This window comes from Oncorhynchus tshawytscha, linkage group LG04, assembly GCF_018296145.1.
Source record: "Oncorhynchus tshawytscha isolate Ot180627B linkage group LG04, Otsh_v2.0, whole genome shotgun sequence".
Taxonomy (NCBI): Eukaryota; Metazoa; Chordata; class Actinopteri; order Salmoniformes; family Salmonidae; genus Oncorhynchus; species Oncorhynchus tshawytscha.
This window is the reverse complement of record NC_056432.1, coordinates 1,081,158-1,216,157: the sequence shown is the minus strand read 5'-3', so window position 1 is coordinate 1,216,157 and position 135,000 is coordinate 1,081,158. Positions and strand designations below refer to the sequence as shown.

Sequence of the window (135,000 nt, the reverse complement as noted above, 5' to 3'; positions counted from 1 at the left end):
GGAGGTGACAGTATTCCCTCCCACATATGCCCCCTAGGCACAACTATGACAACATAACCAACAAAAACGGGTCACAACTCCTGCAGCTCTGTCGCACGCTGGGTATGTACATAGTCAATGGTAGGCTTCGAGGGGACTCCTATGGTAGGTACACCTATAGCTCATCTCTTGGCAGTAGTACTGTAGACTACTTTATCACTGACCTCAACCCAGAGTCTCTCAGAGCGTTCACAGTCAGCCCACTGACACCCCTATCAGACCACAGCAAAATCACAGTCTACTTAAACAGAGCAATACTCAATCATGAGGCATCAAAGCCAAAGGAACTGAGTAACATTAAGAAATGCTATAGATGGAAGGAATGCAGTTTGGAAACCTACCAAAAACAATTAGGCAACAACAAATTCAATCCCTTTTAGACAATTTCCTGGGTAAAACGTTCCACTGTAATAGTGAAGGTGTAAACTTGGCAGTAGAAAATCTTAACAGTATATTTGACCTCTCAGCGTCCCTCCATCAAATCTAAAAATCTCAAATAGAAAACTGAAGAAAATTAACAATAATGACAAATGGTTTGATGAAGAATGCAAAAATCTAAGAAAGAAATTGAGAATCCTGTCAAACCAAAAACCTAGCGACCCAGAAAACCTGAGTCTACGCCTTCACTATGGTGAATCACTAAAACAATACAGAAATACACTACGGAAAAAGAAGGAACAGCATGTCAGAAATCAGCTCAATGCAATTGAAGAATCCATAGACTCTAACCACTTCTGGGAAAATTGGAAAACACTAAACAAACAACAACACGAAGAATTATCTATCCAAAATGGAGATGTATGGGTAAACCACTTCTCCAATCTTTTTGGCTCTATAACAAAGAATAAAGAGCAAAAACATATACATGATCAAATACAGTGCAGCTATTCCCTCCGCAAGGCTATCAAACAAGCTAAGCGCCAGTACAGAGACAAAGTAGAATCTCAATTCAACGGCTCAGACACAAGAGGTATGTGGCAGGGTCTACAGTCAATCACGGACTACAGGAAGAAACCCAGCCCAGTCACGGACCAGGATGTCTTGCTCCCAGGCAGACTAAATAACTTTTTGCCCGCTTTGAGGACAATACAGTGCCACTGACACGGCCTGCAACGGAAACATGCGGTCTCTCCTTCACTGCAGCCGAAGTGAGACATTTAAACGTGTTAACCCTCGCAAGGCTGCAGGCCCAGACGGCATCCCCAGCCGCGCCCTCAGAGCATGCGCAGACCAGCTGGCCGGTGTGTTTACGGACATATTCAATCAATCCCTATACCAGTCTGCTGTTCCCACATGCTTCAAGAGGGCCACCATTGTTCCTGTTCCCAAGAAAGCTAAGGTAACTGAGCTAAACGACTACCGCCCGTAGCACTCACATCCGTCATCATGAAGTGCTTTGAGAGACTAGTCAAGGACCATATCACCTCCACCCTACCTGACACCCTTGACCCACTCCAATTTGCTTACCGCCCAAATAGGTCCACAGACGATGCAATCTCAACCACACTGCACACTGCCCTAACCCATCTGGACAAGAGGAATACCTATGTGAGAATGCTGTTCATCGACTACAGCTCGGCATTCAACACCATAGTACCCTCCAAGCTCGTCATCAAGCTCGAGACCCTGGGTCTCGACCCCGCCCTGTGCAACTGGGTACTGGACTTCCTGACGGGCCGCCCCAGGTGGTGAGGGTAGGCAACAACATCTCCTCCCCGCTGATCCTCAACACTGGGGCCCCACAAGGGTGCGTTCTGAGCCCTCTCCTGTACTCCCTGTTCACCCACGACTGCGTGGCCATGCACGCCTCAACTCAATCATCAAGTTTGCGGACGACACAACAGTGGTAGGCTTGATCACCAACAACGGAGACGGCCTACAGGGAGGAGGTGAGGGCCCTCGGAGTGTGGTGTCAGGAAAATAACCTCACACTCAACGTCAACAAAACTAAGGAGATGATTGTGGACTTCAGGAAACAGCAGAGGGAACACCCCCATCCACATCGATGGAACAGTAGTGGAGAGGGTAGCAAGTTTTAAGTTCCTCGGCATACACATCACAGACAAACTGAATTGGTCCACTCACACAGACCGCATCGTGAGGAAGGCGCAGCAGCGCCTCTTCAACCTCAGGAGGCTGAAGAGTTCTGGGGTCGGCTTGTCACCAAAAGCACTCACAAACTTCTACAGATGCACAATCGAGAGCATCCTGGCGGGCTGTATCACCGCCTGGTATGGCAACTGCACCGCCCTCAACCGTAAGGCTCTCCAGAGGGTAGTGAGGTCTGCACAACGCATCACCGGGGGCAAACTACCTGCCCTCCAGGACACCTACACCACCCGATGCTAAGGAAGGCCATAAAGATCATCAAGGACATCAACCACCCGAGCCACTGCCTGTTCACCCCGCTGCCATCCAGAAAGAGGTCAGTACAGGTGCATCAAAGCTGGGACCGAGAGACTGAAAAACAGCTTCTATCTCAAGGCCATCAGACTGTTAAACAGCCACCACTAACATTGAGTGGCTACTGCCAACACACTGTCAATGACACTGACTCTACTCCAGCCACTTTAATCATGGGAATTGATGGGAAATGATGTAAATATATCACTAGCCACTTTAAACAATGCTACCTTATATAATGTTCCCAACCAAATCATGACCCTACATTGTTCATCTCATATGCATACGTTGATACTGTACTCTATATCATCGACTGCATCCTTATGTAATACATGTATCACTAGCCACTTTAACTATGCCACTTGGTTTACATACTTATCTCATATGTATATACTGTACTCGATATCATCTACTGTATCTTGCCTATGCTGCTCTGTACCATCACTCATTCATATATCCTTATGTACATATTCTTTATCCCCTTACACTGTGTATGACAGTAGTTTTTTTGGAATTGTTAGTTAGATTACTTGCTCGTTATTACTGCATTGTCGGAACTAGAAGCACAAGCATTTCGCTACACTCGCATTAACATCTGCTAACCATGTGTATGTGACAAATAAAATTTGATTTGATTTGATTTGATTTGATACAGATCTTAGAATCAACTATTAAAGACTACCAGAACCCACTGGATTCTCCAATTACATTGAATGAGTTACAGGACAAAATAAAAACCCTCCAACCCAAAAAGGCCTGTGGTGTTGATGGTATCCTCAATGAAATGATCAAATATACAGACAACAAATTCCAACTGGCTATACTAAAACTCTTTAACATCATACTTAGCTCTGGCATCTTCCCCAATATTTGGAACCAAGGACTGATCACCCCAATCCACAAAAGTGGAGACAAATTTGACCCCAATAACTACCGTGGAATATGTGTCAACAGTAACCTTGGGAAAATCCTCTGCATTATTATTAACAGCAGACTCGTACATTTCCTCAATGAAAACAATGTACTGAGCAAATGTCAAATTGGCTTTTTACCAAATTACCGTACAACAGACCATGTATTCACCCTGCACACCCTAATTGACAACCAAACAAACCAAAACAAAGGCAAAGTCTTCTCATGCTTTGTTGATTTCAAAAAAACGCCTTCGACTCAATCTGGCATGAGGGTCTGCTATACAAACTGATGGAAAGTGGTGTTGGGGGTAAAACATACGACATTATAAAATCCACGTACACAAACAACAAGTGTGCGGTTAAAATTGGCAAAAACACACACATTTCTTCACACAGGGTCGTGGTGTTAGACAGGGATGCAGCTTAAGCCCCACCCTCTTCAACATATATATCAACAAATTGGTGAGGGCACTAGAAAAGTCTGCAGCACCCGGCCTCCCCCTGCTAGAATCCGAAGTCAAATGTCTGCTGTTTGCTGATGATCTGGTACTTCTGTCACCAACCAAGGAGGGCCTACAGCAGCACCTAGATCTTATGCATAGATTCTGTCAGACCTGGGCCCTGACAGTAAATCTCAGTAAGACCAAAATAATGGTGTTCCAAAAAGGTCCAGTCACCAGGACCACAAATACAAATTCCATCTAGACACTGTTGCCCTAGAGCACACAAAAACTATACATACCTTGGCCTAAACATCAGCGCCACAGGTAACTTCCACAAAGCTGTGAACGATCTGAGAGACAAGGCAAGAAGGGCATTCTATGCCATCAAAAGAAACATACATTTCAATATACCAATTAGGATTTGGCTAAAAATACTTGAATCAGTCATAGAGCCCATTGCCCTTTATGGTTGTGAGGTCTGGGGTCCGCTCACCAACCAAGACTTCACAAAATGGGACAAACACCAAATTGAGACTCTGCATGCAGAATTCTGCAAAAATATCCTCCATGTACAACGTAGAACACCAAATAATGCATGCAGAGCAGAATTAGGCCGATACCCACTAATTATCAAAATCCAGAAAAGAGCTGTTAAATTCTACAACCACCTAAAAGGAAGCGATTCACAAACCTTCCATAACAAAGCCATCACCTACAGAGAGACGAACCTGGAGAAGAGTCCCCTAAGCAAGCTGGTCCTGGGGCTCTGTTCACAAATACAAACACACCATACAGAGCCCCAGGACAGCAGCACAATTAGACCCAACCAAATTATGAGAAAACAAAAAGATAACTACTTAACACATTGGAAAGAATTAACAAAAAAACAGAGCAAACTAGAATGCTATTTGGCCCTACACAGAGAGTACACAGCGGCAGAATACCTGACCACTGTGACTGACCCAAAATTAAGGAAAGCCTTGACTATGTACAGACTCAGTGAGCATAGCCTTGCTATTGAGAAAGGCCGCCGTAGGCAGAGATGGCTCTCAAGAGAAGACAGGCTATGTGCTCACTGCCCACAAAATGAGGTGGAAACTGAGCTGCACTTCCTAACCTCCTGCCCAATGTATGACCATATTAGAGAGACATATTTCCCTCAGATTACACAGATCCACAAAGAATTCGAAAACAAATCCAATTTTGAAAAACTCCCATATCTACTGGGTGAAATTCCACAGTGTGCCATCACAGCAGCAAGATTTGTGACCTGTTGCCACGAGAAAAGGGCAACCAGTGAAGAACACGCACCATTGTAAATACAACCCATATTTATGCTTATTTATTTTATCTTGTGTCCTTTAACCATTTGTACATTGTTAAAAAAAACTGTATATATATATATAATATGACATTTGTAATGTCTTTATTGTTTTGAAACTTCTGCATGTGTAATGTTTACTGTTAATTTCACTTTATATATTCACTTTGTATGTTGTCTACCTCACTTGCTTTGGCAATGTTAACACATGTTTCCCATGCCAATAAAGCCCTTGAATTGAAATTGAATTGAATTGAGAGACAGAGAGAGACAGAGACAGAGAGAGAGAGAGAGAGAGTGAAGTAACAATCAGATGAGCTCCTGCATTTTTCAGCATTTTCTTTAAAAAAGATAGATTAGGAGTTAGATAAACTTAGATTTTTTGTCAGGAACACATACTGGATTCTACCCTCTACAACATAACCCCTACTTCAAATCAAAACTTAAAACCTACAACCTGATTTTGGACGGAATTACGGAATCACCTGGAAGGTTCACAACTACCAAGATTTGTTTCTCTATACAGTAAATTCTCTGGAAAACAACAGAAACCTGAAAACACCATCCAACCTGGAACTGAGTGAGTAATGCTTAGTCTGAAACTGTATATATTTTTTCCAGAAGCCAAGAAGAAAAATACACAACATTACTTTATAAGGATTTCTAACTCTAATTCTAACATAATTCTGCCAAGCTTGATACAGCTTCAAATAGCACTGACGTGTCAAGTGAGAGGTGTCAAAGCTCATTAGCCCAACAATGGCAGGAGAGTCACACAGTCTACCCCAACCAAATGGAGAGGCCTTAGAAGCTCCCTCCCGCTGTTCAGAGGTAATTAAAATACAGTACCCTGTGTATGTAAAGAATGATAAGGCAAGAAAAGGTTACAAAATGAAGCTCCTTATGGAAAATCAAGAGACACTTTTTGCTGACTATTACAAAAATGGGAACATCAGCAACCTTATCTTCCACACAAACCATCCCCTGGCATGGCACAGTGCTATATTAGCACACTACCCCTCTGTTACGAGAGGGGGGATTAACGAGGGGTGGAAACTCAGAATACTTGACAACGAGGACTCTGAGTTAAGTAATATAAATATCTATAAGTCCGGAACAGTAATGTTACAAGGTAACCACAAACAGTTTCAGCTGGACTTTCACCTAATCAAAGAATTAGCTCAGCAGGAGAAACTCTCCCTTGATAAAGATACCCCCACCCCGAGAGGATCAGACCAGACCTCTTCATTATGTAACCCCACAGATGAGCAACCCCCAGCGGAGGGTCAACCTCCCAGCACAGATTACCACTCCCTCATTGAAATGAAGGACAAATTCACCCAGCTGGAGATAAGGCAGGTGGAGCTGGAACAGCAGGTGATTACACTTCAGTCAGCACAGACCCAGACAACAGTCCAGCACAACAACAGCCCCTTAACCAGACCCGGAGAGCTGGAGGTGGACAGAGACATATCTGCACTTTGGACAGTGGTGAGACAAATACAACAGGAGAAAGAGGAGCAGAACAGAGCACTAGAGGAGAGTATCAGACTGCTGGTGGAGGAGAGGTTGAGGGGGATGGAGGAGAGGGTGAGGGGGATGGAGGAGAAGTTGAGGGGGACGGAGTGTGACAGAGAACAACCCACTAGAGAGGTGGCCACCCCCACAGAGAAGCCAGCAGAACAGCCCACCTCAGCACCCAACAAAAGTCTCGACACCACAGCAGAACAGTCCACACCAGACCCTGACCATAGAGTCGACATCACAGCACAACAGACAAATGAAGAACCCCAAGCCCAGAGGCTCTCACCCCCTCTGAGCACCCCCCCTGTCAGCCACCCTGATAGCCCTTCTGACAACCCCCCACACCCACTGAGGACAAACACAAGACACAGATTGTACTACTTATGGACTCAAATGGGAAATATATCGAAGAAAAAAACTTTTCCCAAACACAGTGTGTCTAAACTCTGGTGTCCAAACACCCAGCGCGCCCTAGACCTTCTGTCTGAGGCCAAACTAGGCTCACCCAGCCACATAATAATACACACAGGCACAAACGACCTGAGAGCACAGCAGGAAAGAGTGGCCACAGCACTGAAGGGAGTGATTGAAAAGGCTTCTTCTACTTTCCCCAACGCACAAGTGGTTATCTCCACCCTGCTACCACGAAAAGACTTCCACCCCGCCACAATACAGCGGGTAAATGCAAGTATTTCCCGTGACTGTGCCTCAAAACCAAACGTTTTCCTGGCCCACCACTCCACCCTGGACTTGAACAGCCTCTATGACCAGGTCCACCTCTACAAGGCAGCAGTGCCCACCTTTGCCCGGACTCTAAAGGACATCGCTCTCAAACGTATCCCCAACACTCTACACAGGAGCAACAGATCAATAGACACCCCACCCAGACCAGCGAGACACCCTCCCAGATCTGCAGGACCTCCCCTGGACCTACACATAGAGGACCCACGCCAAGAGGAATTACATCCAGACCACAGTACACCCAGACACATCCACACCCCCACCCCAACCAATCAACACCCCCCACGTCAACCATGCCCACACTCCATTTAGGCCCCCTCAGATCAGACCTATGCCACTCCTGCCCACCCCATGCACCCCACCCCCGCAAAGAGGGCCTCAACATGGAAGCCACACATACGCCCAGGTAGTGAGCGGGCAAACAGTCCCAACCCCCACTCTCACACTCGCCCAAGCCAATGGCATGTACCAGATGCTCAGCAGGCTCTGCTCACACTTACTGGCCTGAGGCTAAACCACGACCAACAACATTGGACACTCTATGGAACAAAAAGCCTTCACTATATTATCCTGGAATATCCAAGGCCTGAGGTCATCTGCCTTTGGCCTAAAGAGCAGAAACCCGGACTTCACCAAAGAAATCGGTAATACAGACATTGTCATCCTGCAAGAAACCTGGTATAGAGGAGATGGACCCACTGGTTGCCCTCTAGGTTACAGAGAGCTGGTAGTCCCATCCACCAAACTACCAGGTGTGAAACAGGGAAGGGACTCAGGGGGTATGCTAATTTGGTATAGAGCAGACCTAACTCACTCCATTAAATTAATCAAAACAGGAACATTCTACATTTGGCTAGAAATTCAAAAAGAAATTATCCTAACAGAGAAAAATGTCCTCCTGTGTGCTACCTATATCCCCCCACTAGAATCCCCATATTTTAATGAAGACAGCTTCTCCATCCTGGAGGGGGAAATCAATAATTTCCAGGCCCAGGGACATGTACTAGTCTGTGGTGACCTAAATGCCAGAACCGGACAAGAACCTGACACCCTCAGCACACAGGGGGACAAACACCTGCCTGGAGGTGACAGCATTCCCTCCCCCATATGCCCCCCTAGGCACAACTATGACAACATAACCAACAAAAACGGGTCACAACTCCTGCAGCTCTGTCGCACGCTGGGTATGTACATAGTCAACGGTAGGCTTCGAGGGGACTCCTATGGTAGGTACACCTATAGCTCATCTCTTGGCAGTAGTACTGTAGACTACTTTATCACTGACCTCAACCCAGAGTCTCTCAGAGCGTTCACAGTCAGCCCACTGACACCCCTATCAGACCACAGCAAAATCACAGTCTACTTAAACAGAGCAATACTCAATCATGAGGCATCAAAGCCAAAGGAACTGAGTAACATTAAGAAATGCTATAGATGGAAGGAATGCAGTTTGGAAACCTACCAAAAAACAATTAGGCAACAACAAATTCAATCCCTCTTAGACAATTTCCTGGGTAAAACGTTCCACTGTAATAGTGAAGGTGTAAACTTGGCAGTAGAAAATCTTAACAGTATATTTGACCTCTCAGCTTCCCTATCAAATCTAAAAATCTCAAATAGAAAACCGAAGAAAATTAACAATAATGACAAATGGTTTGATGAAGAATGCAAAAATCTAAGAAAGAAATTGAGAAACCTGTCCAACCAAAAACATAGAGACCCGGAAAACCTGAGTCTACGCCTTCACTATGGTGAATCACTAAAACAATACAGAAATACACTACGGAAAAAGAAGGAACAGCATGTCAGAAATCAGCTCAATGCAATTGAAGAATCCATAGACTCTAACCACTTCTGGGAAAATTGGAAAACACTAAACAAACAACAACACGAAGAATTATCTATCCAAAATGGAGATGTATGGGTAAACCACTTCTCCAATCTCTTTGGCTCTATAACAAAGAATAAAGAGCAAAAACATATACATGATCAAATACAGATCTTAGAATCAACTATTAAAGACTACCAGAACCCACTGGATTCTCCAATTACCTTGAACGAGTTACAGGACAAAATAAAAACCCTCCAACCCAAAAAGGCCTGTGGTGTTGATGGTATCCTCAATGAAATGATCAAATATACAGACAACAAATTCCAATTGGCTATACTAAAACTCTTTAACATCATACTTAGCTCTGGCATCTTCCCCAATATTTGGAACCAAGGACTGATCACCCCAATCCACAAAAGTGGAGACAAATTTGACCCCAATAACTACCGTGGAATATGTGTCAACAGTAACCTTGGGAAAATCCTCTGCATTATTATTAACAGCAGACTCGTACATTTCCTCAATGAAAACAATGTACTGAGCAAATGTCAAATTGGCTTTTTACCAAATTACCGTACAACAGACCATGTATTCACCCTGCACACCCTAATTGACAATCAAACAAACCAAAACAAAGGCAAAGTCTTCTCATGCTTTGTTGATTTCAAAAAAGCCTTCGACTCAATCTGGCATGAGGGTCTGCTATACAAACTGATGGAAAGTGGTGTTGGGGGTAAAACATACGACATTATAAAATCCATGTACACAAACAACAAGTGTGCGGTTAAAATTGGCAAAAAACACACACATTTCTTCACACAGGGTCGTGGGGTTAGACAGGGATGCAGCTTAAGCCCCACCCTCTTCAACATATATATCAACGAATTGGCGAGGGCACTAGAAAAGTCTGCAGCACCCGGCCTCCCCTGCTAGAATCCGAAGTCAAATGTCTGCTGTTTGCTGATGATCTGGTGCTTCTGTCACCAACCAAGGAGGGCCTACAGCAGCACCTAGATCTTATGCACAGATTCTGTCAGACCTGGGCCCTGACAGTAAATCTCAGTAAGACCAAAATAATGGTGTTCCAAAAAGGTCCAGTCACCAGGACCACAAATACAAATTCCATCTAGACACTGTTGCCCTAGAGCACACAAAAACTATACATACCTTGGCCTAAACATCAGCACCACAGGTAACTTCCACAAAGCTGTGAACGATCTGAGAGACAAGGCAAGAAGGGCATTCTATGCCATCAAAAGAAACATAAATTTCAACATACCAATTAGGATCTGGCTAAAAATACTTGAATCAGTCATAGAGCCCATTGCCCTTTATGGTTGTGAGGTCTGGGGTCCGCTCACCAACCAAGACTTCACAAAATGGGACAAACACCAAATTGAGACTCTGCACGCAGAATTCTGCAAAAATATCCTCCGTGTACAACGTAGAACACCAAATAATGCATGCAGAGCAGAATTAGGCCGATACCCACTAATTATCAAAATCCAGAAAAGAGCTGTTAAATTCTACAACCACCTAAAAGGAAGCGATTCACAAACCTTCCATAACAAAGCCATCACCTACAGAGAGATGAACCTGGAGAAGAGTCCCTAAGCAAGCTGGTCCTGGGGCTCTGTTCACAAACACAAACACACACTACAGAGCCCCAGGACAGCAGCACAATTAGACCCAACCAAATTATGAGAAAACAAAAAGATAACTACTTAACACATTGGAAAGAATTAACAAAAAAACAGAGCAAACTAGAATGCTATTTGGCCCTACACAGAGAGTACACAGCGGCAGAATACCTGACCACTGTGACTGACCCAAAATTAAGGAAAGCCTTGACTATGTACAGACTCAGTGAGCATAGCCTTGCTATTGAGAAAGGCCGCCGTAGGCAGACATGGCTCTCAAGAGAAGACAGGCTATGTGCTCACTGCCCACAAAATGAGGTGGAAACTGAGCTGCACTTCCTAACCTCCTGCCCAATGTATGACCATATTAGAGAGACATATTTCCCTCAGATTACACAGATCCACAAAGAATTTGAAAACAAATCCAATTTTGAAAAACTCCCATATCTACTGGGTGAAATTCCACAGTGTGCCATCACAGCAGCAAGATTTGTGACCTGTTGCCACGAGAAAAGGGCAACCAGTGAAGAACAAACACCATTGTAAATACAACCCATATTTATGCTTATTTATTTTATCTTGTGTCCTTTAGCCATTTGTACATTGTTAGAACACTGTATATATATATAATATGACATTTGTAATGTCTTTACTGTTTTGAAACTTCTGTATGTGTAATGTTTACTGTTAATTTTTGTTGTTTTTCACTTTATATATTCACTTTGTATGTTGTCTACCTCACTTGCTTTGGCAATGTTAACACATGTTTCCCATTAAAGCCCTTGAATTGAATTGAATTGAATTGAGACAGAGAGAGAGACAGAGAGAGAGACAGAGAGACAGAGAGAGACAGAGAGAGACAGAGAGAGAGACAGAGAGACAGAGAGAGAGAGAGAGAGAGAGAGAGACAGAGAGAGACAGAGAGACAGAGAGAGACAGAGAGAGACAGAGAGAGACAGAGAGAGAGAGAGAGAGAGAGACAGAGAGACAGAGAGACAGAGAGAGAGACCATTATCAATCCCTGCAATACCAAGAGCTGAACAAAGAAAAGAGTCTCCTCATCCAGCTGGTCCTGAGTTCACTAACCTGTTCTACTAACACACTGAAGCCTCAGTCCCCTCATCCAGCTGGTCCTGAGTTCACTAACCTGTTCTACTAACACACTGAAGCCTCAGTCTCCTCATCCAGCTGGTCCTGAGTTCACTAACCTGTTCTACTAACACACTGAAGCCTCAGTCCCCTCATCCAGCTGGTCCTGAGTTCACAAACCTGTTCTACTAACACACTGAAGCCTCAGTCCCCTCATCCAGCTGGTCCTGAGTTCACTAACCTGTTCTACTAACACACTGAAGCCTCAGTCCCCTCATCCAGCTGGTCCTGAGTTCACTAACCTGTTCTACTAACACACTGAAGCCTCAGTCCCCTCATCCAGCTGGTCCTAAGTTCAGTCACCTGTTCTACTAACACACTGAAGCCTCAGTCCCCTCATCCAGCTGGTCCTGAGTTCACAAACCTGTTCTACTAACACACTGAAGCCACAGGACCAGAACATCCAATCAATCAGAATAAAACAAATTACAACACAGTCAAAACCTTTTGGAAACACAAGCACAAAGCAAAATGATGTATTACTTTATTACAATGTATATTATATATAGTGTTGCTTTGGCAATATTGTCACAGTGGTTTTCATGCCAATAAAGCAGCTTGAATTTGAATTTGAGACAGGGAGAGACAGTAACATGGCACTACCATACAATGGTTCCTCCTTTAAAAGTTGTTCGCTTACACCGCGGGACTTAGAGGTACCTAGCGTCACGGCTTCATTGCTTCAGACCACCACAAGGGGAGTTAGAGCACTCATTATGCATTTGGGTCCCAAGGTTTTTAGTTTACCAATCATATTGAGTGATTCCAATGATGAATTTTGACGCGAGCCACCCGTGCCTGGTGGCGTTCTTCAACAAATATGGCTGACAAAGCATTACGGGGAAGCAGATGTAAGTAGTTATAACGTCATGTACAATTGAGAGGAATATGTTAGTTAATGTAGAGACAAACAACCGTGCATTTTTTTTTTTTTTGTCATAAAGTAAATTTACGAAAACCGCTATTTAGCTAGTTATCTGACTAGCTAACCAGCTAGCTAGCTAATGTTATGAGAATGAATTTGTAATTCATGTTGTTTAATGTTTTAGGGACTCCTGAGAAAACCAGCAAACCAGGCTGTCGTCTTGGGAAACAGTGGATGTAAAGGGTCTAGGTAGCAATCAGGGACAGCCTTAACCTATGATCAGGATCCAAAGCATTTACTGCAAACTGAATGTACAATTGTGTAAGCTTGCCTTATAATGCAGCTGAAGTAGCATAGCTAGCTAACTATTACTTGGTTATTGTGTAGTGGAGGATAAAAATAACTGTGTGCCTATGGATGTGTAGCTAGCTACAGTATGTAGCCGATCTGTGTATGGACCCTAAAACGTTTGGTATGAATATTAGTTCAGAACCTATCTATGAACCTCAGCCATCATAGTTGTTGTATCAACTTCAAGTCTGAATGGCATTAATGATGCCTATGGATATAGTATAATATAATAACGTTATTGTGCCAAGGATGTAAGTCCTATATACATGTACTGTAGTTATTACCAGGCATGAGATCCCCACATTGTAGCCTGTACATTGAATATATTCACTGATCATGTACTCTTCCTTGGAAAATAAAAGTGCGGTTCAGGTATAAATCTCTGAGACATTCATTTTCAGTCAAATCCAATACCAGGTGTATCAAACTCCAGTATTTGAATGATGCTGTGTCTGCATGTATGTATTACAATTATCCACTTAAACAGTGTTTACCACTCCTGCTCCTGGGACATCAATGATTACACATTGTAACTATACAATAGACTAGAAACATGATTTAAGTAAAGGCAGATTTGTAGTTCATATATACAGAAATACACCTATGCATATCTAACTCCCTTCATCTGCATTAATGTGAGGACACAGGATAGTATTTCAATGAGATGCTTCATTTCAACCAGTGGAGAATGTGAAACACTTTATTGAAAGAAGTTCATTATCAAGGTGTTAGAAATGCATAAAACATGCATTATAATTCTGATAATTGTAATATTATATTATAAATACATGTTCAATCTGTACTTCAATGCACATAAGGTGTGGATTATAAAACGAGGAAGAAAGACGAGGTGGGGAGAGAGGTGAAGAAGACAGAAAGGGAAAGAGGTAAGAACAGAGGCAGATAGCATATGATTCATGAATTACAGTGCTACCCTAATATTCTCTCAGTTCATCACAATTACAGTGTCTCTAGCCGTGTCTCCTAACCAGCCTTGGGCTCCCAGTCAGCCCGAAGGTTACCTTAAGAGTGGGTGAGATGGCGATGACAGGACTGGCTTCCTCTCTCACATCAAAACATACCTGCAGACGAGAGACAGAGGGTTAGAGAGAGAACATGATTAAGCCTTGTGTTTTTTTATTCTAACATTGTTAGTCATCATAATCATCAGGAGGTGAAATGCCAAACTGATCTTTGATCATTGACTCTGGGACTACTACATCTCTGTCTGTATTTCAATGTAAAGTATCTCTTTAATAACACTTCCTGTTGACCCAACCAAGTGACCTCTCACCTATGATCATACTGTGCCCTCTGTGTCAGCCAGTTCAGATGCGGGAGGGGTTCACCAACACAGCTGATATAACCTAGAGGATTTAGGGAGAAAGGGGAGAGGGATGAAGTGAAGGAGAGAGACTGTTATTGTGTGTGTGTGTGGTCTCACCTGGTGTCCACACTAAGTGGCTACAGAGTACTTTATGCTGAAAAACAGACACATGAGGACAAACAATAGAAGATCATGTCAATAGAAGATACTGTATGTGACACAGACACCTATCGGAGTGTACCTGAAACATGTAAATATAGAGGCCTATGTGTCTCACCACTTAGTGCAAGGCCAACCCCCAGGGAAATCATGACAGAGAGTCCAGTGAATATGGCTGTGTTTATGCAGTGTAAATCTGAAAATTAGCAGCTGACATCTTAAGAGTTTTTAATTAATGCAAGTGAGACAGGTTCCATGTACAACAAGACAGGCGGAGAGGAATAGAGACAGAGAACAGTTTAATTACCTCTGATTATGGACACTTTTGCCAGCAATAAAGCTTCCACGGCCTGTTCCTCGGACAGGGAACATCTGGAAATATCTACATTTTCGACCCCTTGATCAGCTCGCTCTCTGAAAGTAAAGAAAACAGCCTCTTTTCTTTTGTAGATATGAAAACATTAACTGAGATAGGACCGTTCAATCTAAAGCAGCAGATGTCATTTTCAGGATGCGTCAATACAGCCCAGAAAGATGAACACCAGACTGGTGTTGTGGTTGTTCATTAGGTGATGGGAAATATGCTTTACACCAGACTGGTGTTGTGGTTGTTCATTAGGTGATGGGAAATACGCTTTACACCAGACTGGTGTTGTGGTTGTTCATTAGGTGATGGGAAATACGCTTTACACCAGACTGGTGTTGTGGTTGTTCATTAGGTGATGGGAAATACGCTTTACACCAGACTGGTATTGTGGTTGTTCATTAGGTGATGGGAAATACGCTTTACACCAGACTGGTGTTGTGGTTGTTCATTAGGTGATGGGAAATATGCTTTACACCAGACTGGTGTTGTGGTTGTTCATTAGGTGATGGGAAATACGCTTTACACCAGACTGGTATTGTGGTTGTTCATTAGGTGATGGGAAATATGCTTTACACCAGACTGGTGTTGTGGTTGTTCATTAGGTGATGGGAAATATGCTTTACACCAGACTGGTGTTGTGGTTGTTCATTAGGTGATGGGAAATACGCTTTACACCAGACTGGTATTGTGGTTGTTCATTAGGTGATGGGAAATATGCAATGACACCTGCACCATCTACATGCTGCAAAGACTCCCTAACTATTCGTGACAGACATATATCCCCTTCCCCTCGCCCAGGCTGTTTCAGAGCCCTGAGAGAGGCAGCAGCAGGTAGATACCCAGACTAATCTCTATAAGATCTCTATGAGCTCATCCCTACATGCTAATGGTCTATAGTTAGATGTAGTCACCTACTCTGTGTCTCACAAAGACACGGCGATTGGAACCAAAAATTTCAAAGTATTAGCTATAAAAAGTAGTGAGTGGAGTTACAAACAGACTATCTGCAATATTGGACTCGCGGTAGCGCTGTAACGCTGGCTAGTGTGTTAACTCGATTTGGGCCTACCCCCACACCAAAGCTAGTTAGCGTTGCTAGCTGACAACTCAGAATAATGACCAAACTCACCCCTGGATGTGTCAATTGTCAACAACTGACCCAGAAAATCGCTGAATAGGAGCGTAGAGTGTCTATTCTTCATCAGATTAATGAAGATGAACAGCTGATTGACTCTTTGCTTGAGTCCGCCAAAAATGTGGAGAACGAAGTCACTTTCCCATGGCTTGTCACCGCGGCCTCGGAGGAACCTGCGGATGTGAGACATGCTTTGATCCCTCTAGAAGAGCCTTGGCCATTACCGGGAGCTGTGTTCGAGCACCCGGTCTGCTCCACTCCCTCTGCTCCACCTCAGGAGCCATGGATTACTGTACAGAAACCAAAAGGCCTTGGCAGGAAAACACCAAGGCAAGGTGATGCCTTGGAACTGGGAAACATATACCGGGTATTGGAAGAGTCAGAGATTTCTGCCTCTGGCCCCAAAGGAACAAACAACTCTGCCCAGTAACAAGTGGACCCCCTGCCATCTAAACAATTTACAATGAAACAGCCCTACAACTAGCCACAGACAACTTTCTAAGAGGAAGATAGCTCAAGAGAGACACAACTTTAAAAATGTTTACCAAGCAGTAGTCCCACTGTCCTTATTGTGGGCTCATCTATGATCCAACATGTTTCTATTAGGAAAGCAGAGACCATCTGTTACCCGGGTGCCTGGATCCAGGACATTGACTGTATGATCCCGCTACTTATTAGTAAACACCCGACTGCTTCAGGTATCACTGTCCATGTAGGGTCAAATGATATTAAACTACAGGAATCAGAGCAATAACCTATTTGGGATAGGGGGCAGCATTTTCACTTTTAGATAAATAGCGTGCCCAATTTCAACTTCCTGCTACTCATGCCAAGAATATAAGATATGCATATTATTAGTGTAGTGGATCTGGATAGAAAACACTCTGAAGTCTCTCAAACTGTTTGAATCATGTCTGTGAGTATAACAGAACTTATGTAGCAGGCAAAACCCCAAGGACTAACCATTGAGAATGTATTATTTTTTTAGTTCTCATTGGGGATTGATATTTCTTAGGCACTTGTTTGCCATTCCTACCGCTTCCACTGGATTTCACCAGTCTTTGGGATTTGGTTGAGGTTATTCCTTTGTGCAATGAAGAAGTACGGCCATCTTGGACCAGGGTAACGTTATGTGTACGTACTGTTGAGAGTTGCGCAAGACTTGAAAAGTAGCGTTGGATTGTGATCCTCCTGTATTGAACACAGATAGACCCGTCTTCAATTTGATCGATTATTAACATTTAAAAATACCTCAAGTTGTATTACAAAAGTAGTTTGAAATGTTTTGGAAAAGTTTACAGGTAACTTTTGAGATATTTTGTAGTGACGTTGCGCAAATTGGAAGCTGTTTTTTTCTGGATCAAACGCGCCAAATAAATGGACATTTGGATATATATCGACGGAATTAATCGAACAAAAGGACCATTTGTGATGTTTATGGGACATATTGGAGTGCCATCAAAAGAAGCTCGTCAAAGGTAAGGCATGATTTATATTTTATTTCTGTGTTTTGTGTAGCACCTGCAGGGTTGAAATATGCTACCCTCTTTGTTTACTGTTGTGCTATCATCAGATAATAGCTTCTTATGCTTTCGCCGAAAAGCCTTTTTAAAATCTGACATGTTGGCTGGATTCACAACGATTGTAGCTTTAATTTGGTATCGTACGTGTGATTTAATGAACGTTTGAATTTTATAGCATTTTTTATTGATTTGGTGCTCTGCATTTTACCTGGCAATTGGCCAGGTGAGACATTTGCGTCCCGCCTATCCCAGAGAGGTTTTAAAAAAGGACTTTAAATCACTGATCCATACTGTAATTAAATCAGGTAAACAATGCGTTATTTCAGGTCCATTCCCATCTGCACGCTCTACGGATTATAATTTCAGTTGTATACGCCAGCTACACATTAAAGGTTACTGTTGTTCAATAAGCATACAATATGTGGACAATTTTACAGCTTTTCTACATCGACCAAATGTATTTCTCCGGGATGGATTACATCTGAATAGTTTTGGTACAAGCATTCTCTCCTCGAACCTGGCTCTCACTATAGCCTCATACAGGGCATATGAGAATTGACAATATATAGCCATTTGGGTTGATACTCGAAATTGGTCGATTCCCCAACAGACTATACTGACTGCTCCCCCATAGCTTTAAATAGCTCTACAGGTGCTGCTAACATGGATGGAACTTTTGATGGACTTTATGTTATTGTCACACTATTGTCAAGGTACCGTGTTGCCACTTCCTCGCACAGGCAGAGGGGTATTGTTAGAAGTAATCTCATCTCCATCCAACTCAGGCCTGTCAGTAGCGACACGAGGAAGCATCGCTCATCTAATATTACCTTGAATGCTCCTTCTGATATGAGCTCTCGAAAATAGTGGCCTAGGAATTATTCATTTGAATGCTAGAAGCTTGATCCAAAAGCTAGATTTAATTGAAATACTGGTCTCACAATCACATGCTGACATATTGATTGTATCTGAATCCTGGCTATGTGTCTCTGTTCCAGACTCAGAATTTCTGTTAGCTGGGTATAATGACAGAGTGGGTAGAGGTAGACTCAGATGTTCTGTTAGCTGGGTATAATGACAGAGTGGGTAGAGGTAGACTCAGATGTTCTGTTAGCTGGGTATAATGACAGAGTGGGTAGAGGTAGACTCAGATGTTCTGTTAGCTGGGTATAATGTCTACAGACAGAGTGGGTAGAGGTAGACTCAGATGTTCTGTTAGCTGGATATAATGACAGAGTGGGTAGAGGTAGACTCAGATGTACTGTTAGCTGGGTATAATGTCTACAGACAGAGTGGGTAGAGGTAGACTCAGATGTACTGTTAGCTGGGTATAATGTCTACAGACAGAGTGGGTAGAGGTAGACTCAGATGTACTGTTAGCTGGGTATAATGTCTACAGACAGAGTGGGTAGAGGTAGACTCAGATGTTCTGTTAGCTGGGTATAATGTCTACAGACAGAGTGGGTAGAGGTAGACTCAGATGTACTGTTAGCTGGATATAATGTCTACAGACAGAGTGGGTAGAGGTAGACTCAGATGTACTGTTAGCTGGGTATAATGTCTACAGACAGAGTGGGTAGAGGTAGACTCAGATGTTCTGTTAGCTGGGTATAATGACAGAGTGGGTAGAGGTAGACTCAGATGTTCTGTTAGCTGGGTATAATGACAGAGTGGGTAGAGGTAGACTCAGATGTTCTGTTAGCTGGGTATAATGACAGAGTGGGTAGAGGTAGACTCAGATGTTCTGTTAGCTGGATATAATGACAGAGTGGGTAGAGGTAGACTCAGATGTACTGTTAGCTGGGTATAATGTCTACAGACAGAGTGGGTAGAGGTAGACTCAGATGTTCTGTTAGCTGGGTATAATGACAGAGTGGGTAGAGGTAGACTCAGATGTACTGTTAGCTGGGTATAATGTCTACAGACAGAGTGGGTAGAGGTAGACTCAGATGTTCTGTGAAACAGCATATTGGCTGCTTTTTGGGCAATTGAGAAATAAATGGACAGGAGGAATAAAATGGCAAAATCTAGGTATTTTCTTGATGACAGAGTCTGCTGGTGTCTAAATTCTGGAAACTGTTAGCTCACTTAAACGAAGAAACTCCTTGACTTCCCTGCCAAAGCAAATTACATCGGAATCTGGGATGTGACCGAATTTAAATTTGTGATGTTTTTAATAAGCATTTTATTTCTGCAGGTTTTCTTTTTGAAAGAAAAAATGGCCAACATGATCCTGACCGGTCTATTGTTTCAGTCCCTCAGCCTTCAGCTGATGTGGAAAACAGTAAGCCAGTTTTTAATTTCCAAAAAGTCACAGAAGATGAGGTCTTATCTGCACTATCTGCTATAGATTCTAAGAAATCATTAGGCGCTGACAATCTGGATCCATATTAACTCAAGTGTGCGGCACCTATTATTGCTGGTGTAGCGACACATATCTTTAATCAAACATTTGTCGTAGGAAAGATTCCTAAATCCTGGAAAACAGCTTTTGTTTCACCACTCCTCAAGGGAGGTGATTGTAGTGAATTGGATAATTATCGGCTCATCTCTAAGCTCTCCTGTTTGGCTAAAACAGTCATTGGTGAATAGGCAACTACAATACATTTTAACTGTTAACAATACTCTTTCTAGTAATCAATCTGGCTTTAGACCTAAACACAGTACTATTACGGCCACTGTATGTGTTGCAAATGATATTACTAATGCCCTAGATAATAGAAAGTACTGTGCCGCCTTGTTCATAGATTTATCTAAAGCACTTGACACTGCAGACCATGCAATACTTTTGGGTAAGCTGTCGTCAATAGGACTGGGATTGGATGCCTGTCGTTGGTTTTCATGACTGTCTAAAGGATAGAAGTCAGGCTGTTAGAGTCGACGGCATCCAGTCGAAGCCATTGGAGTTGGTTAAAGGAGTCCCACAGGGTTCTATACTTGGTCCATTACTGTTCACTCTCTACATAAACAATATCGGTGATGAGATGAGAAAGTGTCAAATTCATTTATATGCTGATGACACTGTCATGTACTCTATCGCTTCAACGGCTGACCAAGCATTATCACTATTGGGGACAGATTTTAAGATATTACAAGGGTCTTTTATACAGCTGAAACTTGTTCTAAATACAAAGAAAACACATTTAATGATTTTTAATAGGTTCAAAAAGTTGGTTGAAAATACACCTGCACTTACGAGCTTAGATGGTTCTCGAATTAATCAGGTCTTTGTATATAAATACTTAGGGATATGGTTGGATGATGAACTGTCTTTTAAAATGCAAGTTGACGAACTTTGTAAACGGTGATATTATTTACATGCATGCTACGGCATCAACACTTACATCGCTGGATGCTACTTATCATTGCGCACTTAGGTTTATTACGGGTGCTGGCTACAGAACACACCACTGTGTTTTATATCATAATGTGGGTTGGACTTCGCTGTCCGTGAGACGAGAACAACATGCTCTCATGTTTGTCTATAAAGAACTTCTGAATAAGCTACCTTCTTATGTATCATCACTTATCAACATTATAATTCCTAAAACCAGGTCTCCAGCATGGATTCCACTTGAGGCCCATGTGATTTCCACAGTTGGGTATGGCTGCCTTTTCCTGTTACACTCCTTGCCTATGGAATAGCCTGCAGACTAAACTTAAACCCTGGGGGTTTTGTTTTTCGTTTTTCTCTGAATAGAAACACCATAATATTAAACAAATAAATTAAGACAATTTTCTTAAAATCAATCCCGTATACTATGTTATTACAAAAAAAGTTTTTAATTATCTGGTAATGCCAATACGGAATACTCTCAAATGCTTCTCCAACATGCCCTCCAGTGGTCAAATTAGCAATAACCTGCAGTAACAGAAAAATGGCTGACAATTTAAATATTTATTATATAGAATAACTTGCCACAGAATTCTGCAGTAGGTGTGCCGCTGTATGATACAACTTTTAAAGGAGGAACCACTGTAAGCGCTGGAGAGAGAGATGTTTTATTATTTGACCTCTCAGCTTCAAATCTAAAAATGTCAAGCAGAAAACCCTAACAGAATTAACAACAATGACAAATGGTTTGGTGAAGGATGCAAAAACCTAAGAAAGAAATTGAGAAACCTATCCAAACACAGAGACCCAGAAAACCTAAGAAAGAAGTTGAGAAACCTATCCAAACACAGAGACCCAGAAAACCTAAGAAAGAAGTTGAGAAACCTATCCAAACACAGAGACCCAGAAACCCTAAGCCTTCAACATGGTGAATCACTAAAACAATACTCTATGGAAGAATAAATCAGCTCAATGTAATTGAAAAATCCACAAACCAAATCTGGGAAAAATGGAAAACACACTTAACACAAGTGTTAAACTCAAAACAAGAAACATCCCTTTTTCAGGACCCTGTCTTTCAAAGATAATTCGTAAAAATTCAAATAACCTTACAGATCTTCATTGTAAAGGGTTTAAACACTGTTTCCCATGCTTGTTCAATGAACCATAAACAATGAACATGCACCTGTGGAACGGTCGTTAAGACATTAACAGCTTACAGACGGTAGGCAATTAAGGTCACAGTTATGAAAATTCAAGACACTAGAGAGGCCTTTCTACTGACTCTGAAAAACACACAAAAAAGATGCCCTGGGTCCCTGCTCATCTGCGTGAACATGCCTTAAGCATGCTGCAAGGAGGCATGAGGATTGCAGATGTGGCCATGGCAATAAATTGCAATGTCCGTACACTGTGAGACACCTAAGACGTGCTGAACACCCAGTCACGGACCAGGATGCAACTGGGTACTGGACTTCCTGACGGGCCGCCCCCAGGTGGTGAGGGTAGGCAACAACATCTCCTCCCCGCTGATCCTCAACACTGGGGCCCCACAAGGGTGCGTTCTGAGCCCCCTCCTGTACTCCCTGTTCACCCACGACTGCGTGGCCATGCACGCCTCCAACTCAATCATCAAGTTTGCGGACGACACAACAGTGGTAGGCTTGATTACCAACAACGACGAGACGGCCTACAGGGAGGAGGTGAGGGCCCTCGGAGTGTGGTGTCAGGAAAATAACCTCACACTCAACGTCAACAAAACTAAGGAGATGATTGTGGACTTCAGGAAACAGCAGAGGGAACACCCCCATCCACATCGATGGAACAGTAGTGGAGAGGGTAGCAAGTTTTAAGTTCCTCGGCATACACATCACAGACAAACTGAATTGGTCCACTCACACAGACAGCATCGTGAGGAAGGCGCAGCAGCGCCTCTTCAACCTCAGGAGGCTGAAGAAATTCGGCTTGTCACCAAAAGCACTCACAAACTTCTACAGATGCACAATCGAGAGCATCCTGGCGGGCTGTATCACCGCCTGGTATGGCAACTGCACCGCCCTCAACCGTAAGGCTCTCCAGAGGGTAGTGAGGTCTGCACAACGCATCACCGGGGGCAAACTACCTGCCCTCCAGGACACCTACACCACCCGATGCTACAGGAAGGCCATAAAGATCATCAAGGACATCAACCACCCGAGCCACTGCCTGTTCACCCCGCTGTCATCCAGAAGGCGAGGTCAGTACAGGTGCATCAAAGCTGGGACCGAGAGACTGAAAAACAGCTTCTATCTCAAGGCCATCAGACTGTTAAACAGCCACCACTAACATTGAGTGGCTACTGCCAACACACTGTCAATGACACTGACTCTACTCCAGCCACTTTAATCATGGGAATTGATGGGAAATGATGTAAATATATCACTAGCCACTTTAAACAATGCTACCTTATATAATGTTACTTACCCTACATTGTTCATCTCATATGCATACGTTGATACTGTACTCTATATCATCGACTGCATCCTTATGTAATACATGTATCACTAGCCACTTTAACTATGCCACTTGGTTTACATACTTATCTCATATGTATATACTGTACTCGATATCATCTACTGTATCTTGCCTATGCTGCTCTGTACCATCACTCATTCATATATCCTTATGTACATATTCTTATCCCCTTACACTGTGTATAAGACAGTAGTTTTTTTTTTTTTTTTTTTTTTTTTTTTTTTTGATTTGATTTGATTTGATTTGATTTGACGGCGCTACAGGTAGACAGGACGGACAGCTGATCATTCTCGCAGTGGCAGACCACGTGTAACACCTGCACAGGATCGGTACATCCGAACACCACACCTGTGGGACAGTTACAAGATGGCAACAACAACTGCCTGAGTTACACCAGGAACGCACAATCCCTCCATCAGTGCTCAGACTGTCTGCAATAGGCTGAGAGAGACTGAGGGCTTGTAGGCCTGTTGTAAGACAGGTCCTCACCAGACATCACCGGCAACAATGCCACTTATGGGCACAAACCCACCGTCGCTGGACCAGACAGGACTGGCAAAAAGTGTTCTTCACTGGCGAGTCGCGGTTTTGTCTCACCAATCAATCAAATGTATTTATAAAGCCGTTTTTCACCAGCTGATGTCACAAAGTGCTGTACAGAAACCCAGCCTAAAACTCCAAACAGCAAGCAATGCAGGTGTAGAAGCACGGTGGCTAGGAAAAACTCCCTAGAAAAGCCATAACCTGGGAAGAAACCTAGAGTGGAACCAGGCTATGAGGGGTGGCCAGTCCTCTTCTGGCTGTGCCAGGTGGAGATTATAACAGAACACGGCCAAGATGTTCAAATGTTCATAGATGACCAGCAGGGTCAAATAATAATCACAGTGGTGGTCTCGAGAGAGACAGAGAGAGACAGAGAGAGAGAATTAGAGAGAGCATACATAAATTCACAGAGGACACCGGATAAGACAGGAGAAATACTCCAGATATAACAGACTGACCCTAGCCCCCCGACACATAAACTACTGCAGCATAAATACTGGAGGCTGAGACAGGAGGGGTCGGGAGACACGGTGGCCCTGTCCGACGATACCCCCGGACAGAGCCAAACAGGCAGGATATAACCACACCCACTTTGCCAAAGCACAGCTCCCACACCCCTACAGGGATATCTTCAACCACAAACTTACCGTCCTGAGACAAGGCCACGTATAGCCCACAAAAATCTCTGCCACGGCACAACACAAGGGGGGGCGCCAACCCAGACAGGAAGATCACATCAGTGACTCAACCCACTCAAGTGACGCACCCCTCCTAGGGACAGCATGGAAGAGCACCAGTAAGCCAGTGACTCAGCCCCTGTAATAGGGTTAGAGGCAGAGAATCCCAGTGGAGAGAGGGGAACCGGCCAGGCAGAGACAGCAAGGGCGGTTCGTTGCTCCAGTGCCTTTCCGTTCACCCTCACACTCCTGGGCCAGATTACACTCAATCATAGGACCTACTGAAGAGATGAGTCTTTAATAAAGACTTAAAGGTTGAGACCGAGTCTGCGTCTCTCACATGAATAGGCAGACCATTCCATAAAAATGTAGCTCTATAGTAGAAAGCCCTGCCTCCAGCTGTTTGCTTAGAAATTCTAGAGACAGTAAGGAGGCCTGAGTCTTGTGACCGTAGTGTACGTGTAGGTATGTACGGCAGGACCAAATCAGAAAGATAGGTAGGAGCAAGCCCATGTAATGCTTTGTAGGTTAGCAGTAAAACCTTGAAATCATCCCTTGCCTTAACAGGAATCCAGTGTAGAGAGGGTAGCACTGGAGTAATATGATCAAATTCTTTGGTTCTTGTCAAGATTCTAGCAACCGTGTTCAGCACTAACTGAAGTTTACTTAGTGCTTTATCCGGGTAGCCGGAAAGTAGAGCATTAGTAGTCTAACCTAGAAGTAACAAAAGCATGGATTAATTTTTCTGCATCATTTTTAGACAGAAAGTTTCTGATTTTTGCAATGTTACGTAGATGGAAAAAAACTGTCCTTGAAACAGTTGATATTTTAGTCAAAATAGAGATCGGGGTCCAGAGAAAAGCCGAGGTCCTTCACAGTTTTATTTGAGATGACTGTACAATCATCAAGATTAATTGTCAGATTCAACAGAAGATCTCTTTGTTTCTTGGGACCTAGAACAAGCATCTCTGTTTTGTCCGAGCTTAAAAGTAGAACATTTGCAGCCATCCACTTCCTTATCTCTGAAACACAGGTTTCCATGGAGGGCAATTTTGGGTCTTCACCATGTTTCATTGAAATGTACAACTGTGTGTCATCTGCATAACAGTGAAAGTTAACATTATTTTTCTGAATGACATCACCAAGATGTAAAATATATAGTAAAAACAAAAGTGGTCCTAAAACGGAACCTTGAGGAACACCAAAATGTACAGTTGATTTGTCAGCGGACAAACCATCCACAGAGATAAACAGATATCTTTCCGACAGATAAGATCTAAACCACACCAGAACTTGCCCGTGTAGACCAATTTGGGTTTCCAAACTCTCCAAAAGAATGTGGTGATTGATGGTATCAAAAGCAGCACTAAGGTCTAGGAGCACGAGAACAGATGCAGAGCCTCGGTCTGAAACCATTACAAGGTCATTTACCACCAGGGGTGATGGTTGGATTCGCTTTTATCGTCGAAGGAATGAGCATTACATTGAGACCTGTACTCTGGAGCGGGATTGATTTGGAGGTGGAGGGTCCGTCATGGTCTGGGGCGGTGTGTCACAGCATCATCGGACTGAGCTTGTTGTCATTGCAGGCAATCTCAACGTTGTGCGTTACAGGGAAGACATCCTCCTCCCTCATGTGGTACCCTTCCTGCAGGCTCATCCTGACATGACCCTCCAGCATGACAATGCCACCAACCATACTGCTCGTTCTGTGCATGATTTCCTGCAAGACAGGAATGTCAGTGTTCTGCCATGGCCAGTGAAGAGCCCAGATCTCAATCCCATTGGCTAGGGCCATTCCCCCCAGAAATGTCTGGGACCTTAGATCGGAGGGTGAGGGCTAGGGCCATTCCCCCGAGAAATGTTCGGGGACTTGCAAGGTGCCTTGGTGGAAGAGTGGGGTAACATCTCACAGCAAGAACTAGCAAATCTGGTGCAGTCCAGAAGGAGGAGATGCACTGCAGTACTTAATGCAGCTGATGGCCACACCAGATACTGACTGTTACTTTTGATTGGGACCCCCCCTTTGATCAGGGACTCATTATTTCTGTCAGTCACATGTCTGTGGACCTTTATGATTCTGCTGAGTTTATTTATCCAAAACAGATTTATGGATAAACCACTTCTCCAATCTTTTTGGCCCTACAACAAAGAATAAACAGCAAAAACCTAAAAATGTACATACATCTTAGCCAGATAAATTTAAACTCAGTTTTTCACAATTCCTGACATTTAAGCCAAGTACAAATTCCCTGTCTTAGGTCAGTTAGGATCACCACTTTATTTTAAGGATGTGAAATGTCAGAATAATAGTTGAGAGATGTCACGACTTCCGCCGAAGTTGGTTCCTCTCCCTGTTCGAGCGGCGTTCGGCGGTCAATGTCACCGGTCTTCTAAATGATAGGATAGAGAGAGGGAAAGGAGGGCCTGGTACATGGTAGGATAGAGAGAAGAAAAGGAGGGCCTGGTACATGGTAGGATAGAGAGAAGGGAAGGAGGGTCTGGTACATGGTAGGATAGAGAGAGGAAAAGGAGTAAAGACGAGAGATGTGTGGACCGTTGATTTAGTGCATTCCTCTAAATTCCCCATGCGTGTGGGGCACGCACACACACAAAGTAAGGAGGACTGTGGGAGATGGATTGCCAGCTTCCAATGAAGTGTGTGTGGTCCATAAACAGAGCAGAACACAGACAGCCTGATGAGTGGGGAAATTAACAGCTGCACACACATTTCATTTGATTTACTTTACCTTTTTTAACTAGGAAAGTCAGTTAAGAACAAATACTTATTTATAATGACAGCCTAGGAACAGTGAGTTATCTGCCTTGTGCAGGGACAGAACGACAGATTTGTACCTTGTCAGCTCGGGGATTCGATCCAGCAACCTTTCGGTTACTAATTCAACGCTCTAACCACTAGGCTACGCTGCCACCCCAAGGTGGGACTATATACACATTGATCTGGAGGTGGGACTATAGACATTGATCTGGAGGTGGGACTATAGACACATTGATCTGGAGGTGGGACTATAGACACATTGATCTGGAGGTGGGACTATAGACACATTGATCTGGAGGTGGGACTATAGACACATTGATCTGGAGGTGGGACTATAGACACATTGATCTGGAGGTGGGACTATAGACACATTGATCTGGAGGTGGGACTATAGACACATTGATCTGGATTGATTGATCTGGAGGTGGGACTATAGACACATTGATCTGGAGGTGGGACTATAGACACATTGATCTGGAGGTGGGACTATAGACACATTGATCTGGAGGTGGGACTATAGACACATTGATCTGGAGGTGGGACTATAGACACATTGATCTGGAGGTGGGACTATAGACACATTGATCTGGAGGTGGGACTATACACACATTGATCTGGAGGTGGGACTATAGACACATTGATCTGGAGGTGGGACTATAGACACATTGATCTGGAGGTGGGACTATAGACACATTGATCTGGAGGTGGGACTATAGACACATTGATCTGGAGGTGGGACTATAGACACATTGATCTGGAGGTGGGACTATAGACACATTGATCTGGAGGTGGGACTATAGACATTGATCTGGAGGTGGGACTATACACACATTGATCTGGAGGTGGGACTATAGACACATTGATCTGGAGGTGGGACTATACACACATTGATCTGGAGGTGGGACTATAGACACATTGATCTGGAGGTGGGACTATAGACATTGATCTGGAGGTGGGACTATAGACACATTGATCTGGAGGTGGGACTATAGACACATTGATTTGGAGATGTCTTGTTTTACAACCCAACATTCCCTGAGGGGTTGGAAGTACAGGACAAGCTGTGTTGTACGACCAGCAGGACCAGCCATGGTGCAGGACCAGCAGGACCAGCCATGGTACAGAACCAGCAGGACCAGCCATGGTACAGAACCAGCCATGGTGCAGGACCAGCAGAACCAGCCGTGGTGCAGGACCAGCAGGACCCGGCCATGGTGCAGGACCAGCAGGACCAGCCGTGGTGCAGGACCAGCAGGACCAGCCATGGTACAGAACCAGCCATGGTGCAGGACCAGCAGAACCAGCCGTGGTGCAGGACCGGCAGGACCGGCCGTGGTACAGGACCAGCAGGACCAGCCGTGGTACAGAACCAGCTGTGGTCTAGGACCAGCCGTGGTGCAGAACCAGCTGTGGTACAGGGACCAGCAGGACCAGCCATGGTGCAGGACCAGCAGGACCAGCCGTGGTGCAGGACCAGCAGGACCAGCCGTGGGAGCAGGACCAGCAGGACCGGCCATGGTGGTGCAGGACCAGCCGTGGTGCAGGACCAGCAGGACCAGCCGTGGTGCAGGACCAGCCGTGGTGCAGGACCAGCAGGACCAGCCATGGTGCAGGACCAGCAGGACCAGCAGGACCAGCCATGGTGCAGGACCAGCAGGACCAGCCGTGGAGCAGGACCAGCAGGACCGGCCATGGTGCAGGACCAGCCGTGGTGCAGGACCAGCAGGACCAGCCGTGGTGCAGGACCAGCCGTGGTGCAGGACCAGCAGGACCAGCCATGGTGCAGGACCAGCAGGACCAGCAGGACCAGCCATGGTGCAGGACCAGCAGGACCAGCCGTGGAGCAGGACCAGCAGGACCAGCCGTGGAGCAGTGCACTTAGCTCAGGTTGAGTGCATTACTCAAGGGCACAACGGCAGTATATTTTCCTGTTGGCCCTGGAATTTGAACCATCGACCCTCTGGTTACAGGCCCACATACTGTACAGACAGACAAATGATGTTAACCACACACACTGCAGATCAAAGCAACAACAACCGATTGATTGAATTTCAAATACATCTATTTATATGTGGAAAACACAGCAGATTATTTTAATAACACTAGTCTTGACAGACTAAAGTGAAGTAGACAGAGATATAAACACAGTGGGGACGTTACCGTAGCAATAAGATGTCTCTGTCTCCGTAGACGTACCAGCGGGACTCCCACTATAATAAAATCAGATTAAAGAATGATCACATGTATTTCATATATATATATATATATATATATATCTCAGAGCTCTGAGATGGCACTGTCTGTGTGTTCAGTGTATGTGTGTGTGTTCAGTGTATGTGTGTGTGTGTGTGTGTACATGTGCAGGGTGTGTGTGATGTGTATGTGTATGTGTGTGTACATGTGCAGGGTGTGTATGTGTGTGTACATGTGCAGGGTGTGTATGTGTGTGTGTACATGTGCAGGGTGTGTGTGTGTGTGTGTGTACATGCGCAGGGTGTGTGTGTGTGTACATGTGCAGGGTGTGTATGTGTGTGTACATGTGCAGGGTGTGTGTGTGTGTGTGTGTGTACATGCGCAGGGTGTGTGTGTGTGTACATGTGCAGGGTGTGTATGTGTGTGTACATGTGCAGGGTGTGTGTGTGTGTGTGTGTACATGTGCAGGGTGTGTGTGTGTGTGTGTGTGTACATGTGCAGGGTGTGTATGTGTGTGTACATGTGCAGGGTGTGTATGTGTGTGTGTACATGTGCAGGGTGTGTGTGTGTGTGTGTGTACATGTGCAGGGTGTGTATGTGTGTGTACATGTGCAGGGTGTGTGTGTGTGTGTGTGTACATGCGCAGGGTGTGTGTGTGTGTACATGTGCAGGGTGTGTGTGTATGTGTGTGTACATGTGCAGGGTGTGTATGTGTGTGTACATGCGCAGGGTGTGTGTGTGTGTGTACATGTGCAGGGTGTGTGTGTGTGTGTACATGTGCAGGGTGTGTGTGTGTGTGTACATGTGCAGGGTGTGTGTGTGTGTGTACATGTGCAGGGTGTGTGTGTGTGTGTGTATGTGTAGGGTGTGTGTGTGTGTGTGTGTACATGTGCAGGGTGTGTATGATGTGTGTACATGTGCAGGGTGTGTGTGTGTGTGTACATGTGCAGGGTGTGTGTGTGTGTGTGTATGTGTAGGGTGTGTGTGTGTGTGTGTGTGTGTACATGTGCAGGGTGTGTGTGTGTGTGTGTATGTGCAGGGTGTGTGTGATGTGTGTACATGTGCAGGGTGTGTATGATGTGTGTACATGTGTAGGGTGTGTATGTGTGTACATGTGCAGGGTGTGTATGTGTGTGTACATGTGCAGGGTGTGTATGTGTGTGTGTGTGTACATGTGCAGGGTGTGTATGTGTGTGTACATGTGCAGGGTGTGTATGTGTGTGTGTGTACATGTGCAGGGTGTGTGTGTGTGTGTACATGTGTAGGGTGTGTGTGTGTGTGTACATGTGCAGGGTGTGTGTGATGTGTGTACATGTGCAGGGTGGTGTGTATGATGTGTGTACATGTGTAGGGTGTGTATGTGTGTGTACATGTGTAGGGTGTGTATGTGTGTGTACATGTGCAGGGTGTGTATGTGTGTGTACATGTGCAGGGTGTGTATGTGTGTGTACATGCGCAGGGTGTGTGTGTGTGTATATCTGGAGTTGACTCCACTCTCCATGTTTAAGGGACAGAGAAGTTTCCCATCCAATAAGAGTGATAGTAATTAAGATGATGTTAATGATGCTAGCTGGACTCTAGAGCTGTGTCTCTAAACCTTACTCGCTGTTAAATCATTCCTCTGACCTTGTTTCCTCAGACAAGGTTTAACAAGTCTTCCTTAGTGTCTCTAAACCTTACTAGCTGTTAAATCATTCCTGTGACCTTGTTTCCTCAGGGTTTAACAAGTCTTCCTAACTAAGTGTCTTGGTTATGTCCACACCAAATTCGACAAATATGACTCTGTGTATGAGACAGGAAGCTAGTCGTGAATGTGTCATTTCACATCCCAAAAGGGGCGGGCCCAGGTACACCAACACATTATTTTGGCATTAATACATGTCACATAACAGTTTGTAAACAATATATAAAATATATATATAATTGAGTTAATAAAGCCGCATACAAACATGGTCTCTCTTTTGTTTTCTTGAGTAAAGCAGCTCCAAAATGCAGGTGTTTCAGCTTAGCTCAGTGCTTTCTGTGGTGGTGGGGCTAGCCAAGTCATTCATGGGGACACTACGTCACCGCCAAGTATAAGGGCAGAGATACAAAATTCAAGCCTCTTGGGTGATGCCATAGAGTTACATTAGAAGTACCCATCCAAGAAGGCTCAAGGTCATTGGCCACAGATAAAATTACGTCAAATCACATTATATGTACAGTAGCTTTGATTGCACTGATCATGTCAACATCATACTTTCAAAATCTTAGCTAGCAGTCAACATCATGAATCAAGTCAAGAATCTACTGGCAAATCCTTTTTAATCAATGTCATATGCAGAGAAATAATGAAGAGAATTTATAGATAAAATGGATCGGTGTTCATCTGACATTGGACATAAACATTACACAACAAGTTGGAAATCGCAAATTCAACAATGAGTGGTTTGGAAGGAATCAGTGACAGTGGCTAACTGCAAGCATTGCAAAGAAATCACTAGCCTGTTATTCAGTGGAGTAGCTGTGTGGTCCCAAATCTGGGATTAAGGGTCTCTTTTTCAAATTAAAAATGATAAACATTCAACATTGGCCATGCTGACACTGAAGCATGGTTTGTGCCGCGCTCAAAACAACTGTTAACTCGGAACTGCGAAACCTTGACTTCAGTGAGTTCAAGACAGCTGGGAAGTCGGGAATAAACGAGCTCCGACTGGGAAAATACGTTTTGAATGGTCATCCATCTCGGAATTGTAAATCCGGCCTCTTTCTCTAGCTACGACCTTAAGATCAATGACGTCATCATGCAACCTTGTTTTTTCTGAGTTCCCAATTGTTTTGAAAGCACCATAAACCCAGAGAATGCCATACTTTGACGACAACATTTCCCCACGAAGGACCGCCGCGCCATCTTCCTGTTCAGGTGAGCACAGCACAAAAAGGTGAGTCCAAAAATGTTGTGTACGCTGCTGCATACATGATGTAATATGCCGGGGAGATATGTATACTGTAGCTAAGGAAGTAATACTAAGAGTATATTGTATAGTAAGATGTTAGTAGCCCATGTGCTTCACCCTAATAATTTGGTTTATTTACCCCTCTTAATTTCACCTACTGTTCTGACTTCGTGGTGCACATGTAGCCTAAAACCTGTTTTTGAGAAATGTAATCATCAGATATTGTATTTGTACATCTCAACTGTCAGTAGAAACCACATTTGTTTAAGCAAGTCAGCCATATCAGTTATGTTTTTTTAAATGCAGTAAATGAGGCTGAATGAACTGTTCCGCTGCCAGACAAGGCTCTGCTGATATCCAGGTGTAGCAGTGGTAAGGATTCACTCCATGGTGCTGAACAGAAAGCTCTGCTGATAGCCAGGTGTAGCGGTGGTAAGGATTCACTGCATGGTGCTGAACAGAAGGCTCTGCTGATAGCCAGGTGTAGCAGTGGTAAGGATTCACTGCATGGTGCTGAACAGAAGGCTCTGCTGATAGCCAGGTGTAGCGGTGGTAAGGATTCACTGCATGGTGCTGAACAGAAGGCTCCGCTGATAGCCAGGTGTAGCAGTGGTAAGGATTCACTGCATGGTGCTGAACAGAAGGCTCCGCTGATAGCCAGGTGTAGCAGTGGTAAGGATTCACTGCATGGTGCTGAACAGAAGGCTCTGCTGTTGGGACAGCTTTATGTTGGCCCTAACAGTGTGGGCATCGTTGTAGTGCAGTAAATGTGTTGTTTAGTGTTGTGTTGTATAGTGGCTGTGCTGATATGCATCTCACTTTTATTTTTTGCCCCACCAAGATTTACATTCTACAATCACCACTGAAGAACACTCTCTTAGTAGTGTATACTTAATATTATTATTCCCCTTCCGCCCACTTCCTGTTCTCCCCATCTACTTTATAGAGTTTAAACTATTATCACTATTATCACTTGAACTGGATTCAGTCCAGGGTTACATGCTACATCCAGCTAGGACCTTTCTTCTTGATGCTCCTTTTTATACTACAGAGCTTTTTAATGATAGGGACTGTACAACAGCTGACCGAGCATATTTAGTTGGTAGTGACTGATGTGGTTACATGTAACAAAATCAGATCAGATGTTAATGGTCACATACACATGGTTAGCAGATGTTAATGGTCACATACACATGGTTAGCAGATGTTAATGGTCACATGGTTAGCAGATGTTATTGGTCACATACACATGGTTAGCAGATGTTAATGGTCACATGGTTAGCAGATGTTATTGGTCACATACACATGGTTAGCAGATGTTAATGGTCACATGGTTAGCAGATGTTAATGGTCACATACACATGGTTAGCAGATGTTAATGGTCACATACACATGGTTAGCAGATGTTAATGGTCACATACACATGGTTAGCAGATGTTAATGGTCACATACACATGGTTAGCAGATGTTAATGGTCACATACACATGGTTAGCAGATGTTAATGGTCACATACACATGGTTAGCAGATGTTAATGGTCACATACACATGTGGTTAGCAGATGTTATTGGTCACATACACATGGTTAGCAGATGTTAATGGTCACATGGTTAGCAGATGTTAATGGTCACATACACATGGTTAGCAGATGTTAATGGTCACATGGTTAGCAGATGTTATTGGTCACATACACATGGTTAGCAGATGTTAATGGTCACATGGTTAGCAGATGTTATTGGTCACATACACATGTGGTTAGCAGATGTTATTGGTCACATACACATGGTTAGCAGATGTTAATGGTCACATGGTTAGCAGATGTTAATGGTCACATACACATGGTTAGCAGATGTTATTGGTCACATACACATGGTTAGCAGATGTTAATGGTGACATGGTTAGCAGATGTTAATGGTCACATACACATGGTTAGCAGATGTTAATGGTTACATACACATGGTTAGCAGATGTTATTGGTCACATACACATGGTTAGCAGATGTTAATGGTCACATGGTTAGCAGATGTTATTGGTCACATACACATGGTTAGCAGATGTTAATGGTCACATGGTTAGCAGATGTTAATGGTCACATACACATGGTTAGCAGATGTTATTGGTCACATACACATGGTTAGCAGATGTTAATGTGAGTGTAGCAAAATGCTTGTGCTTCTAGTTCCAACAGTGCAGTAATATCTAACAAGTAATCTAACAATTCCCCAACAACTACCTAATACACACATCTAAAGGGGTGAATGAGAATATGTACAGTTGGAAGTTTATGTACACCTTAGCCAAGTACATTTAAACTCAGTTTTTTCACAATACCTGACATTTAATCCAAGTAAAAATTCCCCGTCTTAGGTCAGTTAGAATCACCACTTTATTTTAAGAATGTGAAATGTCAATAATAGTAGAGAGAATGATTTATTTCAGCTTTAATTTCTTTCATCACATTCCCAGTTGGTCAGTTTACTTACACTCAATTAGTATTTGGTAGCACTGCCTTTAAATTGTTTAACTTGGGTCAAACATTTCAGGTTGCCTTCCACAAGCTTCCCACAATAAGTTGGGTGAATTCTGGCCCATTCCTCCTGACAGAGCTGCTGTAACTGAGTCAGGTTTGTAGGCCTCCTTGCTCACGTAGTTCTCGGGCAAAAACTAGGGCCAGGACTAGGGCCAGTCCTCAGGGCTAGGACTAGGGCCAGTCCTCAGGGCCAGGACTGAGAGCCAGTGATTTAGAGCAACAGTGAACATAATTGATTCCAGAATTGTAAATAAACCTCAGGAGGAATACCACCCCCACCAGGTGATTAGCCTTTATTCATGTTTATCCATTGAGAGAGATCTGGGCTCCCAGCGAAATGGCTTCCTCTGGTGACAGAAGAAGAGTTCTTCATTCTTTTAGAAAAGCCTTAGTCTGGCTTGGTGTGGATTTACAATCAGAGGTAAGTCAATTCTTCATAGAAGCAGAAGAATCTATGATTGATTAATTAGTGTTCTGATAGTAATTCCCCTGCTTCAGATTCAATAGTTACTATATTAGCTAATTGTTCATTACTGTGTAGCTTGTTGGCCAGTAAACAACAGGGAGATTACCATTGAAGTAATGGTTGAGTCTAACTCCATGGATGGCAAATTCTGCTCTCCGTCTAATCAATAAATTAAGTTCTGGATTGACTTTGGACAGAGTAAAAGCTACCTGGTCTGATAATATTTGTTGAGAACACCAACATAGTTAACAACATTTCCAAATCTGATATCTTCTTGAATTGTGATTTATTCAACTCAGATGCAAATGTAGTTGCGTTATTTTAATAAAACATTTGGTGGAATCCCATAAAGCTTCCCTTGTTTCTAATGGATAATATAACTGAGCTTCCCTTGTTTCTAATAGATAATATAACTGAGCTTCCCTTGTTTCTAATGGATAATATAACTGAGCTTCCCTTGTTTCTAATGGATAATATAACTGAGCTTCCCTTGTTTCTAATGGATAATATAACTGAGCTTCCCTTGTTTCTAATAGATAATATAACTGAGCTTCCCTTGTTTCTAATGGATAAGAAAACTGAGCTTCCCTTGTTTCTAATAGATAATATAACTGAGCTTCCCTTGTTTCTAATAGATAATATAACTGAGCTTCCCTTGTTTCTAATGGATAAGAAAACTGAGCTTCCCTTGTTTCTAATAGATAATATAACTGAGCTTCCCTTGTTTCTAATGGATAATATAACTGAGCTTCCCTTGTTGCTAATAGATAATATAACTGAGCTTCCCTTGTTGCTAATAGATAATATAACTGAGCTTCCCTTGTTTCTAATGGATAAGAAAACTGAGCTTCCCTTGTTTCTAATAGATAATATAACTGAGCTTCCCTTGTTTCTAATGGATAAGAAAACTGAGCTTCCCTTGTTTCTAATGGATAATATAACTGAGCTTCCCTTGTTTCTAATGGATAATATAACTGAGCTTCCCTTGTTGCTAATAGATAATATAACTGAGCTTCCCTTGTTGCTAATAGATAGTATAACTGAGCTACCCTTGTTTCTAATGGATAAGAAAACTGAGCTTCCCTTGTTGCTAATAGATAATATAACTGAGCTACCCTTGTTTCTAATGGATAACAAAACTGAGCTTCCCTTGTTGCTAATAGATAATATAACTGAGCTTCCTTGTTTCTAATGGATAAGAAAACTGAGCTACCCTTGTTTCTAATGGATAAGAAAACTGAGCTTCCCTTGTTTCTAATGGATAATATAACTGAGCTTCCCTTGTTGCTAATAGATAATATAACTGAGCTACCCTTGTTTCTAATGGATAAGAAAACTGAGCTTCCCTTGTTTCTAATGGATAATATAACTGAGCTTCCCTTGTTTCTAATAGATAATATAACTGAGCTTCCCTTGTTTCTAATGGATAAGAAAACTGAGCTTCCCTTGTTTCTAATGGATAATATAACTGAGATTCCCTTGTTTCTAATGTCTCGCTCTCTCTCTCTCCTTGGTGGCCTTATCTCCTGCTAAATGCCACCCCATAATGAGTGTCTGTCTGTGGGTTTGGGGGGATAGGAGGGAGGTGGTGGTGGGATTGAGACGCAGGGTCTTGAGGAAGTGTGTGTGTCTGTGAAGAGCTTAGTGATGGTAGGCGAACGTAAGAGCTGACTTGTTTATTCGTCCCCCCACCTCTCACTGGTCACCGGTCTCCTCTCGCCTGCTAAATGCCATGCAAATGCTGCCGCGGCCGCCCCAGCTGCCAATCAACTGGCGTTGGCATTCACCGCCCGCTACCCGCCAGAGCATTTAGAACCACCGCGATCTTTACTAAATGAGAAATCTCTACCTCTTCCCTTCTTCTCCCCTATTTCTCCCCTTTTTCTCCTCCCCTATTTTTTATTTTATTTTACCTTTATTTAACCAGGCAAGTCAGTTAAGAACAAATTCTTATTTTCAATGACGGCCTGGCAACAGTGGGTTAACTGCCTGTTCAGGGGCAGAACGACAGATTTATTTGTACATTGTCAGCTCGGGGGTTTGAACTTGCAACCTTCCGGTTACTAGTCCAACGCTCTAACCACTAGGCTACCCTGCCGCCCCTCTCCTCCCCTTTTCCTCCCCCATTTCTCCCTTTTCCCTTTTCTCCCCTCTCCTCCACTATTTCTCCCCTCTCCTCCCCCATTTCTCCCTTCTCCTCCCCTATTTCTCCCCTCTCCTCCCCCATTTCTCCCTTCTCCTCCCCTATTTCTCCCCTCTCCTCCCCTCTCCTCCCCTATTTCTCCCCTCTCCTCCCCTATTTCTCCCCTCTCCTCCCCTATTTCTCCCTTCTCCTCCCCTATTTCCTACCCCTCTCCTCCCCTATTTCTCCCCTCTCCTCCCCTATTTCTCCCTTCTCCTCCCCTATTTCTCCCTTCTCCTCCCCCATTTCTCCCTTCTCCTCCCCTATTTCTCCCCTCTCCTCCCCTCTCCTCCCCTATTTCTCCCCTCTCCTCCCCTATTTCTCCCCTCTCCTCCCCTATTTCTCCCTTCTCCTCCCCTATTTCCTACCCCTCTCCTCCCCTATTTCTCCCCTCTCCTCCCCTATTTCTCCCTTCTCCTCCCCTATTTCTCCCTTCTCCTCCCCCATTTCTCCCTTCTCCTCCCCCATTTCTCCCTTCTCCTCCCCCATTTCTCCCTTCTCCTCCCCCATTTCTCCCTTCTCCTCCCCCATTTCTCCCTTTTCCTCACCCATTTCTCCCTTTTCCTCACCCATTTCTCCCTTTTCCTCACCCATTTCTCCCTTCTCCTCCCCCATTTCTCCCTTCTCCTCCCCCATTTCTCCCTTCTCCTCCCCCATTTCTCCCTTCTCCCTTCTCCCTCATTTCTCCCTTCTCCTCCCCCATTTCTCCCTTTTCCTCACCCATTTCTCCCTTTTCCTCCCCATTTCTCCCTTTTCCTCCCCCATTTCTCCCTTCTCCTCCCCCATTTCTCCCTTCTCCTCCCCATTTCTCCCTTGTCCTCCCCTATTTCTCCCCTTTCCTCCCCTATTTCTCCCCTTTCCTCCCCTATTTCTCTCTTCTCCTCCCCTATTTCTCCCCTTTCCTCCCCTATTTCTCTCTTCTCCTCCCCTATTTCTCCCTTCTCCTCCTCTATTTCTCCCTTCTCCTCCCCTATTTCTCCCTTCTCCTCCCCTATTTCTCCCTTCTCCTCCCCCATTTCTCCCTTCTCCTCCCCATTTCTCCCCTCCTCCCCCATTTCTCCCTTCTCCTCCCCCATTTCTCCCTTCTCCTCCCCATTTCTCCCTTCTCCTCCCCATTTCTCCTTCTCCTCCCCCATTTCTCCCTTCTCCTCCCCCATTTCTCCCTTCTCCTCCCCATTTCTCCCCATTCTCCTCCCTCCATTTCTCCCTTCTCCTCCCCCATTTCTCCCTTCTCCTCCCCATTTCTCCCTTCTCCTCCCCATTTCTCCCTTTCCTCCCCCATTTCTCCCTTTTCTCCCTCCCCCCCATTTCTCCCTTCTCCTTTCTCCTCCTTCTCCTCCCCTATTTCTCCCTTCTCCTCCTCCCCTATTTCTCCCTTCTCCCTTCTCCTCCCCTATTTCTCCCTTCTCCTCCCCCATTTCTCCCTTTTCCTCCCCCATTTCTCCCTTTTCCTCCCCCATTTCTCCCCTTTCCTCCCCCATTTCTCCCCTTTCCTCCCCCATTTCTCCCTTTTCCTCCCCCATTTCTCCCTTTTCCTCCCCCATTTCTCCCTTCTCCTCCCCCATTTCTCCCTTCTCCTCCCCCATTTCTCCCTTCTCCTCCCCATTTCTCCCTTCTCCTCCCCCATTTCTCCCTTTTCCTCCCCATTTCTCCCTTTTCCTCCCCCATTTCTCCCTTTTCTCCCCCATTTCTCCCTTCTCCTCCCCTATTTCTCTCTTCTCCTCCCCCATTTCTCCCTTCTCCTCCCCCATTTCTCCCTTTTCCTCCCCATTTCTCCCTTTCCTCCCCCATTTCTCCCTTTCCTCCCCCCATTTCTCCCTTTTCCTCCCCCATTTCTCCCTTTTCCTCCCCCATTTCTCCCTTCTCCTCCCCCATTTCTCCCTTCTCCTCCCCCATTTCTCCCTTCTCCTCCCCCATTTCTCCCTTCTCCTCCCCCATTTCTCCCTTCTCCTCCCCCATTTCTCCCTTTTCCTCCCCCATTTCTCCCTTTTCCTCCCCCATTTCTCCCTTTTCCTCCCCCATTTCTCCCTTCTCCTCCCCCATTTCTCCCTTCTCCTCCCCCATTTCTCCCTTCTCCTCCCCCATTTCTCCCTTCTCCTCCCCCATTTCTCCCTTCTCCCTTCTCCTCCCCCATTTCTCCCTTCCCCTCTCCCTTCTCCTCCCCATTTCTCCCTTTTCCTCCCCCATTTCTCCCTTTTCCTCCCCCATTTCTCCCTTTTCCTCCCCCATTTCTCCCTTTTCCCCCCATTTCTCCCCTTTCTCCCCATTTCTCCCCTCCTCCCCCATTTCTCCCTTCTCCTCCCCATTTCTCCCTTTTCCTCCCCATTTCTCCCTTTTCCTCCCCCATTTCTCCCTTTTCCTCCCCATTTCTCCCTTTTCCTCCCCCATTTCTCCCTTTTCCTCCCCCATTTCTCCCTCCCCCCCATTTCTCCTTCTCCCTTCTCCTCCCCCATTTCTCCCTTCTCCTCCCCATTTCTCCCTTTTCCTCACCCATTTCTCCCTTTTCCTCCCACATTTCTCCCTTGTCCTCCCCTATTTCTCCCCTTTCCTCCCCTTTCCTCCCCTATTTCTCCCCTTTCCTCCCCTATTTCTCTCTTCTCCTCCCCTATTTCTCCCCTTTCCTCCCCTATTTCTCTCTTCTCCTCCCCTATTTCTCCCTTCTCCTCCTCTATTTCTCCCTTCTCCTCCTCTATTTCTCCCTTCTCCTCCCCTATTTCTCCCTTCTCCTCCCCCATTTATCCCTTCTCCTCCCCCATTTCTCCCTTCTCCTCCCCCATTTCTCTCTTCTCCTCCCCATTTCTCTCTTCTCCTCCCCTATTTCTCCCTTCTCCTCCCCATTTCTCCCTTTTCCTCCCCCATTTCTCCCTTTTCCTCCCCCATTTCTCCCTTTTCCTCCCCCATTTCTCCCTTCTCCTCCCCATTTCTCCCTTCTCCTCCCCCATTTCTCCTTCTCCTCCCCATTTCTCCCTTCTCCCTTCTCCTCCCCCATTTCTCCCTTCTCCTCCCCATTTCTCCCTTCTCCCTTCTCTCCCCCATTTCTCCCTTCTCCTCCCCCATTTCTCCCTTCTCCTCCCCCATTTCTCCCTTTTCCTCACCCATTTCTCCCTTTTCCTCCCACATTTCTCCCTTGTCCTCCCCCTATTTCTCCCCTTTCCTCCCCTTTCCTCCCCTATTTCTCCCCTTTCCTCCCCTATTTCTCTCTTCTCCTCCCTATTTCTCCCCTTTCCTCCCCTATTTCTCTCTTCTCCTCCCCTATTTCTCCCTTCTCCTCCTCTATTTCTCCCTTCTCCTCCCCTATTTCTCCCTTCCTCCCCTATTTCTCCCTTCTCCTCCCCCATTTCTCCCTTCTCCTCCCCCATTTCTCCCTTCTCCTCCCCCATTTCTCCCTTTTCCTCACCCATTTCTCCCTTTTCCTCCCACATTTCTCCCTTGTCCTCCCCTATTTCTCCCCTTTCCTCCCCTTTCCTCCCCTATTTCTCCCCTTTCCTCCCTATTTCTCTCTTCTCCTCCCCTATTTCTCCCCTTTCCTCCCCTATTTCTCTCTTCTCCTCCCCTATTTCTCCCTTCTCCTCCTCTATTTCTCCCTTCTCCTCCCCTATTTCTCCCTTCTCCTCCCCTTTTCTCCCTTCTCCTCCCCCCATTTCTCCCTTCTCCTCCCCCATTTCTCCCTTCTCCTCCCCATTTCTCCCTTCTCCTCCCCCATTTCTCTCTTCTCCTCCCCTATTTCTCTCTTCTCCCTTCTCCTCCCCCATTTCTCCCTTCTCCTCCCCCATTTCTCCCTTCTCCTCCCCCATTTCTCCCTTTTCCTCACCCATTTCTCCCTTTTCCTCCCACATTTCTCCCTTGTCCTCCCTATTTCTCCCCTTTCCTCCCCTTTCCTCCCCTATTTCTCCCCTTTCCTCCCCTATTTCTCTCTTCTCCTCCCCTATTTCTCCCCTTTCCTCCCCTATTTCTCTCTTCTCCTCCCCTATTTCTCCCTTCTCCTCCTCTATTTCTCCCTTCTCCTCCTCTATTTCTCCCTTCTCCTCCCCTATTTCTCCCTTCTCCTCCTCTATTTCTCCCTTCTCCTCCTCTATTTCTCCCTTCTCCTCCCTATTTCTCCCTTCTCCTCCCCCATTTCTCCCTTCTCCCTTCTCCTCCCCCATTTCTCCCTTTCCTCCCCTATTTCTCCCCTTTCCTCCCCTATTTCTCTCTTCTCCTCCCCTATTTCTCCCCTTTCCTCCCCTATTTCTCTCTTCTCCTCCCCTATTTCTCCCTTCTCCTCCTCTATTTCTCCCTTCTCCTCCCCTATTTCTCCCTTCTCCTCCCCTATTTCTCCCTTCTCCTCCCCCATTTCTCCCTTCTCCTCCCCCATTTCTCCCTTCTCCTCCCCCATTTCTCCCTTCTCCTCCCCATTTCTCTCTTCTCCTCCCCATTTCTCTCTTCTCCCTTCTCCTCCCCCATTTCTCCCTTCCCTCCCCATTTCTCCCTTCTCCTCCCCCATTTCTCCCTTTTCCTCACCCATTTCTCCCTTTTCCTCCCACATTTCTCCCTTGTCCTCCCCTATTTCTCCCCTTTCCTCCCCTTTCCTCCCCTATTTCTCCCCTTTCCTCCCCTATTTCTCTCTTCTCCTCCCCTATTTCTCCCCTTTCCTCCCCTATTTCTCTCTTCTCCTCCCCTTTCCTCCCCTTTCCTCCCCTATTTCTCCCCTTTCCTCCCCTATTTCTCTCTTCTCCTCCCCTATTTCTCCCCTTTCCTCCCCTATTTCTCTCTTCTCCTCCCCTATTTCTCCCTTCTCCTCCTCTATTTCTCCCTTCTCCTCCTCTATTTCTCCCTTCTCCTCCCCTATTTCTCCCTTCTCCTCCCCCATTTCTCCCTTCTCCTCCCCCATTTCTCCCTTCTCCTCCCCATTTCTCTCTTCTCCTCCCCTATTTCTCTCTTCTCCTCCCCTATTTCTCTCTTCTCCTCCCCCATTTCTCCCTTCTCCTCCCCCATTTCTCCCTTTTCCTCCCCCATTTCTCCCTTTTCCTCCCCATTTCTCCCTTTTCCTCCCCCATTTCTCCCTTTTCCTCCCCCATTTCTCCCTTCTCCTCCCCCATTTCTCCCTTCTCCTCCCCCATTTCTCCCTTCTCCTCCCCCATTTCTCCCTTCTCCTCCCCCATTTCTCTCTTCTCCTCCCCTATTTCTCTCTTCTCCCTTCTCCTCCCCCATTTCTCCCTTCTCCTCCCCCATTTCTCCCTTCTCCTCCCCCATTTCTCCCTTTTCCTCACCCCTATTTCTCCCTTTTCCTCCCACATTTCTCCCTTGTCCTCCCTATTTCTCCCCTTTCCTCCCCTATTTCTCCCCTTTTCTCTCTTCTCCTCCCCTATTTCTCCCCTTTCCTCCCCTATTTCTCTCTTCTCCTCCCCTATTTCTCCCTTCTCCTCCTCTATTTCTCCCTTCTCCTCCTCTATTCTCCCTTCTCCTCCCCTATTTCTCCCTTCTCCTCCCCCATTTCTCCCTTCTCCTCCCCCATTTCTCCCTTCTCCTCCCCCATTTCTCTCTTCTCCTCCCCTATTTCTCTCTTCTCCTCCCCTATTTCTCTCTTCTCCTCCCCTATTTCTCCCTTTTCCTCCCCCATTTCTCCCTTTTCCTCCCCCATTTCTCCCTTTTCCTCCCCCATTTCTCCCTTTTCCTCCCCCCCCATTTCTCCCTTCTCCTCCCCCATTTCTCCCTTCTCCTCCCCCATTTCTCCCTTCTCCTCCCCCATTTCTCCCTTCTCCTCCCCCATTTCTCCCTTCTCCTTCTCCTCCCCCATTTCTCCCTTCTCCTCCCCCATTTCTCCCTTCTCCTCCCCCCCATTTCTCCCTTTTCCTCCCCATTTCTCCCTTTTCCTCCCACATTTCTCCCTTCTCCTCCCTATTTCTCCCTTGTCCTCCCCTATTTCTCCCCTTTCCTCCCCTTTCCTCCCCTATTTCTCCCCTTTCCTCCCCTATTTCTCTCTTCTCCTCCCCCATTTCTCCCCTTTCCTCCCCTATTTCTCTCTTCTCCTCCCCCATTTCTCCCTTCTCCTCCCCTATTTCTCCCTTCTCCTCCCCATTTCTCCCTTCTCCTCCTCTATTTCTCCCTTCTCCTCCTCTATTTCTCCCTTCTCCTCCCCCTATTTCTCCCTTCTCCTCCCCCATTTCTCCCTTCTCCTCCCCCATTTCTCCCTTCTCCTCCCCCATTTCTCCCTTCTCCCCCCCATTTCTCCCTTCTCCTCCCCCCTATTTCTCCCTTCTCCTCCCCTATTTCTCCCTTCTCCTCCCCTATTTCTCCCTTCTCCTCCCCTATTTCTCCATTCTCCTCCCCTATTTCTCCATTCTCCTCCCCTATTTCTCCCCTATTTCTCCCTTCTCCTCCCCTTTTCCTCCCCCATTTCTCCCTTCTCCTCCCCTATTTCTCGCCCTCTCCTCCCCTATTTCTCCCTTTTCCTCCCCTATTTCTCCCCTTTCCTCCCCTATTTCTACCTTCTCCTCCCCTATTTCTACCTTCTCCTCCCCTATTTTCCCCCTATTTCTCCCCCTCCTCCCTTATTTCTCCCTTCTCCTCCCCTATTTCTCCCTTTTCCTCCCCTATTTTCCCTTGTCCTCCCCTATTTCTCCCTTTTCCTCCCCTATTTTCCCTTTTCCTCCCCTATTTCTCCCTTTTCCTCCCCTATTTTCCCTTTTCCTCCCCTATTTCTCCTCCCCTATTTCTCCCTTCTCCTCCCCTATTTCTCATCTCTCCTCTTGTTCAGACAGACGTGCTGCAGCCAGGTGTTCAAACACAGAAACACAACTCCCTCAGGAGGAGAGACAGAGGAGGAAACATGGAGGGAGAGAGAGTGACAAGGGAGGGAGTGGAGGTAGAGGAGGAAGGAGGGTGGGAAATGAGAGAAGGAGAGAGAAAGAGAGAAGAGGAGGGAGAGAGAGGAGAGGAAGGAGGTGAGATGAGAGACATGGGAGAGAAAGAGGAACAGAGAGATGAAAGAAGAGGAATAGGAAGGGAGTGAGGGGGAAGGAGGAGGGAGTGAAGGGCAGAGTGGCCACCGTTTCTACCAATCACATCTACTTAATAAGGCTGTTGTACGGGACTTAGGACACCTTCCACTCCTCCCTCCATCTACACTTCACCCCCTCAGTGAAGGGCTGAGTGGAGATGGAGGGAGGAGGAGGAGGAGGGAGTGAAGGGCTGAGTGGAGATGGGGGAGGAGAAGGGGGAGGAGGGAGTGAAGGGCTGAGTGGAGATGGAGGGAGGAGGAGGAGGGAGTGAAGGGCTGAGTGGAGATGGGGGAGGAGGAGGGGAGGAGGGAGTGAAGGGCTGAGTGGAGATGGAGGGAGGAGGAGGAGGAGGGAGTGAAGGGCTGAGTGGAGATGGGGGAGGAGGAGAAGGGAGTAAAGGGCTGAGTGGAGATGGAGGGAGGAGGAGGGAGTGAAGGGCTGAGTGGAGATGGAGGGAGGAGGAGGAGGGAGTGAAGGGCTGAGTGGAGATGGGGGAGGAGGAGGGAGTGAAGGGCTGAGTGGAGATGGAGGGAGGAGGAGGAGGAGGGAGTGAAGGGCTGAGTGGAGATGGAGGGAGGAGGAGGAGGAGGGAGGGGAGTGCTGAGAGGAGATGAAGGGAGGAGAAGGGAGTAAAGGGCTGAGTGGAGATGGAGGGAGGAGGAGGAGGGAGTGAAGGGCTGAGTGGAGGAGGAGGAGGGAGTGGAGTGCTGAGGAGATGGAGGGAGGAGCAGGAGGGAGTAAAGGGCTGAGTGGAGATGGAGGGAGGAGGAGGAGGGAGTGGAGTGCTGAGAGGAGATGGAGGGAGGAGGGAGTGGAGTGCTGAGAGGAGATGGAGGGAGGAGGAGGAGGGAGTAAAGGGCTGAGTGGAGATGGAGGGAGGAGAAGGAGGGAGTGGAGTGCTGAGAGGAGATGGAGGGAGGAGGAGGAGGGAGTGGAGTGCTGAGAGGAGATGGAGGGAGGAGCAGGAGGGAGTAAAGGGCTGAGTGGAGATGGAGGGAGGAGGAGGAGGGAGTGGAGTGCTGAGAGGAGATGGAGGGAGGAGGGAGTGGAGTGCTGAGAGGAGATGGAGGGAGGAGGAGGAGGGAGTAAAGGGCTGAGTGGAGATGGAGGGAGGAGAAGGAGGGAGTGGAGTGCTGAGAGGAGATGGAGGGAGGAGGAGGAGGGAGTGGAGTGCTGAGAGGAGATGGAGGGAGGAGCAGGAGGGAGTAAAGGGCTGAGTGGAGATGGAGGGAGGAGGAGGAGGGAGTGAAGGGCTGAGTGGAGATGGAGGGAGGAGGGAGTGGAGTGCTGAGAGGAGATGGAGGGAGGAGGAGGGAGTAAAGGGCTGAGTGGAGATGGAGGGAGGAGAAGGAGGGAGGGAGTGCTGAGAGGAGATGGAGGGAGAAGGAGGGAGTGGAGTGCTGAGAGGAGATGGAGGGAGGAGAAGGAGGGAGGGAGTGCTGAGAGGAGATGGAGGGAGGAGCAGGAGGGAGTAAAGGGCTGAGTGGAGATGGAGGGAGGAGGAGGAGGGAGTGAAGGGCTGAGTGGAGATGGAGGAGGAGGGAGTGGAGTGCTGAGAGGAGATGGAGGGAGGAGGAGGGAGTGGAGTGAAGGGCTGAGTGGAGATGGAGGGAGGAAGAGGAGGAGGGAGTGAAGGGCTGAGTGGAGATGGAGGGAGGAAGAGGAGGAGGGGGGTGGAGTGCTGAGTGGAGATGGAGGGGGAGGAGTGAAGAGCTGAGTGAAGGAGGAGGAGGGAGTGAAGGGCTGAGTGGAGGAGGAAGTGAAGGGCTGAGTGGAGGAGGAGGAGGGAGTGAAAGGGCTGAGTGGAGGAGGAGGAGGGAGTGAAGGGCTGAGTGGAGATGGAAGAGGGAGTGAAGGGCTGAGTGGAGATGGAAGAGGGAGTGAAGGGCTGAGTGGAGGAGGAGGAGGGAGTAAAGGGCTGAGTGGAGATGGAAGAGGGAGTGAAGGGCTGAGTGGAGATGTAGTGGAAGGTGTCAAAGTCCCGTACAACAGCCTTATTATGTTGATGTGATTGGTAGAAACGGTGGCAGCTCTCGTTGTGGCTAATACCAGCTCCCCTGGGCAATGGCGGTGCTTTATTAAACTTCATGAATGGCTTAGCCTTCCAATTTATCGCCTGGCAAGGAGAGGAGACACACAGAGAGATGGGAGGGAGAAGGAGACTCTCCCGAACAGAACTACATAAAATTTGATTATAAGGAACAAGTTTTAGCCCCAAGGCAGAGGTACTTTGGGACTGGAGTTTTATAACCAGGAATGCAAATATGAGAGACATGATGTCAGGTGGATGAGAACAAAGGAACATGAGGAGTAGTGGATAAGCAACTGATGGGGAAAGATGGAGTAGTGGATAAGCAACTGATGGGGACAGACAGAGTAGTGGATAAGCAAGTCATGGGGAGAGAAGGAGTAGTGGATAAGCAACTGATGGGGAAAGACAGAGTAGTGGATAAGCAACTGATGTGGAGAGACAGAGTAGTGGATAAGCAACTGATGTGGAGAGACAGAGTAGTGGATAAGCAACTGATGGGGAGAGAAGGAGTAGTGGATAAGCAACTGATGGGGAGAGACGGAGTAGTGGATAAACAACTGATGGGGAGAGAAGGAGTAGTGGATAAGCAACTGATGGGGAGAGAAGGAGTAGTGGATAAGCAACTGATGGGGAGAGAAGGAGGGGAGAGACGGAGTAGTGGATAAGCAACTGATGGGGAGAGACAGAGTAGTGGATAAGCAACTGATGGGGAGAGAAGGAGTAGTGGATAAGCAACTGATGGGGAGAGAAGGAGTAGTGGATAAGCAACTGATGGGGAGAGACTGAGTAGTGGATAAGCAACTGATGGGGACAGACAGAGTAGTGGATAAGCAACTGATGGGGAAAGACTGAGTAGTGGATAAGCAACTGATGGGGACAGACAGAGTAGTGGATAAGCAACTGATGGGGAAAGACAGAGTAGTGGATAAGCAACTGATGGGGAGAGAAGGAGTAGTGGATAAGCAACTAATGGGGAGAGAAGGAGTAGTGGATAAGCAACTGATGGGGAGAGACGGAGTAGTGGATAAACAACTGATGGGGAGAGACGGAGTAGTGGATAAACAACTGATGGGGAGAGACAGAGTAGTGGATAAGCAACTGATGGGGAGAGAAGGAGTAGTGGATAAGCAATTGATGGGGAGAGACAGAGTAGTGGATAAACAACTGATGGGGAGAGACAGAGTAGTGGATAAGCAACTGATGGGGAGAGAAGGAGTAGTGGATAAGCAACTGATGGGGAGAGAAGGAGTAGTGGATAAGCAACTAATGGGGAGAGAAGGAGTAGTGGATAAGCAACTGATGGGGAGAGAAGGAGTAGTGGATAAGCAACTGATGGGGAGAGAAGGAGTAGTGGATAAGCAACTGATGGGGAGAGACGGAGTAGTGGATAAACAACTGATGGGGAGAGACGGAGTAGTGGATAAACAACTGATGGGGAGAGACAGAGTAGTGGATAAGCAACTGATGGGGAGAGACGGAGTAGTGGATAAGCAACTGATGGGGAGAGACGGAGTAGTGGATAAGCAACTGATGGGGAGAGACAGAGTAGTGGATAAGCAACTGATGGGGAGAGAAGGAGTAGTGGATAAGCAACTGATGGGGAGAGACAGAGTAGTGGATAAGCAACTGATGGGGAGAGACAGAGTAGTGGATAAGCAACTGATGGGGAGAGAAGGAGTAGTGGATAAGCAACTAATGGGGAGAGAAGGAGTAGTGGATAAGCAACTGATGGGGAGAGAAGGAGTAGTGGATAAGCAACTGATGGGGAGAGAAGGAGTAGTGGATAAGCAACTGATGGGGAGAGAAGGAGTAGTGGATAAGCAACTGATGGGGAGAGAAGGAGTAGTGGATAAGCAACTGATGGGGAGAGACAGAGTAGTGGATAAGCAACTGATGGGGAGAGAAGGAGTAGTGGATAAGCAACTGATGGGGAGAGAAGGAGTAGTGGATAAGCAACTGATGGGGAGAGACAGAGTAGTGGATAAGCAACTGATGGGGAAAGACAGAGTAGTGGTGGATAAGCAACTGATGGGGAGAGATGGAGTAGTGGATAAGCAGCTGATGGGGAGAAACTGAGTAGTGGATAAGCAACTGATGGGGAAAGACAGAGTAGTGGATAAGCAACTGATGGGGAGAGAAGGAGTAGTGGATAAGCAACTGATGTGGAGAGACAGAGTAGTGGATAAGCAACTGATGGGGAGAGAAGGAGTAGTGGATAAGCAACTGATGGGGAGAGACGGAGTAGTGGATAAGCAACTGATGGGGACAGACAGAGTAGTGGATAAGCAACTGATGGGGAAAGACAGAGTAGTGGATAAGCAACTGATGGGGAGAGAAGGAGTAGTGGATAAGCAACTAATGGGGAGAGAAGGAGTAGTGGATAAACAACTGATGGGGAGAGAAGGAGTAGTGGATAAGCAACTGATGGGGAGAGACGGAGTAGTGGATAAGCAACTGATGGGGAGAGAAGGAGTAGTGGATAAGCAACTGATGGGGAGAGACAGAGTAGTGGATAAGCAACTGATGGGGAGAGAAGGAGTAGTGGATAAGCAAGTGATGGGGAGAGACGGAGTAGTGGATAAGCAACTGATGGGGAGAGACGGAGTAGTGTATAAGCAACTGATGGGGAGAGACAGTAGTGGATAAGCAACTGATGGGGAGAGAAGGAGTAGTGGATAAGCAACTGATGGGGAGAGAAAGAGTAGTGTATAAGCAACTGATGGGGAGAGACAGAGTAGTGGATAAGCAACTGATGGGGAGAGAAGGAGTAGTGGATAAGCAACTGATGGGGAGAGACAGAGTAGTGGATAAGCAACTGATGGGGAGAGAAGGAGTAGTGGATAAGCAACTGATGGGGAGAGACAGAGTAGTGGATAAGCAACTGATGGGGAGAGACAGAGTAGTGGATAAGCAACTGATGTGGAGAGACAGAGTAGTGGATAAGCAACTGATGGGGAGAGACGGAGTAGTGGATAAGCAGCTGATGGGGAGAGACGGAGTAGTGGATAAGCAACTGATGGGGACAGACAGAGTAGTGGATAAACAACTGATGGGGAGAGACAGAGTAGTGGATAAGCAACTGATGGGGAGAGACGGAGTAGTGGATAAGCAGCTGATGGGGAGAGACGGAGTAGTGGATAAGCAACTGATGGGGACAGACAGAGTAGTGGATAAGCAACTGATGGGGAAAGACAGAGTAGTGGATAAGCAACTGATGGGGAGAGACGGAGTAGTGGATAAGCAACTGATGGGGAGAGAAGGAGTAGTGGATAAGCAACTGATGTGGAGAGAAGGAGTAGTGGATAAGCAACTGATGTGGAGAGAAGGAGTAGTGGATAAGCAACTGATGTGGAGAGACAGAGTAACGGATAAGCAACTGATGTGGAGAGACAGAGTAGTGGATAAGTAACTGATGTGGAGAGAAGGAGTAGTGGATAAGCAACTGATGTGGAGAGAAGGAGTAGTGGATAAGCAACTGATGGGGAGAGACAGAGAGAGACAGGCAGAGAAAGAGAGACAGAGAGAGTCAGGCAGAGAAAGAGAGACAGAGAGAGACAGGCAGAGAAAGAGAGACAGAGAGAGACAGGCAGAGAAAGAGAGACAGAGACAGGCTGAGAAAGAGAGACAGAGAGAGACAGGCAGAGAAGGAGAGACAGAGAGAGACAGGCAGAGAAAGAGACAGAGACAGGCTGAGAAAGAGAGACAGAGAGAGACAGGCAGAGAAAGAGAGACAGAGAGAGAGAGACAGGCAGAGAAAGAGAGACAGAGAGAGACAGGCAGAGAAAGAGAGACAGAGAGAGAGAGACAGGCAGAGAAAGAGAGACAGAGAGAGACAGGCAGAGAAAGAGAGACAGAGACAGGCTGAGAAAGAGAGACAGAGAGAGACAGGCAGAGAAGGAGAGACAGAGAGAGACAGGCAGAGAAAGAGAGACAGAGAGAGACAGGCAGAGAAAGAGAGACAGAGAGAGACAGGCAGAGAAAGAGAGACAGAGAGAGACAGGCAGAGAAGGAGAGACAGAGAGAGACAGGCAGAGAAAGAGAGACAGAGAGAGACAGGCAGAGAAAGAGAGACAGAGAGACAGGCAGAGAAAGAGAGACAGAGAGAGACAGGCTGAGAAAGAGAGACAGAGAGAGACAGGCTGTCACAATAGAGAACCTGCAGACTAGAATCAGATACACTGCTTTCAGAAAGTCGTCGTACCCCTTGACTTATTCCACATTTTGTTGTGTTACTCTGAATTCAAAATGGATTAAATGTTTTTTTCTCATCCATCTACACACAATACCCCAAAATATTTGCAAATTTATTACAAATTAAATTGAGAAATATAGTATTTCACACCGCTGAGTACATGTTAGAATCACCTTTGCCAGCGATTACAGCTGTGAGTCTTCCTGGGTAATTCTCTAAGAGTGATTACAGCTGTGAGTCTTTCTGGGCAATTCTCTAAGAGTGATTACAGCTGTGAGTCTTTCTGGGTAATTCTCTAAGAGTGATTACAGCTGTGAGTCTTTCTGGGTAATTCTCTAAGAGTGATTACAGCTGTGAGTCTTTCTGGGCAACTGATGGGGAGAGACAGAGTAGTAGATAAGCAACTGATGTGGAGAGAAGGAGTAAGAGCTAGTGTTGAAGAGGTACTCAAAAAACATCCTCATTCCCCGGGGACCCTCTGGAGGGTGACGTTAAACAGGGCTGGTCCTGGTCAGTCCCTGGATGGGAGACCAGATGCTGCTGGAAGTAGTGTTGAAGAGGTACTCAAAAAACATCCTCATTCCCCGGGGACCCTCTGGAGGGTGACGTTAAACAGGTGTCCTGAGTCTCTGTGGTCACTAAAGAACCCAGAACCCTCTGGACCCTGTGGCGGAGACACTCTCTGGACCCTGTGGCGGAGACACTCTCTGGACCCTGTGGCGGAGACACTCTCTGGACCCTGTGGCGGAGACACTCTCTGGACCCTGTGGCGGAGACACTCTCTGGACCCTGTGGCGGAGACACTCTCTGGACCCTGTGGCGGAGACACTCTCTGGACCCTGTGGCGAAGACACTATCTAGACCCTGTGGTGAAGACACTCTCCAGGTGGACTATCTAGACCATGTGGTGAGGACACGATCTGAACCCTGTGGTGAGGACACTATCTGAACCCTGTGGTGAGGACACTATCTGAACCCTGTGGTGAGGACACTATCTGAACCCTGTGGTGAGGACACTATCTGAACCCTGTGGTGAGGACACTATCTGAACCCTGTGGTGAGGACACTATCTGAACCCTGTGGTGAGGACACTATCTGAACCCTGTGGTGAAGACACTATCTGGACCCTGTGGTGAAGACACTCTCTGGACCCTGTGGCGGAGACACTCTCTGGACCCTGTGGCGGAGACACTCTCTGGACCCTGTGGCGGAGACACTCTCTGGACCCTGTGGCGGAGACACTCTCTGGACCCTGTGGCGGAGACACTCTCTGGACCCTGTGGCGGAGACACTCTCTGGACCCTGTGGCGGAGACACTCTCTGGACCCTGTGGCGGAGACACTCTCTGGACCCTGTGGCGGAGACACTCTCTGGACCCTGTGGCGGAGACACTCTCTGGACCCTGTGGCGGAGACACTCTCTGGACCCTGTGGCGGAGACACTCTCTGGACCCTGTGGCGGAGACACTCTCTGGACCCTGTGGCGGAGACACTCTCTGGACCCTGTGGCGGAGACACTCTCTGGACCCTGTGGCGGAGACACTCTCTGGACCCTGTGGCGGAGACACTCTCTGGACCCTGTGGCGGAGACACTCTCTGGACCCTGTGGCGGAGACACTCTCTGGACCCTGTGGCGGAGACACTCTCTGGACCCTGTGGCGGAGACACTCTCTGGACCCTGTGGCGGAGACACTCTCTGGACCCTGTGGCGGAGACACTCTCTGGACCCTGTGGCGGAGACACTCTCTGGACCCTGTGGCGGAGACACTATCTGGACCCTGTGGTGAAGACACTATCTGAACCCTGTGGTGAAGACACTATCTAGACCCTGTGGTGAAGACACTCTCTAGACCCTGTGGTGAAGACACTCTCTAGACCCTGTGGTGAAGACACTATCTGGACCCTGTGGTGAAGACACTCTCTGAACCCTGTGGTGAAGACACTCTCCAGGTGGACTCTCTGAACCCTGTGGTGAAGACACTCTCTGAACCCTGTGGTGGAGACACTCTCTGAACCCTGTGGTGAAGACACTCTCTGAACCCTGTGGTGAAGACACTCTCGGAACCCTGTGGTGAAGACACTCTCCAGGTGGACTATCTTCTAGTCTTAATGAGTGACAGGGATAATTAAAAACACACACACACACAGTGCTCTAATTATCTCTGTTTGTGACACGACGCGGTGCTGTGTGCTCCAGCTATAAGACAAGCTAATTAGGAGTGATGTCCCAGCGCTGTCTGTTCATTAATAAGACAACATCAATTAGACAGCTGCACTTCGCTGCTCTGCCACGCTCTTACCATTTACACAGAGATACAATGTTTAATGGGAAGGAAGAGAGAGGAGGGGAAGGGAGGAAGAGGGAGGAGGGGAAGGGAGGAAGAGGGAGGAGGGGGAGGGAGGAAGAGGGAGGATGGGGAGGAAGAGGGAGGATGGGAAGAGGGAGGAGGGGAAGGGAGGAAGAGGGAGGAAGAGGGAGGAGGGGGAGGGAGGAAGAGGGAGGAGAGGGGGAGGGAGGAAGAGAGAGGATGGGGAGGAAGAGGGAGGATGGGAAGGGAGGAAGAGGGAGGAAGAGGGAGGAGGGGAGGGAGAGGGAGGAGGGGAAGAGGGAGGAGGGGAAGAGGGAGGAAGAGGGAGGAAGAGGGAGGAGGGGAGGGAGAGGGAGGAGGGGGAGGAAGAGGGAGGAGGGGAAGGGAGGAAGAGGGAGGAGGGGAAGGGAGAGGGAGGAGGGGAAGGGAGGAAGAGGGAGGAAGAGGGAGGAGGGGAGGGAGAGGGAGGAGGGGGAGGAAGAGGGAGGAGGGGAAGGGAGGAAGAGGGAGGAGGGGAAGGGAGAGGGAGGAGGGGAAGGGAGGAAGAGGGAGGAAGAGGGAGGAGGGGAGGGAGAGGGAGGAGGGGGAGGGAGAGGGAGGAGGGGAAGGGAGGAAGAGGGAGGAAGAGGGAGGAGGGGGAGGGAGGAAGAGGAGGAGGGGAAGGGAGGAAGAGGAGGAGGGGGAGGATGGGGAGGGAGAGGGAGGATGGGGAGGAAGAGAGAGGAGGGGGAGGGAGGAAGAGGGAGGAGGGGGGATGGGGAGGGAGAGGGAGGATGGGGAGGAAGAGGGAGGAGGGGAGGAAGAGAGAGGAGGGGGAGGGAGGAAGAGGGAGGAGGGGGAGGAAGAGGGAGGAGGGGAGGAAGAGAGAGGAGGGGGAGGGAGGAAGAGGGAGGAGGGGGAGGATGGGGAGGGAGAGGGAGGATGGGGAGGAAGAGGGAGGAGGGGAAGGGAGGAAGAGGGAGGAGGGGAAGGGAGGAAGAGGGAGGAAGAGGGAGGAGGGGGAGGGAGGAAGAGAGAGGATGGGGAGGAAGAGGGGAAGGGAGGAAGAGATGAAGACAGACGAAAGATGAAGAGGGAAGGATGAAGGGATGAGAGAGGGGGTATAAAATGATTGTGTTTTCATCTTTGGAGCTTCTAGTAATGAAATCTATGCAGTCTACTCAATAACTTTTTATAGCTACTGTTTACAGGCCTCCTGGGCCGTATACAACGTTCCACACTGAATTCCCTGAATTCCTATCGGACCTTGTAGTCATGGCAGGTAATATTCTAATTGAATATGTGCATTTCTCCAAAACTCAGTTGTCCTGAGTCTGTGCAGAACTGCTGGTAGCTAGGATCAATGGAGACACTCAAGTGTTTTAATCCTGTATCTCTCAACACATTCACGAAAAAAGGCCTCTAAACCTTCCAGCTGCCTTCTGGAACTTATTCCAACGACTGAAAGAGCTACTTCCTGTGCTTAGCCATGTTGATGGAACTCATTCCAATGACTGAAAGCTACTTCCTGTGCTTGGCCATGTTGATGGAACTTATTCCAACGACTGAAAGAGCTACTTCCTGTGCTTGGCCATGTTGATGGAACTTATTCCAACGACTGAAAGAGCTACTTCTTGTGCTTGGCTATGTTGATGGAAGTTATTCCAACGACTGAAAGAGCTACTTCCTGTGCTTGGCCATGTTGATGGAACTTATTCCAACGACTGAAAGAGCTACTTCTTGCTGTGCGTTTTGTTGCCAACCTGTTTTGCTACCTGACAACTTTACGGTTTTCACTTTTTAATTACCGTTCATATATTTATTTATTTTTTCCTCAACTTTTTCAACTTTTTCACTCCGGACGCTTTATCTGGACACGATTCGTCAGGACCTCCAACAGCCGAAGCTAAGTAGTAACATTAACATGATGCCTTCTAATTGCAGCCGCTGTACTCGCCTTACGGCGAGGATAGCTGTGCTGCAAGCCCAGCTTCAGACGCAATCGTTAGGCAAGGGTAATTTCAGTGTAGGAAAGGATGAAACAGCGTCTGTGCCACCAGTAAGTACAGATAGTAGTATAAATCCCCTGACACAGTCCCCGCAGCCGGACAACTTTCTCACGGTTTCTGGAAGGAAATGCTGTAGGAACGCTCAACCGGTGTCGCTCATTCAGCCGACAGAAACTTTCAACCGGTTTTCCCCATTAAGCAGCGGGTCGGAGTCAGAGGCCGATTCTTCTCTGGTCTCTACTCCTCCCGTTACGGGGTCTGAGACGCCGAAGATTCCCACCATTAGCTCTGACAAATTGAAAACTCTAGTCATTGGCGACTCCATTACCCGCAGCATTAGACTTAAAGCGAATCATCCAGCGATCATACACTGTTTACCCGGGGGCAGGGCTACCGACGTTAAGGCTAATCTGAAGATGGTGCTGGCTAAAGCTAAAACTGGCGAGTGTAGAGAGTATAGAGATATTGTTATCCACGTCGGCACCAACGATGTTAGGATGAAACAGTCAGAGATCACCAAGCGCAACATAGCTTCTGCGTGCATATCCGCTAGAAAGATGTGTCGGCATCGAGTAATTGTCTCTGGCCCCCTCCCAGTTAGGGGGAGTGATGAGCTCTACAGCAGAGTCTCACAACTCAATCGCTGGTTGAAAACTGTTTTCTGCCCCTCCCAAAAGTTAGACTTTGTAGATAATTGGCCCTCTTTCTGGGACTCACCCACAAACAGGACCAAGCCTGACCTGCTGAGGAGTGACGGACTCCATCCTAGCTGGAGGGGTGCTCTCATCTTATCTACCAACATAGACAGGGCTCTAACTCCTCTAGCTCCACAATGAAATAGGGTGCAGGCCAGGCAGCAGGCTGTTAGCCAGCCTGCCAGCATAGTGGAGTCTGCCACTAGCACAGTCAGTGTAGTCAGCTCAGCTATCACCATTGAGACCGTGTCTGTGCCTCGACCTAGGTTGGGCAAAACTAAACATGGCGGTGTTCGCCTTAGCAATCTCACTAGGATAAAGACCACCTCCATTCCTGTCATTACTGAAAGAGATCATGATACCTCACATCTCAAAATAGGGCTACTTAATGTTAGATCCCTTACTTCAAAGGCAATTATAGTCAATGAACTAATCACTGATCATAATCTTGATGTGATTGGCCTGACTGAAACATGGCTTAAGCCTGATGAATTTACTGTTTTAAATGAGGCCTCACCTCCTGGCTACACTAGTGACCATATCCCCGTGCATCCCGCAAAGGCGGAGGGGTTGCTAACATTTACGATAGCAAATTTCAATTTACAAAAAAAAAAAAAATGACGTTTTCGTCTTTTGAGCTTCTAGTCATGAAATCTATGCAGCCTACTCAATCACTTTTTATAGCTACTGTTTACAGGCCTCCTGGGCCATATACAGCATTTCTCACTGAGTTCCCTGAATTCCTATCGGACCTTGTAGTCATAGCAGATAATATTCTAATCTTTGGTGACTTTAATATTCACATGGAAAAGTCCACAGACCCACTCCAAAAGGCTTTCGGAGCCATCATCGACTCAGTGGGTTTTGTCCAACATGTCTCTGGACCCACTCACTGTCACAGTCATACGCTGGACCTAGTTTTGTCCCATGGAATAAATGTGGTGGATCTTAATGTTTTTCCTCATAATCCTGGACTATCGGACCACCATTTATTACGTTTGCAATTGCAACAAATAATCTGCTCAGACCCCAACCAAGGAACATCAAAAGTCGTGCTATAAATTCACAGACAACACAAAGATTCCTTGATGCCCTTCCAGACTCCCTCTGCCTACCCAAGGACGCCAGAGGACAAAAATCAGTTAACCACCTAACTGAGGATCTCAATTTAACCTTGCGCAATACCCTAGATGCAGTTGCACCCCTAAAAACTAAAAAAAATTCTCATAAGAAACTAGCTCCCTGGTACACAGAAAATACCCGAGCTCTGAAGCAAGCTTCCAGAAAATTGGAACGGAAATGGCGCCACACCAAACTGGAAGTCTTCCAACTAGCTTGGAAAGACAGTACCGTGCAGTACCGAAGAGCCCTTACTGCTGCTCGATCATCCTATTTTTCTAACTTAATTGAGGAAAATAAGAACAATCCGAAATTCCTTTTTGATACTGTCGCAAAGCTAACTAAAAAGCAGCATTCCCCAAGAGAGGATGACTTTCACTTTAGCAGTGATAAATTCATGAACTTCTTTGAGGAAAAGATTATGATTATTAGAAAGCAAATTACGGACTCTTCTTTAAACCTGCGTATTCCTCCAAACCTCAGTTGTCCTGAGTCTGCACAACTCTGCCAGGACCTAGGATCAAGAGAGACGCTCAAGTGTTTTAGTACTATATCTCTTGACACAATGATGAAAATAATCATGGCCTCTAAACCTTCAAGCTGCATACTGGACCCTATTCCAACTAAACTACTGAAAGAGCTGCTTCCTGTGCTTGGCCCTCCTATGTTGAACATAATAAACGGCTCTCTATCCACTGGATGTGTACCAAACTCACTAAAAGTGGCAGTAATAAAGCCTCTCTTGAAAAAGCCAAACCTTGACCCAGAAAATATAAAAACTATCGGCCTATATCGAATCTTCCATTCCTCTCAAAGATTTTAGAGAAGGCTGTTGCTCAGCAACTCACTGCCTTCCTGAAGACAAACAATGTATACAAAATGCTTCAGTCTGGTTTTAGACCCCATCATAGCACTGAGACGGCACTTGTGAAGGTGGTAAATGACATTTTAATGGCATCGGACCGAGGCTCTGCATCTGTCCTCGTGCTCCTAGACCTTAGTGCCGCTTTTGATACCATCGATCACCACATTCTTTTGGAGAGATTGGAAACCCAAATTGGTCTACACGGACAAGTTCTGGCCTGGTTTAGATCTTATCTGTCGGAAAGATATCAGTTTGTCTCTGTGAATGGTTTGTCCTCTGACAAATCAACTGTAAATTTCGGTGTTCCTCAAGGTTCCGTTTTAGGACCACTATTGTTCTCACTATATATTTTACCTCTTGGGGATGTTATTCGAAAACATAATGTAAACTTTCACTGCTATGCAGATGACACACAGCTGTACATTTCAATGAAACATGGTGAAGCCCCAAAATTGCCCTCGCTAAAAGCATGTGTTTCAGACATAAGGAAGTGGATGGCTGCAAACTTTCTACTATTAAACTCGGACAAAACAGAGATGCTTGTTCTAGGTCCCAAGAAACAAAGAGATATTCTGTTGAATCTGACAATTAATCTTAATGGTTGTACAGTCGTCTCAAATAAAACTGTGAAGGACCTCGGCGTTACTCTGGACCCTGATCTCTCTTTTGAAGAACATATCAAGACCATTTCAAGGACATCTTTTTCCATCTACGTAACATTGCAAAAATCAGAAACTTTCTGTCCAAAAATGATGCAGAAAAATTAATCCATGCTTTTGTCACTTCTAGGTTAGACTACTGCAATGCTCTATTTTCTGGCTACCCGGATAAAGCACTAAATAAACTTCAGTTAGTGCTAAATACGGCTGCTAGAATCCTGACTAGAACCAAAAAATTTGATCATATTACTCCAGTGCTAGCCTCTCTACACTGGCTTCCTGTCAAAGCAAGGGCTGATTTCAAGGTTTTACTGCTAACCTACAAAGCATTACATGGGCTTGCTCCTACCTATCTCTCTGATTTGGTCCTGCCGTACATACCTACACGTACGCTACGGTCACAAGACGCAGGCCTCCTAATTGTCCCTAGAATTTCTAAGCAAACAGCTGGAGGCAGGGCTTTCTCCTATAGAGCTCCATTTTTATGGAACGGTCTGCCTACCCATGTCAGAGACGCAAACTCGGTCTCAACCTTTAAGTCTTTACTGAAGACTCATCTCTTCAGTGGGTCATATGATTGAGTGTAGTCTGGCCCAGGAGTGGGAAGGTGAACGGAAAGGCTCTGGAGCAACGAACCGCCCTTGCTGTCTCTGCCTGGCCGGTTCCCCTCTTTCCACTGGGATTCTCTGCCTCTAACCCTATTACAGGGGCTGGGTCACTGGCTTGCTGGGGCTCTCTCATGCCGTCCCTGGAGGGGGTGCGTCACCTGAGTGGGTTGATTCACTGTTGTGGTCATCCTGTCTGGGTTGGCGCCCCCCTTGGGTTGTGCCGTGGCGGAGATCTTTGTGGGCTATACTCAGCCTTGTCTCAGGATGGTAAGTTGGTGGTTGAAGATATCCCTCTAGTGGTGTGGGGGCTGTGCTTTGGCAAAGTGGGTGGGGTTATATCCTTCCTGTTTGGCCCTGTCCGGGGTGACCTCGGATGGGGCCACAGTGTCTCCTGACCCCTCCTGTCTCAGCCTCCAGTATTTATGCTGCAGTAGTTTATGTGTCGGGGGCTGGGGTCAGTTTGTTATATCTGGAGTACTTCTCCTGTCCTATTCGGTGTCCTGTGTGAATCTAGGTGTGCGTTCTCTAATTCTCTCCTTCTCTCTTTCTTTCTCTCTCTCGGAGGACCTGAGCCCTAGGACCTGAGCTCCAGGACTACCTGACATGATGACTCCTTGCTGTCCCCAGTCCACCTGGCCATGCTGCTGCTCCAGTTTCAACTTCCACCTGACTGTGCTGCTGCTCCAGTTCAACTGTTCTGCCTTATTACTATTCGACCATGCTGGTCATTTATGAACATTTGAACATCTTGGCCATGTTCTGTTATAATCTCCACCCGGCACAGCCAGAAGAGGACTGGCCACCCCACATAGCCTGGTTCCTCTCTAGGTTTCTTCCTAGGTTTTGGCCTTTCTAGGGAGTTTTTCCTAGCCACCGTGCTTCTACACCTGCATTGCTTGCTGTTTGGGGTTTTAGGCTGGGTTTCTGTACAGCACTTTGAGATATCAGCTGATGTACGAAGGGCTATATAAATAAATTTGATTTGATTTGATTTTGATTTGATTTGATTTGATTTTGATTTGACTTCCTGTGCTTGGCCATGTTGATGGAACTCATTCCAATGACTGAAAGCTACTTCCTGTGCTTGGCCATGTTGATGGAACTTATTCCAACGACTGAAAGAGCTACTTCCTGTGCTTGGCCATGTTGATGGAACTTATTCCAACGACTGAAAGAGCTACTTCCTGTGCTTGGCCATGTTGATGGAACTTATTCCAACGACTGAAAGAGCTACTTCCTGTGCTTGGCCATGTTGAACATAATCAACCATATCCTTTGGACGTGTACCAAAGTCTTTGAAAAGGCCAAAACTTGACCCGGAAAATAAATAAAAACTATTGGTCTATATCGAATCTCCCATTCCTCAAAATAAAAACTATTGGTCTATATCGAATCTCCCATTCCTCAAAATAAAAACTATTGGTCTATATCGAATCTCCCATTCCTCAAAATAAAAAATTAATTTAAAAAAGCTGTTGCGCGTCAACTCACTGCCTTCCTGAATACAAATAATGTATATGAAATGCTTCAGTCTGGTGTTACACCCCATCATAGTACTGAGACTGCACTTGTAAAGGTGGGAAATTACCATTTAATCATATGAAATCAAATTTTAAAATTTGTCACATCCCCCAAATACAACAATGCAAATTAAAGAAAAATAAGTGATGGGGCGGCAGGTAGCCTAGTGGTTAGAGTGTTGGGCCAGTAACCAGCAGGTAGCCTAGTGGTTAGAGTGTTGGGCCAGTAACCAGCAGGTAGCCTAGTGGTTAGAGCGTTGGGTCAGTAACCAGCAGGTAGCCTAGTGGTTAGAGCGTTGGGCCAGTAACCAGCAGGTAGCCTAGTGGTTAGAGTGTTGGGCCAGTAACCAGCAGGTAGCCTAGTGGTTAGAGAGTTGGGCCAGTAACCAGCAGGTAGCCTAATGGTTAGAGTGTTGGGCCAGTAACCAGCAGGTAGCCTAATGGTTAGGGTGTTGGGCCAGTAACCAGCAGGTAGCCTAGTGGTTAGAGCGTTGGGCCAGTAGCCCAGCAGGTAGCCTAGTGGTTAGAGCGTTGGGCCAGTAGCCCAGCAGGTAGCCTAGTGGTTAGAGCGTTGGGCCAGTAACCAGCAGGTAGCCTAGTGGTTAGAGCGTTGAGCCAGTAACCAGCAGGTAGCCTAGTGGTTAGAGCGTTGGGCCAGTAACCAGCAGGTAGCCTAGTGGTTAGAGCGTTGTGCCAGTAACCAGCAGGTAGCCTAGTGGTTAGAGCGTTGGGTCAGTAACCAGCAGGTAGCCTAGTGGTTAGAGTGTTGGACTAGTAACAGAAAGGTTGCTAGATTGAATTCCCGAGCTGACAAGGTGTTTACTCCATGTGTAACTCTGTGTTGTCTGTTGACACTGCTATGCTTTATATTGGCCAGGTCGCAGTTGTAAATGAGAACTTGTTCTCAACTAGCCTACCTGGTTAAATAAAGGTGAACATTTTTTTTTTTAAGAAAAAAATCTGTCGTTCTGCCCATGAACAAAACAATTAACCCACTGTTCCTAGGCCGTCATTGAAAATAAGAATTTGTTCTTAACTGACTTGCCTAGTTAAATAAAGGTCAAATTATTTATTTATTTTTAAAAATAGAAAAGTAAAAAATGTAATTAAAAATGATTAAAGAGCAGAAGTAAATGGCACCAGACCAAGGTTCTACATCTGTCATCCTAGACCAGACCAATGTTCGACATCTGTCCTCCTAGACCAGACCAAGGTTCTGCATCTGTCCTCCCAGACCAGACCAAGGTTCTGCATCTGTCCTCCCAGACCAGACCTAGGTTTGACATCTGTCCTCCTAGACCAGACCAAGGTTCTGCATCTGTCCTCCTAGACCAGACCAAAATTCTGCATCTGTCCTCCTAGACCAGACCAAAATTCTGCATCTGTCCTCCTAGACCAGACCAATGTTCTACATCTGTCCTCCAAGACCCAGGTTCTGAATCTGTCCTCCCAGACCAGACCAAGGTTCTACATCTGTCCTCCTAGACCCAGGTTCTGCATCTGTCCTCCCAGACCCAGGTTCTCCATCTGTCCTCCCAGACCAAGGTTCTGCATCTGTCCCCCTAGACAAGACCAAGGCTCTACATCTGTCCTCCTAGACCAGACCAAGGTTCTACATCTGTCCTCCTAGACCAGACCAAGGCTCTACATCTGTCCTCCTAGACCAGACCAAGGTTCTACATCTGTCCTCCTAAACCAGACCAAGGTTCTACATCTGTCCTGCTAGACCAGACCAAGGTTCTGCATCTGTCCTCCCAGACCAAGGTTCTACATCTGTCCTCCTAGACCAGACCAAGGATCTGGTCTCCAAGACCTTAGTGCTACTTTTGACACCATCGATCACCACATTCTTCTGGCGAGATTAGAAACTCTAATTGGTCTACACGGACAAGTTCTGGCCAGGATTAGATCTGTCAGAAAGACATCAGTTAGTCTCTGTGGATGGTTTGTCCTCTGAAAAATCAAATGAAAATGTTGGTGTTCCTCAAGGTTCACTATTGTTTTCACTATATAAATATATATTATACCTCTTGGTCCAGCTTTCGCTCCAGAGACTATGTCCAGCTTTCGCTCCAGAAAGCACGGGCTTATCTGACCTCCAGGCCCCCCACTGACTACTGACCCCCCTCCTATCTGACCTCTGCTGACCTCTCCCCCACTCCTATCTGACCTCCAGGCCCCCACTGACTGCTGACATCTCCACCACTCCTATCTGACCTCTCCCCCACTCCTATCTGACCTCCAGGCCCCCACTGACTGCTGACCTCCAGGCCCCCCACTCCTATCTGACCTCCAGGCCCGCCACTGACTACTGACCTTACCTCCACACACATTAGACTTCTCACTGGGGCCACTCCACTTTGTCCATCTCCACAGCTTAAGTACAGACCTCCAGGCATCCACACCTACTCTCCTTACCCAGGCAACACCCATGGGCTGGGGCTCAGCCGCCTCCATAACCAGCCAAACCGGGGAACCCACACTTTAGCACCGCTCTCTCGGCGTTATGCGGAAGACGATGGAAGACATATTAAAGGGATCTCTATCAGAGCTCTGGCCCGGCTGGGGTCATGAGGTAGACAATGGAAGAGATCATAACGGGATTGCGTTGGAATCGAGTGATTGATGTGATCCGCGACAGTGCCACAATCTATAACAGAGTCTTGATTAAAGTTGTCCCAATGCTGTGTCAGTGTGCCGAACGTAACGAGTTCCCAAGCCAAACTCGCCAAAGATCTGTCTCCGAGATTACCATACATGTGATGTGAAAAAGAAATCCACCATCTCCCCGCTGAAGCAGCTCAGAGAAGGCCTGAGTGCGTGGAACCCTCTCACCAAGCGTACTCTTTGGTCGACATTACAATTTGACACTAGCCTAAGCTATAGTTTGTTTTATGGCTTGCCTGTATTTTGCCGTGCAACACAGTCCTTCATAGGCATTGCCCCCTGGACCTTACTTGTAGAAAGTTCCACACTCGGGATAGGCTGGAGCAGGTATTGTACAAGCGCCCCGCAGAATACTTTTTACCCACGAGTATTTTCTTCGTATTTTGTCAAAAGGTTTTTCCCTCTCTTCCTGTTTTGGAACCTCAGTGATGGATACAACGGCTGGGTGTGGTCGAACGTCACTATCCTTTTGAGTTACAAAAGTCCTCACAAGGATAGTAAAGGGGGGAAATTGGGGACATTTCACCGGTGCTATATGCTATTTTAGCTTTAGGGATTAGGTTAAGGGTTAGGATTCGTTTTTGGGATTAAGGTTAGGTTTGGAGGTTAGAGAAAAAGGATTTTGAATGGGAATATATTTTTTTACTCTCCACTTGGATAGTAAAACCAACGTGTGTGTATGTATAATCCCTGAAGGAGGATTCTCTACTTTACAGAGATGCCCTCGTCTATATAGATCACAGCTCAGGGATGCCCTCGTCTATATAGATCACAGCTCAGGGATGCCCTCGTCTATATAGATCACAGCTCAGGGATGCCCTCGTCTATATAGATCACAGCTCAGGGAGGCCCTCGTCTATATAGATCACAGCTCAGGGAGGCCCTCGTCTATATAGATCACAGCTCAGGGATGCCCTCGTCTATATAGATCACAGCTCAGGGATGCCCTCGTCTATATAGATCACAGCTCAGGGATGCCCTCGTCTATATAGATCACAGCTCAGGGATGCCCTCGTCTATATAGATCACAGCTCAGGGATGCCCTCGTCTATATAGATCACAGCTCAGGGATGCCCTCGTCTATATAGCTCACAGCTCAGGGATGCCCTCGTCTATATAGATCACAGCTCAGAGATGCCCTCGTCTATATAGATCACAGCTCACTGTGCTTATAGCTGAGCCCCACAACAGAATAACCAGCTAAACCCAAAAGGGAAAGACAAGGAATTGGTTGGAGGATATGGACTATGGTTGGAGGATATGGACTATGTTGGGAGGATAGACACTATGGTGGGAGGATATGGACTATGGTGGGAGGATATGGACTATGGTGGGAGGATATGGACTATGGTGGGAGGATATGGACTATGGTGGGAGGATATGGACTATGGTGGGAGGATATGGACTATGGTGGGAGGATATGGACTATGGTGGGAGGATAGACACTATGGTTGGAGGATAGACACTATGGTTGGAGGATATGGACTATGGTTGGAGGATATGGACTATAGCTGGAGGATATGGACTATGGTGGGAGGATATGGACTATGGTGGGAGGATATGGACTATGGTGGGAGGATATGGACTATGGTTGGAGGATATGGACTATAGTTGGAGGATAGACACTATGGTGGGAGGATATGGACTATGGTTGGAGGATATGGACTATGGTTGGAGGATAGACACTATGGTTGGAGGATAGACACTATGGTTGGAGGATATGGACTATGGTTGGAGGATATGGACTATAGCTGGAGGATATGGACTATGGTGGGAGGATATGGACTATGGTGGGAGGATATGGACTATGGTGGGAGGATATGGACTATGGTGGGAGGATATGGACTATGGTGGGAGGATATGGACTATGGTGGGAGGATATGGACTATGGTTGGAGGATAGACACTATGGTTGGAGGATAGACACTATGGTTGGAGGATATGGACTATGGTTGGAGGATATGGACTATGGTTGGAGGATAGACACTATGGTTGGAGGATAGACACTATGGTTGGAGGATATGGACTATGGTTGGAGGATATGGACTATAGCTGGAGGATATGGACTATAGCTGGAGGATATGGACTATGGTGGGAGGATATGGACTATGGTGGGAGGATATGGACTATGGTGGGAGGATATGGACTATGGTGGGAGGATATGGACTATGGTGGGAGACTATGGTGGGATATGGGTTGGACTATGGTGGGAGGATATGGACTATGGTGGGAGGATATGGACTATGGTTGGAGGATAGACACTATGGTTGGAGGATAGACACTATGGTTGGAGGATATGGACTATGGTTGGAGGATATGGACTATGGTTGGAGGATATGGACTATGGTTGGAGGATATGGACTATGGTTGGAGGATAGACACTATGGTTGGAGGATATGGACACTATGGTGGGAGGATATGGACTATGGTGGGAGGATATGGACTATGGTTGGAGGATAGACACTATGGTGGGAGGATATGGACTATGGTTGGAGGATAGGGACTATGGTTGGAGGATAGACACTATGGTTGGAGGATATGGACTATGGTTGGAGGATATGGACTATGGCTGGAGGATATGGACTATGGTGGGAGGATATGGACTATGGTGGGAGGATATGGGTGGGAGGATATGGACTATGGTGGGAGGATATGGACTATGGTTGGAGGATATGGACTATGGTTGGAGGATATGGACTATGGTTGGAGGATAGACACTATGGTTGGGGAGGATATGGACTATGGTTGGAGGATATGGACTATGGTTGGAGGATATGGACTATGGTTGGAGGATATGACACTATGGTTGGAGGATATGGACTATGGTTGGAGGATATGGACTATGGTTGGAGGATATGGACTATGGTTGGAGGATATGGACTATGGTGGGAGGATATGGACTATGGTGGGAGGATATGGACTATGGTGGGAGGATATGGACTATGGTGGGGAGGATATGGACTATGGTATGGAGGATATGGACTATGGTTGGAGGATATGGACTATGGTGGGAGGATATGGACTATGGTGGGAGGATATGGACTATGGTGGGAGGATATGGACTATGGTGGGAGGATATGGACTATGGTTGGAGGATATGGACTATGGTTGGAGGATAGACACTATGGTTGGAGGATAGGATATGGACTATGGTTGGAGGATATGGACTATGGTGGAGGATATGGACTATGGTTGGAGGATATGGACTATGGTGGAGGATATGGACTATGGTTGGAGGATATGGACTATGGTGGAGGATATGGACTATGGTGGGAGGATATGGACTATGGTGGGAGGATATGGACTATGGTGGGAGGATATGGACTATGGTGGAGGATATGGACTATGGTTGGAGGATATGGACTATGGTGGGAGGATAGACACTATGGTTGGACTATGGTTGGAGGATATGGACTATGGTTGGAGGATATGGACTATGGTGGAGGACTATGGACTATGGACTGGTGGGAGGATATGGACTATGGTGGGAGGATATGGACTATGGTGGGAGGATATGGACTATGGTGGAGGATATGGACTATGGTGGAGGATATGGACTATGGTGGGAGGATATGGACTATGGTTGGAGGATATGGACTATGGTTGGAGGATAGGACTATGGTTGGAGGATATGGACTATGGTTGGAGGATATGGACTATGGTTGGAGGATATGGACTATGGTTGGAGGATATGGACTATGGTGGAGGATATGGACTATATGGAGGATATACTATGGTGGGAGGATAGGACACTATGGTGGGAGGATATGGACTATGGTGGGAGGATATGGACTATGAGGATATGGACTATGGTGGGAGGATATGGACTATGGTGGGAGGATATGGACTATGGTGGAGGATATGGACTATGGTGGAGGATATGGACTATGGTTGGAGGATAGACACTATGGTTGGAGGATATGGACTATGGTTGGAGGATATGGACTATGGTGGGAGGATATGGACTATGGTTGGAGGATATGGGTTGGAGGATATGGACTATGGTTGGAGGATATGGACTATGGTTGGAGGATATGGACTATGGTGGGAGGATATGGTTGGAGACACTATGGTTGGAGGATATGGACTATGGTTGGAGGATATGGACTATGGTTGGAGGATATATGGTAGGATATGGACTATGGTTGGAGGATATATGGACTATGGTGGGAGGATATGGACTATGGTGGGAGGATATGGACTATGGTGGGAGGATATGGACTATGGTGGGAGGATATGGACTATGGTGGGAGGATATGGACTATGGTGGGAGGATATGGACTATGGTGGGAGGATATGGGTGGGATATGGACTATGGTGGGAGGATATGGACTATGGTGGAGGATATGGACTATGGTGGGAGGATATGGACTATGGTGGGAGGATAGACACTATGGTTGGAGGATAGACACTATGGTTGGAGGATAGACACTATGGTTGGAGGATATGGACTATGGTGGGAGGATATGGACTATGGTTGGAGGATATGGACTATGGTTGGAGGATATGGACTATGGTTGGAGGATATGGACTATGGTGGGAGGATATGGACTATGGTGGGAGGATATGGACTATGGTGGGAGGATAGGAGGAGGATATGGACTATGGTTGGAGGATATGGACTATGGTGGGAGGATATGGACTATGGTGGGAGGATATGGACTATGGTGGGAGGATATGGACTAGGATATGGTATGGTGGGAGGATATGGACTATGGTTGGGAGGATGGACTATGGTTGGAGGATATGGACTATGGTTGGAGGATATGGACTATGGTTGGAGGATATGGACTATGGTTGGAGGATATGGACTATGGTTGGAGGATATGGACTATGGTTGGAGGATATGGACTATGGTTGGAGGATATGGACTATGGTTGGAGGATATGGACTATGGTTGGAGGATATGGACTATGGTTGGAGGATATGGACTATGGTATGGACTATGGTGGGGAGGATATGGACTATGGTTGGAGGATATGGACTATGGTTGGAGGATATGGACTATGGTTGGAGGATATGGACTATGGTTGGAGGATATGGACTATGGTTGGAGGATATGACTATGGTTGGAGGTTGGAGGATATGGACTATGGTTGGAGGATATGGACTATGGTTGGAGGATATGGACTATGGTTGGAGGATATGGACTATGGTTGGAGGATATGGACTATGGTTGGAGGATATGGACTATGGTTGGAGGATATGGACTATGGTTGGAGGATATGGACTATGGTTGGAGGATATGGACTATGGTTGGAGGATATGAGGATATGGACTATGGTTGGAGGATATGGACTATGGTTGGACTATGGACTATGGTGGGAGTTGGAGGATATGGACTATGGTTGGAGGATATGGACTATGGTTGGAGGATATGGACTATGGTTGGAGGATATGGACTATGGTTGGAGGATATGGACTATGGTTGGAGGATATGGACTATGGTTGGAGGATATGGACTATGGTTGGAGGATATGGACTATGGTTGGAGGATATGGACTATGGTGGGAGGATATGCTGTCTGTCCTGTTTCCCTGTAGCGCTGTCTTAGGCGTCTCACAGTACGGACATTGCAATTTATTGCCCTGGCCACATCTGCAGTCCTCATCCCTCCTTGCAGCATGCCTAAGGCACGTTCACACAGATGAGCAGAGACCCTGGGCATCTTTGTTTCTGTGTTTTTCAGAGTCAGTATAAAGGCCTCTTTAGTGTCCTATGTTTTCATAACTGTGATCTTAATTGCCTACCGTCTGTAAGCTGTTAGTGTCTTAACGACTGTTCCACAGGTGCATGTTCATTAATTGATTATGGTTCATTGAACAAGCATGGGAAACAGTGTTTAAACCCTTTACAATGAAGATCTGTGAAGTTATTTGGATTTTTACAAATATTCTTTTAAAAACAGGGTCATGAAAAAGGGACATTTCTTATTTTGCTGAGATTTGATGTATCCTCTATGTAACTCTGTAACATAGGGCATAATTACCATCTGGTAAATATACACTATATATACTTCATATCTATATATATATTTCAGCCACACCCGTTACTGACAGGTGTATAAAAGCGAGCACACAGCCATGCATTCTCCATAGACAAACAGTGGCAGTATATTAGCCTTACTGAGCTCAGGGACTTTCAACGTGGCACCGTCATAGGATGCCACCTTTCCAAGTCAGTTCATCAAATTTCTGCCCTGCTAGAGCTGCCCCGGTCAACAGCCAGGTTTCCATGGCCGAGCACCCGCATACAAGCCTAAGATCACCATGCGCAATGCCAAGCATCGGCTGGAGAGATGTAAAGCTTGCCACGATTGGACTCTGGAGAAGTGGAAACGCATTCTCTGGAGTGATGAATCACGCTTCACCATCTGGCAGTCAGACAAACGAAGCTGGGTTAGGCGGATGCCAGGAGAACCCTACCTGCCCGAATGCATAGTGCCAACTGTATATTTTGGTGGAGGAGGAATAATGGTCTGGAACAAATTCAATATTAATGACCATGATTTTGGAATGAGATGTTGGACGAGCAGGTGTCCACATACTTTTGGTCATATTGTGTAAGAGGTCAGTAGAAAGCTGTCACTGTTTTCCTCCCCAAAACAGAATTAAACTAATGAAATGCAACACGCAACAGAGATTTCAAAAGTCTTTTACTTTTTAAAAATGAACTCAGGAGACAAAACCTATTTCAGAGTTAGAAATGATTTAGAATCTCAATAAATACATATTGCCCTGCAGATTCCCCTGTGGATGACTTCCGTCACCCACTGTCTGAAGCAGTCTCCATCTAAAGGACATCTCTGTGCCATACTACAGCTACAAAGCACTTCACCAGAGCCTCAATCAGTGTGGAGCGTGCAGAGCAGAGCGCCAGGCTTCTAATAATCAGCTACACTAAAGCCTTGCCTCCCCCTCAGTCCCAGTGTCAGCCACCCTGCTAGCAGAGGCTAATCTACCCTAGTCTCTACTGGTAGCGCAAAATCTAATCTCTACCTCACTTCCCTAGCGCCTAGGCTAATCTCGTCCTCACTTCCTTAGCGCAAAGGCTAATCTCTGCCTGAAAATTCACTGCCCCCTGCTAGCACTGATGCTAATCTCAACTCTGCTATGCGGAGGAGCCCTCTGATATGGTCTCTCCTGGTGTTTTTCATTACAGTGGTGTTACCGGCCTGCTGCCAGTATTACCCTGACATTAGTCGCTTGGTGGAGCAGGGATCACTGGGCAATCTACCCACAACCCCTGTCCTGGTGTTTCAAATCCTGCCTGCGCTTCTTTCTCTCCCTCCCACCCTCAATCACTCTCACTCACTCCCACCCTCAATCACTCCCACTCACTCCCACTCACTCCCACCCTCACTCACTCCCACCCTCAATCACTCTCACCCTCACTCACTCCCACCCTCAATCACTCACCCTCAAATCACTCTCACCCTCAATCACTCTCACCCTCAATCACTCTCACCCTCAATCACTCTCACCCTCAATCACTCTCACCCTCAATCACTCTCACCCTCAATCACTCTCACCCTCAATCACTCCCACCCTCAATCACTCTCACCCTCAATCACTCCCACCCTCAATCACTCTCACCCTCACTCACTCTCACCCTCACTCACTCCCACCCTCACTCACTCCCACCCTCAATCACTCCCACCCTCAATCACTCCCACCCTCAATCACTCTCACCCTCAATCACTCTCACCCTCAATCACTCTCACCCTCAATCACTCTCACCCTCAATCACTCTCACCCTCAATCACTCTCCATCACTCCCCCTCAATCACTCTCCATCACTCCCCCCCCTCAATCACTCACTCCCCTCCCTCAATCTTTCACTCACTGTTTTCTCCCTCTCTGTAGTTAAGGGAAGACCTGCCTATCTTTACATCTATTTCAGATAACATTGCTGTTCTGTTCCCTGCTCACCACTTTTTAAACAATCAGTCTTTCCCAACATTATTAGGTGTTTTCAGAAAGACTCCCCGGAATCAGGAGGGCAGCAGGAAAACTGGAAACCTTCAACTAGGATTTCTGGAAAACTGGGGATGTTGGGGAAAGATACCAGAATTTTTGCAACAGTCCTTCTGCAGTTTGTTTGATCTTGCATGGCGGAGGCAGAACTTGACTAACAACCCCTGAACTTAAGATGTGAACCAAAGCAGCAAGTGACACATTTTATAATCACATTTAGAAATGTACTGCATTAGGTTTGCCCTCAGAACAGAGTTAACTTCATATAACGGTCTGTCTCCTACCAGGAAGCACAGCGGTTCTACTCAAGGTTTGCCCTCAGATCAGCTAGTATAATGCAGCTGATTGTCCTCTCTCCTCAGAGCTAATATAACACCGCTGATTGTCCTCTCTCCTCAGAGCTAATATAACACAGCTGATTGTCCTCTCTCCTCAGAGCTAATATAACAGCTGATTGTCCTCTCTCCTCAGGACAGAGCTAATATAACACAGCTGATTGTCCTCTCTCCTCAGACAGAGCTAATATAACACAGCTGATTGTCCTCTAAATTGTCCATTACTAAATGACACATTTATTACAAGTGTGAACACTCCTCAGCCTATCAGGACCCCCGTGTTAGAGGCACTGGTGAGTAATTAAAGCTTATTAAATCTGCTCCTCCTGCGAGGGAGTCATTAGCAATGATGTGCTGCTCCCTCCCCTCCCCTGTGTGAAACTCTCACTGTGTGTCTCTCTGCTTCCCTGTAAAGTGGGTGGTTAATGAGGAAAAGGCCATCATTAGCATTGTTCCCTGCTACGCTACATCAGAGAGAGATCAATCATTTCCAGGCCCAGAGACATGTACTAGTCTGTGGCGACCTAAATGCCAGAACTGGACAAGAACCTGACACCCTCAGCACACAGGGGGACAAACACCTGCCTGCAGGTGACAGCATTCCCACCCCCATATGCCCCATTACACAACTACATAACCAACAAAAACGGGTCACTCCTGCAGCTTTGTCGCACACTGGTACTGTGCATAGTCAATTATAGGCTACTCCTATGGTAGGTACACCTATAGCTTATCTCTTGGCAGTAGTACTGTAGACTACTTTATCACTGACCTCTACCCAGAGTCTCTCAGAGCGTTCACAGTCAGCCCACTGACACCCCTATCAGACAACAGAAAACTCAGTCTACTTGAACAGAGCAATACTCAATCATGAGGCATCAAAGCTAAAGGAACTGAATAATATTAAGAAATGCTATAGATGGAAGGAATGTAGTGTGGAAACCTACCAAAAACTATTAGGCAACAACAAATTCAATCCCTTTCTGGACAAAATGTTTGACTAATAGTAAAGGTGTAAACTTGGCAGTAGAAAACCTGAACAGTATATTTGATCTCTCAGCCCCCTTAAATAATCAACAAATTTGAAGCAGAAAACCTAAGAAAATTAAAAATGACAAATGGTTTGATGAAGAATGCAAAAACCTAAGAAAGAAATTGTGAAACCTATCCAACCAAAAACATCGAGACCCAGAAAACCGGAGCCTAAATCAATACAGAAATAGACTACACAAAGAAGCAAGAGCACGTCAGAAATCAGCTCAATGTAATTTAAGAATCCATAGAAAATTGGACACTAAACAAACAATTCTCTATCAAAAACAGAGATGTATGGATAAACCACTTCTCCAATTTTTTGGGCCCTAAAACAAATTATAAACAGCATATACATGATCAAATACAAATCTTAGAATCAACTATTAAAGACCAGAACCCACTGGATTCTCCAATTACATTGGATGAACTACAGGACAAAATACAAACCCTCCACGCAGAGAAAAGGCATGTGGAGTTGATATCTTTAATGAAATGCTAAAAAATACAGACCACAAATTCATACTTAAACTATTTAACATTATCTTCAGCTCTAGGATCGTCCCCAATATTTGGAACCAAGGACTTATCACCCCAAACCACAAAAGTAGAGAAAAATTTTACTCCATTAACTACATTGGGATGAGCCAACGGCAATCTTGGGAAAATCCTCTGCATTATCATTAACTTGTACATTTCCTCAGCTAAAACAATGTACTGAAAGAAATGTCAAATTGGCTTTTTACCAAATTACCATACGGCAGACCACGTATTCACCCTGCACACCCTAATTGACAAACAAACAAACCAAAGTCTTCTCATGCTTTGTTCAATTCAAAAAAGATTGACTCATTTTGGCTTGAGGGTCTGCTATACAAATTGATGGAAAGCGGTGTTGGGGGAAAAACATGCGACATTATAAAATCCATGAAAACAAACAAGTGTGCGGTTAAAATTAGCAAAAAACACACTCACAGGGCCGTGGGGTGAGAAAGGGATGCAACTTAAGCCCCACCCTCTTCCAACATATATATCAACGAATTGGTGAGGACACTAGAACAGTCTGCAGCACCCCGCCCCCCTACTAGAATCTGAAGTAAAATATCTACTGTTTGCTGATGATCTGGTGCTTCTGTCCCCAACCAAGGAGGGCCTACATCAGCACCTAGATCTTCTGCACAGATTCTGCCAGACCTGGGCCCTGACAGTAAATCTCAGTAAGACCAAAATAATGGTGTTCCAAAAAAGGTCCAGTTGACAGGACCACAAATACAAATTCCATCTAGACACCGTTGCCCTTGAGCACAAAAAACGATACATACCTCGGCCTAAACCTCAGCGCCACAGAGTTGTGAACGATCTGAGAGACAAGGCAAGAAGGCCATTCTATGCCATCAAAAGGAACATAAAATTCAACATACCAATTAGGATCTGGCTAAAAATACTTGAATCAGTCATAGAGCCCATTGCCCTTTATGGTTGTGAGGACTGGGGTCCGCTCACCAACCAAGATTTCACAAAATGGGACAAACACCAAATTGAGACTCTGCACGCAGAATTCTGCAAAAATATCCTCTGTGTACAACGTAGAACACCAAATAATGCATGCAGAGCAGAATTAGGCAGATACCCGCTAATTATCAAAATCCAGAAAAGAGCCATTAAATTCTACAACCACCTAAAAGGAGCGATTCCCAAACCTTCAATAACAAAGCCATCACCTACAGAGAGATGAACCTGGAGAAGAGGACTCCTAATCAAGCTGGTCCTGGGGCTCTGTTCACAAACACACCCCACAGAGCCCCAGGACAGCAACACAATTAGACCCAACCAAATCATGAGAAAACAAAAAGATAATAACTTGACACTGGCTTCTCTACACTGGCTTCCTGTCAAAGCAAGGGCTGATTTCAAGGTTTTACTGCTAACCTACAAAGCATTACATGGGCTTGCTCCTACCTATCTCTCTGATTTGGTCCTGCCGTACATACCTACACGTACGCTACGGTCACAAGACGCAGGCCTCCTAATTGTCCCTAGAATTACTAAGCAAACAGCTGGAGGCAGGGCTTTCTCCTATAGAGCTCCATTTTTATGGAACGGTCTGCCTACCCATGTCAGAGACGCAAACTCGGTCTCAACCTTTAAGTCTTTACTGAAGACTCATCTCTTCAGTAGGTCCTATGATTGAGTGTAGTCTGGCCCAGGAGTGGGAAGGTGAACGGAAAGGCTCTGGAGCAACGAACCGCCCTTGCTGTCTCTGCCTGGCCGGTTCCCCTCTTTCCACTGGGATTCTCTGCCTCTAACCCTATTACAGGGGCTGAGTCACTGGCTTACTGGGGCTCTCTCATGCCGTCCCTGGGGGGGGTGCGTAACCTGAGTGGGTTGATTCACTGTTGTGGTCATCCTGTCTGGGTTGGCGCCCCCCTTGGGTTGTGCCGTGGCGGAGATCTTTGTGGGCTATACTCAGCCTTGTCTCAGGATGGTAAGTTGGTGGTTGAAGATATCCCTCTAGTGGTGTGGGGGCTGTGCTTTGGCAAAGTGGGTGGGGTTATATCCTTCCTGTTTGGCCCTGTCCGGGGGTGTCCTCGGATGGGGCCACAGTGTCTCCTGACCCCTCCTGTCTCAGCCTCCAGTATTTATGCTGCAGTAGTTTATGTGTCGGGGGGCTGGGGTCAGTTTGTTATATCTGGAGTACTTCTCCTGTCCTATTCGGTGTCCTGTGTGAATCTAAGTGTGCGTTCTCTAATTCTCTCCTCTCTTTCGGAGGACCTGAGCCCTAGGACCATGCCCCAGGACTACCTGACATGATGACTCCTTGCTGTCCCCAGTCCACCTGGCCATGCTGCTGTTCCAGTTTCAACTGACCTGAAACCTAGGACCATGCCCCAGGACTACCTGACATGATGACTCCTTGCTGTCCCCAGTCCACCTGGCCATGCTGCTGCTCCAGTTTCAACTTCCACCTGACTGTGCTGCTGCTCCAGTTTCAACTGTTCTGCCTTATTATTATTCAACCATGCTGGTCATTTATGAACATTTGAACATCTTGGCCATGTTCTGTTATAATCTCCACCCGGCACAGACAGAAGAGGACTGGCCACCCCACATAGCCTGGTTCCTCTCTAGGTTTCTTCCTAGGTTTTGGCCTTTCTAGGGAGTTTTTCCTAGCCACCGTGCTTCTACACCTGCATTGCTTGCTGTTTGGGGTTTTAGGCTGGGTTTCTGTACAGCACTTTGAGATATCAGCTGATGTACGAAGGGCTATATAAATAAATTTGATTTGATTTTGATTTGACACATTAGAAAGAATTACCAAAAAACTGAGTAAACTAGAATGCTATTTGGTCCTTAACAGAGAGTACACAGCGGCAGAATACCTGACCACTGTGACTGGCCCTAAACAGAGAGTACACAGTGGCAGAATACCTGACCACTGTGACTGACCCTAAACAGAGAGTACACAGTGGCAGAATACCTGACCACTGTGACTGACCCTAAACAGAGAGTACACAGTGGCAGAATACCTGACCACTGTGACTGACCCAAACTTAAGGAAAGCTTTGACTATGTACAGACTCAGTGAGCATACCCTTGCTATTGAGAAAGATGGCCGTAGGCAGACATGTCTCTCAAGAGAAGACAGGCTATGTGCAACACTACCCACAAAATGAGGTGGAAAATGAGCTGCACTTCCTAACCTCCTGCCAAATGTATGACCATATGAGAGACATATTTCCCTCAGATTACACAGATCCACAAAGAGTTAAAATAAATTTGATAAATCTACTGGGTGAAATACCAGTGTGCATCACAGCAGCAATATTTGTAACCGGTTGCCACAAGAAAAGGTCAACCAGTGAAGAACACCATTGTAAATACAAACTATATTTATGTTTATTTTCTCTTTTGTACTTTAATAACTATTTGCACATCACCACAACACTGTATATATACACACATAATATGACATTTGAAAATTCATTCTTCTTTTGGAACTCTTTAGTGTAATGGTTACTGTTAATTTTGATTGTTAATTTCACTTCTGTTTACAATCTATTTCACTTGCTTTGGCAATGTTAACATATGTTTCCCATGCCAATAAAGCCCTTGAATTGAAATGAGAAGGGGTGGATAGAGAACGGGTTGGGGGGGACAGAGAGCAAACCTCAAAACATGTTCTACTATTTGTCTCCCCCTAGTGGATATATTTGGGAAAGCAAGAGAAGCAATATTCAGATGGGGAAGTTCCCCTTTATTAAAGCGCTTCCAAAGCCAGTGACATGGCCATACTGGAACAGAGCCTCACTTAGCCATTTAATTACAGCTGAACACATTGAGAACCATCTACAGCAGCCTGACAAGTCATTAATAGGACAGAGAGAAGCATGAACATACAGATAATAGTTATTAATCACACGGGACAGCATTAGTCCAACAGTTATACGCATTCAAACTGCCTTTCACCCATTTCTTCAACTGCTGTCTAAACAGACACAAAGGTCCCTTAATAAGCACTAGATGGATGCTGCGTTCAAACACACAACGTTGTGGAACGCTCCGGGCTACAGGTCTGGAATCGGCCTCCCCAAACATAACATTAACCATTCGTGGGGAAACTGCCAAATCCAAGATCAGCATCTAGGGGGCGACATCCCCCTCGTCCTTGTGGAAGATCCAGATAAAATAGATGGTACTGAAAAGGCATGCCTCTCGTTGTATTTCTATCTGTTGTCCATGAGAGTGCAGCTGTTAGTCATCTTATTATGACGATCACAAACTGGAAGAAAATCAAGACGTACGGCGTCATCGTCTCTAGTCAGTTCTCCTTGGCATTTTCCTTAGGATAGACTGTTAGGTCTGCATGCCCTGTCAGACCATATACACCCCCGGAGGCTGGTGAGGGGAGGACAGCTCATAATAAATGAATGAAACAGAAACCATGTGTTTGATCCATTTATTCAGCTCCTCCCCTCAGCAGCCTCCTGTGCAACACATGAGACAGTTTTGTAGGAAAAATCCTCTCACATTGCCTATAGATCCTCTCTGATCTGAGCCAGCCAGCCAGCCTGCCAGACAGGTAGCCTGCGAGCCTGAGAAACAGGTAGCCAGCCAGCCTGCGAGCCTGTGAGACAGGTAGCCAGCCTGTGAGACAGGTAGCCAGCCTGTGAGACAGGTAGCCAGCCTGTGAGACAGGTAGCCAGCCTGTGAGACAGGTAGCCAGCCTGTGAGACAGGTAGCCAGCCTGTGAGACAGGTAGCCAGCCTGTGAGACAGGTAGAGCCTGTGAGACAGGTAGCCAGCCTGTGAGACAGGTAGCCAGCCTGTGAGACAGGTAGCCAGCCTGTGAGACAGGTAGCCAGCCTGTGAGACAGGTAGCCAGCCTGTGAGACAGGTAGCCAGCCTGTGAGACAGGTAGCCAGCCTGTGAGACAGGTAAGCTCTGAGCAAAAAAAAGCAGAAAACCATCGAAAAGGATATGAAATCATAAACGGACTGTTGGCAGCAAGCCTAGCAGAGCTTTATGGAGTGATAGTTTTATTCCAGAGGTGACTCACTTTTTAAATAAAGACTAAGACAGAAAAGTGGGAGTGGACCCAGGAGAGTTGTCCTTCCCCCTACGAGAAGCGGTCTGCTTTAGTTCAACGGAGGACAGTGAGAGCAGGAGGTCCCTTAATGAACCATTCCCACTGTCTGTACTGATGGGTAGAACAATGGGTTTAGAAGTAAGATGTCTCTGTCTTTTAACAGTCTTTCTCCAAATTCCTGGATTATCCAGAAATCCTGGTTGGAATATTCCTGGAAATCCGGGAAAATCTCCAACCAAGATTCATGGAACCCTGGTCATTTTACAACAATTTAAAGAAAATTACCAGAATTATGCAACCCCAAATTCAGCCAGATGTCAGCTGGCCAGGCAGGTCAGCCAGTCAACTTTATCAGTTACTTGTCATGTTTTGTGATTTTTATGGTTCCCAGGAAGAGTAGCTGCTGCTTCTTAAAAAGCTAAATGGGGATCCTAATAAACAAATACAGTCAGTCAGCCAGCCAACCAGCCAGCCAGCGTTTGGTGTGTAGATCCCCAGTCCAGAGGTGATCACCGCAGGTCCAACATGGTGACTCTGTCCTCGGTGACGGTGATGTGTCCTGCTCCCTGGAGGTGAACAGAGGAGGACGTGTTGATGTGTTTCTGAACAGAACCCTACTCCCTATATAGGGTTCAGGCAGCTTCAAAGGTAGTGCACTACAAAGGGGATAGGGAAAAGAGGTGTACTCACAGTGAAGAGAGGAGGGTCTTTGCTGTGAGGGTGGAAACCTTTCTGTTTACACGTTGAGATCTCATCCATCCCACGGTCTGTTATCCTGAAGTAGCCCGTCCTATAAACACACACACAGTCTGTTAGTCAGAAGTAGCCCGTCCTATAAACACACATACAGTCTGTTAAGTCAGAAGTAGCCCGTCCTATAAACACACACAGTCTGTTAAGTCAGAAGTAGCCCATCCTATAATAACAACATACACATTATTGGGCTGAACTGTGAATTACAGACTGTGGCTTTAAAACAGCATCCGAGAAGAAAAAGAAACACCTATTAAGACGAGGTGCTGGCTGGCGGAGTAGAACACCTATTAAGACGAGGTGCTGGCTGGCGGAGTAGAACACCTATTAAGACTAGGTGCTGGCTGGCGGAGTAGAACACCTATTAAGACGAGGTGCTGGCTGGCGGAGTAGAACACCTATTAAGACGAGGTGCTGGCTGGCGGAGTAGAACACCTATTAAGACGAGGTGCTGGCTGGCGGAGTAGAACACCTATTAAGACGAGGTGCTGGCTAGCTGAGTAGAACACCTATTAAGACGAGGTGCTGGCTGGCGGAGTAGAACACCTATTAAGACGTGGTGCTGGCTGGCGGAGTAGAACACCTATTAAGACGAGGTGCTGGCTGGCGGAGTAGAACACCTATTAAGACGAGGTGCTGGCTGGCGGAGTAGAACACCTATTAAGACGAGGTGCTGGCTGGCGGAGTAGAACACCTATTAAGACGAGGTGCTGGCTATCGGAGTAGAACACCTATTAAGACGAGGTGCTGGCTAGCGGAGTAGAACACCTATTAAGACGAGGTGCTGGCTAGCGGAGTAGAACACCTATTAAGACGAGGTGCTGGCTATCGGAGTAGAACACCTATTAAGACGAGGTACTGGCTATCGGAGTAGAACACCTATTAAGACGAGGTGCTGGCTATCGGAGTAGAACACCTATTAAGACGAGGTGCTGGCTGGCGGAGTAGAACACCTATTAAGACGAGGTGCTGGCTATCGGAGTAGAACACCTATTAAGACGAGGTGCTGGCTATCGGAGTAGAACACCTATTAAGACCTGGCTATTAAGAACACCTATTAAGACGAGGTGCTGGCTATCGGAGTAGAACACCTATTAAGACGAGGTGCTGGCTATCGGAGTAGAACACCTATTAAGACGAGGTGCTGGCTATCGGAGTAGAACACCTATTAAGACGAGGTACTGGCTATCGGAGTAGAACACCTATTAAGACGAGGTACTGGCTATCGGAGTAGAACACCTATTAAGACGAGGTACTGGCTATCGGAGTAGAACACCTATTAAGACGAGGTACTGGCTATCGGAGTAGAACACCTATTAAGACGAGGTGCTGGATGGCGGAGTAGACAACTAGAACATAAAGGAGAACCGCACACTCTAGGAGCTCAGATGCAAAAATGTAATACCAACTTTGACAGCCAAGCTGTCTTCATCAGGGTATAATCACAAACACTGCGGGATGACTCGTTTATATAGTGTCAAAAGACACAGGTGTCTGTAATCATGGCCAAGAGTGGCCTAATATCATTGGTTAATTATCAAATATTAAAATGGCATACAAAGAACAGCATACAAACAGCAAATGGATAACATACGATCATAGATTCATTTAAGACTACACAAGCTTACAAACAATTACAATGACAAAGTCCCTAATCACAAGAATGTCTTCAGATCAAAGTCTACGTTGAGACCGAAGGGTGCAAGGGCCTTTAAATTAAAGATCCAGGCAGCCTCTCGTTTTAACTGTGAAAACACATTACAGAGACTATCATCAGATCTTAGAATGTGCCAATGTTTGTGAACGATTCTCTTCATCTGTTCAGAGCACTTTGAATAGTTAGAACACAAGAATGCGTCTTTTTGCGAGACTGACCTTGAAAAAGGTCATGTCTCGTTTTTTTCCGTTTTTTTCTCAATGGCAATATTAATCTGACCCTTCTTGTAGCCCCTCTCCTTGAACTTTCTTTGCATCTCAGACATATTTCTGTCCAAATCTGATGTTTCTTGCAAATTATTTTGATTGGACAGAATTGGCTGTCGGGCAAACAATTTTTCAAGGGAAGTGGGTGACAACTATCAGCCCTCAACACACTGTTACGATCAGTAGGCTTCCTGTAAAGATCAGTGTATAGAACATTATCTTCACACAAAACCAAGAAAACTGATTTGACGTGTATCAGATTGCATAGTAAATGTCAGATGATCAGAACAGGAGTTATGAAAAGCATGGAACGCCTGGAGCGGTTTGGCATCACCCCTCCATAGAACACAAATATCATCAACGTACCGTTTCCAAATAATGATGCGAGGCAAGAAAACATTTTTGAGAGGTTTGAAAATAGACGGTTTCTCCATGTAACCCACATACACATTAGCATAGTTAGGAGCCATGGGGGATCCCATAGTAGTACCCTTCGTCTGAATAAACAAATCATTTAGAAACATGAAGTAGTTGTGTGTGAGTACTATTTCAGACAATGTTATAATGCAGCACTGGAAGGTAGTTCATTAGGGTCACGTTGCAGAAGAAAATGTTCCATAGCTTCAATACCGCCCTCGTGTGGAATGTTAGTGTATAACGACTCAACATCAAAAGTAACTAACCAGGTATTCTCAGGGAGAGGATCAACAGATTCAATAATGGAGATCATACTGCTGGTGTCCTTTAGGAGGAGGGGAGCTGTTCTGAGACCATACTGCTGGTGTCCTTTAGGAGGGGAGCTGTTCTGAGACCATACTGCTGGTGTCCTTTAGGAGGAGGGGAGCTGTTCTGAGACCATACTGCTGGTGTCCTTTAGGAGGAGGGGAGCTGTTCTGAGACCATACTGCTGGTGTCCTTTAGGAGGAGACCATACTGCTGTTCTGAGACCATACTGCTGGTGTCCTTTAGGAGGGGAGCTGTTCTGAGACCATACTGCTGGTGTCCTTTAGGAGGAGAGGGGGGCTGTTCTGAGACCATACTGCTGGTGTCCAATAGGGGGAGATGCCCCCTACAATAGGGGCACTGCATCAATGCCCCCTACAATAGGGGCCGTTACTGCATCAATGCCCCAATAGGGGCTACAATCAATGCCCCCTACAATTACTGCATCAATGCCCCCTACAATAGGGCCGTTATTGCATCAATGCCCCCTACAATAGCATCAATGCCCCCTACAATAGGGGCCGTTACAATGCCCCTCAATGCCCCCATACAATAGGGGCCGTTACTGCATCAATGCCCCCTACAATAGGGGCCGTTACTGCATCAATGCCCCTACAATAGGGGCCGTTACTGCATCAATGCCCCCCCTACAATAGGGGCCGTTACTGCATCAATGCCCCCCGTACAATGCCCCCTACAATAGGGGCCGTTACTGCATCAATGCCCCCCCCTACAATAGGGGCCGTTACTGCATCAATGCCCCCTACAATAGGGGCCGTTACTGCATCAATGCCCCCTACAATAGGGGCCGTTACTGCATCAATGCCCCCTACAATAGGGGCCGTTACTGCATCAATGCCCCCATCAATGCAAATAGGGGCCGTTACTGCATCAATGCCCCTACAATAGGGGCCGTTACTGCATCAATGCCCCCAATGCCCCCTACAATAGGGGCATCAATGCCCCCTACAATAGGGGCCGTTACTGCATCAATGCCCCCTACAATAGGGGCCGTTACTGCATCAATGCCCCCTACAATAGGGGCCGCCCATCAATGCCCCTACAATAGGGGCCGTTACTGCATCAATGCCCTCTACAATAGGGGCCGTTACTGCATCAATGCCCTCTACAATAGGGGGCGTTACTGCATCAATGCCCTCTACAATAGGGGCCGTTACTGCATCAATGCCCCTACAATAGGGGCCGTTACTGCATCAATGCCCTCTACAATAGGGGCCGTTACTGCATCAATGCCCTCTACAATAGGGGCTGTTACTGCATCAATGCCCTCTACAATAGGGGCTGTTACTGCATCAATGCCCCTACAATAGGGGCTGTTACTGCATCAATGCCCTCTACAATAGGGGCTGTTACTGCATCAATGCCCCTACAATAGGGGCTGTTACTGCATCAATGCCCTCTACAATAGGGGCTTACTGCATCAATGCCCCTACAATAGGGGCTGTTACTGCATCAATGCCCTCTACAATAGGGGCTGTTACTGCATCAATGCCCTCTACAATAGGGACTGTTACTGCATCAATGCCCTCTACAATAGGGACTGTTACTGCATCAATGCCCTCTTACTGCATCAATGCCCCCTACAATAGGGGCTGTTACTGCATCAATGCCCTCTACAATAGGGACTGTTACTGCATCAATGCCCTCTACAATAGGGGCTGTTACTGCATCAATGCCCTCTACAATAGGGGCTGTTACTGCATCAATGCCCTCTACAATAGGGGCTGTTACTGCATCAATGCCCCCTACAATAGGGGCCGTTACTGCATCAATGCCCCCTACAATAGGGGCCGTTACTGCATCAATGCCCCCTACAATAGGGGCTGTTACTGCATCAATGCCCTCTACAATAGGGGCTGTTACTGCATCAATGCCCTCTACAATAGGGGCTGTTACTGCATCAATGCCCTCTACAATCACTCTACACTCACTCATTATAACACATGACATGAAAGGCAGTGTGTCTACACTTTTTAATTATTTTTATTTTACCTTTATTTAACTAGGCAAGATCAGTTAAGAACAAATTCTTATTTTCAATGACAGCCTAGGAACAGTGGGTTAACTGCCTGTTCAGGGGCAGAACGACAGATTTGTATCTTGTCAGCTCGGGGGTTTGAACTTGCAACCTTCCGGTTACTAGTCCAACGCTCTACACTCACTCGTTATAACACATGACATAGGCAGTGTCTACACTCACTCGTTATAACACATGACATAGGCAGTGTCTACACTCACTCGTTATAACACATGACATAGGCAGTGTCTACACTCACTCGTTATAACACATGACATAGGCAGTGTCTACACTCACTCGTTATAACACATGACATGATAAAGGTTATAACACATGATAAAGGCAGTGCGTCTATACTCACTCGTTGAACCTGGGTGAGCAGACAATAGCGATAGCCTCCGGCATCATGAGCTGGTAGGAACAGTGTGTGTGGAGATCGACACTGGACAGGAAGGCTGTCTGGGTGGGGTGGGTCTGAAACAATACAAACATATATATTGAACAAAAATATAAGGTGTTGGTCCCATGAACTGAAATAAATGATCCCAGAAATGTTCCATTCATGCAAAAATCTTATTTCTAACAAATGTTTGTTGACATCCTTGTTACTGAACATTTCTCCAAGACAATCCATCCACCTGACAGGTGTGGCATATCAAGAAGCTGATTAAACAGCATGAACATTACACAGGTGCACCTTGTGCTTGGGGTCAATAAAAGGCCACTGTAAAATGTGCAGTTTTGTCACACAACACAATGCCACAGATGTTTCAAGTTGAGGCAGCTTACAATTGGCATACTGACTACAGGAATGTCCACCAGAGTTTTTGCCAGAGAATTGAACATGCATTTCACTACCATAAGCTGCCTCCAACATAATTTTAGAGAATTTGTTTTAGACAATCCGGCTTCTTCACCTGCGGTATCGTCTGAGACCAGCCACCCGGGCAGCTGATGAAACTGTGTTTGCACAACCGAAGAATTACTGCACAAACTGTCAGAAACCATCTCAGGGAAGCTAATCTGTGTGCTCGTTGTCCTCACCAGACTGCAGTTAAGCGTCATAACTGAATCATTGGGAAAATACTCACCTTCGATGGCCACTGGCATGCTGGAGAAGTGTGATCTTTACGGATGAATCTTGGTTTCAACTGTACCAGGCAGATGGCAGACGGCGTGTATGGTATCGTGTGGGAGAGCAGTTTGCCGATGTCAACGTTGTGAACAGAGTGCCCCATGGTGGGGTTATAGTATGGGCAGGCATAAGCTACGGACAATGAACACCAATTGCATTTATCGATGGCAATTTGAATGCACAGAGATACCATGACGAGAACCTGAGGCCCATTGTTGTGCCATTCATCTGCTGCCGTCACCTCAAGTTTCAGCATGATAATACACGGCCCCATGTAGCAAGGATCTGTACACAATTCCTGGAAGCTCAGTTCTTCCATGGCCTGCACATTCACCAGACATGTCACCCATTGAGCATATTTGGGAAGCTCTGGATCAACGTTGGGAAACTTCCGCAGCTCTGGAAGGAGATCAACGGCAGATGGTCACACCAGATACTGACTGGTTCTGACAGCCTGTTCCAGTTCCCACAAATATCCAGAAACTGCAGCCATTGAAGAGGATAGTGACTGGACAACATTCCACAGGCCACAGTCAACAGCCTGATCAACTCTGACTGGTTCTGAAGGAGATGTTCTGATCCACACCAGATACTGACTGGTTCTGATCCACACCAGATACTGACTGCAGATGGTCACACCAGATACTGACTGGTTCTGATCCACACCAGATACAGACTGGTTTTCTGATCCACTGGTTCCCACACCAGATACTTTTTTGATCCACACCCCTACCTTAACGTATCTGTGATCAACAGATGCATATCTGTATTCCCAGTCATGTGAAATCCATAGATTAGGGCTAAATGTATTTCTTTAAATTGAGGGGGGGGCCTCCCGGGTGGCGCAGTGGTTAAGGGTGCTGTACTGCAGCGCCAGCTGTGCCATCAGAGTACCTGGGTTCGCGCCCAGGCTCTGTCGTAACCGGCCGCGACCGGGAGGTCCGTGGGGTGACGCATAATTGGCCCTGGCGTCATCCGGGTTAGGGAGGGCTTGGTGGGTAGGGATGTCCTTGTCTCATCTCATCGCGCACCAGCGACTCCTGTGGCGGGCCGGGCGCAGTGCACGCTAGCCAAGGTTGCCAGGTGCACGACACATTGGTGCGGCTGGCTTCCGGGTTGGATGCGCGCTGTGTTAAGAAGCAGTACGGCTGGCTGGGTTGTATATCGGAGGATGCATGACTTTCAACCTTCGTCTCTCCCGAGCCCGTACGGGAGTTGTAGCGATGAGACAAGATAGTATCTACTACAACAATTGGACACCATGAAAAAGGGGTAAAAATCAACAAAAACCCCTCATATGAACTGTAACTCAGTCAAATCTGAAATTGTTGCATTTATAATTCTGTTCAGTGTATAATTATATATTATTATATAGTAGGAACAAGGTGTGTGGAGATCAACACTGGGCAGGAAGACAATTTTCTCACTGAGGAGAAGCCCGGGTTCAGTATCTCAGTAAATGTATCATCTCTGGTAGGGTTATCCCAATACCAGAATCTCAGTAAATGTACAGTTGAAGTCGGAAGTTAACACACAATTAGGTGTGAGTCATTAAAACTTGTTTTTCAACCACTCCACAAATGTCATGTTAACAAACTATAGTTTTGGCAAGTCGGTTACGACATCTACCTTGTGCATGACACAAGTAATTTTTCCAACAATTGTTTCCAGACAGATTATTTCACTTAGAATTCACTGTATCACAATTCCAGTGGGTCAGAAGTTTACATCCACTAAGTTGACTGTGCCTTTAATTAAACAGCTTGGAAATGTACAGAAAATTATGTCATGGCTTTAGAAGCTTCTGATAGGCTAATTGACGTCATTTGAGTCAATTGGAGGTGTACCAGTGGGTGTATTTCAAGGCCTACCTTCAAACTCAGTGCCTCTTTGCTTGACATCATGGGGAAATCAAAAGAAATCAGCCAAGAGCTGAGAAAAAAAATGGTAGACCTCCACAAGTCTGGTTCATCCTTGGGAGCAATTTCCAAATGCCTGAAGTTTCCACGCTCATCTGTACAAACAATAGTACGCAAGTATAAACCCCATGGGACCACGCAGCCGTCATACCGCTCTGGAAGGAGACGCGTTTTGTCTCCTAGAGATGAACATACATTGGTTCGAAATGTGCAAATCAATCCCAGAACAACAGCAAAGGACCTTGTGAAGATGCTGGAGGAAACAGGTACAAAAGTATCTATATCCACAGTAAAACTAGTCCTATGTCGACATAACCTGAAAGGCCGCTCAGCAAGGAGGAAGCCACTGCTCCAAAACCGCCATAAAAAAGCTAGACTACGGTTTGCAACTACACATGGGGACAAAGGTCGTACTTTTTGGAGAAATATCCTCTGGTCTGATGAAACAAAAATAGAACTGTTTGGCCTTAATGACCATCGTTATGTTTGGAGGAAAAAGGGGGAAGCTTGCATGACGAAGAACACCATCCCAACCATGAAGCAGGGGGTGGCAGCATCATGTTGTGGGGGTGCTTTGCTGCAGGAGGGACTGATGCACTTCACAAAATAGATACCATCATGAGGGAATAAAATGATGTGGATCTATTGAAGCAACATCTCAAGACATCAAGAAGTTATAGCGTGGTCGCAAATGGGTCTTCCAAATGGACAATGACCCCAAAGTTGTGGCAAAATCACTTAAGGACAACAAAGTCAAGGTATTGGAGTGGCCATCACAAAGCCCTGACGTCAATCCTGTAGAAAATGTGTGGCCAGAACTGAAAAAGTGTGTGCGAGCAAGGAAGCCTACAAACCTGACTCAGTTACACCAGCTCTGTCAGGAGGAATGGGCCAAAATTCACCCAACTTATTGTGGGAAGCTTGTGGAAGGCTACCCGAAACGTTTGACTCAAGTTGAACAATTTAAAAGGCAACGCTACAAAATACTAATTGAGTGTATGTAAACTTCTGACCCACTGGGAATGTGATGAAATAAATAAAAGCTGAAATAAAATCACTCTACACTATTATTCTGACATTTCACATTCTTAAAATAAAGTGATGTTCCTAACTGACCTAAGACAGGGGATTTTTACTAAGATTAAATGTCAGGAATTGTGAAAAACTGAGTTTAAATGTATTTGGTTGAGGTGTATGTAAACTTCCTACTTCAACTGTATGTAAGAATGCTGTTTATTGACTACAGCGCAGCATTCAACACCATCGTGCCCTCCAAGCTCATCATTAAGCTCAGGGCCCTGGGTCTGAACCCCTCCCTGTGCAACTGGTTGCTGGACTTCCTGACAGCAGCCCCCCCAGGTGGTGAAGGTAGGCAACAACACCTCCACGACACTGATCCTCAACACAGGGGTCCAACAAGGGTGAGTGCTCAGCCCCCTCCTGTACTCCGTTCACCATGACTGCAATCATCAAGTTTGCAGATGACACAAGTGGCCTGATTACAAACAACAACGAGACAGCCTACAGGGAGGATGAGTGGTGCCAGGAAAATAACCCACAACAAAACGAAGGAGCTATTCATGGACTTCAGGAGACAGCAGAGGGAGCACCCCCCTATCCACATTGATGGGACCGCAGTGGAGAAAGTGAAAAGCTTCAAGTGTCTCTGCGTACACATCACTGGCAAACTGAAATGACACAGACAATGTGCTGAAGAAGTCGCAACAGCGCATCAGGAGGCTGAAGAAATTCGTCTTGGCACCTAAGACCCTCACAAACTTAGATGCATCATTGAGAGCATCCTGTCAGGCTGTATCACCACCTGGTACGGCAACTGTACCGTCCGCAACTGCAGGGCTCTCCAGAGGGTGGTACGTTCAGGCATCCGAGCCACGGCCTGTTCACCCAGAAGGCGAGGTCAGTACAGGTGCATCAAAGCTGAGAACAAGAGACTGAAAAACAGCTTCTATCTCAAGGCAACCAGACTATTAAACAGCCATCACTAGCAGCTACCACCCGGTTACTCAACCCTGCACCTTAGAGACTGCTGCCTGAAATCACTGATCACTTCAATAATGTTTACAAACTGTTTTACTCATTTCATATGTATATGCTGTATACTACTGTATTGCTCGTCCTAATATTTATATATTTCTTAATTCCACTCTTGTACTTTTAGTTGTGTGCATTGTTAGATACTACTTGTTATTCCTGCACTGTTGGAGCTAGGAACACAAGCATTTCGCTAAACCCACAATAACATCTGCAACCAATTTGATTTGGAATTGGATTTGATTACGTTGTCACAATACCAGTATTTCAGTAGATGTATTACCATTATTACTAATATTAATATTATTATGACCAAACATCTGCTCATCCAACATCTCATTCCAAAATCACAGAGTGGTCCCCCCTTTGCTGCTAAAACAGTCTCCACTCTTCTGCTAATTCATTCATATGGAGTTGGTCCCCCCCTTTGCTGGTACTATTTAATGAAGCTAACAGCCTCCACTCTTCTGGGAAGGCTTTCCACTAGATGTAGGAACATTGCTGCTATAACAGCCTCCACTGTACTTGCAGGCCAGTCATGTTCTTCCACACCCATCTCAACAAACCATTTCTGTATGGACCTTGCTTTGTGCTCAAGGACATCGTCATGCTGAAACAGGAAAGGGCCTTCCTCAATCTGTTGCTAGAAAGTTGGAAGAACAGAAACGTCTAGAATGTCATTGTATGCTGTAGCGTTCAGATTTCCCTTCACTGGAACTAAGGGGCCTGAACCACGAAAAACAGTCCCAGACCATTATTCCTCCTCCACCAAACTTTACAGTTGGCACTATGCATTGGGGCAGGTAGGGTTCTCCTGGCATCTGCCAAACCCAGATTCGTCCGTCGGGCTGCCAGATGGTGAAGCGTGATTCACCCCTCCAGAGAACGTGTATCCACTGCTCCAGAGTCCAATGGCGGCGAGCTTTACACCACTCCAGCTGACGCTTGGCATTGGGCATGGTGATCTTAGTCTTGTGTGCGGCTGCTCTTTAAATGGAAACCATGGCTCCATTTCATGAAGCTCCCGACAAACAGTTCTTGTGCTGACGTTGCTTCTAGAGGCAGAATGGAACTCTGTATTGAGTGTTGCAACCGGGAACAGACCATTTTTACACTCTTCAGCACTCGGCGGTCCTGTTCTGTGAGCTGGTGTGGCCTACCACTTCGTGGCTGAGCCGTTGTTGCTCCTAGACATTACCACTTCACAAAAACAGAGCGTACACTTGACAGGGACGTCTCTAGCAGGGCAGAAATTTAACCAACTGAATTGTTGGAAAAGTGGCATCCTATGACAGTGCCAAGTTGAAATTCACTGAGCTCTTCAGTAAGGCCATTCTACTGACACTGTTTGTCTATGGAGATTGCATGGCTGTGTGCTCCATTTTATACATCTGTCAGCAACGGGTGTGGTTGAATTAGCAGAATACACTCATTTGGAGGGGTGTCCAAACTTCTGCACAAAAAGTATCATGACAAGCAAACAAAAAATAAAGCAGACTTAATTTGCCGAGGAAAATGTTATAAACTGGTCCTGGATCAGCTCTCCTAGAGGTTGTATGAATATGGGCTCTGGTGTAACTCACATGTATCCAGCCCAGGGTGATGAGGTCATACTGGTCCTGGATCAGGAACAGCTCCTCTTCGTTCTCCGTGTCGCAGTAGTCTGGCCCTCCGTTCTGCTTCGGCACGATCACATGGGTCACTGTGAACGCATTCCTCAGCTGGAAAACACAGAGTCAGACTCACAGAGTCAGAGACACAGAGAGTCAGAGACACACAGAGTCAGAGACACACAGAGAGAGTCAGAGACACACAGAGAGAGTCAGAGACACACAGAGAGAGTCAGAGACACACAGAGAGAGTCAGAGACACACAGAGTCAGAGACACACAGAGTCAGAGACACACAGAGTCAGACACACACAGAGTCAGAGACACACAGAGTCAGAGACACACAGAGTCAGAGACACACAGAGAGAGTCAGAGACACAGACACACAGAGAGAGTCAGAGACACATAGACACACAGAGTCAGAGACACACAGAGAGAGTCAGAGACACACAGAGAGAGTCAGAGACACACAGAGAGAGTCAGAGACACACAGAGTCAGAGACACACAGAGAGAGTCAGAGACACATAGACACACAGAGAGAGTCAGAGACACACAGAGAGAGTCAGAGACACATAGACACACAGAGTCAGAGACACAGACACACAGAGTCAGAGACACACAGACACACAGAGTCAGAGACACAGAGAGTCAGAGACACACAGAGTCAGAGACACATAGACACACAGAGTCAGAGACACATAGACACAGAGAGAGTCAGAGACACACAGAGAGAGTCAGACACACAGAGAGAGTCAGAGACACACAGAGAGAGTCAGAGACACACAGAGAGAGTCAGAGACACACAGAGAGAGTCAGAGACACACAGAGAGAGTCAGAGACACACAGAGAGAGTCAGAGACACACAGAGAGAGTCAGAGACACACAGAGAGAGTCAGAGACACACAGAGTCAGAGACACACAGAGTCAGAGACACACAGAGAGAGTCAGAGACACATAGACACACAGAGAGAGTCAGAGACACAGACACACAGAGTCAGAGACACATAGACACACAGAGTCAGAGACACACAGAGTCAGAGACACACAGAGAGTCAGAGACACACAGAGTCAGAGACACACAGAGTCAGAGACACACAGAGTCAGAGACACACAGAGTCAGAGACACACAGAGTCAGAGACACACAGAGTCAGAGACACACAGAGAGTCAGAGACACAGACACACAGAGAGAGTCAGAGACACATAGACACACAGAGTCAGAGACACACAGAGAGTCAGAGACACACAGAGTCAGACACACAGAGAGAGTCAGAGACACATAGACACACAGAGTCAGAGACACACAGAGAGAGTCAGAGACACACAGAGTCAGAGACACACAGAGAGAGTCAGAGACACACAGAGTATCAGAGACACACAGAGTATCAGAGACACACAGAGAATCAGACACACAGAGTCAGAGAATCAGACACACAGAGTCAGAGAATCAGACACACAGAGTCAGAGAATCAGACACACAGAGTCAGAGAATCAGACACACAGAGTCAGAGAATCAGACACACAGAGTCAGAGAATCAGACACACAGAGTCAGAGAATCAGACACACAGAGTCAGAGAATCAGACACACAGAGTCAGAGACACAGAGAGTCAGAGACACAGAGAGTCAGAGACACAGAATCAGACATGGACTGCCATCATGACTCATAATACGGTCACCGTACCAGCCCTACATGCACCCACATCAATAAGTTTTGCTGTAGAATAACTATGATTATAGTACAGCTGTTGCTGTATAAAAGTCAGGTCTTACCAGTTTGCCACAGAGGATGCCACAGGTCTCCACAGCTCGGCTGGTGTTGGACTCAGCTAGCCTGAGGAAGCTGCTGCAGAGCTCTGAGGGCACTGCCAGCTGCCGGATGCCATCCACCATCCCATCCATGGTGTCTGGACAGAGGGACAACACCCCATCATGAACCATCAGAGGAGGGACAACACCCCATCATGAACCATCAGAGGAGAGACAACACCCCATCATGAACCATCAGAGGAGAGACAACACCCCATCATGAACCATCAGAGGAGGGACAACACCCCATCATGAACCATCAGAGGAGGGACAACACCCCATCATGAACCATCAGAGGAGGGACAACACCCCATCATGAACCATCAGAGGAGGGACAACACCCCATCATGAACCATCAGAGGAGGGACAACACCCCATCATGAACCATCAGAGGAGGGACAACACCCCATCATGAACCATCGGAGGAGGGACAACACCCCATCATGAACCATCAGAGGGACAACACCCCATCATGAACCATCAGAGGAGAGACAACACCCCATCATGAACCATCAGAGGAGGGACAACACCCCATCATGAACCATCAGAGGAGGGACAACACCCCATCATGAACCATCAGAGGAGGGACAACACCCCATCATGAACCATCAGAGGAGGGACAACACCCCATCATGAACCATCAGAGGAGGGACAACACCCCATCATGAACCATCAGAGGAGAGACAACACCCCATCATGAACCATCAGAGGAGGGACAACACCCCATCATGAACCATCAGAGGAGGGACAACACCCCATCATGAACCATCAGAGGAGGGACAACACCCCATCATGAACCATCAGAGGAGGGACAACACCCCATCATGAACCATCGGAGGAGGGACAACACCCCATCATGAACCATCAGAGGAGGGACAACACCCCACCATGAACCATCAGAGGAGAGACAACACCCCATCATGAAACATCTATTCTATGTGGTGGAGCCAGATGAAACATCTATTCTATGTGGTGGAGCCAGATGAAACATCTATTCTATGTGGTGGAGCCAGATGAAACATCTATTCTATGTGGTGGAGCCAGATGAAACATCTATTCTATGTGGTGGAGCCAGATTAAACATCTATTCTATGTGGTGGAGCCAGTTGAAACATCTATTCTATGTGGTGGAGCCAGATGAAACATCTATTCTATTCTATGTGGTGGAGCCAGATGAAACATCTATTCTATTCTATGTGGTGGAGCCAGATGAAACATCTATTCTATTCTATGTGGTGGAGCCAGATGAAACATCTATTCTATTCTATGTGGTGGAGCCAGATGAAACATCTATTCTATGTGGTGGAGCCAGTTGAAACATCTATTCTATTCTATGTGGTGGAGCCAGTTGAAACATCTATTCTATGTTGTGGAGCCAGATGAAACATCCAGAGAAAAGTAGATCAGAGTAGAAGAATTTGATAAGCCTTTGAATCGTTCCATGAACACTGAGTGTACAAAACATCAGAAACACCTTCCTAATATTAAGTTGCACCCCCTTTTGCCTTCAGAACAGCCTCAATTCGTCAGGGTATGGGACTCTACAAGGTGTTGAAAGCGTTCCACAGGGATGCTGGCCCCATGTTGACTCCAATGCTTCCCACAGTTGTGTCAAGTTGGCTGGAAGTCCTTTGGGTGGTGGATCATTCTTGATACACACGGGAAACGGTTGAGCGTGAAAAACGCAGCAGATTTGCAGTTCTTGACACAAACCGGTGCACCTGGTACCTACTACCATACCCTGTTCAAAGGCACTTAAATATTTTGTCTTGCCCATTCACCCTCTGAATGACACACATACACAATCCATGTCTCAATTGTCTCAAGGCTTAAAAATCCTTCTTTAACCCGTCTCCTCCCCTTCATCTACACTGATTGAAGTGGATTTAACCTGTCTCCTCAATAAGGGATCATAGATTTATACCTGGAATCACCAGATCAGTCTGTCATGGAAAAAGCAGGTGTTCCTAATGTTTTGTACAGTCTGTACAGTGTGTGTTTACTCACTGCTGTTCCCACTAGGGCTCACAGGTTTGAGCGTCCGGTCGAAGGTGGGGAGCGGTCTGACCTGGCCGGCGCTGTCCCCCGGGCTCTGAGGGGGGGTGGGGGACACGGCCAGGGGCAGAGGGGGGCCCTGGATCCCTGGGAGTAGGGGTGCATCGGGGGGAGGGGTCCCAGGAGCATGAAACTCCTGAAGGATACGCTGCCTCTCCTTCTCCAGCTCCTGCCGTCTGATTATGGAGTCACATTTAGTGTCAATATTGATCAATATTAAAAAGGTCCATTTTGATCTTCATATGAAATCCTTTCTGGGTAAGTTCCTGTACTTTACTATGATTTTTGACCAATTGAAAACAAACAAAAATAGCTACTTAGCAAAGAGCAATTTCTCAAGCTACGTCTGTCTGTGAGTGGTCTGAGTGGGGAGGGGAGAACTGGTGATGTCCCCAGGCACGCCAAAACTCCATCCCACCAAAACGGGAGGACATTTCCGTTGACCTTTTCAAACCGCTCTTCACAGTACTATTCCAACATCATAGTGTGTAAGTATATATAAAACAGGAAAATCACATTTTTGACTGCACTGGTTAAAAAAATGCTATATTCATTCAATCCAGTTTCAAATCATGAAATAGTCTATAAGTTCAATTTATGAATTCAATGATTCACTCATTTGTCCAATACAAATTACACATTTTTTAAATTCAAATGACATTTCTTAAATGCAAATGAAAAAGCGATTAAATTCAGATGACGTTTCTGTTGGCAGTGATGTACCTGATCATCTCCTCGAAGGCGCTGAACTGCTCTTGTTCCCGTTGGCGTCGCTGCAGTTCCACCACACGCTCTCGCTCTGCTTCTAGCGCCTGCTGCTTCGACTGCTGCTGCGCCAAGGTTGCCTCCTCCGCTTTCTACAAACACAGTAGTGACATACACACACACATTAGCAAATAAACCAGACCTGGTGGGCAGAGGGCTCTACTGAGGGTATAAAGTTGGAAAATGGGCAGGAAGGTCTACAAAGGTGGGCAGAAGTCTTGTTACCTTTTTGCTGAGATACTGTGCATGCTCCTGCTCATATATCTTGAGAAGAGCCTTCTTCAGCACCTCTGCTTGAGGGAAGGCCACCTCCTTCAGCCTCTGTTGGGACAGATGACAGCATGTCACGTCACAAGAGAACCGTAGAGGTCCAACAACCCTGTTGTTTCACAACCCTGGTCCTCCAGTACCCCCCCCCAACACTGGTCCTCCAGAACCAACCCTGGTCCTCCAGCGGGTCAGGGTCAGGCTGTCTGGGGGGGGTCTTGGAGGACCGGGGTTGGGGGAACTGGAGGACCGGGGTTGGGCCGCTGGGGGACTGGAGGACCGGGGTTGGGCCGCTGGGGGACTGGAGGACCGGGGGTGGGCCGCTGGGGGGAGGAGGACCGGGGGTGGGCCGCTGGGGGACTGGAGGACCGGGGTTGGGCACTGGGGGGACTGGAGGACCGGGGTGGGCCGCTGGGGGGACTGGGGACCGGGGTGGGCTGGGGGACTGGAGGACCTGGGTTGGGCCGCTGGGGGACTGGAGGACCAGGGGTGGGCCGCTGGGGGACTGGAGGACCAGGGGTGGGCCGCTGGGGGACTGGAGGACCAGGGGTGGGCCGCTGGGGGACTGGAGGACCAGGGGTGGGCCGCTGGGGGACTGGAGGACCAGGGGTGGGCCGCTGGGGGACTGGAGGACCAGGGGGGCCGCTGGGGGACTGGAGGACCAGGGGTGGGCCGCTGGGGGACTGGAGGACCAGGGGTGGGCCGCTGGGGGACTGGAGGACCAGGGGTGGGCCGCTGGGGGACTGGAGGACCAGGGGTGGGCCGCTGGGGGACTGGAGGACCAGGGGTGGGCCGCTGGGGGACTGGAGGACCAGGGGTGGGCCGCTGGGGGACTGGAGGACCAGGGGTGGGCCAGGGGGACTGGAGGACCAGGGGTGGGCCGCTGGGGGACTGGAGGACCAGGGGTGGGCCGCTGGGGGACTGGAGGACCAGGGGTGGGCCGCTGGGGGACTGGAGGACCAGGGGTGGGCCGCTGGGGGACTGGAGGACCAGGGGTGGGCCGCTGGGGGACTGGAGGACCAGGGTTGGGCCGCTGGGGGACTGGAGGACCAGGGGTGGGCCGCTGGGGGACTGGAGGACCAGGGGTGGGCCGCTGGGGGACTGGAGGACCAGGGTTGGGCTGCTGGGGGACTGGAGGACTGGAGCGTGAAACAGTTAGAATCTGGAATGGTACCTTCAAGGTGTCCTTCTTCTCTGGAATGTTGGCTGTTTTGTAATCTCTATGTTTAGGAAGCTTCTCAATGAAGAGCCTGAATAGAAGCATGATGATAAACAGAAACACATCTTCATGACATTGCAAAAATCTGAAACTTTTTGTCTAAAAATTATGCAGAAAAATTAATCCATGCTTTTGTTACTTCTAGGATAGACTACTGCAATGCTCTACTTTCCGGCTACCAAGGACAAAGCACTAAATAAACTTCAGTTACTGCTAAATACGGCTGCTAGAATCTCTACTAGAACCAAAAATGTGATCATATTACTCCAGTGCTAGTCTCCCTACACTGCCTTCCTGTTAAGGCAAGGGCTGATTTCAAGGTTTTACTGCTAAGCATTACATGGACTTGCTCCTACCTATCTTTACGATTTGGTCCTGTTGTACATACCTACACGTACACTACGGTCACAAGAAGCAGGCCTGCTTACTGTCCCTAGAATGTCTAAGCAAACAGCTGGAGGCAGGGATTTCTCCTATACAGCTACATTTTTATGGAATGGTCTGCCTACCCGTGTGAGAGACGCAGACCTTTAAGTCTTTACTGAAGACTCATCTCTTCAGTTCGTCATTTGATTGAGTGTAGTCTAGCTTACTGGTGCTCTTCCATGCCGTCCCTAGGAGGGGTGTAACGTGAGTGGGTTGAGTCACTGACGTGATCTTCCTGTCCGGTTTTGCAGGAAATCTTTGTGGGCTATACTCAGCCTTGTCTCAGGGAAGAAAGATGGTGGTCTGTTGATATCCCTCTAGTGGTGTGGAGGAGATCTTTGTGGACTATACTCTGCCTCGTCTCAGGATGGTAAGTTGTTGGTTGAAGATATCCCTTCTAGTGGTGTGGGGGCTGTGCTTTGGCAAAGTGGGTGGGGTTATATCCTGCTTGGTTGGCCCTGTCCGGGGGTATCACCGAACAAGGCCACAGTGTCCCCCGACCCACACCCGTCTCAGTCTCCAGTATCTATGCTGCAATAGTCTGTGTGGGGGGGCTTGGGTCAGTATGTCCTATCTGGCGCATTAGCCCCGTCCCATCTGGCGCATTAGCCCCGTCCCATCTGGCGCATTAGCCCCGTCCCATCTGGCGCATTAGCCCCGTCCCATCTGGCGCATTAGCCCCGTCCCATCTGGAGTATTAGCCCCGTCCCATCAGGAGTATTAGTCCCGTCCTATCAGGAGTATTAGTCCCGTCCTATCTGGTGTATTAGCCCTGTCCTATCTGGTGTATTAGCCCTGTCCTATCTGGTGTATTAGCCCTGTCCTATCTGGTGTATTGGTCCTGTCCTATCTGGAGTATTTCTCCTGTGATTATTTTTATTTGACCCTGCTGGTCATCTATGAACATTTGAACATCTCGAAGAACAATCTGGCCTTAATGGCCATTATATATTCTTATAATTTCCACCCGGCAAAGATAGAGCCAGAGGACTGGCCACCCCACAGAGCCTCCTCTCCCCTGCCTTTTTATGGAGTTTTTCCTAGCCACCGTGCTTCTACACCTGCATTGCTTGCTGTTTCAGGTTTTAGGCTGGGTTTCTGTACAGCACTTTGAGATATGTTGGCTCCAAGGTGGCATAGCAGTTCAGACGTCTTTTGTCCTCGTCTTGTCGTGTCCTGTATATATATATATATATATATTTACAACTTTTTTCACATACATTTTATTTTTATTTTCCATCAACTCATCTTCAAAACACTCTCCTGCAACCCGCCTCACCAATTTATATTTATAAAAAAGTATTATTTACCAAATCTGTAATCCTCCAAGAAGCTAGCCAGAAACTCCAAGAAGCTAGCCTGAAACTAGCCAGAAGCTAATCAGAAGCAGGTTCAGAAGCTAGTTCAGAAGCTAGTTAGCTTCTTTACTGGCAAATCGTTAGTATTCAGCTAACCACGGTTTGTGGTCATCAGCTATCCTTTAGCTCGAAAATCTATCGGCAGTTCTGTACGGCGCAGCGCGGCTCGGAACGGAACATACCGGACCCATTTTTCTCTCCATGTCCCTGGATTTCGACTGCTCTCTGGACATTCATACCCGGATCTCACAGCTAGCTAGCTGCTATCCGTGTGACTATCGGCCTTCGTCGATTCCGGAGCAAACATCAATTATTCCGGAGCTAGCCAGCTCCGTCAATCACTCCTGAGTTCCATCAATCACTCCTGGGCTGCAGTCACCTATCCGGACCCGTTTTGCTGCCTACGCGGAGCCCCACCGGGCCTTCACAACTGGACTGCCGACGTTATCTACCCGAAGGAGATCCGGCTGGCTCCTCCGTCGCGACGTTACCTGAACGCCCATCTGCGGCCTGCTAACCGTTAGCTGTCTTACCGGCTGCTATCTGAATAGACAATCGGACAATTTATTTATTTTTATTATTATTATGTTTTCTTCTTGGGCCTCTATAACTATATCTATTGTTTTTATTTTTGTTGTTGTTGTGTGATTTGGATTAATCCCCTCTACCACACGGAACCCCACTAATCTACTGACAGAACGCAAGAGGTGGCTAACAACAGACCTCCATCCTATGCTAGCTTGCTACCGATGGCCTGGCTAGCTGTCTAAATCACCAACCAACCTCTCCACTCACTGGACCCTTTTGATCACTCGACTAAGCATGCCTCTCCTTAATGTCAATATGTCTTGTCCATTGCTGTTCTGGTTAGTGTTTATTGTCTTATTTCACTGTAGAGCCTCTAGTCCTGCTCACTATACCTTATCCAACCTATTAGTTCCACCACCCACACATGCAATGACATCTCCTGGTTTCAATGATGTTTCTAGAGACAATATCTCTCTCTTCATCACTCAATACCTAGGTTTACCTCCACTGTATTCACATCCTACCATACATTTGTCTGTACATTATACCTTGATGCTATTTTATCACCCCCAGAAACCTCCTTTTACTCTATGTTCCAGACGTTCTAGACGACCAATTCTCATAGCTTTTAGCCGTACCCTTATTCTACTCCTCCTATGTTCCTCTGGCGATGTAGAGGTGAATCCAGGCCCTGCAGTGCCTAGCTCCACTCCTATTCCCCAGGCGCTCTCTTTTGATGACTTCTGTGACCGTAATAGCCTTGGTTTCATGCATGTTAACATTAGAAGCCTCCTCCCTAAGTTTGTTCTATTCACTGCTTTAGCATACTCAGCCAACCCGGATGTTCTAGCTGTGTCTGAATCCTGGCTTAGGAAGACCACCAAAAATTCTGAAATTTTAATTCCAAACTACAACATTTTCAGACAAGATAGAACTGCCAAAGGGGGCGGTGTTGCAATCTACTGCAAAGATAGCCTGCAGAGTTCTGTCCTACTATCCAGGTCTGTACCCAAACAATTTGAACTTCTACTTTTAAAAATCCACCTCTCTAAAAACAAGTCTCTCACCATTGCCACCTGCTATAGACCACCCTCTGCCCCCAGCTGTGCTCTGGACACCATATGTGAACTGATTGCCCCCCATCTATCTTCAGAGTTCGTGCTGCTAGGTGACCTAAACTGGAACATGCTTAACACCCCAGCCATCCTACAATCTAAACTTGATGCCCTCAATCTCACACAAATTATCAATGAACCTACCAGGTACCTCCCCAAAGCCTTAAACACAGGCACCCTCATAGATATCATCCTAACCAACTTCCCCTCTAAATACACCTCTGCTGTCTTCAACCAAGATCTCAGCGATCACTGCCTCATTGCCTGCATCCGTAATGGGTCAGCGGTCAAACGACCTCCACTCATCACTGTAAAACGCTCCCTGAAACACTTCTGCGAGCAGGCCTTTCTAATCGACCTGGCCGGGGTATCCTGGAAGGATATTGATCTCATCCCGTCAGTAGAGGATGCCTGGATATTTTTTAAAAAATGCCTTCCTAACCATCTTAAATAAACATGCCCCATTCAAGAAATTTAGAACCAGGAACAGATATAGCCCTTGGTTCTCCCCAGACCTGACTGCCCTTAACCAACACAAAAGCATCCTATGGCGTTCTGCATTAGCATCGAACAGCCCCGTGATATGCAGCTGTTCAGGGAAGCTAGAAACCATTATACACAGGCAGTTAGAAAAGCCAAGGCTAGCTTTTTCAAGCAGAAATTTGCTTCCTGCAACACTAACTCAAAAAGTTCTGGGACACTGTAAAGTCCATGGAGAATAAGAACACCTCCTCCCAGCTGCCCACTGCACTGAGGATAGGAAACACTGTCACCAATGATAAATCCACCATAATTGAGAATTTCAATAAGCATTTTTCTACGGCTGGCCATGCTTTCCACCTGGCTACTCCTACCCCGGACAACAGCACTGCACCCCCAACAGCAACTCGCCCAAGCCTTCCCCATTTCTCCTTCTCCCAAATCCATTCAGCTGATGTTCTGAAAGAGCTGCAAAATCTGGACCCCTACAAATCAGCCGGGCTAGACAATCTGGACCCTTTCTTTCTAAAATTATCTGCCGAAATTGTTGCCACCCCTATTACTAGCCTGTTCAACCTCTCTTTCGTGTCGTCTGAGATTCCCAAAGATTGGAAAGCAGCTGCGGTCATCCCCCTCTTCAAAGGGGGGACACTCTTGACCCAAACTGCTACAGACCTATATCTATCCTACCGTGCCTTTCTAAGGTCTTCGAAAGCCAAGTCAACAAACAGATTACCGACCATTTCGAATCTCACCATACCTTCTCTGCTATGCAATCTGGTTTCAGAGCTGGTCATGGGTGCACCTCAGCCACGCTCAAGGTCCTAAACGATATCTTAACCGCCATCGATAAGAAACATTACTGTGCAGCCGTATTCATTGATCTGGCCAAGGCTTTCGACTCTGTCAATCACCACATCCTCATCGGCAGACTCGACAGCCTTGGTTTCTCAAATGATTGCCTCGCCTGGTTCACCAACTACTTCTCTGATAGAGTTCAGTGTGTCAAATCGGAGGGTCTGCTGTCCGGACCTCTGGCAGTCTCTATGGGGGTGCCACAGGGTTCAATTCTTGGACCGACTCTCTTCTCTGTATACATCAATGAGGTAGCTCTTGCTGCTGGTGAGTCCCTGATCCACCTCTACGCAGACGACACCATTCTGTATACTTCCGGCCCTTCTTTGGACACTGTGTTAACAACCCTCCAGGCAAGCTTCAATGCCATACAACTCTCCTTCCGTGGCCTCCAATTGCTCTTAAATACAAGTAAAACTAAATGCATGCTCTTCAACCGATCGCTACCTGCACCTACCAGCCTGTCCAACATCACTACTCTGGATGGCTCTGACTTAGAATACGTGGACAACTACAAATACTTAGGTGTCTGGTTAGACTGTAAACTCTCCTTCCAGACCCATATCAAACATCTCCAATCCAAAGTTAAATCTAGAATTGGCTTCCTATTTCGCAACAAAGCATCCTTCACTCATGCTGCCAAACATACCCTTGTAAAACTGACCATCCTACCAGTCCTCGACTTTGGCGATGTCATTTACAAAATAGCCTCCAATACCCTACTCAACAAATTGGATGCAGCCTATCACAGTGCAATCCGTTTTATCACCAAAGCCCCATATACTACCCACCATTGCGACCTGTACGCTCTCGTTGGCTGGCCCTCGCTTCATACTCGTCGCCAAACCCACTGGCTCCATGTCATCTACAAGACCCTGCTAGGTAAAGTCCCCCCTTATCTCAGCTCACTGGTCACCATAGCATCTCCCACCTGTAGCACACGCTCCAGCAGGTATATCTCTCTAGTCACCCCCAAAACCAATTCTTTCTTTGGCCGCCTCTCCTTCCAGTTCTCTGCTGCCAATGACTGGAACGAACTACAAAAATCTCTGAAACTGGAAACACTTATCTCCCTCACTAGCTTTAAGCACCAACTGTCAGAGCAGCTCACAGATTACTGCACCTGTACATAGCCCACCTATAATTTAGCCCAAACAACTACCTCTTCCCAACTGTATTTAATTTTATTTATTTATTTATTTTGCTCCTTTGCACCCCATTATTTTTATTTCTACTTTGCACATTCTTCCATTGCAAAACTACCATTCCAGTGTTTTACTTGCTATATTGTATTTACTTTGCCACCATGGCCTTTTTTGCCTTTACCTCCCTTCTCACCTCATTTGCTCACATTGTATATAGACTTGTTTATACTGTATTATTGACTGTATGTTTGTTTTACTCCATGTGTAACTCTGTGTCGTTGTATCTGTCGAACTGCTTTGCTTTATCTTGGCCAGGTCGCAATTGTAAATGAGAACTTGTTCTCAACTTGCCTACCTGGTTAAATAAAGGTAAAATAAAATAAATAAATAAAATATCAGCTGATGTAAACAGGGCTTTCTAAAAACATTTGATTGATTGATTCATATTCCTGACTTATAACAGTGATAGCATGATGCTTTATGTTCAGATGAGGCCCATACTTCCCAGGACACGAGCTGTGTGTTTCAGGTGAGGCCCACACTTCCCAGGACACCTGCTGTGTATTTCAGATGAGGCCCACACTTCCCAGGACACCTGCTGTGTATTTGAGATGAGGCCCACACTTCCCAGGACACCTGCTGTGTATTTGAGATGAGGCCCATACTTCCCAGGACACCTGCTGTGTATTTCAGGTGAGGCCCATACTTCCCAGGACACCTGCTGTGTATTTGAGATGAGGCCCACACTTCCCAGGACACCTGCTGTGTATTTGAGATGAGGCCCACACTTCCCAGGACACCTGCTGTGTATTTGAGATGAGGCCCACACTTCCCAGGACACCTGCTGTGTATTTCAGATGAGGCCCACACTTCCCAGGACACCTGCTGTGTATTTCAGATGAGGCCCATACTTCCCATTAATTTGAGACTCAGGCATCTGGATCTAAGCTCTACAGCTCATCTCAACATGATAGTTTATTGGGTTGCAGACAATATGGTACATTGTCCCCACTACTACCATAAACACATGTTAGATGCCTGGCTAAGTAACCGGCAACACACTGACACTTCATCTATCTTGGGTTCTCGGTCTTCTTGACAACACCTTCATCAGCGGCGTCACCCTAAAACCTAGAAATGTAATTGAGCCTAGTTTCACCAACTTAACTTACGTGATGTACTTGTTGTAGAGTACGAAGGCGTGCTCGGCGTTGCCCTCCTCGGTGTAGGTGTTGGCCATACGGATCATCTCCACGCCTGACCTGAAGTACCTCCGGGGAGGAACGTCCTCGTTCACGTCCACAGAGCTGCCCTTCTTGGTCAGGGCACGGACACGGTCCTCAGGGGGCAGGCTGACATCAGTGTGGTCTGCCATCAAGACCTTCCTCCTACACACCTGACAGGGACTTAATCAAAAGTATTGATTAAACTCTGGTTTACATCAGCACTTGTCTCAGAGGGGCGCGTTCCACAGCTAAGAGCGAGGCAACAACCAATGGCTGCGTGCCATGTCACTGACTGTGTCAGACTGACAGATTGCTATAACATGTGATTTGGTCAAATGATACTTAAAATAGCTATCCAGTTGTTGTAAGATCTGCTAGGTGTCAGCAACGTCTAATCAGATGAACGCTCCCAAAGGCCGCGTTTACACAGGAGAGACTTAGTTCTTCACTGACTAATGAAACTTTAAAATGTGTTGCTGTTAAATCACTTTGGATGTGTTTACACAGGCAGCCAAATTTTGATATTTTTCCCCACTAATTGGTATTTTTATCAATCACAGATCCACCCACATCAGATCCACCCACATCAGATCCACCCACATCAGATCCACCCACATCAGATCCACCCACATCAGATCCACCCACATCAGATCCACCCACATCAGATCCACCCACATCAGATCCACCCACATCAGATCCACCCACATCAGATCCACCCACATCAGATCCACCCACATCAGATCCACCCACATCAGATCCACCCACATCAGATCCACCCACATCAGATCCACCCACATCAGATCCACCCACATTCCACCCACATCAGATCCACTCACATCAGATATTTTTCAGTGCTGATCTGAATGGTCAAAAGACAAATAAGTGAAAAAAGTTCAGAATCAGGCTGCCTGTGTAAACACATCCTATGTGATTTTACAGTAACACATTTTAAGCTTTCATTAGTCAGTGTAGTTAGTCTCTCCTGGTCACAACATGGCATGATGACTACACGGGAGAGGCTACACGGACACTCCCGGTGCCCAAATTGATGACGTATGTCGTGCAGCTGCGAGTCGCGTGGAGGCGAATGGATTGAGTTCAGTCCTGATGAGCCCTTCAAAGCTAGCTAATGTATGCTGGCTAGCTGGCAGCAACAGCAGAACAGTGTAACTTAAAACTTGGAAAAGAAAGTGATGTTTATTTTGATGGGCGAGGGAGAAGTTACTTGTAGTCCAGGTCACCAGCTGTATATTTAGAGTAGAACAGCAGCCTAAAAGTTGTTCCATCCTACTTGATTATATTTAGAGTAGAACAGCAGCCTAAGAGTTGTTCCATCCTACTTGATTATATTTAGAGTAGAACAGCAGGACCCTAGGACCATGCCCCAGGACTACCTGACATGATGACTCCTTGCTGTCCCCAGTCCACCTGGCCATGCTGCTGAGTTATACCTTTAGCTGCTAGAACAGACCATGCTGGTCATTTATGAACATTTGAACATCTTGGCCATGTTCTGTTATAATCTCCACCCGGCACAGCCAGAAGAGGACTGGCCACCCCACATAGCCTGTTCCTCTCTAGGTTTCTTCCTAGGTTTTGGCCTTTCTAGGGAGTTTTTCCTAGCCACCGTGCTTCTACACCTGCATTGCTTGCTGTTTGGGGTTTTAGGCTGGGTTTCTGTACAGCACTTTGAGATATCAGCTGATGTACGAAGGGCTATATAAATAAATTTGATTTGATTTGATTTGAACAGCAGCCTAAGACCATATCACCTCCACCCTACCTGACACCCTAGACCCACTCCAATTTGCTTACCGCCCAAATAGGTCCACAGACGATGCAATCTCAACCACACTGCACACTGCCCTAACCCATCTGGACAAGAGGAATACCTATGTGAGAATGCTGTTCATCGACTACAGCTCAGCATTTAACACCATAGTACCCTCCAAACTCGTCATCAAGCTCGAGACCCTGGGTCTCGACCCCGCCCTGTGCAACTGGGTACTGGACTTCCTGACGGGCTGCCCCCAGGTGGTGAGGGTAGGTAACAACATCTCCACCCCGCTGATCCTCAACACTGGGGCCCCACAAGGGTGCGTTCTGAGCCCTCTCCTGTACTCCCTGTTCACCTACGACTGCGTGGCCACGCACGCCTCCAACTCAATCATCAAGTTTGCGGACGACACAACAGTGGTAGGCTTGATTACCAACAACGACGAGACGGCCTACAGGGAGGAGGTGAGGGCCCTCGGAGTGTGGTGTCAGGAAAATAACCTCACACTCAACGCCAACAAAACTAAGGAGATGATTGTGGACTTCAGGAAACAGCACAGGGAACACCCCCCTATCCACATCGATGGAACATTAGTGGAGAGGGTAGTAAGTTAAGTTCCTCAGCGTACACATCACAGACAAACTGAATTGGTCCACCCACACAGACAGCATCGTGAAGAAGGCGCAGCAGCGCCTCTTCAACCTCAGGAGGCTGAAGAAATTCGGCTTGTCACCAAAAGCACTCACAACCTTCTACAGATGCACAATCGAGAGCATCCTGGCGGGCTGTATCACTGCCTGGTACGGCAACTGCTCCGCCCACAACCGTAAGGCTCTCCAGAGGGTAGTGAGGTCTGCACAACGCATCACCGGGGGCAAACTACCTGCCCTCCAGGACACCTACACCACCCGATGTTACAGGAAGGCCATAAAGATCATCAAGGACATCAACCACCCGAGCCACTGCCTGTTCACCCCGCTATCATCCAGAAGGCGAGGTCAGTACAGGTGCATCAAAGCTGGGACCGAGAGACTGAAAAACAGCTTCTATCTCAAGGCCATCAGACTGTTAAACAGCCACCACTAACATTGAGTGGCTGCTGCCAACACACTGACACTCAACTCCAGCCACTTTAATAATGGGAATTGATGTAAAATATATCACTAGCCACTTTAAACAATGCTATCTAATATAATGTTTACATACCCTACATTATTCATCTCATATGCATACGTAGATACTGTACTCTATATCATCGACTGCATCCTTATGTAATACATGTATCACTAGCCACTTTAACTATGCCACTTTGTTTACATACTCATCTCATATGTATATACTGTACTCGATACCATCTACTGTATCTTGCCTATGCTGCTCTGTACCATCACTGATTCATATATCCTTATGTACATATTCTTTATCCCTTTACACTTGTGTGTATAAGGTAGTAGTTTTGGAATTGTTAGTTAGATTACTCGTTGGTTATTACTGCATTGTCGGAACTAGAAGCACAAGCATTTCACTACACTCGCATTAACATCTGCTAACCATGTGTATGTGACAAACACAATTTGATTTGATTTTTTATAGAGAGTTGTTCCATCCTACTTGATTATATTTAGGTAGAACAGCAGCCTAAGAGTTGTTCCATCCTACTTGATAATATTTGGGGTAGAACCTTGCAGCCTAAGAGTTGTTCCATCCTACTTCATTATATTTATAGTAGAATAGCAGCCTAAGAGTTGTTCCATATTACTTGATTAGAATAGGAAAGCAGCCTAAGAGTTGTTCCATACTACTTGATTATATCAAGAGTTGGACAGCAGCCTAAGAGCTGTTCCATTCTACTTGGTTAGAGTAGGACAGCAGCCAAAGAGTTGTTCCATGCTACTTGATTAGAGTAGGATAGCAGCAGCCCATCCTAATTAGAGAAGATAGCAGCATAAGTTCCATTCTACTTGATTAGAGAAGGACAGCAGCCTAAGAGTTGTTCCATCCTACTTGATTAGAGAAGAACAGCAGCCCAGGAGTTGTTTCATGTCAGATTGTTTTGAAATTGTTTCAGTAGTTAGATTGGCATTCCTGATACATTATTTTGTTTAAATATAATTTTGTCTCAAATTGGCCATTTTAATGGATTGGATTCAGATATTCAATAAATATAGTACCAAACTTCTTCCTACCAAAAACAACTTGTAACGCCACCCACGGACCACTCCAACCATCAGTATAGAGTAGGAGTTCTCTATGTTTGACCAGTAGTATGAAGCTGTGGCTTCCCTGTGAAAATGGTGATGTTCTTCCCAGTGTAGACAAATTAGCCATTGAAGTCGCTTGTATTATCTACCATACAGTAGTGCGACAGTAGCAGGTTGACCACTAGATGCCGCTGTTCCTACTACACTCTTATCCATTTTGCTGGTCTCTTGTGTTTATTAAATAGATGACTTTTGTTTATCAACTTGTGTCAGAAAACCAGTAGATTTGGCTCATTATGAAAATAAATTGTGTGGTCATCCTCACAATTCAAGCCTGTCCTCCATGAAAGCAAATCCGTTGGTCAACCTTTAATGCTTAATCTGTGACCAGGAAACGGGCCCTTTATGTGTCGTATATTCCCTTTAAAAAAAGGTCTGGACGAATTACTGTTAGACCTTTCCTGGTGAACAAGTACACCAATAGTTTACAGCAGTTTCAATGGTTTCAATGGTAAAAGTCCCAAACACACACTGTATTGTGTTTTGCAGTGGTAGTGTTTGATTGAAATGGTAAAAGTCCCAAACACACACTGTATTGTGTTTTGCAGTGGTAGTGTTTGATTGAAATGGTAAAGGTCACTAAATCACACTATTCCTTATCATTTTATTGACCAACACAAGACTGGTATGCAATTCTTTCTTTTTTTTAAGGTTGTCACCACATTTAAGTTGCTTGCCATCAACGTTTTGGGCTTGTAGGAAAAGTCTTTATAATAGTCTTTATAATAGAATTGCATAGGGATTGCCCTCTGAGAGCAGCATCGTGTTGGACTACTCAAGGAGAGTCAGGTTGAAGCAGTAGATTGCTAAGAGAACAACAAACAATTGATTTAATGGACGACTGACTTGAATTGAGGATGACTGCACAATATATTTTCAAAGTTGTAAAGGAAATGTTGTGATCTATTTAATAAAACACCCCAAAAAAGTCTGGAAATCCAGATGTTTTCAGGAGACCCTGCACAACCTGCACCACTCATCCAGGGAGGACAGGAAGTACCCGTGGTATCAATGACCAAGTTCATCTAGACTCTAACCTCAGTGGTGATGCACGTGAAGCAGTGGCCTCACTGAGAAATGGCCTGAAGATCTGGTCACAGTGTACACTACACTGGTCAGGCATGGTCTGGAATACGTTGGAGTGATGTTAGTTGGATGAAACAAAAAGCAGCAGCCACAACTGAACATGGTGCAGAGGGTCCCTGAGGGACATCTCCAGAGGGGGAGCAGTCCAGCCACAGCTCCCGTCACTGCAGAACAATTCTACACATTTTGCCATGAGGCTGAGAGAACAATGTGCAGTTCTATAGCAAATTCCCTTAAATTCTACACATTTTGCCATGGCTAAAACCATCCAAGTGACTCAAACATCATAACAAAATCAATGGGGGCCCCGCGCCATGACAAAAATACTCCTGAATGTATAATTACTTTTATTGTATATTCTCACCTGACTGTCTAGCTTTGATGTAGGTGTATGTTAGTTATCAAAGATGATCTTATTGAAAACAATGTCTACACTGTATTTCTGATCAATTTGATGTTATTTTAAAAGGACATCATTTATTTATTTTAAACAAGGACATTTCTAAGTGACCCCAAACTTTTGAACGGTAGTGTACATAGATAGATACTTTAGGTCCATCCATAAAAATAATATATATATATATAAATAAATACATTCTGTTTGGGCGTAGGTGGCCCAAAAAAAAAAACACTTAGGCGGCCACCCAAGACATTTCTATGCAGAAAAAAACCCTTCAGATATCTAAATATGTGTTTCAGCCTTATATGGACAATCATTAAAATATGTGACCGACCGGCTCAAATCGGTCTTAAGCAGCGAAATGTTGTTTCTTACATTTGATAAAAGTAGAGACTAAACTCTACCTGTGCGACCTACGGACAACAGGCGTGGCCATAGAGCCTCTCTCTGATAACACACATTGTTATAAAGTTTACACAATTAAGTTCTTATGTATATTAAGTATTTTGTGCATAAACATTTGTGTTTTTTTCCCCAGAATGTTGGACTATCTTGCCAACAGAAAATGTCTGAGCATGATGAATCTGTAGCTAGCCAACTTCTAATATAATATGTTTGGGAGGCTAGCTAGCTAGCCATGACCGATTTGAAGTTAACCTGTATGGGCAACTAGCTAGCTAGCTAGCCATGACCGATGTGAAGTTACCCGGACATTTGATGTATGCTAGATGGACATGTTTCACCATCATCCATAATGAAAAACATGAATTCCAGGGTCAAGATTGATGTGCCAGCAGTTATAACACTAGCTAGTAGCTTAGCAAAACTAACTTACGTTCGATTGTTTTCAAATTCCCTCCTGGTTGAGCGAGGAAATATGTAGGTTTCACCAACAAATACGTATCAAAGGATATATCATTCAATTCAGGACCTATTTATCGTTGTCTTTATCAAGTAAATCTTCAGTTAAGTAAATAATTAGCTTGCAAGGTGGCTAATTGTTACAACCGTCTACTTCCGCATCTCCACCAGCGTCTCGTCAGCAACACAAAATTTTTACTTCCGGGTCATGGAATTTCGGCAAAATAAAAGTGCTCTACGTAACAGAAGAAAGGTGTTGTCTGTATTTATTGATGATATATGACATTGATTGTATAAGCATTAACATTGATGTGATGGTATTAATTTAAAGTAATTTTGATCGAAATGTGCAAATTGTCCAAACAGATCATTAAGGCAGACGGATTATTTTGAATATGCTATTGGACAATCAACAGATATGGCTTATTAACCTATACGGTCCAAATAATGATGATCCAAGCTCCTTTTAAAATATATATAAGAATCTATCAACTCTACAAGCAACACTAGACTCTATTATTATGGTGGGAGATTTTAATACGGTCTTAAATACCTCTATGGACCTGAAAGGAAATCACACTACAAACTATCACCCTCAGGCACCTAAGGAAATCATGAATGTCATGGATATATTGGAATTAGAGGATATATGGAGACTTAAATACCCTGATCTAGTGAGACATACACGGCGGAGGCTTAAACAAGCTAGTCATCTTGACTACTTTCTTATACTATTCTCTCTGGCACCAAAAGTTTAAAAAGTGTTGATAGGGGACAGAATGTGGTCGGATCATCACATAATTTACATATATATTACTCTTACAGAATTTCCACATGGGCGAGGATATTGGAAATTGAATCAAAGCCTACTAGATGATAAATTGTTTAGAACTAGGACAGAAGAATTTATAACAGACTTTTCCGACATAACATAGGTACAGCAGATTCCGTTATTGTATGGGACACTTTTAAATGTGCCTTTGGAGAACGTGCAATTCAGTACTCATCTATAAAATAAAAGCCATTTAGATCAAAATAGTCCATATTGACAAAGGAAAATGAAGGACTAACAGTACAGTTAGACAGCAATAAAAACTGTACCATAGAGGCACAGAAAAAGTTACAGGAAAAACAAAAATAAATGGAGTTACTTATTCAAGAAAGATCCAGTGTAATATTTTATAAAAATAAAGCGAACTGGATGGAATATGGGGAAAAATGCACCAAATTCTTTTTCAATCTTCAATATAGAAATGCTACCATTTTTTTTATTGAAACTTGTTACAAATTATATTTTGAAAGAGGAAGTAAAGTACTTTAAGAATATGTTTTCATTTCAGTCTCCTCCATCTCCACTAACCAAAGATAATTGTATGGATTTTTCCTAATAATAATGTAAAATGAACATCTGTACAGAAAGACTCATGTGAAGGCCAAATTTCAGAGGAGGAACTTCTTGATGCAATTAAAGATTTTAAGTCTGGGAAAACTCCAGGGCTGGATGGCATACCTTTTTTTGATATGCTCAGAGGACCACTCCTATATAAACAGTAGATTATCAGACACGCAACAAGGTCTGATAACATTATTACTGTAACAGGACCCAAGTGGTATACAGTGGGGCAAAAAAGTATTTAGTCAGCCACCAATTGTACAAGTTCTCCCACTTAAAAAGATGAGAGAGGCCTGTAATTTCCATCATAGGTACACTTCAACTATGACAGACAAAATGAGAAAAAAATCAGAAAATCACATTGTCGGATTTTTTATGAATTTGAATTTATGAATTATTTTTTGAAGAAATGTTTAAAAATATATAATTTGAGTGAATGATATCATAAACAGGACTGATGGAGTTATGTCACACATGCAGCTAACACAGACATATGGAAATGTCTGCTCTACCCAACATTACAACCAACTAATTGCAGCATCACCACAAAATGGAAGAGGCAACTAGAAGGGGGGACAAGTAAGGAACTTGTATGTCGGCCCTGTATTAAAGAACATAAATGGTTAAAGAAAAGTGTGATAAATAAAAACATTTACCAATTTCATTTAAGGACCAAAAACTGACAGCTGTGCCCTATAAATTGCAAAATAGTTGTGAAGAGATTTTTGATGTACCCGTTCCATGGCACATGGTTGATGAATTGATACGCAAAACAGCGCCGGATTCAAAACTTCAACTTTTTCCATTTATATTACTATACAAAATTATTGCAACCAATAGAATGTTAAATATATGGGGATACAATCTTCCCAGCTCTGCTGATTCTGCTGTGAGGAGGCAGAGTCGTTAGATCATTTATTTAGGTATTGTCCATATGGAGCTCGTTTTTGGTCACAGGTCCAGGAATGGCTGAAGAATTGCAACATTTGCCTAGAACTAACACTACAGATAGCAATACTGGGTGATTTGAAAAGCCATAGTCAATCAATCAATAATATAATTATGATATTAGCAAACATTTGTATCTTTAAATTACAATCTGTAGAAGCTATGAGAATAGAAAGGTTCAGAACATTTGTGAAGCATCACAGCACAGTTAAAAAATATGGCAAATAGAAATCCCAAATGGATGGTGTTGAGAGATAGATGGGAGGGGTTGAATGGAGCTGAAGGGACTGGATGGTGTTAAGAGATAGATGGGAGGGGTTGAATGGAGCTGAAGGGTGGGAATGGATGGTGTTATGAGATGTATGGGAGGGGTTGAATGGAGCTGAAGGGACTGGATGGTGTTAAGAGATAGATGGGAGGGGTTGAATGGAGCTGAAGGGACTAGATGGTGTTAAAAGATAGATGGGAGGGGTTCAATGGAGCTGAAGGGACTGGATGGTGTTAAGAGATAGATGGGAGGGGCTGAATGGAGCTGAAGGGACTGGATGGTGTTAAGAGATAGATGGGAGGGGTTGAATGGAGCTGAAGGGTGGGAATGGATGGTGTTATGAGATGTATGGGAGGGGTTGAATGGAGCTGAAGGGACTGGATGGTGTTAAGAGATAGATGGGAGGGGTTGAATGGAGCTGAAGGGACTGGATGGTGTTAAAAGATAGATGGGAGGGGTTCAATGGAGCTGAAGGGACTGGATGGTGTTAAGAGATAGATGGGAGGGGCTGAATGGAGCTGAAGGGACTGGATGGTGTTAAGAGATAGATGGGAGGGGTTGAATGGAGCTGAAGGGACTGGATGGTGTTGAGAGATAGATGGGAGGGGTTGAATGGAGCTGAAGGGGCTGGATGGTGTTAAGAGATAGATGGGAGGGGTTGAATGGAGCTGAAGGATGGGACTGGATGGTGTTAAGAGATAGATGGGAGGGGTTAAATGGAGATGAAGGGTGGGACTAATAACAAGATAAGCAATGTAAAACATACAGGGTCTGTAAAATGTATAAAGGTTCAGAACCTTTGTGAAATAGCACAGTTACAAATAGAAATCAAACTGGAGGGACATCAGAAATAGAGGAAGGACTAAAAACAAACAAGAGAGAACTATTGTAAAATAGATTGTGTCTGTAAAATGTGTATAAACTGAAGGTAGAAGCCTAAGTGTTATCGTGTATTAGTTTACTCCAATTGGGGGAAGGGTGGTAGGGAATAATAAAGGTATATTCTAGAAAGGTATGTGTATGTATATGTGGGTATATAGGTATGTGTATGTATATATGTGTATATGGGTATGTATATGTATATATAGGTATGTGTATGTATATATAGGTATGTGTATGTATATATGTGTATGTATATATAGGTATGTGTATGCATATATGTGTATATGGGTATGTATATATGTGTATGTATATATGTATATATGGGTATGTATATATGTGTATGTATATATAGGTATGTGTATATATAGGTATGTGTATGTATATATGTGTATGTATATATAGGTATGTGTTTGCATATATGTGTATATGGGTATGTGTATGTATATATGTGTATGTATATATGTGTATATAGGTATGTGTATGTATATATGTGTATATAGGTATGTGTATGTATATATAGGTATGTATATATAGGTATGTGTATGTATATATGTGTATATGGGTATGTGTATGTATATATGTGTATATAGGTATGTGTATGTATATATAGGTATGTGTATATGTGTATATAGGTATGTGTATGTATATATGTGTATATAGGTATGTGTATGTATATATAGGTATGTATATATGTGTATATAGGTATGTGTATGTATATATAGGTATGTATATATGTGTATATAGGTATGTGTATGTATATATGTGTATATAGGTATGTGTATATAGGTATGTGTATGTATATATAGGTATGTATATATGTGTATATAGGTATGTGTATGTATATATGTGTATATAGGTATGTGTATGTATATATAGGTATGTATATATGTGTATATAGGTATGTGTATGTATATATGTGTATATAGGTATGTGTATGTATATATGTGTATATATAGGTATGTGTATATAGGTATGTGTATGTATATATGTGTATATAGGTATGTGTATGTATATATGTGTATATAGGTATGTGTATATAGGTATGTGTATGTATATAGGTATGTGTATGTATATAGGTATGTGTATGTATATATGTGTATATAGGTATGTGTATGTATATATGTGTATATATAGGTATGTGTATATAGGTATGTGTATATAGGTATGTGTATATAGGTATGTGTATATAGGTATGTGTATATAGGTATGTGTATGTATATATGTGTATATAGGTATGTGTATGTATATATGTGTATATATGTGTATATATAGGTATGTGTATGTATATATCAAATCAAATCAAATTTTATTTGTCACATACACATGGTTAGCAGATGTTAATGCGAGTGTAGCGAAATGCTTGTGCTTCTAGTTCCGACAATGCAGTAATAACCAAGAAGTAATCTAACTAACAATTCCAAAACTACTGTCTTGTACACAGTGTAAGGGGATAAAGAATATGTACATAAGGATATATGAATGAGTGATGGTACAGAGCAGCATAGGCAAGATACAGTAGATGATATTGAGTACAGTATATACATATGAGATGAGTATGTAAACAAACTGGCATAGTTAAAGTGACTAGTGATACATGTATTACATAAGGATGCAGTCGATGATATAGAGTACAGTATATACGTATGCATATGAGATTAATAATGTAGGGTAAGTAACATTATATAAGGTAGCATTGTTTAAAGTGGCTAGTGATATATTTACATCATTTCCCATCAATTCCCATTATTAAAGTGGCTGGAGTTGAGTCAGTGTCATTGTCAGTGTGTTGGCAGCAGCCACTCAATGTTAGTGGTGGCTGTTTAACAGTCTGATGGCCTTGAGATAGAAGCTGTTTTTCAGTCTCTCGGTCCCAGCTTTGATGCACCTGTACTGACCTCGCCTTCTGGATGATAGCGGGGTGAACAGGCAGTGGCTCGGGTGGTTGATGTCCTTGATGATCTTTATGGCCTTCCTGTAACATCGGGTGGTGTAGGTGTCCTGTAGGGCAGGTAGTTTGCCCCCGGTGATGCGTTGTGCAGACCTCACTACCCTCTGGAGAGCCTTACGGTTGAGGGCGGAGCAGTTGCCGTACCAGGCGGTGATACAGCCCGCCAGGATGCTCTCGATTGTGCATCTGTAGAAGTTTGTGAGTGCTTTTGGTGACAAGCCGAATTTCTTCAGCCTCCTGAGGTTGAAGAGGCGCTGCTGCGCCTTCTTCACGATGCTGTCTGTGTGAGTGGACCAATTCAGTTTGTCTGTGATGTGTATGCCGAGGAACTTAAAACTTGCTACCCTCTCCACTACTGTTCCATCGATGTGGATAGGGGATGTTCCCTCTGCTGTTTCCTGAAGTCCACAATCATCTCCTTAGTTTTGTTGACGTTGAGTGTGAGGTTATTTTCCTGACACCACACTCCGAGGGCCCTCACCTCCTCCCTGTAGGCCGTCTCGTCGTTGTTGGTAATCAAGCCTACCACTGTTGTGTCGTCCGCAAACTTGATGATTGAGTTGGAGGCGTGCGTGGCCACGCAGTCGTGGGTGAACAGGGAGTACAGGAGAGGGCTCAGAACGCACCCTTGTGGGGCCCCAGTGTTGAGGATCAGCGGGGAGGAGATGTTGTTGCCTACCCTCACCACCTGGGGGCGGCCCGTCAGGAAGTCCAGTACCCAGTTGCACAGGGCGGGCCCGAGACCCAGGGTCTCGAGCTTGATGACGAGCTTGGAGGGTACTATGGTGTTGAATGCCGAGCTGTAGTCGATGAACAGCATTCTCACATAGGTATTCCTCTTGTCCAGATGGGTTAGGGCAGTGTGCAGTGTGGTTGAGATTGCATCGTCTGTGGACCTATTTGGGCGGTAAGCAAATTGGAGTGGGTCTAGGGTGTGTATGTATATATGTGTATGTATATATGTGTATATAGGTATGTGTCTATAGGTATGTGTTTGTATATATGTGTATATGGGTATGTGTATGTATATATGTGTATATGGGTATGTGTATGTGTGTATATGGGTATGTGTATGGCTATGTGTATGTATACAGTATATGTGTATATGTATGAATGTTTATGTATGTGTATGTGTATATATATATATATATATATATATATATATATATATATATATATATATATATATTTACCAAAAAAGATATGGGGGATTGGAAATGATGCAGACAATTATATTGATGGAAGCAACAATCTTTCTGAAATATTAAGCTGATCCTCCCCTATTAAAAAACCCTGAAAAAACATTGATTCCTATTTTGTTAATGTTTAAGTGACATTTGCATTAAATGTGGGTTAGATCAAATGCCAGCGAGCAATGAGGATTTGGCCCAATCGTACGCAATATTGAACGACTGTCCAGAATCGACTCGGGCTGATTTCTTCTGCCATAACTGAGCAGACACTGACGGTGTCTTGACAGTATCTCACCAGAAGTGGCACGATGCAAATTCACATTCATTTTACCCATCCACCCCAGATAGTTTTCAGTTCAGTTACATTACACTATTACATGATCAAAATACAAACAGCTGTAACAACCTTATACAATGAACAAGTAGACATATTCTCATTGCTCAAAATTTTATTTTATTTGAACAGGAAAGATATTAAAATTTAAAAATCACGTGGGGAGTAGGATCAGAGACCACAACATCACCTACAGTCTCCACTGAAGCCTGTGACTAAAACTGGCCTGTCACAAAAAATGTGCCTTTCACTACAACCAATACCATTGGCATCCATCTCTTGTATTGCTACCATGTTGTTGTCATGTTGTGTTGCTACCATGTTGTTGTCATGTTGTGTTGCTACCATGTTGTTATGTTGTGTTGCTACCATGTTGTTGTCATGTTGTGGTGCTACCATGTTGTTGTTATGTTGTGTTGCTACCATGTTGTTGTCATGTTGTGTTGCTACCATGTTGTGTTGCTGCTATGTTGTCTCTGGTCATGGTTTTAAAAGATCACTGAGGTCAGCGATTCTCTCTTGCTTTCCTGTCTTATTCTTCCCAATCACTCAGGTCAGAGCGACTATCCTCCATTCTCTCCCTCCTCTTGCTTTCCTGTCTTGTTTTTCCCCATTCACTCTTCTGAAAGCTGGTAGAGTACACATTGCCTGTTACCTTGCCAACCAAGAGCCTTGAAAAGAGCTACAGGCCCAGGTGTAAACAGTGATCATCTACAGCAACATCATGGAACAGCCTTATCTACAGTAGGGGGGGGGAGGACATCATAGAACAGCTTCAAGGATGAGATTTCACAACTCACAGAGACAGACCTTCAGCCAGGTTGTCTGCCCTACATATGTCCAATCTGCTGAGAGGCGGACATGTCAATAACGGGATCAGTTTGGTGAATGTAATTGTCATTACATTGTGGTAGTAGTAGTAGTAAACGGAGTGAACAAAACATTAGGAACACTCCTTCCACTGACCAGGTGATTCCAGGTGAAAGTTACGATCCCGTATCGATGTCACTTGTTAAATCCACTTCAATCCGTGTAGATGAATTAGATATTCCTCTCGTGGTGTGGGGGGCTGTGCTTTGACAAAGTGGGTGGGGTTATATCCTGCCTGTTTGGCCCTGTCCGGGGGTATTGTTGGACAGGGCCACAGTGTCTCCTGACCCCTCCTGTCTCAGCCTCCAGTATTTATGCTGCAGTAGTTTATGTGTCGGGGGGCTGGGGTCAGTCTGTTATATCTGGAGTTTCTCCGGTCTTAACCAGTGTCTTGTGTGAATTTAAGTATGCTCTCTCTAATTCTCTCTCTCTTTCTCTCGGAGGACCATGCCTCAGGACTACCTGGCCTGATGGCTCCTTGCTGTCCCCAGTCCACCTGGTCGTGCTGCTGCTCCAGTTTCAACTGTTCTGCCTGCGGCTATGGAATCCTGACCTGTTCATCGGACGTGCTACCTGTCCCAGACCTGCTGTTTTCAACTCTCTAGAGAACGCAGGAGCGGTAGAGATACTCTGAAGGATCGGCTATGAAAAGCCAACTGACATTTACTCCTGAGGTGCTGACCTGTTGCAATCTCTACAACCACTGTGATTATTATTTGACCCTGCTGGTCATCTATGAACATTTGAACATCTTGGCCATGTTCTGTTATAATCTCCACCCGGCCCAGCCAGAAGAGGACTGGCCACCCCTCATAACCTAGGGAGGAACCAGGCTTCTTCCTTTCTAGGGAGTTTTTCCTAGCCACCGTGCTTCTACACCTGCATTGCTTGCTGTTTAATTTTTTTATTTTACGAGGCAAGTCAGTTAAGAACAAATTCTTATTTTCAATGACGGCCTAGGAACAGTGGGTTAACTGCCTGTTCAGGGGCAGAACGACAGATTTGTACCTTGTCAGCTCGGGGATTCAAACTTGCAACGTTTCGGTTACTAGTCCAACGCTCTAACCACTAGGCTACCCTGCCGCCCCGCCGTTTGGGGTTTTCGGCTGGGTTTCTGTACAGCACTTTGAGATATCAGCTGATGTAAGAAGGGCTTTATGAATACATTTGATGAAGGGGAGGACACAGGTTAAAGAAGGATTTTTAAGCCTTGAGACATGGATTGTGTATGTGTGGCATTCAGAGGGTGAATGGGCAGGACAATATATTTAAGTGTCATTGAACGGGGTTATGGTAGAGGTTTTTCATTCTTAACAGTTTCCTGTGTGAATAAAGAATGGTCCACCACCCAAAGGACATCCAGCCAACTTGACAACTGTGGGAAGCATTGGAGTAGATACTGTACTCTATATCATCGACTGCATCCTTATGTAATACATGTATCACTAGCCACTTTAACTATGCCACTTGGTTTACATACTCATCTCATATGTATATACTGTACTCGATATCATCTACTGTATCTTGCCTATGCTGCTCTGTACCATCACTCATTCATATATCCTTATGTACATATTCTTTATCCCCTTACACTGTGTATAAGACAGTAGTTTTTTTTTGGAATTGTTAGCTAGATTACTTGTTCGTTATTACTGCATTGTCGGAACTAGAAGCACAAGCATTTCGCTACACTCGCATTAACATCTGCTAACCATGTGTATGTGACAAATAAAATTTGATTTGATTTGAGTCAACATGGGCCAGCATCCCTGTGGAACGCTTTAGAGACCTTGTAGAGTCCCATACCCCAACGAATTGAGGCTGTTCTGAGGGCAAAAGGGGATACAACTCAATAACATACTCCATTCATAACCACTGCATTGGGAACATCCCATGTAGCCTTACTATCCTCTGATTCAAATGAAAAGGCTCTGATCAGGTCACATTGGGAGAGAATCACAAATCCTCTCATTCTGGGGTTGCTTCCTAAACGGCAGCCTTTTGACCAGGGACCAGAAGCCAGGGCCTGAATTGTGTTTGTTTCCAAAGAAGACCCCCAAGACACATAGGATACAGTGTATTTATTTCATAGGTTACATGGCAAAGATGCAAAATAACAAGATTGATATTGTTTTTTAATAAATGGCAGTCATCTTCAACATTAGCAGAAATGGTTTGTTCTCCGGCATGACAGACGGCAATATTCACAGACCTTGAAGGGTTTAAACTCCTGCCTGGTTTAGTTACCGATACTACCCTCAAAAACAGACCTTGAAGGGTTGGTTTAAACCTCTCCCTATCATAACCTGGTTTAGTTACCGATACTACCCTCAAAAACAGACCTTGAAGGGTTGGTTTAAACCTCTCCCTATCATAACCTGGTTTAGTTACCAATACTATCCTCAAAAACAGACCTTGAAGGGTTGGTTTAAACTTCTGCCTGGTAACCTGAGTTACTGATGCTAACCTCAAAAACACAGCCAACCAAAATACATGAAACTTAATATTTTTTAAACTTTTTAGTGTGAATGAAGTATAATTCACAAAGATTTTCTACTGCTCAAAACATAAGAGTATTTCAATTCATGGCAACAAGTCTTATTCAAGATTAATATTACATAGAAACATAACATTAATTTTACAATAAAAAATATTTTTGCACAAAATATTTAAAAAACATAAGAAATAAATAAAAGGCAAAAGAATGGGGTGAGACACCCCACATAGACCAACATGGAGACACCCCACCCAGACCAAAATGGAGACACCCCACCCAGACCAAGGTGGAACACCCCACCCAGACCAAGGTGGAGACACCCCACCCAGACCAAGGTGGGGACACCCCACCCAGACCAAGGTGGAGACACCCCACCCAGACCAAGGTGGAGACACCCCACCCAGACCAAGGTGGAGACACCCCACCCAGACCGAGACACCCCACCCAGACCAAGACCGTGGAGACACTCCACCCAGACCAAGGTGGAGACACCCACCCAGACCAAGGTGGAGACACCCACCCAGACCAAGGTGGAGACACTCCACCCAGACCAAGGTGGAGACACTCCACCCAGACCAAGGTGGAGACACTCCACCCCAGACCAAGGTGGAGACACTCCACCCAGACCAAGGTGGAGACACTCCACCCAGACCAAGGTGGAGACACCCCACCCAGACCAAGGTGGAGACACCCCACCCAGACCAAGGTGGAGACACCCCACCCAGACCAAGGTGGAGACACCCCACCCAGACCAAGGTGGAGACACCCCACCCAGACCAAGGTGGAGACACCCCACCCAGACCAAGGTGGAGACACCCCACCCAGACCAAGGTGGAGACACCCCACCCAGACCAAGGTAAAGAACGATGTGGAGACACCCCACCCAGACCAAGGTAAAGAACGGGGCAGAGGTTAAAGTAAAGCAAACAATAGAATTCAGCCTTCATCTTTTTCAGTACAGAATCACAATCACAAAGCTTCGGCAACAGAACCATAACTAATCTTAAAAAGTACAACATACTCAGTGAGACTTATGAAAAACCTTCCCTTAACATAAAGAATATTCTGCAATCACAACGGACCCCCAGCTAAACAAAGCTGCACAAAACATTTTGGAGTTCAAGCCCGTTAAGAAGAAAGGCACAAAGAACCAGACAGGTTTGCAAAACGGACCGACTCAGACTCTGAAGCAGATCGATACAAGCTTACATCTTACTAGGTAGGTTGAGGATAGGTAGGGGATAGGTAGAGGATAGGTAGGTAGAGGATAGGTAGGTAGAGGATAGGTAGAGGATAGGTAGGTAGGTATAGGTAGGTAGAGGATAGGTAGAGGATAGGTAGGTAGGGATAGGTAGGTAGAGGATAGGTAGGGTAGGTAGGGATAGGTAGGTAGAGGATAGGTAGGTAGAGGGATAGGTAGGTAGGGGATAGGTAGAGGATAGGTAGGTAGAGGGATAGGTAGAGGATAGGTAGGGTAGAGGGATAGGTAGAGGATAGGTAGGTAGGGATAGGTAGAGGATAGGTAGGTAGAGGATAGGTAGAGGATAGGTAGGTAGAGGATAGGTAGAGGATAGGTAGGTAGAGGATAGGTAGAGGATAGGTAGAGGATAGGTAGGTTGAGGATAGGTAGAGGATAGGTAGAGGATAGGTAGGTAGAGGATAGGTAGGTAGAGGATAGGTAGAGGATAGGTAGAGGATAGGTAGAGGATAGGTAGAGGATAGGTAGAGGATAGGTAGGTAGAGGGATAGGTAGGTAGAGGATAGGTAGAGGATAGGTAGGTAGAGGATAGGTAGAGGATAGGTAGAGGATAGGTAGAGGATAGGTAGGTAGAGGATAGGTAGAGGGATAGGTAGAGGATAGGTAGAGGATAGGTAGGTTGAGGATAGGTAGAGGATAGGTAGGCAGAGGATAGGTAGAGGATAGGTAGAGGATAGGTAGAGGATAGGTAGGTAGAGGATAGGTAGAGGATAGGTAGGTAGAGGATAGGTAGAGGATAGGTAGAGGGATAGGTAGAGGATAGGTCCATAGGTAGAGGATAGGTAGAGGATAGGTAGAGGATAGACTAGAGGATAGGTAGGTAGAGGATAGGTTCTGGCTTTCCACTAGGTAGGTAACATAGGTAGAGGATAGGTCCAGGGTAGGTAGAGGATAGGTAGAGGATAGGTGGAGGATAGGTAGAGGATAGGTAGAGGAAGGCTAGGTAGATGATAGGTAGAGGATAGGTGAGGTCGGGCATAGGTAGGGATAGGTCAGAGGATAGGTAGGTAGATTCATCCCAGGTAGAGGATAGGTAGGGCTCTGTGCAGGATAGGTAGGTAGAGGATCCCCAGATTAAGGGATGGTGGAGATTCATAGGTAGGTGGCATTTCCAGGTCAGGATAGGTAGGTCAGGATAGGTAGAGGATAGGTGATCTTAGGTAGGTAGAGGATTAGGATAGGTATTTCAGAGGATAGGTGGTCTTGGATAGGTTGGTTCCAGAGGATAGGTAGGTAGAGGATAGGTAGGACAGATGATCTTTATGTAGGTTTCAGCATAGGTAGGTCCTGGATAGGTAGAGGATAGGTAGGTAAGCATAGGGTAGATCAATAGAGATAGATACATTACTTGGCCAAAAGCATGTGGACACCTGCTTGTCAAACATCTCATTCCAAAATCGTAGGCATTAATATTGAGTTGGTCTCCCCTTCGCTGCTATAACAGCCTCCACTCTTCTGGCTTTCCACTAGATGTAGGAACATTGCTGCTATAACAGCCTCCACTCTTCTGGGAAGTCTTTCCACTAGATGTAGGAACATTGCTGCTATAACAGCCTCCACTCTTCTGGGAAGTCTTTCCACTGGATGTTGGAACATTGCTGCTATAACAGCCTCCACTCTTCTGGGATGGCTTTCCACTGGATGTAGGAACATTGCTGCTATAACAGCCTCCACTCTTCTGGCTTTCCACTAGATGTTGGAACATTGCTGCTATAACAGCCTCCACTCTTCTGGGAAGGCTTTCCACTAGATGTAGCCACAACAGTATTAGTGAGGTCGGGCATTGATGTTGGGTGATTAGTCCTGGCTCACAGTCGGCCTTCCAATTCATCCCAAAGGTGTTCGATGGAGTTGAGGTCAGGGCTCTGTGCAGGCCAGTCAGGTTTTCGTCCGTCGGATCCCCAGATTAATCCGTCGGACTGCCGGATGGTGAAGCGAAATTCATCACCCAAGAAAATGCATTTCCACTGCTCCAGATTCCAATGGCGGCGAGCTTTACACCCCACTAGCCGTTATTACACATGGTGATCTTAGGCTTGTGTGCGGCTGCTTGGCCATGGAAACCCATTTCATGAAGCTCCCGATGAACAGTTCTTGTGCTGACGTTGCTTCCAGAGGCAGTTTGGAACTCTGTAGTAAGTGTTGCAACCGGGGACAGATGATCTTTATGCGTTTCAGCACTTGGCGGTCCTGTTCTGTGAGCTGGTGTTGCCTACCACTTCGCGGCTAAGCCGTTGCTGCTGCTAGAAGTTTCCATTTCACAATAACAGCACTTACAGATGACTGGGGGCAGCTCTAGCAGGGCAGAAATTCGACAAACTGACTTGTTGGAAAGGTGGCATTCTATGACGGTGTCAGGTTTAAGGTCACTGAGCTCTCCATTCTACTGCCAATGTCTGTCTATGGACAGATTGCATGGCCGTGTGCTCAATTTTATTTGACACCTGTCAGCAATGGGTGTGGTTGAAATAGAACCCACTAATTTGAAAGGGTGTCCACATACTTTTGGATAGATAGATTGATCGACAGATATCAGCGAGGGGTTGTGGCCAGTGGCTCTAACAGCTGCTGCCTTCTGTAGGTGGGTTAAGGCTCTGTAATGCTGTTCAGCAGGTCCCATGGCATTGTACTGTTATTCAGACCTTAATGTCATCCACCTAGCTGGCTCTCTGTGTGGAGATATTGAGCCAGTAGACACTATGTCCCATTATGGCATTGTAACGTTATATAGAAGGCATTTTAACGTTGTTGATGGCATTTTAACATTATATAGAAAGCATTGTAACATTATATAGAAGGCATTGTAACGTTATATAGAAAAAGCAAGTGCAATCAAAGGGGTGGACCTGCACTACATGGAGAATGTTCTCTTTGAGCATCTCAACCAATGAGCTGGGAGCTCTAGACTTGGCATTAGACTTGGTATGAAGTCTGATAGGTGTCGCATGAAACCACAGCCAGTTACTGGAGCAGAGATATGAAACCACAGTCAGTTACTGGAGCAGAGGTATGAAACCACAGCCAGTTACTGGAGCAGAGATATGAAACCACAGCCAGTTACTGGAGCAGAGATATGAAACCACAGCCAGATACTGGAGCAGAGATATGAAACCACAGCCAGTTACTGGAGCAGAGATATGAAACCACAGCCAGTTACTGGAGCAGAGATATGAAACCACAGCCAGTTACTGGAGCAGAGGTATGAAACCACAGCCAGTTACTGGAGCAGAGATATGAAACCACAGCCAGTTACTGGAGGAGAGATATGAAACCACAGCCAGTTACTGGAGGAGAGATATGAAACCACAGCCAGTTACTGGAGCAGAGATGTGAAACCACAGCCAGTTACTGGAGCAGAGATCTGTATAGATGTTTGGCCACTTAGATACTATGGCCAGAGAAATGGCAGCAGACATGGAGAATGTTCTCTCTGAGCATCTCAAATACTGATGAAGGAGCTTAAGCTACTAACAACTAGCCAGCTTCCATTGCATTGGTTGTGTATGGAACTTAAATAAGGGTGATAAATGTTATGTGAAACAGGGAATGCTGAAGCAAATAGGTACGAAGACACTAAGACATGAACTGTTGACCAGAAGTGAACTATGACCGCTGCGATGGTGTCAAAGAGAAGCTAGCGTATAGATCTAGAGAGATGCAGATATCTTGTGTCACTGATAATGCCTCCGTTATTAATCCTTGTTATTTGTTCTTCTAGTTCGGGGAAGGAGGGAGCAACAGACGGGACTCGTTTATAATGCTGTTACAGTCTCTCACAGATCCAACGGGTGATACCGTGTTAAAGGGGAACTTGCATACATGAACCACCACACTAGAAACATCCAAACTATTGAAACGGCTCCAGTGGACTGAATTTAGAAACATGGTACGATAATGTACATATTCTGACTCAAGCCTCTGTAGGTTTGTCAGTATAAATTGTTTTACGCATGAAGGTACGTACTATATATATATAATTATAAACAGTATTTTTAATATACATAGCCTATGTTTTTTTTTTGCTTTAAAATGGGGAATCTTATTTAAGATCAAGAAATTATAAGTTTATTAACTTGGTAAAAATAAAAAGGGGGTGTGCTCTCCGAGATATTTACATTTGTGAAGGTGTGCTGCCACCTGATTGGGCTCCACTGATCTGCATATACTTAGCATATTACTGCACACACACCATGTTAAGTGCCTTGATCTGATTGGTTAAACTCCACCCCCAAAAATATATTTTGGTATTTGTTTCAGTTCATTGTAGTCCCAAAATGTTTTGCTTGTCAGCTATTAAGTTTAAGATTGGTCACATCGTCGTATGACGCTGCATTTCGCATCCTACGGGGATGATATCTGTATTTTCAAAGTGAACTATCTTGAAAACTTAATAGCTGATAAACAAAACATTTTGGTACTACAATGAACTAATGAAACAAATACCAAAGAGATAGTTAAAGGAAAACTCCCCCAAAAACGAATTTCAGTGTACCCGGGGCAGAGGTTTATGCACATAAAGGAGCAGTATGATGTAGAACGCATCTAGTATACAGAATAACACCAGCTGTAGTCTATCTGCAACGTTCAACAACATATCGTAACTGAAACAGGGCCCAGGGGTTAGGGGGGAGCTGAAACAGGGCCCAGGGGGTTAGGGGAGGAGCTGAAACAGGGCCCAGGGGGTTAGGGGAGGAGCTGAAACAGGGCCCAGGGGTTAGGGGAGGAGCTGAAACAGGGCCCAGGGGGTTAGGGGGAGGAGCTGAAACAGGGCCCAGGGGTTAGGGGGAGGAGCTGAAAAACAGGGCCCAGGGGGTTAGGGGGAGGAGCTGAAACAGGGCCCAGGGGTTAGGGGGGGTTAGGAGCTGAAACAGGGCCCAGCCAACCAGACATTATCAATATGTAGACAGAGTGTTTAACAGTCAAAAGGATACAGTCTTACTGTCACAAGGCCAAAGACCCAGAAAGAGATTCACCATAGAGGGAGGAGACATTTCTCCCTAACCACCGATCATCATTTAACAGTGAAGACCCTGCTCCACAGGCCAGGTTGATACTGTCCGTCGGTCTGGTCCGTCTGCTCTTCCTCAAGAGGAGGAAGTGGAGGACCTACGTATTCTATCTGGGAGGGAGGGAGATTCCTAACCAGTGTTACAAAAGTAACACGTTACGTAATCAGATTACTTTTATGAGTAACAGAGTAAAGTAACACATTACTTTTTCAAATTGGGTTCTATTATTACAGTTACTTCGACAACACATGCGTTACTTTCAGAATCATCTCTCTACCAACAACCTGTCCTGTGTCTGTCTGTCTGTCCAGGTACAGAGAACATTATGTCAACAACCTGTCCTGTGTCTGTCTGTCTGTCCAGGTACAGAGAGCATTATGTCAACAACCTGTCCTGTGTCTGTCTGTCTGTCCAGGTACAGAGAGCATTATGGCAACAACCTGTCCTGTGTCTGTCTGTCTGTCCAGGTACAGAGAACATTATGTCAACAACCTGTCCTGTGTCTGTCTGTCTGTCCAGGTACAGAGAGCATTATGTCAACAACCTGTCCTGTGTCTGTCTGTCCAGGTACAGAGAACATTATGTCAACAACCTGTCCTGTGTCTGTCTGTCCAGGTACAGAGAGCATTATGTCAACAACCTGTCCTGTGTCTGTCTGTCCAGGTACAGAGAGCATTATGTCAACAACCTGTCCTGTGTCTGTCTGTCTGTCCAGGTACAGAGAGCATTATGTCAACAACCTGTCCTGTGTCTGTCTGTCCAGGTACAGAGAACATTATGTCAACAACCTGTCCTGTGTCTGTCTGTCTGTCCAGGTACAGAGAGCATTATGTCAACAACCTGTCCTGTGTCTGTCTAGGTACAGAGAGCATTATGTCAACAACCTGTCCTGTGTCTGTCTAGGTACAGAGAGCATTATGTCAACAACCTGTCCTGTGTCTGTCCGTCTAGGTACAGAGAGCATTATGTCATTGCATAAATAAGTTGTTCTCATTAATGCGGGGTCTTTCTTGGTAGAGTGATATCACCTATGAGTTCCCTGATCATAGCTCGGCTTCAGATAGTTAGAAAAGAAAAAGAAGCTGTACAAAAATTATTTGGCAATGTAAAGCTTCTCAAACAGACAGACAGACGACCGTCTACCAACGCTGAGCAGGAATTACAATAATAATGATTTGAACAGGAGTCGCCGGAGGTGTCCCATATGGCACACGATTCCCTATATAGTGCACTACTATAGACCAGAGCCCTATTCCCTATATAGTGTACTACTATAGACCAGAGCGCTATTCCCTATATAGTGCACTACTTTAGACCAGGGCCCTACTCCCTACATAGTGCACTACTTTAGACCAGGGCCTTATTCCCAATATAGTGCACTACTTTAGACCAGGGCCCTATTCCCTATATAGTGTACTACTATAGACCAGGGCCCTATTCCCTATATAGTGTACTACTATAGACTAGAGTCATGTTATCTATATAGTGCACTACTATAGCCCAGAGCCCTATTCCCAATATAGTGCTTTCCAATAGTCCCCCGTAGGCAGTGAGGAGTGGGTGGGGGGATAATAAACAATAAGCCAACATGTGACCTTCTTCACCCCGTAGGGAGAGAGGAGAGGGATAGAGGGAGAAAGGACAGATTGATTCCTGAAACCCGTTCCTGAGCATGGTGGTCTGACTGAGGAAGGCGGGGGGGGAGTATACAGGCTGGAGACAGGAGGAACCAGAGCACACAACGACGAGAGTCCAGAGTCTATCTGTGGAGAGAGAGAGAGAGAGAGAGCTGTTAAAGAGAGAGAGCGAGAGAGAGCTGTTAAAGAGAGAGAGCGAGAGCGAGCTGTTAAAGAGAGCGAGAGAGAGCTGTTAAAGAGAGCTGTTAAAGAGAGCTGTTAAAGAGAGCTGTTAAAGAGAGCTGTTAGAGAGACAGAGAGCTGTTAGCGAGACAGAGAGCTGTTAGAGAGACAGAGAGCTGTTAGAGAGACAGAGAGCTGTTAGAGAGACAGAGAGCTGTTAGAGAGACAGAGAGCTGTTAGAGAGACAGAGAGCTGTTAGAGAGACAGAGAGCTGTTAGAGAGACAGAGAGCTGTTAGAGAGACAGAGAGCTGTTAGAGAGACAGAGAGCTGTTAGAGAGACAGAGAGCTGTTAGAGAGACAGAGAGCTGTTAGAGAGACAGAGAGCTGTTAGAGAGACAGAGAGCTGTTAGAGAGACAGAGAGCTGTTAGAGAGACAGAGAGCTGTTAGAGAGACAGAGAGCTGTTAGAGAGACAGAGAGCTGTTAGAGAGACAGAGAGCTGTTAGAGAGACAGAGAGCTGTTAGAGAGACAGAGAGCTGTTAGAGAGACAGAGAGCTGTTAGAGAGACAGAGAGCTGTTAGAGAGACAGAGAGCTGTTAGAGAGACAGAGAGCTGTTAGAGAGACAGAGAGCTGTTAGAGAGACAGAGAGCTGTTAGAGAGACAGAGAGCTGTTAGAGAGACAGAGAGCTGTTAGAGAGACAGAGAGCTGTTAGAGAGACAGAGAGCTGTTAGAGAGACAGAGAGCTGTTAGAGAGACAGAGAGCTGTTAGAGAGACAGAGAGCTGTTAGAGAGACAGAGAGCTGTTAGAGAGACAGAGAGCTGTTAGATAGATAGAGAGCTGTTAGACAGACAGAGAGCTGTTAGATAGAGAGAGAGCTGTTAGATAGAGAGAGAGCTGTTAGAGATAGAGCTGTTAGAGAGAGAGAGAGCTGTTGGATAGAGAGAGAGCTGTTAGATAGACAGAGAGCTGTTAGATAGACAGAGAGCTGTTAGATAGACAGAGAGCTGCTAGAGGGATGCTAAAGAAAGCGAGTGAGAGGGAGCAGTCACAGAGAGAGCATGAGCGAGCTCGCTCTGACATCTCACCCTCGCTCGCTTTCTCTGACAGCTCCCCCTCGCTGTGAGAGAGAGAGAGGGAGCAGCTAGAGAGAGAGAGGGAGCAGCTAGAGAGAGAGAGGGAGCAGCTAGAGAGAGAGAGGGAGCAGCTAGAGAGAGAGAGGGAGCAGCTAGAGAGAGAGAGGGAGCAGCTAGAGAGAGAGAGGGAGCAGCTAGAGAGAGAGAGGGAGCAGCTAGAGAGAGAGGGAGCAGCTAGAGAGAGAGAGGGAGCAGCTAGAGAGAGAGAGGGAGCAGCTAGAGAGAGAGGGAGCAGCTAGAGAGAGAGAGGGAGCAGCTAGAGAGAGAGAGAGGGAGCAGCTAGAGAGAGAGAGGGAGCAGCTAGAGAGAGAGAGGGAGCAGCTAGAGAGAGAGGGAGCAGCTAGAGAGAGAGAGGGAGCAGCTAGAGAGAGGGAGCAGCTAGAGAGAGAGGGAGCAGCTAGAGAGAGAGGGAGCAGCTAGAGAGAGAGGGAGCAGCTAGAGAGAGAGGGAGCAGCTAGAGAGAGAGAGGGAGCAGCTAGAGAGAGCTGTTAAAGAGAGCAAGCTGTTAAATAGAGCGAGAGAGAGCTGTTAAAGAGAGCTGTTAAAGAGAGCGAGAGAGAGCTGTTAAAGAGAGCGAGAGAGAGCTGTCAGAGAGACAGAGAGCTGTCAGAGAGACAGAGAGCTGTCAGAGAGACAGAGAGCTGTCAGAGAGACAGAGAGCTGTTAGAGAGACAGAGAGCTGTTAGAGAGACAGAGAGCTGTTAGAGAGACAGAGAGCTGTTAGAGAGACAGAGAGCTGTTAGAGAGACAGAGAGCTGTTAGAGAGACAGAGAGCTGTTAGACAGACAGAGAGCTGTTAGAGAGACAGAGAGCTGTTAGAGAGACAGAGAGCTGTTAGAGAGACAGAGAGCTGTTAGAGAGACAGAGAGCTGTTAGAGAGACAGAGAGCTGTTAGAGACAGAGAGCTGTTAGATAGACAGAGAGCTGTTAGATAGACAGAGAGCTGTTAGAGAGACAGAGAGCTGTTAGACAGACAGAGAGCTGTTAGAGAGACAGAGAGCTGTTAGACAGACAGAGAGCTGTTAGATAGAGAGAGCTGTTAGAGAGACAGAGAGCTGTTAGAGAGACAGAGAGCTGTTAGACAGACAGAGAGCTGTTAGAGAGAGAGAGAGCTGTTAGAGAGCTGTTAGATAGAGATAGAGCTGTTAGAGATAGAGCTGTTAGAGAGAGAGAGAGCTGTTGGATAGAGAGAGAGAGCTGTTAGATAGACAGAGAGCTGTTAGATAGAGAGAGCTGCTAGAGGGATGCTAAAGAAAGCGAGTGAGAGGGAGCAGTCACAGAGAGAGCATGAGCGAGCTCGCTCTGACATCTCACCCTCGCTCGCTTTCTCTGACAGCTCCCCCTCGCTGTGAGAGAGAGAGAGGGAGCAGCTAGAGAGAGAGAGGGAGCAGCTAGAGAGAGAGAGGGAGCAGCTAGAGAGAGAGAGAGGGAGCAGCTAGAGAGAGAGGGAGCAGCTAGAGAGAGAGGGAGCAGCTAGAGAGAGAGGGAGCAGCTAGAGAGAGAGGGAGCAGCTAGAGAGAGAGGGAGCAGCTAGAGAGAGAGAGGAGCAGCTAGAGAGAGAGGGAGCAGCTAGAGAGAGAGAGGGAGCAGCTAGAGAGAGAGAGGGAGCAGTAAGAGAGAGAGAGGGAGCAGCTAGAGAGAGAGAGGGAGCAGCTAGAGAGAGAGACGGAGCAGCTAGAGAGAGAGAGGGAGCAGCTAGAGAGAGAGGGAGCAGCTAGAGAGAGAGAGGGAGCAGCTAGAGAGAGAGGGAGCAGCTAGAGAGGGAGCAGCTAGAGAGGGAGCAGCTAGAGAGGGAGCAGCTAGAGAGGGAGCAGCTAGAGAGAGAGGGAGCAGCTAGAGAGAGCTGTTAAAGAGAGCGAGCTGTTAAAGAGAGCGAGCTGTTAAAGAGAGCGAGAGAGAGCTGTTAAAGAGAGCTGTTAAAGAGAGCTGTTAAAGAGAACTGTTAGAGAGAGCTGTTAGAGAGAGCTGTTAGAGAGAGCTGTTAGAGAGAGCTGTTAGAGAGACAGAGAGCTGTTAGAGAGACAGAGAGCTGTTAGAGAGACAGAGAGCTGTTAGAGAGACAGAGAGCTGTTAGAGAGACAGAGAGCTGTTAGAGAGACAGAGAGCTGTTAGAGAGACAGAGAGCTGTTAGAGAGACAGAGAGCTGTTAGAGAGACAGAGAGCTGTTAGAGAGACAGAGAGCTGTTAGAGAGACAGAGAGCTGTTAGAGAGACAGAGAGCTGTTAGAGAGACAGAGAGCTGTTAGAGAGACAGAGAGCTGTTAGAGAGACAGAGAGCTGTTAGAGAGACAGAGAGCTGTTAGACAGACAGAGAGCTGTTAGAGAGAGAGAGCTGTTAGAGAGCTGTTAGATATAGATAGAGCTGTTAGAGAGAGAGAGAGCTGTTGATAGAGAGAGAGAGCTGTTAGAGAGACAGAGAGCTGTTAGATAGACAGAGAGCTGTTAGATAGACAGAGAGCTGTTAGACAGACAGAGAGCTGTTAGAGAGAGAGAGAGCTGTTAGAGAGCTGTTAGATATAGATAGAGCTGTTAGAGAGAGAGAGAGCTGTTGGATAGAGAGAGAGAGCTGTTAGAGAGACAGAGAGCTGTTAGATAGACAGAGAGCTGTTAGACAGACAGAGAGCTGTTAGACAGACAGAGAGCTGTTAGACAGACAGAGAGCTGTTAGACAGACAGAGAGCTGTTAGAGAGAGAGAGAGCTGTTAGAGAGCTGTTAGATATAGATAGAGCTGTTAGAGAGAGAGAGAGAGCTGTTGGATAGAGAGAGAGAGCTGTTAGATAGACAGAGAGCTGTTAGATAGAGAGAGCTGCTAGAGGGATGCTAAAGAAAGTGAGTGAGAGGGAGCAGTCACAGAGAGAGCATGAGCGAGCTCGCTCTGACATCTCCCCTCGCTGTGAGAGAGAGAGGGAGCAGCTAGAGAGAGAGAGGGAGCAGCTAGAGAGAGAGAGGGAGCAGCTAGAGAGAGAGAGAGGGAGCAGCTAGAGAGAGAGAGAGGGAGCAGCTAGAGAGAGAGAGAGAGGGAGCAGCTAGAGAGAGAGCGAGCAGCTAGAGAGAGAGGGGAGCAGCTAGAGAGAGAGGGAGCAGCTAGAGAGAGAGGGAGCAGCTAGAGAGAGAGGGAGCAGCTAGAGAGAGAGAGGGAGCAGCTAGAGAGAGAGGGAGCAGCTAGAGAGAGAGGGGAGCAGCTAGAGAGAGAGGGAGCAGCTAGAGAGAGAGAGAGGGAGCAGCTAGAGAGAGAGAGGGAGCAGCTAGAGAGGGAGCAGCTAGAGGGAGCAGCTAGAGAGAGAGCGAGCAGCTAGAGAGAGGGAGCAGCTAGAGAGAGAGAGGGAGCAGCTAGAGAGAGAGAGAGGGAGCAGCTAGAGAGAGAGAGAGGGAGCAGCTAGAGAGAGAGAGGGGAGCAGCTAGAGAGAGAGAGAGGGAGCAGCTAGAGAGAGAGAGAGGGAGCAGCTAGAGAGAGAGAGAGGGAGCAGCTAGAGAGAGAGAGAGGGAGCAGCTAGAGAGAGAGAGAGGGAGCAGCTAGAGAGAGAGAGGGAGCAGCTAGAGAGAGAGAGGGAGCAGCTAGAGAGAGAGCGAGCAGCTAGAGAGAGAGGGAGCAGCTAGAGAGAGAGGGAGCAGCTAGAGAGAGAGGGAGCAGCTAGAGAGAGAGAGGGAGCAGCTAGAGAGAGAGGGAGCAGCTAGAGAGAGAGGGAGCAGCTAGAGAGAGAGAGGGAGCAGCTAGAGAGAGAGGAGCAGCTAGAGAGAGAGCGAGCAGCTAGAGAGAGGGAGCAGCTAGAGAGAGAGAGGGAGCAGCTAGAGAGAGAGAGGGAGCAGCTAGAGAGAGAGAGGGAGCAGCTAGAGAGAGAGAGAGGGAGCAGCTAGAGAGAGAGAGAGAGGAGCAGCTAGAGAGAGAGAGAGAGGAGCAGCTAGAGAGAGAGAGCGAGCAGCTAGAGAGAGAGGGAGCAGCTAGAGAGAGAGGGAGCAGCTAGAGAGAGAGAGGGAGCAGCTAGAGAGAGAGAGGGAGCAGCTAGAGAGAGAGCGAGCAGCTAGAGAGAGAGGGAGCAGCTAGGAGAGAGAGGGAGCAGCTAGAGAGAGAGGGAGCAGCTAGAGAGAGAGAGGGAGCAGCTAGAGAGAGAGAGGGAGCAGCTAGAGAGAGAGGAGCAGCTAGAGAGAGAGGGAGCAGCTAGAGAGAGAGAGGGAGCAGCTAGAGAGAGAGGGAGCAGCTAGAGAGAGAGCGAGCAGCTAGAGAGAGGGAGCAGCTAGAGAGAGAGAGGGAGCAGCTAGAGAGAGAGAGGGAGCAGCTAGAGAGAGAGAGAGGGAGCAGCTAGAGAGAGAGAGAGGGAGCAGCTAGAGAGAGAGAGAGAGGGAGCAGCTAGAGAGAGAGAGAGAGGGAGCAGCTAGAGAGAGAGAGCGAGCAGCTAGAGAGAGAGAGGGAGCAGCTAGAGAGAGAGGGAGCAGCTAGAGAGAGAGGGAGCAGCTAGAGAGAGAGGGGAGCAGCTAGAGAGAGAGAGGGAGCAGCTAGAGAGAGAGGGAGCAGCTAGAGAGAGAGGGAGCAGCTAGAGAGAGAGGGAGCAGCTAGAGAGAGAGGGAGCAGCTAGAGAGAGAGGGAGCAGCTAGAGAGAGAGAGGGAGCAGCTAGAGAGAGAGAGGGAGCAGCTAGAGAGAGAGGGAGCAGCTAGAGAGAGAGAGGGAGCAGCTAGAGAGAGAGGGAGCAGCTAGAGAGAGAGAGGGAGCAGCTAGAGAGAGAGAGGGAGCAGCTAGAGAGAGAGCGAGCAGCTAGAGAGAGGGAGCAGCTAGAGAGAGAGAGGGAGCAGCTAGAGAGAGAGAGGGGAGCAGCTAGAGAGAGAGAGGGAGCAGCTAGAGAGAGAGAGGGAGCAGCTAGAGAGAGAGAGGAGCAGCTAGAGAGAGAGAGGGAGCAGCTAGAGAGAGAGAGGGAGCAGCTAGAGAGAGAGAGGGAGCAGCTAGAGAGAGAGGGAGCAGCTAGAGAGAGAGGGAGCAGCTAGAGAGAGAGGGAGCAGCTAGAGAGGAGCAGCTAGAGAGAGAGGGAGCAGCTAGAGAGAGAGGGAGCAGCTAGAGAGAGAGGGAGCAGCTAGAGAGAGAGGGAGCAGCTAGAGAGAGAGGGAGCAGCTAGAGAGAGAGGGAGCAGCTAGAGAGAGAGGGAGCAGCTAGAGAGAGAGGGAGCAGCTAGAGAGAGAGAGGGAGCAGCTAGAGAGAGAGAGGGAGCAGCTAGAGAGAGAGAGGGAGCAGCTAGGGAGAGAGAGG

At 46.2% G+C, this 135,000-nt stretch overlaps 2 protein-coding genes and 1 long non-coding RNA gene across 3 annotated transcripts in view; all 3 read right to left on the bottom strand.

The window, feature by feature from the left end:
* Positions 1 to 76,739: 76,739 nt before the first annotated feature.
* Positions 76,740 to 110,429, bottom strand: LOC112237410 (STAM-binding protein-like A). Its single transcript, XM_042320209.1, has 11 exons — positions 110,205 to 110,429; positions 103,792 to 104,025; positions 96,668 to 96,743; positions 95,452 to 95,547; positions 95,185 to 95,318; positions 94,414 to 94,637; positions 92,371 to 92,504; positions 90,573 to 90,710; positions 84,245 to 84,357; positions 79,137 to 79,236; positions 76,740 to 79,012 (listed from the first exon to the last, which is right to left on the bottom strand). The coding sequence occupies exons 2-11, from the start codon at positions 103,992 to 103,994 to the stop codon at positions 78,956 to 78,958; spliced, it is 1,275 nt and encodes a 424-aa protein (XP_042176143.1). The 5' UTR covers positions 103,995 to 104,025; positions 110,205 to 110,429; the 3' UTR covers positions 76,740 to 78,955.
* Positions 110,430 to 120,132: 9,703 nt separating this feature from the next.
* LOC112237407 lies at positions 120,133 to 120,508 on the bottom strand. Its single transcript, XR_002951408.2, has 2 exons — positions 120,373 to 120,508; positions 120,133 to 120,300 (listed from the first exon to the last, which is right to left on the bottom strand). It is a non-coding gene; the product is annotated as an uncharacterized LOC112237407 (long non-coding RNA).
* Positions 120,509 to 128,258: 7,750 nt separating this feature from the next.
* LOC112237408 (mitogen-activated protein kinase 1) overlaps positions 128,259 to 135,000 on the bottom strand; it is a 133,226-nt gene continuing 126,484 nt past the window's right edge. Inside the window, exon 8 of the mRNA XM_042320208.1 lies at positions 128,259 to 128,593. The gene's annotated coding sequence lies outside the window, so the exon portion shown is untranslated. The remainder of the gene's footprint in view (positions 128,594 to 135,000) is intronic.

Excerpts from the sequence above, each read along its gene's own strand:
- LOC112237410 (XM_042320209.1), bottom strand. The coding sequence starts at position 103,994 with ATGGCAGACCACACTGATGTCAGCCTGCCCCCTGAGGACCGTGTCCGT. Across the intron at positions 95,548-96,667 it reads AGAAGAAGGACACCTTGAAG|AGGCTGAAGGAGGTGGCCTT; the intron begins GTACCATTCCAG and ends CTGTCCCAACAG. Across the intron at positions 94,638-95,184 it reads GCCTTCGAGGAGATGATCAG|ACGGCAGGAGCTGGAGAAGG; the intron begins GTACATCACTGC and ends CTCCATAATCAG.